The sequence below is a fragment of the Eurosta solidaginis genome, chromosome 1 (genome assembly GCF_040869045.1).
Source record: "Eurosta solidaginis isolate ZX-2024a chromosome 1, ASM4086904v1, whole genome shotgun sequence".
NCBI classification, from domain to species: Eukaryota; Metazoa; Arthropoda; class Insecta; order Diptera; family Tephritidae; genus Eurosta; species Eurosta solidaginis.
The window spans coordinates 10,074,603-10,218,781 of NC_090319.1; the positions used below are offsets into that span (position 1 = coordinate 10,074,603).

General features: G+C 37.0%; 1 protein-coding gene across 3 annotated transcripts; it reads right to left on the bottom strand.

Annotated features, from left to right (window-relative positions):
• Positions 1-299: 299 nt before the first annotated feature.
• jigr1 (jing interacting gene regulatory 1) lies at positions 300-86,925 on the bottom strand. 3 transcript variants are annotated; one of them, XM_067779488.1, is made up of 6 exons: positions 86,378-86,925; positions 37,920-38,097; positions 17,945-18,066; positions 7,128-7,373; positions 1,300-1,747; positions 300-1,239 (listed from the first exon to the last, which is right to left on the bottom strand). In XM_067779488.1, the coding sequence occupies exons 4-6, from the start codon at positions 7,327-7,329 to the stop codon at positions 558-560; spliced, it is 1,332 nt and encodes a 443-aa protein (XP_067635589.1). In that variant the 5' UTR covers positions 7,330-7,373; positions 17,945-18,066; positions 37,920-38,097; positions 86,378-86,925; the 3' UTR covers positions 300-557. The 3 variants fall into 3 exon arrangements, with proteins under 3 accessions (XP_067635589.1, XP_067635595.1, XP_067635588.1); XM_067779494.1 differs by lacking the exon at positions 17,945-18,066; XM_067779487.1 differs by lacking the exons at positions 17,945-18,066; positions 37,920-38,097; positions 86,378-86,925 and adding an exon at positions 17,350-17,726.
• Between the last annotated feature and the right edge of the window lie 57,254 nt (positions 86,926-144,179).

Sequence of the window (144,179 nt, forward strand, 5' to 3'; positions counted from 1 at the left end):
TAAAATGCAGTTTTAATTGTGAAAAATATTAGAAAAGTACCAATGAGCGGGAAAAGTTGTTATACTTGCAAATACTGAAAGCTCTCTTAGCCATAACACATATCAAATTCTTCTTCTTATGCTTTGCTTGCAACAAACGTTGGAAGTTGGCTACTTTTTCATGTCAGATGGCGCTGTTGATGCGCTCAAATCATCCGTTAGCGCAGGATGCTCAAACAAAAATCTTCTTGACGGAGCTTTTAAGGAGTGTATGGTTATGAGGAATTTTACGGTACATGAACAAATAAATATTTAACAGATTTTTTAAAAGTACGAGCGGAAAAGTTTATTCAGCAAACTACAAGCGTACAGGCGTTAAAATTTACATATTACAGAGATGTATGCTCAAATGCATTTTATATATATATATTTATCTTGCATGAAAAAACTAAAATAAACTACGAGTAACATTAAACTGACAGTCCATTCATTAAAGAATAATTGAAATTGTTAAAAAATAGTTATTAAAATAAATAGTTAAGGATAGACATACATATTGTTTGTAAAATCAAAAAAATTTAAACGCCATTAATGGTTTCACCAATACCGCCATTCATATGCGAAAACGGCTGTGCTTGCAGTTGTGACTGCACACTCTCCGTTGTTTTGCTATCTAACAGGACACGCACTACCTCCGTTGTAAATTTTTCTACTAATTGTAGAGCACGTGATGCGGGCAACTCCAACAACGATGCTGTAACGAAATCACCAAATGCGGCATATTTTTGCTCAGAATTAGTCAAACACCGACGATTGACTTGCACATTATAAGCTGGCATACGTGAGGGCGGATTGGTGCAATCCTGATTTTGACGATCAATGCTTCTAGTGTTGTTGCTATTGTTGTCATTATTAGTATTATTAAAATGACTATTTGTATCTGGAATGTTAGTACGCTGTCGTTGTGATGATTGTACGCCACCACCAGCAGCAGCTGACGCTGCTACCACTGAGCGTTCTTGCATTGTATCCAAGCGACGTATTTTGATTGCAGCCGGTGGTGCAGGAACAGCTGATGATGCGGAATATTTCAATGAACGTGTCTTCATGGCTATAGTTGGTAAAGGAGCAGATTTGTTGTTAAATAATGGTATGGAATGTGGTTGATGTTTTTGGTTAGTAAGCAATGTGGAAGCGGCACTCAATTTGAGTGGATGTGCGCGTTGGTTATTTGCGTTTTCATTACCACTTTGGCTGCCACTAAAAAGTAAAGAACAAAATAAATTAATGAAACATTAAAAGTATATGTATGTTTATTACGATTCAATGTCTGAAGCATTAGCAGCATTTTCGCCGTCGACCTCCTCCATTTTAACGGTTAAGATGCCATTGGCAAAAGGTGTCATTTCGGCGCTATTTATAATGGTACAACCGTTATCAGGGCTATCGTCATCATTATCATCACTAAGCGAGTCACGCACCCTACGAATTGCAGCATAACGTTGCGGTTGGGTTCGCCTTGGCGGTTGTGGCGTTTGTTCATCATCATCATCACCGCTGTCATTGGCGTGAGATGAGTGGCGTGGTATCAAGCTTCTATAAGAGCGACGTGGTCGTATATGCTCAGAGAGGAAATGTAAATGATTAAATAGTGGCCATGGTGAATCAACATGTTGGCCAGGATTTTCTTCGCGCAATTGCTCAACGCGTCGCTTCTCTAGATTATATCGATTACGAAGCTGCAACATACGGTCTTTCAGTAGTGAAACTGTAAAAAAGAGAGAGAACAAAAAATTAGTATTCAAGTACCTAGTCATTAGTTAAATTTTGTAGTAGTTAGTGCCCTAGAGAAAATATTTAACGTGAAATACTCATTTCATATGGATTATTTTGAGATAAGCTGGAATATGCATAACAAATAAAATCACTCGTGTATCACTGTACACGTGATAGAAATGAGACGATTTGAGGCCGCGTTAATACCCTGGCAAAGTTGAATAGTCATAACGCCTTAGTAATAGCGATCATATATGTATATTATTTCTAATCGCTGTTTTTATGTACGAATCCAAATCTATAAATAAAGTTTTGGTTGTAAAGATGGAGATTTAAGCATTGGGCAATTTTGGTCGTAGTGCTTTTGTTTAGCTATATTTTAATTAAATAATTTGTTAAAAATAAAAGTTGTGAGCACACAAAGAAATCTATTTGTACTATGGCACTATTTTTGAATATTTATACACTGCATTACCGGCAGTTGCTATCATACGCTAGATGGCAGCGTAAGTTTCAACTGATTGATAAAACAGCTGATTTCTGTTGATATTTGATAAGAGATTTTTATATTGGGTGCGCAAGATGCGCACGGGTCCGGCTCGTACTTATTTATTGGCATCACTTATTGGTGCCTTATCCTAAAAAACGTGATAATTTCATAAAAAGAAGAAAAACGCCATAATTTAATAACAAACTGCATAACTAAGAAGTCACGAACTACATTAATTTCCATAAGGTTGGTTGCTTTAGCTGTTTTATATGGATATGGTAAGTTTTCCAGGGCCTTTAAACAGCTTTTACTTAACAGTCCTTCAGATGTAACGAGTAGAAACTTGGCATCTCCTTTTGGGGAATTTTTGGTTCTAGTAACGCTCTCGACATATCGGCGTAATAGCGTTTGTGTAGGTTAGGTCAAATACCTACATAGATTGAATGTGTCCATAGCGTTACCAAAATTTGTTTGGCGATCAGGTAACAGCACTTAAGGGCTTATATTATAAAATGACTGTGTCAGCTTAATTGCAGCTTCTAGGCCTAACTACTCTGCCGTCCGTAGTAGCTGCAGCTTTGAACGCACAAACGTAGACACCCCAGCGGGTTAGGGGGTCAGAATATACCAGGTATGCCTGTCGTAAGAGACGACTAAAATACCAGATTCAAGGGGCTGTGTAGCGCAACCCTTTCAGGTTGCCACCGCAATATATAGCTTCTCCAAACCCAATTGTCAACCTCACCTATCCGTGGCGAATCCTGTTTCACTAACAGGCGAGACTCTGGCATCCCCAAGCTCCTCGTGGAACTTGGGGGAGGGGAGGGAGGGATGGCCTCAAGGTTTAATGTGGCAATATACATCGTTCCCGAGATGGTCGGGCTAGCACCTTAATGGTGCTGTGTTACCGGAGCGTACCGGATCTGTATCCGGCAAAGGACCATCACACTCCACAAAGCCTTCGGGGAGTAACCTTATCGCTACAACAACAACACCAACGAACACAGAACGGGCTCAACTGTGTCCGCTTTTCCTTCATTTGCTGTTACAGAATACGTGACCCGTTAGTACACCTCAAGTAATGAGAGCTTTGAGCAGTGATTTCTCACCTCAATAGGTTGTATGAAACTCAACAGAGTTTATTTAATATTTTTTTGTTCGACTTGGCCCCAGTAGCACATGTGCTATGTTTTGAAACACAAATTTGGATCACACTGTATTATTGACTCGACTGCACCTTAATGATGCTTTTTCTAGAACTTCTGCTACAATTTCTGTATGCAAGACTACAGTGATCTGACAGGCTGCAGAATATATTTATCACAGCGTACAAACTTGAACAGGTATTAGCGTAGTAGCGGGTTGGCGTAAAAGTGTTGTAGCGGTAAAGCGTAAGAGCGTAACATCGCATAAGCGCGTAAGCGTATTGCTGTAAATTAGCATTATGACCGCGTCACAATCAACTTTTTCATATAGATGCGTTCAACGCAATCTTGTGCATGGAGAACGGCCGATCGTGCGACACTAGCGCTATATGACATCCAAAAGTTGGAAATCTTCAACTTTTGCTCCATGTAAAGTATAAGAAGAATTCGACATTTGCTTTGCCTATGAGACCTTTCACGTTTTGCAAGTGAATTTTTTTTTCCACTCTTTGATAAATTTCCAATGCTTCAACTTGAAAACTGCATAAGTAGTTTTTCATATAGATGAGTTTAACACAAGCTTATGCATTATGAGTAGACGTATTTTTATGGAGAACGGGAGAATGAGCGAAAGCAAGGCGTAATAAACTACAATTGCCAAGTCTGAAGTGCCTTCATATTTACAAACGCAACATCTTGGTTGATTGTGGCGATGTTATTGGAATGCATAAGCTTGTGTTAAACGCATCTATATGAAAAATGTCATTGTGCCGCCGCCTTTAGTATGAAAGTGCATTAGTGCACTACCTTGGGACCGTACTAACGAATTAGCGTACAGGCGTTTTGTTTTTGTTTTACAGTAAAATAACAGATATATTTGTAGCATTTTTACACGCATGTAGCTTATTGCCTGGTTTAATATTAAGAAGACTTATTCCTGGATGTGCAGCAGAAACCGACCTGTTCCAAAATTTTTATTTATGCTGCAATAGTACCCCGTCCTACGGCGTGCCGCTCTATGCTGATTTCGTTGCAAATCAACTGGACTCGCACATTTTGCTGTGGAGACATGTGCAACTGGTGGTTCAAAACAAACAAAAAATTACTGAATGAAAATACTACGGAAAATACAGCTGTTTAAAAACAAACCAACATAACGGTAAACTACTATGTATATGCTAACAACTGCCTAAATCCACCACTCCACCTATTATTTTATACATACAACAATACTATGTGAATACATAATGCTTATCATTAAAATGTAACTCATAAACTCTACAAAAGGCCTAACTATAAATATATAAATGTAAGCAGCTTTGGTATAAACAATTTTGCGAGCAGAAGCGATTCACGTGGCTCTTCGTTCTACTATGCGGCAATTGGCCAATGTTTGTTTACAAATCATATTTGAGATATGTACATTTTTTTATTGTTTCTCATTTTATTATTTTAGAGTAAAGCTTTATTATTATTATGAAACTTTTTTTTGCTGATTTTCGCATATAAAAATCAAAATCATATGGCAAATACATTGAAATGTGTTACGCGTAAACCTTTCCGTTGGCTACGTTTTGATTTTTTTGTGCAGGTGTGGTTTTTGTGACTCTTTCTCTGCTATTCGGTTTTAAGTATTATTTAATTGTTATTAATATGCATAATTAAGCTTTTATTCTTCAATTAATTTAAGGCATAAGGCAAACAATAAATAAAAGTATTAAAAAGGAAAATTTATAAATGAATAAAGTATTCTGAAGGAATCATTTTTGTTAGCCATTAATGAAATTCGTAAAAAATTAACAAACAAAAATAGTCGAATAATTAAAATCGATAGATTATTTATAAAAACTTGTCAAATTAATAACTACTAATAATAACTGGCTATTAAAAGCAGTAACTTTAGTAATTTGATAATTTTTAGTCCTTTGATTATTCGTAATTATTTGATTATTGTTAGCTAGAATGATTTTTGCTTTTGACTATTTGTTAATAACTTATGTTTTAGTTGCGTGTCTATCCTAAAAAAAACAAGTAAGAAAGTCTAAGTTCGGGTGAAACCGAACATTACATACCCAGCTTTACACTTGAAATGCTGTTATTGTTTGTTTTGTGTGCTTAATAGTGTTACAAGGCTGCGCAATAATACATATACATACATATGGTTCTATTCTGAACTAATTCTTCTCGAGTTATGGCTCCCGGAACATAGAAAATTGCTTAGTCATAAAAGGGGCGGTGCCACACCCATTTTCAAAAATTTTAGTGTTTTCCAATTTAATGTTATAATTCAATTTAGAAAGTAAAATTCTATTGATATAAAGCTCTTTTGTGCAAAGATATAGCTTATTTTATTCGCCCACGACGCCTTTAAAAATCTTTTATATAAAAGTGGGCGTGGTCCTTAACCAATTTCGTTAATTTTTCTACAAAGCATTCCCTATAGTAAAGGCAACCTCTCTGCCGAATTTTGTTACAATAGGTTTAACGGTTTTTGATTTATGATAAATAATATTTGTCAAATTGATTTTATCACAAGTGGGCGGTGCCACGCCCATTTTAAACACATTTTTCAAATTTTTATCAAGAGTCTCAATATCAGTCCACACGTCAAATTTCAACATTCTAGGTGTATTATTTGCGAAGTAATCAGATTTTTTGTGTTTTCCGGCGTGGTTATCATCCGATTTCGCTCATTTTAATTACCAATCTATTCTGGGTCCAGATAAGCTCGTGTGCCAAATTTGGTGAAGATATCTCAATATTTTCTGAAGTTATCGTGTTAACGGACAGACGGACGGATAATAAATTTTATGCAAATACGTAATCCAAATCAATGATTATTTTAGTCATTTTAGTCATTTTTAGTACTAACAATTTGATAATGACTTATTCATAAGTTGTGGGGATACCTAACAAAAAAAATAATAAAATAGAAATAAATAAGCAAATAACTAAAATTAATTTGCTTATTTATTTCTATTTTATTTTTTTTTTGTTATAACTAAAATTAATTTGTTTATTTATTTTTTTTTTTATTTTTTTTGTTAGGCATCCGCGCAACTTATAACTACGTCAATACAAAATAGTCATTAATAAAAATTCAAAATTATGCTAAAGTAGGAAGAAAAAAAAAACAATAAAATAATTTAAATAGTCAAATAATAAAAAAAATTTAATTATTAAAAACAATATTTATATAAAGCAACGATTATTTTAATAAATTAATTATTGACAATTTTTTTATTTTTTTTATTAATAAAACTATTTTTACTTTTTTGATAAGTTTTTTATTAATATAGCCCCGCAACGAAAACAAAAATAATTAAAAAACTGCCCAATTTCACACAGAAAATTAACGGCATCAAAGTTTTGTTTAATGAAATAATACATTTTTCCTTTTTACACATGGCCACTTGCTTCATTAACGAACACCGATCAAAACCGACTAGATGTTTGACTCCATTAGGCATTCAATAGAGCGATAAGTGATATACAAAAGTAAGAATTTGTATTTTGTATGGTATATTGAGTTCCATTATTATATCATTAAACCTATGTATAAAATAACCATTACTTTTCTTTTCTTTTGTTAATTTTTTTTGTATGAAATGAGAGATTACGCATTTCATTTCCAGAGAAACCGCACATTTGCGTAGCTCTTAATGGATTCACCTAACTACTACAAATTGGTAAAACTATTAAAAAAAAAAAAAAAAGAAATAATTTATACAACTTACCATCATAACCCAATTTATTTGAAATCTCCTTCCATTGATGTGACGTATAAAGTTTATCTCTGAAACTTTCCGAACTACGATCATAAAGTGCTGAACAAGCACGAAATTCACGTATCAAACTCAAATCAAATTCACCCATTGGTGCATAGGCACGACCGCGTTTCGGTGGTGGTGGCTGTTCATAGCTTACATAGTCGTTCATAGTGGATGTAGAATTTGAAATATCGATTGGATTATTTGTTGATGCTACAAAGAGTATTTATTATTATTTTTAGTATTGTATAAATATAAATAAATATTACTTAATTAGTAATTATTACTTTAATTATACTAATACATACGTTTAACAACATAACATAGCATAAGATCGCATAGAATAACATTATATAACATGAGCAGACATAAATGGCCTAAAATATAACATAAAAAGGGACTCATAGCCTGACAAAATACAACATAAAATAACTTAGCTTATAGTAATAGTAGAACATAACATAACATGAACTATCACAACACATGATATATCATAACGTGAGTAAGGTTAAGTTATGCTAAGTTATGTACGCATACATTAATTTATGACGGATAGGCCTAAATATTTTACTTTCTAAACATTTTGAGATGTCGAATGCATTGTGCTGTTATAAGATATTTGAATCAGTACACCAGCGTGTAAGAAAATTGCAGCAAACGTTAATGCCAAATATTATAAATTATTTTTTTATTGTTCCTTTATTAAAAAAAAACAAATTATAATTATTGCAACGGAAACTGTGTAAAACAATTTTAAAGCGTATTTTAAATAAAATTTAAAACTTCGAAGTTTGTAGCAATTAGTAAAATTTTTATTTTTGTAGCTAAACAAATTTTTTAGGCTGGGGAATATGCCTCTCCAAATTCGCAATGATTTTTGACAATTTTCTCTTAGAAGGGGGTTTCAGATGTTCTTTCAATATTAAAACAAAATTGTTATGACTATGGTTGAAAACTTTAAAAATTTTCGAAAACGTTTTGAATTGAAGAATTCATTGAAGTTTTTATTCCCTAACAAAATTAAAAAAAATAGCTAATAAAATATATGGCATAAAATATAAGACGCATTTCCAAAAAAAAAAACAAATTGTTAAAAACCAATGCTAATTTTTATAGTCTTCAAATTTCGCACCTGCCAACTATAATTTATTAAACTGCAAAGCAAACTAAATAGTTTGGCAACATAAATTGAGGTTATGTTGCGAATAGAGTGAAAGGCAGTCGAATGGGGTGGAATGAAGAACAGAAGAGTTGCTTTGCATCATTATACCTTCAATCTTTGTATCAATATCAAAGATAAATGTTAAATAACTAAAAAACAAACAAAAAATGTAAGGCGCGATAACCTCCGAAGAGATTTTAGGCCCTGATCTCTCCGGTTTTTTCGCCTCGCGAAACCTGGCATTATCACCGACTAAATCCTCCGCGACCTTATTTACAACATGGACGTGCCAAATGTCGACCATTTTGAACATCCACGTCGATGGCACTACGCTACCGACTGTCCTACACCCCAAAATCTTGGGTGTGACGTTTGATCAGGATCTACATTTTGGTGAGCAAGCAGCCGCAATTGTACCAAAAATCCAGAGCCGTAATAAAATCCCCAAATCCCTTGCTGGCAGTACTTGGGGACAAGACAAAGAAACGCTCATTACCACATACAAAGCAATTGACCAGCCGATTGCATGCTACGCGTCCTCTATATGGTCGCCAAGTCTAAAAACTACTCACTGGAAGAAGCTACAGGCCTGCCAAAATACCGCTGCCACGGGCTGTCTCACTCTAGTCACTCTTGCTCAACTTCGTTCTGGATACTGTAACAGGCTAAACTCTTACCTATCCAGAATTAACCCCGACATACAAAATGTATGCCCCGCTTGCAATGTGTGCCCACATGACACCAACTATCTCTTTAATTGTAATGTGGAACCAACGGCTCTAACGCCCCTTTCATTATGGTCCACCCCTGTTGAAACAGCAAGTTTCCTTGGACTCCCGTTAGAGGATATCGATGACAATTTGTGATCGGTCGCACCTATTGGGTGGGGCGAAGCAGTGCTACAACAACAACAACAACAACAGATTTTAGGCCGAGCTTCTCTTCCAATTTGCGTGGTGCTCCTTTTTAATTTTTCCTACAAATTGGCGGGACGGCACCTACTTGTTTTATGGCGACTCCGAACGGCATCTGCGAGGCAGATGAGTTTTCACTGAGAGCTTTTCATGGCAGAAATACACTATACACTTATTTCTAAAATTACGATGTTGCTTTGCCCGGGGTGTCAACCCAGGGCATTCGTTGTCGTAGGCGGAGCACGCTACCATCACACCACGGTGGCCTCCAACTAAACTAAATACCTGAATATAAGCAAATATTTTCTCTTAATTACTGCAAATAAGGTGTCCTAAATGCTATATTTTCCAAAACTATCACAGTTTATGTCTGTTTAAAAATTTAACTTGAATTTCTTTAAAGATTTTCGTAATATGGCCATTAGTGATGTTTGTGTGTGTGCTAATTTTGGGCGATTAGCTGTTAGTTGCGCTACTTGGTCAGGTTTACAATGATCGTAAGTCAAAATTCTACTTCTCGAATTTTTGAAATATTTTTGAGATTGCAAACATTTCTTTTGCAATTGATTTAAATTTTTTTTTTAAACAGTTCATTAAAGTTTTTTTTAAGCAAAAAAAAACATTTGCTACTTTTTCGTTTTACTCGCCAGCGTACACCATTTCGTTTCAAAGTTTTATGTTATTGTAGCTTACAAAACATATTCCACCCTCAAGTAATGATGAAAATACAATATTGATGTCGCGATTTTAGTTTCGCGCCACCCTGTTGGTGAATAAAGTATTTGCATGCGTATGTATTGCAGATATTTTTGTATAATTAATTTCAAGTATGAAGTACTGCTAGTACTCAAGGGACTATTAATATATATCATCAAAATCATCAAATTGATATGATGTGCATACATCATTCATGTTCCTGTAATACGAATATCGGACAGTGTCTAAACCCACCCTAAATGTTATATACCCAAATTCATACAAAAATAACCCACTCAAATAATACAAGTTTCAACCAATGACATAAATTCTTTCAATTACAAATTTTTCCCCCGAGAAATTATACTTTGAAACTGGGTTTTAAATGTTTTTGAAGAGTCAAAAACAATTTTCGATTTTTTTTTCTGACTTAAAAAAATTATATATATTAGATATTAAAACATGACTATATAAATGTTAAAAACATGCTAATTCTGAATGGGTTATATAAGTATAGTGTTCCTCCGATACCACCTACCTGGTACTCGAGGATCGAGGAACGTAATCGATACGAATATAAAGCATCGAGGGGAAAGCACACGATAGTAGAAAACATGAAATTGAATGCTATACTTACATATTTTACTGAATTGGGTACTCAAAATTGACAAATGTTGCAAAGCTTAAAATCTAAGGCGAATCGTCAAAAACAAAATTTTTCCCTCATGTTGCATTGTCTTCGTTTTATGTTTTATTTACGGCGGCCACCGTGGTGTGATGGTAGCGTGCTCCGCCTATCACACCGTATGCCCTGGGTTCAACTCCAGGCCAAAGCAACATCGAAATTTTAGAAATAAGATTTTTCAATTAGAAGAAAATTTTTCTAAGCGGGGTCGTCCCTCGGCAGTGTCTGGCAAGCGCTCCGGGTGTATTTCTGCCATGAAAAGCTCTCAGTGAAAACTCATCTGCCTTGCAGATGCCGTTCGGAGTCGGCATAAAACATGTAGGTCCCGTCCGGCCAATTTGTAGGGACAAATCAAGAGGAGCACGACGCAAATTGGAAGAGAAGCTCGGCCTTAGATCTCTTCGGAGGTTATCGCGCCTTACATTTATTTATTTTATGTTTTTAGTTTCAAGAATCTAGCTCTATGGGAATTTACGCAAATAGCGATCGCAAGATTCGGACTTTCTAAATATCTCGATCCCTGTCCCATTTAGAAACTCTTGTATCCTAAATATTACAACCTAATAGAGGCCAAATCTTCGTTCAAAGTTTCAGATCAATGAGTTATCGGATGTTCCTTAAAACTCGAAAGCAAAATTTCGAAATTCGAACGTTTTCTAGAACAACGTGGTTTTCCTTCACGTTTAATTATCACCGGGAGTAACGATGTGTGTTCACAGTTTCAAAACTCTATCTCTCCGCGATGTTGCTTAAAAATGAATTGCAAGAGTCTCCAATTTTGTATGGAAATTGGCGGAAAAACATCAAACGAAACTAATATAAAGGAAGTAAAAATACAGGGGCGTTACTTGACGACATGAGTCGTCGATACATCGATACTGTGCGCATGTACTCGAGTACTGCAGGTACAATGAAGCACGCTAACCGAAAAAAAGTAATAAATAATAGTTGCAGTTTAGAAAAAATTTAGTTTTTGCGAGTTTAATGCGATTTCAATTTGATTATGTTAATTTAAAAAGATCGATCGAGCACGTTCCACTACGCATACCCAAAAAAACAATTTTCAAGCCTGCGAAATTTGATTTTTTTCGACTTTAATTCTTAAGTTTTTTTTCATGACCTATTAAAAAAAAAATGTCATATGTATACCCCGTCCGACCCAAAAATGTCCGCTAAAAATATAATTTTTTTTTCTGTGCTCGTGCCCTGCACTTGCCAGGCTAAGACTCCAGCTATTAGGAGCTATACAGCTGTCAGATCTAGAAGCAGCAAGTGGCTTAACTCCTAGGAATCTTCTAGTATTTGCCAAGAGGACGGAGTTATTTTATAACATAGGTCCTGGTTTTTGATAGGGTTTTTCAGTTTGGTCGTTAAAACAAACTTCTGGTAACACTACGGACTCAATCAGTCTATGTGAGGTCCTCATGGACCGGCCAGTTCAACCTACCTACCATGCGTAGTGGAACTTTTTTTTCCTGACCCCAAATCCTATCGAAAAATCGATGGCGCGATATCGGTTAACTTTCGTCCATACAAATCGACCCACCCTATTATTTATGTTTGCATTCACCGTGCTGCCACATTGTATGCTACTACTATTTTTCAAGGAACATATGCGAAACTTTTCCTTAGTGTTTTCTTATGATGTGGACATCGCCCTTTAATAGTTGCTTTTTTTTTGCAAGCTAGCTTGAAAAAAACGCTTCAACTAGCTAAACAGTTTCATTATGGCAAAACCATACAGATGGTGGAAGTTTATCAGCTAATTGTTACTTTTTTCAGCTGCTATGACATTTCTAATTCTAGCGCAGTATGTTTTTGACACTCAACCAGAGAATTACAAAAACAAAATACATTAAATGCGTGTGTTTGTTTGTATGTATGTCACTCTGCCGCCACGCTGTTATTTTGTTATTTTTGTTTATCTGCACATTCGTATGCTCATTTCATTCGCTCGTTCACAATAGTTCTCTATTTTTGAATATGCAACACTAGGTGTTTTTTTTTTTGCAAGCGAGCTTGAAAAAAACGCTTCAACTAGCTAAAAGTTTCATTATGGCAAAACCATACAGATGGTTTTTTTAGCTGCTTTGACATTTCTACTTCTAGCGCAGTATGTTTTTGACACTCAACCAGAGAATTACAAAAACAAAATACATGAAATGCGCGTGTTTGTTTGTATGTATGTCACCCTGCCCCCACGCTGTTATTTTTGTTTATCTGTACATTCGTATGTTCATTTCATTCGCTCGTTCACAATAGTGCCCTATTTTTGAATATGCAACACTATACAACACTATCAATCAGGTCGACAATTACCTAAGCGGTTTCAGTTGAAACCGGTTAGCCAACTCAACTCGATTACTTTTTATTGTTGCTTTCCATGCAATTCGGTAAGCTAGCTAGTGTTTTAATTGTAATAGTTAGCAACGAAATGCAGCTAATGATAAAATAAATATTTTTTTATATTTTTTTTGAGGACACCCTAACGTTTATACAAACATACATACATATGCTAGTAAGTGTATAGTGCGCATTCACGTAAAACTAGCGCAAATTTGTGAAATTCACTGAAACATTGACAAAGAATATTTCAAGTTAAAATATTTTCTTTTTATAACTAAAATGTGTCGTGCAGCCCATTTTAAGCTGTAAGTTGGTGCTTGGGTTTTGTTTATGTATTTTAGTTTTTATTTATCGCAATGCGTTTTGTTTATTTTTCTTCAATTTGTTATTACTTTTTCTCTTGTTCCGCGATTTTATTTAAATATTTATTCATTTTATTTCAAGATAATAGGTATCGAAATGACATATGTATATACATAAGTAGATAATGTTTTAGGTACATGCAGATATACACACATACATCTAAAAATTTTCAAAAATATTTAATGTGAAATGGTTTACATATATTGTTTTTGTATGTGGCTATGTGTGTATGTATATAAATATCTACATATACATATGTAGCTTAAAAACTATGCAAATTTGGAAAAATCGAAACAGTGTTAAACTTTACAATCAACAAGAGAATATTTAATTATTTTATTTCCGAATAAAATTAAATTTTATAAGTCAATAGCGAACAAGAGACAGCAGCAGCAGCAGCAGCAGCAGCAGCAGCAGCAGCAACAGCAACATCGCCAGGGGCGAAGCCACCAACACCATGCTACGCTTCGTGACAAATTAAAACCGATGCTCTCTTTTTACATACACACGCTCGATGAGTATACTCTCTTCTTTTATTTTTTTTTTTGTTATGCGGTTTTTACCGCACAAAGCCGTAGTCGAGTGTGGTGTTGCCATTTAGTTAAATTTAAATAGTTTTATCTTTAGCTTTCTTTTGCAGAACGCATTCGGATGAACAACGGCCGCCATGGCCATTCCCAGAGTAAAAAAATTATACAGAGCTAATTTATGGTCCAGTCCAGACAAAGATTCTAGGCACTATTCCAAAATAGAAATTCTACCTACTAAATTTAGATGTTTTCCTCTAGAATGAAAAGCATGTCAGAAAGTGATACCTGCTCCTGCAATCCGTACATTTCAATTTCTGGACTAACACTTTTGGTTTTCAAAAAGGGCATTCGACTGTAGTTGTTGGTACTATAGAATTATCGTTGAAAAAAAAGCAAGCATATAAGTTTGAAATACTTCTCAAATTATCCCGGCCTTTTATAAGTGCCTAGTTAAGATATTTGAAAAAAACTGAGCTTTAATATATGTTCTACTACAAACAAACATGTGAATGAAATTTAGTATTTTTTTTAAATTTATTGAAATAATAAAAACAATTATATCATTAAACAAGACAAAGATAAAAAAGTGTAGTTTAAGTCATACAAACGAATGCAAAGAATTGCGAAATACATTCCTGCAAGTAATAAAAAAAGGAATAATGAGTCCGGAATGCAAAAAGGAAGAATGAAAAATTTTTTTTTTTTTATTCCTTATTGCGGACTAACAAAAAAGCATTGCAATCTTCTGGGGCTGTACTCAAAGGAATAACTATTCCAAATGGAATGCATCCCTTAACAACTCAGATCGTGTTTTATGAACCGTCATCGAAAAATATATTTAAAAACCTCAGGACCACTTGTGCAAAGAAAAAATTATATTTTTATCGTGACTTGGGGAGCTAGACTCATAAATTCTTGACCCATTTTTTTACTCAGCGTGCTTTGTACACAGAGTATATTAACTTTGATTGGATAACGGTTGGTTGTACAGGTATAAAGGAATTGAGATAGATATAGACTTCCATATATCAAAACCATCAGTATCGAAAAAAATGTGATTGAGCCATGTCCGTCCCGTTAACATGATAAATTTGGTACGCCAGCTTATCTGGACACAGAATAGATTGATATTGAAAATGAGCGTAATCGGATGATAACCACGCCCAATTTATATATATATAACATTTTGGAAAACACAAAAACCTGATTATTTAGTAAAATGTTTAAAATGGGCGTGGCACCGCCCACTTGTGATAAAATCAATTTTACAAATATTATTAATCATAAATCAAAAACCGTTAAACTTATCGTAACAAAATTCGGCAGAGTTGCCTGTACTATAAGGAATGCTTTGGAGAAAAATTTACGAAATCGGTTAAGGACCACGCCCACTTTTATATAAAAGATTTTTAAAAGTGTCGTGGACGAATAAAATAAGCTATATCTTTGCAAAAAAGAGCTTTATATCAAATGTATTTCATTTCCCAAGTGGATTTATAAAAATAAATAGGAAAAACTTTAAATTTAAAAAAATGGGCGTGGCACCACCCCTTTTATGACTAAGCAAGTTTCTATGTTTCAGGAGCCATAACTCGAATTAACGGATCGTAATAAAATTGGGTACATAGATTTTCCCTATAGCAGGAAATATTTCTAAAAAAAATTTATGAGATCGGTTAAAGACCACGCCCACTTTTATATAAAAGATTTTTAAAAGGGTCGTAGACGAAAATAATAAGCTGTATCTTAGCGAAAAAGAGATTTGAGTACATAGAATTTTACTTTCTAAATTTAATTATAACATTATAATAAAATGGGCGTGGCATCACCCTTTATGACTAAGAAATTTTCTATGTTTCGGGAGCCATAACTCGAAGAAAGTTGTGAAATTATGTACACATATTTTTCTTATGGCAGAAAATATTTCTAGTAAAAATGGACGGGATCGGTTGAAGACCACGGCAACTTAGATATAAAACAAGTTTAAAAGGGTCGTAGACTAGAATAATAAGCTGTAACTTAGCAAAAAAATAGTTTTGAATCAATGATATTTTACTTATCCAGTTTTATTGTAAGAGGAAATGGGGAGACATTTTTTTTTAAAGGGCGGTGCCACGTGGTATGTAGAAAAGTAATTTATCTGAAATGAAATGTACAATTGAAGCTAACGCAAAGTATATAATGTTCGGGTTTACCCTGCATTGAAAAGATAACTTGTTGTTCTGCAAGTGGGCCACAGAAAAATTAATTTAATTTTCGTTTTCTCTAAAAATTTAAATTTTAGATTACTTTTGTTTATAATAAAACGAGCGATATGTATTTTTATTACTATTCGTTTTCTGGTGTGTTGAATACCGCGCTTTGGAGGCGTGACAAAATTTATAAACTTAAATTCTTGTTGAACCAATTCTAAAATCTAAATTAATGTTTAAAAGGGAAATTGGAGCGAAAAAAATTGCTTTTAAATAATGAAACATTTTGTTTTTGTTCAAGTAGACATTCGTTGGGAAAGAAAGCTTTTCCAAAATGAAGAATATCAGCAAAATCTAATAGATACATTGCAGTTCAAAATACAAAACGGTGTATTGTATTTTTTGTTTATAAGATGAAAGCCACAGAGAATCTGGCAGCACTTGCCAATTAATATTGAATTAACGATGCCAAAACGTATGCTCTCACATACTACCTTAACTTGAAGAAGCTAACATTTCTTCTTTGAATGTGTAGGCGCTTTTGTATGACGAAGTCTCTCATTTCTTTTACAATTCGGGCTGTACTGCGCAAAGAACAATTTTTTTCACCATGCCATAAGTTATAGAATAAAAAAATTTAACACATTTTTTATGATTAATTTTAAGTTAAACCGAAAATATGAAAACTGTATAAAACTTTGAACTGAAAATAAAATAAATTGATTAGAATTTGAAATGGTGATGACGCTGTTGCATTTACTACAAAGATTAAAACGATGCCGGAGGACAAAGCAAAAGCAAAAAGCATGCCGGGCCGAGGGGCGGGCGAAAGCGTATTTTGATATAATAAAAGAGCAAGAAGCAATAAAAAGTTTTATAATAAAAACGCTTAAATTATAGTAAATTTACTTTGCAAATATTATGCAAACATATGAATGTACATTCATATACATATATTTAAATCCACATGCGTTAGTATATTGTATGTATGTACATACATCCAAACATATTTATAATATACAGACGACTCCGTTGCTTGCCGCACTAAACACTCTTCTGCCTATTACCGCACATAACTGAAAAATCCATGTTATCTTTCTTTTTACTGCGCGCCACACGGCATATCCCCCTCTATTTATCTACACACTTTCATACATACATGTATGTATCTATTGTGAATTATTTAATTTCATGATATTCCACGCGTTATAATACATGTTAAACCTACATACATACAGGCATACATACTTTAATATATATATATATATATATGCGTATAATTTTAATAAAAATATACTCACCATTTCGATTCTCCATTTTATATGATCACGTTTTTTTTGCAAAACTTATTAATATGCGCGAAGAAATAAATTTTTTTTTATTAAATTTTTTTTAATTTAAAAACGCACGTCAAACATTGATTTTTAGCCAACTATTTTTTATTTTTAAATTCTATTGTTTTTGTTTTTTGCTTTCATAAGTATAATAAAAATTAAGTTTAAAATATTTTTACGTACACACACACAAACATATATATAATAATCATGCGCTTAGCCATGAACGTTCGTCCGTACACAACGACAATAATTTTAAAACTAAAATATGAAATTTTTATTATTTTGCTTTAACACTAACGCCGTACCGACGTACAGCTCACACATCACATCGTTGTTACGCTTAAATATAATGTGAAAATGTAAAAAAATACGAAGCAAAGACAGAACAGAAGAAAATATATAAAAATATTATAAAGCAAGCAGTGTTCACATGTATTATGCTTTTGTCGAATTTCTGTGTAATAATATGGTATAAAAACACGAATGTGCTCTCTCACGCTGTACGAATGGGATAAAAACAAAAAGCAGAATATTCAGTTATACATTGAAAATAATTTACCTGCGCTCTATGCTCTGTAAAGTCGCTATCTCTCTCATGCTCTCTCTGATTCTTGTTGCGGCAAGCAAGACCGAAGAGTATCAAACTTTCAAACTTTACCGGTTTTGCGTCTTCTTTGTTTCCTATACAACATGCAACATTTTTAATTTATAGTTAAGCCATACAAACCAAAAAAAGGGTTGTTTTTAAATTATTTGCATTGCATGTAGAAATTTGTGTTTTATTAGATACTTAAAAAGTATGTGCTTAGTTAAAATGAAATTAAAGCATCTGCGTATTGTAAATATGTATGTATCGCTATACCCAAAATTAGTCGTATGCATACACATCCACATAAGGGTGGGCCAAAAAAAAAAAAAAATATAGCGACATCATAAAAGAACACCCAAGGAAAACTTCGTATATGTATATTACTTGTGTGAAAAATTGTAGCAGCCAGTAATTTTGACACTTACTTTATCTAATCTCTATCAAAAGGCGTTACTCTTTTCAAGACACATAAACCAGACAGGGCTTTGTTTGACCATACCAGATATAGGACATTTTTGAAAAATAAAATTCTAATATAGTTTTGACATTTGCTTTATCTAATCTCTATGAAGAGGTGTTACTCTTTTCAAGACACATAAACCAGGCAGGGTTTTCTTTAACCATAACCAGATATAGGACATTTTTCAAAAAAAATTCTAATATAATTTTGACATTTGCTTTATCTAATCTCTATGAAGAGGCGTTACTCTTTTCAAGACACATAAACCAGACAGGACTTTCTTTGACCATACCCAGAGATAGAAAATTTTTGAAAAAAATTCTAATATACATAGGTCGTTATTTTTAAATATTTGCAGATATGGCGATTTCGAACTGGCTGCAGAAATCGAGATATATTCCACCTTACAGTCGATATTTTGCCTAAAGGTGATTCCTCTTGACCTTCGTGAAGAAGTCCAATAATTCAAAGAATTAGAACCACAAAATTTATGCTATGAAGAGATTTACAAGGTAGAATCGAAACAGCTGTCGCCTTGTCCGTCCTGATGTCACGTTGTTTAAATTTTTCTCAAATTATTAAATATGATGCTTTTTGTTTTTGAGTGAATAAATAGTTTGTGATAAAGTATAATTAATAAAGGCAATCGTGAAAGATGTTTCAAGCGCCAATTTTTGAAAAACTTGTTTATTATGCAGATTATCACAAAAAATGAACTGTTACACAGCACGAACGCCGAAATTGCAAATCTATAGCTATAAAAAAATACCAGTTAAAGATATTCAGTGAAAGGAAAAACGTTTTCAGCAAGGTGGAGAGTATGGCTAAGTGAAAAATAGGGTTAAAAGGCGCAAACAATGGTAGTTTTTGACAAAATAGCAACAGCAAAGAGTTAAAAAGTAAAGAAAACGAGTAAATAACCACAAAAAAAAAACTAGCGAAAACCCCCAAAATGATGCTTCAGAACATGAAGTAATATGAAACACGTTTTAAGCTCCATCGTTTTCGCTTCTTTGCGAAAAACGTTGCTAGTAACAACTAGACATTGTACATACATACAAATTTTGAACTTAAAAAATTTTAAACTTTTTATAGCCGATTCAAGGTTCGATTCGAGCTCAAGGCCAGAACAATAATTTTTTTCTAATTATTGTTATTTTTAAACTTTTCTAAATTTGAAAAATTGTATTTTGTTTTTGGAATAGTAAGTAGAAAATTTTTCAGACAACCTGCCATAGCTGCGCAGATAGATCCATTTCGAAGGGTGCTAAGCCTTCATCATCAGTACGCTTTAGAAGTACAACTTTTTACAGCCGTTCAATTCGGTTTTCCAATTTAATTAATAATAAAGTAATTTAAAAAAAATTTTTAAGTTAAACGGTTTTATTGAAAGCAATACTCACATGAAATAATAATACTAAAAGCTAGAAAATAATTAGGTAGGTCCTAGGTACTAGTCGTCACACTCCTCATAATCTAGGGCGTTGATCAGACAATTAAATAAAAGCGTTGGGCGCGTGAAATTTCTAAAAATGTGAGGCGTAGCATAACCTGATTAAGGTTCAGTTGGTCTTATATATGACTATCAATAGCGGCGATATTTTTCATAGGTCGCTTTCTATTGTTGCATGTATTATGTGTTCCAAATATGAGGTAAATCAGATCACAAATACGATTTTTGTGAATATCTCGATCCTTGCGCCACCCAGCGACGATTTTTTATTATTGCATTGTCATCGGGTTCTGAACTATATTCACAGTGTCCGGCTTATAGCTTATTGGGAAGTTACTTAAATTTGAATTACAAAATTCGTTCACAACGGCCGTGTAGCCTGTCAAGTCAACCTAAATAAAACCGTTTAAAAATAGGCTTTATTTTACCAATATATGCTTTAGTGCAAGTCAAAAGACTCCACCAGTACAATCCGACGTTTCGCTAATCATCTTAGCATCCTCAGGGGTGAACTGCATTCATTTCAATTATGATTATTATTTTTTTTATGAATAACTCTTATTTGCTTCCCTGAAAAACTATGATTCTGTCGCTTAAAACGTTCTTCATGATTACCCTTCAATAGTGAAAATTTCCCCATTTGAGGTTAAATTTTAGGTTAACTTTTAACCGAGGCAGCTTAGCACTAAATCATTTGAAGTAAAGAGTAAAAAAAAATGCCACATAAAACGCGAAAATCGCGATGAAGCACCTTTTAACAATTGAATTAAAAACTTACAGGAAAACATGTTTGATGACTTAAAAGATATTTAAACTTTATGAAACGTCAAAATATATAATATTTTTAGAACCACCCTAACAAATATGTGTCTTAATACCCACACTGGTTGCGTGGATGTAGACATACATACATACATATTCATTCAGTTATTTTAATCAATTTTTAAACAAGGGTGCATTTATATCCGACAACAGAATCTTGTTTAACCAAGATTTTTGTATGCATGTTAATCATTCGGTAGTTATATTTTTCTCCAATAATTTCTTCGAAAGAAAACAGCAATAGCGGTAATGTAATAAAATCTAAATTTAGAGACCCATTCTGGTATTATACTTTTTTTCTTCGTTGTTTATCTGGAATATAGCAGAAATTATTGGTTATTAAAAAATTCCAATCTAACGCCAGATAAAAAAAACTTCATTTATGCTTTTAATACTGAAAAGTAATTTGTAAAAGCTACTATAATATTTATCTGATATTATTGTGTTTTTATAAATTTTTATAAACATCAAAGCATATCAACGCTTTTTGGATTAAACCGTTTCAGCAATTTTATTTTATGGTTCTGACTTTAAATAATTTTAATCAGAATAGCTAAACCTCTTCTTAGGTAGTAAATTTGTACCTTTTTAACCCTTGACTACCATTTATTAAACAATTAAGCGCAGTATACAGATCACAAGAAAATGCTCAAGTATTTTTTTTATTTTCTTCTTGGTCGCCATTTACACACAAAAACTTTTATTGATGTTAATTGGCAACTTCTCTTTTGGAGTTGCGTATTAATGCATACACGGCGACTCTCATTGTGAATGATAACTAAATGTGATATCTTATCTGTCAACTGCCTGACAGGATGTTCAATATGGTCACTTTTTAGCGTTTTGACAGGGTGTTCAATATGGCGGCGCATATCTTCAGCGGGTGATAGAAAGAGATGCAGAATGAGATAGCGATAGTCAATTACAAATCAGGTGATACAATCATTTTGGAATTTTAACGCCTATGCAGAAGATATCATACTTAGTTATCATTCACAATGGCGACTCTATCTAAGCAATAATTTGACATTCTATTTCAATTATTTCTAGAAATTTGTTTTATTTATGGAAATTTTCAAAAATTTTGAAACAATATTGTGAAATATTGGAAATATCAATAAAAATTATAAAAATTTGTACTCAAAATCAACAAAAAATTCTTAAAAAAAATTAAAAATTTATATTGACAACAGAAGAAAGACAGTACAAAGCAAGTCGCCGAGCGCAAGAAACTCAGTGCTCGTCTGCTTTCCTCGTGATCCCCTCTTCCGCAAATTACGAATCTCAGCAACAAAAATAGTTGTGTGTAAATGGCGACATGTAAACCAAAGTTGAAAACTTTTATTTGAAAATGTGTATTTTCCTATTTTATAATTCGTATTCACCCTTATCGCGAGTTTTATTTTCACCCGAAAATATTCACAGTTTTTGTTCACCCTATCGCAGAGGGTGGCTAAAAAATTTTTCGTGTTCGAAAAAGATTTCACCTTATCGGCAACTCTTTGTTCGGGCGAAATGAACACCCAAATTTGTTCACTTATATTTTACAGGCGAACGAGAGGAAAACGAAATTTAAGTAATTTTTTGTTTTGAAATTTGATACTCTTATAATTTTGTTTATTATTAGAAATAAATCAATAAATAATGCACAATCGGAAGCTGAGTGGAAGAAGTGAAATTCCTGTATTGCTGTAAATTCTATTTTTTATGACAACGTATCAGTTGGCCAAGTTATCCATTGTGGGCAAAGCAACGGTTCCAAAATGTTGAGCACCTCTCTGAAACAAGATTGGCTAAGACCCACTTCATGGTCCTTTCCGACGCCTTTTCCCTATGCGAAAAAAAGAAGACATGTACACAATTTTACAATTAGTGGAAATCCAAATTTTTGCTTCAATGGTGGCAAGGAGTGCTAAAAATAACTAGCAAATATTAGAATGCCGACTTGTTTAGCCTGTAATATTGGCGAATACTAATTGAAAAAAATTAACTTGTTATTCAAAAGTGCTGAAAATAGTAATTTTTAGCTTACAGTGAACCAAAGGGTTAGAACTTTCTCTTAATTGCCTCCGAACCGCTTTCACATTTATGTATATTCTCCTCACGCTCAATCAATACCAACCTAAGTGCAATACTAAACATTATTTTCTACATTTTTATTTCTATTTTTGTTGTATTTTAAGGAAATATATGCTTGGTTACAAAATTTACACAATTGTAAGTAAATTATTTGTTCACTGCCAATTCGCAATGGAGCATCAGCTGTTTCGAAGTGAACTTTTGTTCGCCCGAAATTGCCGATAGGCGGAAAAAGTTCACCCGAACAAAAGGAGTGAAGGCGAACACTTTTCCGCGTGAACTTCGCGATAAGGGTGATTATTTAAAAAATTGATGCTAGTAGACCGCATCTTGAATGAACTTTTTAAATTAAACTATTTGAAGGATAATAGCTACATATGTATATCTACAGAATAATAATAAACATGTAGCTTCCCAACACATAAACGGCCTTTTATAGTTTTTATTCCTAAGCAACTATAATTTTGCAATTAGCTACGCATTGCTTGATTTGAAATTTTTTCGAGATAGGTATTTCGCCGAATGTATAATTTTTTTATTTTATTTTTATAGTTCCAATGTTTGCACTTATGGATTTTTTGCAGTTATCTTAAGATTTTGAGGGTAAATTGGCATATTTTTATAAAAATTTGGAGTCATCGCCAAGAAATTACATATATATATATATATGTACATATGTAGATACATAGGTCTAGCCCAAATTTCAGACAACTTTTTTGTGACAGTGCTTTTATTACATAAAACCTAATTAAAACTGCTCACTGGGTTGCATATTTTCTTGGTGTTGCTTTTGAGTCGTAAAGTTTACGACGTAAACTGCTATTGCATTTGTATTTTCCGATATCAAAGTTAAAAAATAGTGCAAAATAAAAATTTCATCTGCAATCCACACTTATTTGATGGCGTTTAGAAAAAGTTGAGCGAAGCGATGTACATACATACACACTTATTGAGCAGCTAGAAACAGAGGCCATTTTAAGGAGTATCCTATACATATGTACATACATATGTATAATTTGTGTGTGTACAAAAGATGTTGACTAGCAGCTAGCAGGTAGCAGACAGGATATCATATGTATATATATGCACCTAACAGAGCTGGGCAAACGTGCCTCGGTGAGCCAAACAGCAAAAAGTCAACTGTTTTTAAACGCTTATTAGCTTCACTTGTATGTTTGTAACTTGCTGGGCTAGGCGCACAAAGAGACCCATCTAGCGGTAATTATTGAAGAAGGCAGTGGTTAATAGAGTTGTGCTTTTTCGTTCAGCTTCGGTTCTTTCGTCATTTTTCTGATGAAAGAACAAGTTGTTCTTTTTGTTCATCTGTTCTTTTTTTTCAAGCAAATTTGTTCAGTGTTGCTCGCACCCGCGAAAAAAGCTAACAAGTATAGATGGGGTTTGTATGCAGCAATGCTTTGTGTAGGTATGTTATGAATAAATAAGTTAATATATACAATGTATATGGGGTATTCCATTCCATTTCGACCAATTTTGAACCCGACCCCTTTAGAATTGGCTGAAAGTTTTTCTTCTTTTTCTAGCTTACGAAAGACGTTTTTCAGAATTTTTTTCAAATTCTTTCATCCAACTCAAAAAAAGTTATGAATTTAAAAAAAACACCGTTTTTGTTTTCAAAATGCTATAACTTTTTCAAAAATTGACCGTTTAGGATCTTTTTTTTTAAAAAATTTGTTTTTAAATGTACTTTTCGGAAAAAAATTTTTAAAGTTTTTTTTTTAATTTTTCAGTTTTTCGAGATTTTTCGAATTTCGCCATTTTTTTTTTTTTTTGCTCATAAAAAACTTCAATCAATTCTGCAATTATCCCCACTTATCACGGAGTGGGCCGATTTTTTTTTATATTTTTTTTTATTTAATTGAAAAAAAAATTTTCAAAAATAAAAAGCGAGTCATTTTAATCGTAGATTACCATTATACATAAAGAAAAGAATGCTTAAAAATCATTTTCTCACATTATCTTTGTTATATAAATAAAATTGATAAAAAAATTTTATTTTTGAAAATTTTTTTTCAATTAAATAAAAAAATATAAAAAAAATCGGCCCACTCCGGGATTAGTGGGGATGATTGCAGAATTGATTGAAGTTTTTTATGAGAAAAAAAAAAAAATGGCGAAATTTGAAAAATCTCGAAAAACTGAAAAATTACAAAAAAAAAAACTTTAAACATTTTTTTGTATTTTTTCCGAAAAGTACATTTAAAAACAAATTTAAAAAAAAAGATCCCAAACGGTCAATTTTTGAAAAAGTTATAGCATTTTGAAAACAAAAACGGTGTTTTTTTTTTAAATTCATAACTTTTTTTGAGTTGGATGAAAACATTTTAAAAAATTCTGAAAAACGTCTTTCGTAAGCAAAAAGAAGAAAAACTTTCAGCCAATTCTAAAGGGGTCGGGTTCAAAATTGGTCGAAATGGGATGGAATACCCTATATGTATAATTAACTTCAAAAAACGTTACAAATTTCGGAAGATCCAGGAAATTGAAAGAGTACAGACACAAATTGTAAATATGAACTTTTCAAGTTTAATAAATGTAATAATTAGTTTCCTACAAAACATGTTTTTCATAAATAGTCCATACATATATTGTTGTAGCAGTGTCACACACAAAGATGACCACATATATCTTTAGCGTAAGTGGCATCATCGACATTCGTGCTCACTATGTATGTATGAATTTACAATGTTCGCGAACGAGAAGAGAGAAAGAATAACATTAGATAAAACGAACTAAAAGAACAAATGAACTAAAAGAACACATAGAACCGAAATCGAAGATCTAGTTCACTTGTTCAGTTGAGAGACCCGGTCAATTGAACAAGTTCAGAACGAAACGACCCAACTCTAGTGGTTAAATAACTTGCTACAAAACGAGTTGTGCTTAATAGCGGAGACATGAACCTAGCCACTTGGGGATAGGGAACGAAACATTTATTAGCATATTTTTGAATTGCTAAATTTTTATGTACGCAGTTTTAAAGCCCATACAATTTTAGTGCAAGTTTCAAGTACCTGCGAGTTCTCTCGTTGATTTTCAATAATTTTTTCCCAGCAGTTAAATTTTCCATTGCTATTAAAAACTGCAGAAAAGAATTCACTAAAAATTAAGGAGAACTCTGAGATACTTGAAACTTTCATTTTTTTACACTAAAACTGTATAGGCCTAAAAAATGTGAAATATACATATATTAGCTGTAGCAGGAGAATCGATATTATAAAAATTGTCTCATTTCTTCGATTTTGCATACACACAAATTGATAAAAAACAAGCAAAAGTCCAAAATCGGGTTCGAAAGTTCTCTTCTAAATCTCAAAATCTTTCTATAAAAACGAATAATCGTTTTATTATCATTGAAAATCAACGAGAGAACTCTAAGGTACTTGAAACTTGCACTAAAATTGTATGGGCTTTAAAACTGCGTACATAAAAATTGTCTAAGCCTCTAAGAAAACGAAATCTTTTATTTATATTTCCTAAATCTAACACTTTGTGATTAAAAATTATTTTCTAATTTTTAGTTCGGTTAGCTTAGTTTCTTCAAACAATTGCCTATTTTATGACCACTTTGAAGTGACCTTTTGCCTGATACCGCACCACATGGCATCGGTACTTCATACGTTTGAAAAATTTCAATTAAACTTATGGTTATTTGAAGTGGACGTAAAGTAAATTAATTTTATGTCCCTTGACCTTATGCCTCCCCATTATCAAATTATTGCATTGTTATCGGTCCTTGCTACGTGGCAAAATTTCAAATTAATCAAACTTCTGGAAATTGGTGAAAATCACATACATACACACAACCCAAGCCAATAAAAGTAAAAATACTGAACTAAAAGAAAAAAATTTAAAACATACCTACAATGGCATTATTTAACGTAGAAAAACCATTTAAAAGATATTACATATAAATATTTATTTTGTCTAACTTGCTTGAGAGCACAACATTATCTTTTCTTTATACATTTTATTTTATTTCATTTGTGTGTTGTAAAAAGAGGGAATAATGTTAATATTTCGATAGTGTGCGTGTCGCCGTTAATTGGCTCTCATTATTACACTCATACAATGCCAAAGTTAAATACTCTTGCTTTTTCACGCTCTCGGACTCTCTTCTTTTGCCACCAGATTATTTTATTTACTTTAAAATATTTATTATTAAGTTTTAATTTTAAGATATGTATGTTTGTAGGTCTACGAAATGTAGGTAGAGAAAATTACTTTGCTGAAAAAAGATGAAGTAATGATAAAACTGAGCGCGGTATGTGTGTAGGTAGGATGTAGCTAATTATTAAAAGAAATCACAAGCAAAATCGAAAAAGGAGGTACATATCTTAATATCTTTTGAGTGTAAGTTAAGATTTACATACTTAAATCAAATGATAAAAACTTTGCTGAGGCGTTTAATATGTACATATGTATCTACCCATGTATTAAAACGAAATGATATTGGTATTTTATCAACTCAATAAAATAAAAATAAAAAATTAAAGGAGAAAGAGGTTACATTTTAAAGAAGTGTTGTTACTAGATTCCGGCCGAAGTCGGATTTTTTATACGATGCCGAGCGTAATCGAACACTCGCTTTTTATTCAAAAGTAGCTATTAAAGATTCTGCGGTCACAAGTGATAATAACCTAATGCCAATTTCACACAGAGGCGTACTGAAATAATTAATCAAGTTTACCACATTAAAGCCCTAATTGAACTCAATCTTTCATACAAAATACAAATTCTTAATTATCTCATTATTGCTTTATTGAATGCCTAATCGAGTGAAAAATCCAGTCGATTTTGCTTGGTGCTTCGAATTTCATTGTCAATGTAACAAATGACAATCAAAAATAAATTATTTTCAATAATTTTCGAAAAATAGAAAAAACACGAAAAAATTCAAAATTCATTTTTCGCTGCATTTGCTGCAAAATATTGGTTAGGTGCAACATCTATGGGTAGTTGAGCTAGCATTTTTTTATTGTATTTATAGTTAAGAAGGAAGCGACTGCTTTCCATTTTAACTATTTTTTGTAAAAACGAAATATTTTTTTGGGGCTGCTGACAGATGTTCGCTTAATGAAGCAAAATACCCTGTATGAAAAGGGAAACTTAATTATTTCATTAAACACAATTGTGATTCGATTAAGTTTCTGTGTGAAAACGGTATAAGCCAACTAAAGAAACATTCAACATGCAAAACTTTTACTGACAAACTTCCTAAAAGTCCCGTCACATAAGCAGTTTTTCATATACATTGATGCGTTTAATTCAATCTTATGCATTACCAGTAGATTGCACGTATTTTTTATGGAGAACGGTAGATGGAGCGACATTGGCGCCATCTGATATGAAAAAGTAGCAAACTTGCAACTTTTGTTGCAAGCAAAGCATAAGAAGAAGAATTTGACATTTGCTTTGGCTAACGGTGCTGGCACACTTTGCAAGTGAAATTATTTTTCCCACTCGTTGGTAACTTTTCTAACATTTTTCGCAATTAAAAACTGCAATATAAAAATCCAATACGACATAAAATATGTTAGCAAGTATTTTTGTTGTGTAGGGAGAATGTTTATAACAGTACTTCGCGAAATTTTGTATGTGCATGGGCAAGGCGAAATAAATGTCAATTGCCAAGTCTGAAGTTCCCTCATATTTATAAACGCAACATCTTGGTTGATTGTGGCGATGTTACTGCAATGCATAAGTTTGTGTTAAACGCATCTATAAGAAAAATACTTTTGTGCCTCGGCGTTAACACGGGTTTATGATAATTTAAGTTAAAAACACACATTTTTAATAACTTGTGATCATCAGAATTCACTATATTGAAGTCACACCTTGTCATCCAACGCCCAGTTGTGCAGAGTTAGTTTAGGCTACAGTTAAGTTGAGCTTAGTTTGCTCTTATTACCAGCTGTTCTAATTCAGTAAATAAAATGGCACTGGCAAACAAAGTTTGTATTTTATACTCGCTGTTTATATGAGGACTGTCACAGAATCTTCAATTTTATAGCAAAATAAACGCTCAAAAATCGAAAACATGGTACTGCAGATGAAATTTTCCTTTCTTATTTTCTGAGTCGTCGTATACAGTTTATGTTGAACTTTAACTTCGAATAACATAGAAACGAGTAACGAAATTGTACTTTTCTTCATTTTGGTTATGCTTTAAAGCACGATACATTTCCTATAAAAAAATCCCTCTTGTAATCTGTACTGAAAAACGAAAGAAGGTCGATATATATAGCAACCACAGTTCACATTTGATAGCACAACAGTTTTTGGGTGTAAAATCATTGTTTAAAACCTCATAAGCCAAAAAATAGTTCCATTTGACTTGAAAAAGGTATCATTCGATTTGAAAAAAGTTTCATTTGATTTGAAAAAGTTTCACATGATTTGCAAAAATTTTCATTGGACTTGAAAAAGTTTCCTTTGATCTGAAAATGTTATAACAAATCGCGATTATTATGAAACTATCTCGACCCATTCAGGAACATTTCAGGACCTTTTCACAATCTTCCGGTATTATTATTTGCGTCCGGTACACACATGTTTACACATCAATCTCTACGAATACTTGGTACACACACCTTTTTTATACCCAGCTGTACTTGTACATAGGGTATTATAACTTTGATTGGATAACGGTTGGTTGTACAGGTATAAAGGAATCGAGATAGATATAGACTTCCATCTATCAAAATCATCAGTATCGAAAAAAAATTTGGCTGAGCCATGTCCGTCGCCCGTTAACACGATAACTTAAGTAAATATTGAGATATGTATCTTCACCAAATTAGTAGCACGAGCTTATCTGGACATTGATTGGTATTGAAAAAGAGCGAAATCAGATGATAATATATATATATATATAATATTTTGGAAAACACAAAAAACCTGATTATTTAGTAAATAATACATCTATAATGTTGAAATTTGACGTGTGGACTGATATTGAGACTTGATAAAAATTTGAAAAAAAAAAATTTTTTTAAATGGGCGTGGCGCCGCCCACTTGTGAAAAAATCAATTTTACAAATATCATTAATCATAAAACAAAAACCGTTAAACCTATCGTAACAAAATTTGGCATAGAGGTTGCCTTTACTATGAGGAATGCCTTGAAGAAAAATTACCGAAATCGGTTAGGGACCACGTCCACTTTTATATAAGAGATTTTTAAAAGGGTCGTGGACGAATGAAATAAGCTATATCTTTGCAAAAAAGAGCTTTATATCAATGGTGTTTCATTTCCCAAGTGGAATTATAACAATAAATAGGGAAAGCTTAAAATTTGAAAAAATGGGCGTGGGACCGCCCCTTTTTTGACTAAGCAATTTTCTATGCTATAAGAAAAATTAGTTCAGAATAGAACCATATGTATACTCGTAAGTATTATTGCGCAGCCTTGTAACACTATTAAGCACACAAAACAAACAACAACAGCATTTCAAGTATACAACTGGGTATGTAATGTTCGGTTTCACCCGAACTTAGACTTCCTTACTTGTTTTGGATTTGAAATTATAACATCAGTTTGGATAAACAAAAAAAATTTCTGAAGATTCCGTTTTTGGATACTCAATTACTATAAAATATTTTTAAGTTAAAGGTTTTAAAACCGCATCTTATGATTCTTTTTAAAAAGCTATTTTATTAATATGTAACTATACATTAGGGTGGTACATAAAAAAGAATGTTGCGATTTAAAATCGATACCACAATATGACATTTTTAGGATCACCTTAATATATGCATACTTAGAATATGTTCAAAGTAGAATATTATGTAATTCGACCTGTTCACATAAAATTTCGTAGATTTCTTGTATATATATACATATCTACACAAATATAAATACTGATAATTTTTTTAATAAAAACGTTCATATAAACAACTTTTCAACACTACAATAACAAACATTTATTTACAATTTATTATTAGTATTATTATTATATGTATATGTATTTAGGCTTAAAATAAATTTTTAAATGCTATGGCTATCAGCTCTACAATTTAATTTAAATTTTGCCTTACCTACATAACTAAACTTAAATTTAAATGACTGCAATAATTTATAATATAAATATTTGCGTGTGAGACAAGTTGAAACTTTTTTGTATTGTTAATAGAACTTCTTTTATTTCGATAGGAGGTACAACGAGAGTACATTGTTGTTGGTAAGTACACACAAATATACCTACATATAATAATTATATATAACACACATATAAACAATTTTACTTGGTATTATTGATTTTTCTAACTTAAAGAGTCAAAGTACAAATAATCTCTATTATTATAAGCGTCAATTCGATTGAGTAATACAAATTTCAAAAAAAATTTAAACTTAAAAGGTACATTAAGCAAAAACGATAAGAAAATACTTAAAAATAGGATTGTTATACATTTTTTTTTGTATTTCTTTAAATGAGCTTATCAAATTAGCGCAAGTGAAATAAAAAATACTTACATACAATTTATCTATATATATAAAAAGAAGTGTACATTTTGATTGTCACTCCATAACTCGAGAACGGCTCGACAGATTGCCATGAAATTTTTAGGAAAGATACAGGAAGGAGAGATGATGGTTAGTTGATTTTGAAATCCCAAATCGGTTCAGCCATATATATGTATATAAAAATCAAATTCTTTGTGTGTGTGTGTTCGCTATGGAAACGTATTTCCCACACATCAATCATCACCAAATTTTGGTTATGGGTTCCTTCGATCAACGGGAAGGTTTTAGGCTAAAAATAATTTCGATATATAAAAGGGGCGTGGCACCTCCAATACAAATGGAATCTTTGGTACTGCATACCTTTGAAGGTATACATGCCAGAACATTGAAATTCAATGAGGAGTTATATGAGGTCAATCCCTAACACCACCAAGAAAATGCGGAATTGGGAAAAAGGGGGCGTGGAACCTCCCATTCAAATGGAATCCTTGGTACTGCATAATTTTGAAGGTATATATGCCAGAACATTGAAATTCAGTAAGGAGTTATTTGAGGTCAATCCTTAACACCACCAAGAAAATATGGAATTGGGAAAAAGGGGGCGTGGCATCTCCCATACAAATGGAATATATTATACTGCATATATCTGTATGTCGTAATGGTAGGATAATTAAAATTGATAAGTGACGTTAAGTCCTAAAACCTCCAGTAAAATGTGGAATGGGGAAAAACTATGGCTGCCGTACAAACTTAAGTTATTTTAACACCTAAAGTTTGACTGGATTGTTGAGTTTAGCTGTTATGCCTTTTGGACGTTTAGTAATCTGCCGCTGTTAAAAAAATTGTGTAGCTTCAGTCTATCTACATCTTATATAAAAATCAAATACTGTGTGTGTGTTCCCTATGAAAACGTGTTTGCTATACTTCGATCATCACCAAATTTTGGCTCGAGGTTCCTTCGATCAAGACGAAAGTTTTTCATATTTCAGAATTAAAAATTTTAATTTTAAATGTTTTTGTTTTTTGGCTATGCGAAAGAACTATCTTAGCTCCCAAAAATGATCATGTTAACAAAATCAATGATCGCTTTCAAGATCAATTTCCTGGTGAAGTGACGAAATATAAATCGATCGACACAGTTACAGATGAAGATAAAATTGTGAATTATCAAAATGAATTTCTATACTCCTTAGAACCAAAAGGAATGCCTGCGCATATATCAACTTTGAAAATTGGCTCACCAGTCATGCTTCTTCGGAATGTCATCAAAGTAACAATCATCAGCGGTAAAAGCAATAAAATAATATAAAATAAGATACAATAAGATACAAGAATAAACTGTTTTAACAGAAAATTTCACCAAATATGCGTACAAAATTCAATTCAATTTACAGAACAATAAATTAAATTATCAACAAACAACACAGAAAAAATAACGCCACATCCATTCGATCTCGGGCGTTACAACGTGCGCCTGGTAAAGCTAGTATAATATAAAACAAGTAAAGAGCGAAAAAAAAAAATTCTAAAAGCATAGTTAACAAATGAAACTCATGTACATTAGACTGTAAAATTTTATTTCATCTTTTTCAAACAATCTTAAAACTTTCGTTTCGTTGTATTAAATAGGGAACTACATAAATTTTAGTTAATAAAAATTTGATTATCTAATACCCAAATCGATAAGGCTTTCTTGGTACAAATTACATTAACAAATAATTTTAAAAGCCAAAAAAAACTTTAGATAATTTAGATTGGATCGTTATAATTTCTCACAATTTATAAAAAAAAATCGGAATTGTCGGAAAAAAAATGTTAGAAAAATTTGATGTTAATGCTACCTAGATAGATGTACATCTTATACGTATATGTACGTATAACATTTTGTAAATCCATTTTTCCCTCTCAGACGACACTTTGGGCTATTTTCAATTGCATGATAAAAAAATATTTGTTTGTAACGGTCTAATGTACACAAATAAAGTGAGTATTAATTAACAAGTGTATGAATAGTAGTATTACACATATTCTGTATTTTAGTATTATCTAATTTTTTAATATGTACATTAGGCTACCTAACCAAAATTTGCCTGCTTGACAAAATTTTGTAGGAAACATCGCACGTTTTATTGTTTTTTTTTAAATTTTATTTTTTCATATAATTACCATAATAAAAATGAGATTTAAAGTTACCTATGTTGGTTATTTTTGTCCCTTTAAATTCGAAGTATTAAAACATTTGATTTGCATCTGTTTACAATGGAACGTGGGACATATATAAAGAGAGCTCAGAGCTTTAAAGAATATTGTTCCAGAGCGGATAAGTTCTGCAGCTTGTTCCAGCATCAAACTAAAGAAATGGCACGATAGAGGCTCGTGGAGGTTCTTTCCTGAGCTGATGGTGTTGCTCAACGTCCTTTTGCACAGCTGTTTTTTGGGGAAACCAAATTCATACATATCGGCAACTCCTTTTTGAGCAGTCAAAGCCGTCTTTAAAATCCACAAAGAGGTTATGTGTGTCAATTCTTTTTGCGGGCTTTTTCCAAGATTTGGCGAATAGTGGAAATCGGAACAATGGTAGATTTATTAGGTCTGATTCGCTCAATATGCTTGGCAGGACCTTATATGCGATCCTAAGAAGGGCGATAGTTGGAGAATTTGCAGATATTTATTTCACAGCAAATATAATCTACGGATCGTGAACAATCTTTCGATTTAAAATTGTTTCTTTTCACATAACGGCAATTACAAATTTGATGTTCAGTGTTTTAAAAATATACGGTGGATATGAATTTCGCATATTTGTAATGACTTAGCAAATGCGAACGGTAATAGCACTGAAAAATCCCTAAATTATTGCAGAATTAGCCCGAAAATGATACCGGCCGGATTTGATCTCAAAATGATCCTGAAGAAAAAAATCAAAACAGTTCCAAAATAACGTAAAATCAAAAAATTATTGTGAAATGGTGTCGAAATGACCGTGGATTTTTCGAAAAAGCTCCGAAACTACTCCGTAATAATCGCGAAAACAATTCACAAATGATCTTGAAAACTGTCACAAATTTACCCGATATTATTCTGCAATAGTCCCAAATTCATATCTGGAAGTCGAAAGTCAACTTCCAAATGGTTATTCTGAAATGATACCGAAAGAGTCTCGAAAACAATGCCGAGATAGTGCCGAATAATTCCTAAATTGATCTCGTAAAAAATCCCAAAGTTGTCTAGCAAGTAACCCGAAAACAATGCCGAAATGATCTCAAATAAATTTAGAAATGATTACGAAAACAACTCTGCAATTGTTCCGAAATAGTTTAAAATTGATCCTGTGATGATCCCGAAAACGTCACGAAGGCAATTCACTCGAAATGGCGAAAGCTTTGGCGATTGCAGCAGGAGAAATCGTCATTCTTGGATTCTATATCCACAGACTGTGGGTCTATTCTAAATTCTGAGTATGCAGTTTTTGTTTATCGACTAGGCCTTCTACAACTTTAGTGAAGGCCAATATTGCCAGCAAAATTCACCCACGTTTTCAACTACATATTGCTCAGCAAAGTTTAAATTTATAAAGTAAAGTAAAATATACATATATTGTTTTTAACAAATGAAATAAAAAAGAGATGCAGTAATATTTATCTCTTTAATAAGCATAACAAAACACTAATTAAAAACAAACAAAAAATCAAAAATATTATACCTACACTAGGGACGCCAGTCACGCCTTCTTTAAGTCCCGAAAATCTCTTATTTGGGAAATTATACCGGGATATGTAACATCTTACAAAATATAAAAAATGGGCACACAAAAGACAAATTTTGTAGTATAGAAGCAACATTGAAAAACTCTTAGCGTTGACAGCATTTCTTCCGGGTAAAAAGATGGTACATTTAATGCAAATTTTTTTAACGTTTAACAAGTAATGAAGGCTAAGTTCGGGTGTAACCGAACATTACATACTCAGCTGAGAGCTTTGGAGACAAAATAAGGGGAAATCACCATTTATGAAAATGAACCTAGGGTAACCCTGGAATGTGTTTGTATGACATGGGTATCAAATGGAAGGTATTAAAGAGAAGTTTAAAAGGGAGTGGGCCATAGTTCTTTGGTGGACGCCTTTCGAGATATCGCCATAAAGGTGGACCAGGAGTGACCCAGAACATCATCTATCGGGTACCGCTAATTTATTATACTCAGTTGAGCAGAGCTCAAGAGTATATTAAATTTGATTGGATAACGGTTGGTTGTACAGGTATAAAGGAATCGAGATAGATATAGACTTCCATATATCAAAATCATCAGTTTCGAAAAAAAATTTGATTGAGCCATGTCCGTCCGTCCGTTAACACGATAACGTGAGTAACTTTTGAGGTATCTTGATGAAATTTGGTATGTAGGTTCCTGAGCACTCATCTCAGATCGCTATTTAAAATGAACGATATCGGACTATAACCACGCCCACTTTTTCGATATCGGAAATTTCGAAAAACCGAAAAAGTGCAATAATTCATTATCAAAGACAGGTAAAGCGATGAAACTTGGTAGGTGAGTTGAACTTATGACGCAGAATAGAAAATTAGTAAAATTTTGGACAATGGGCGTGGCACCGCCCACTTTTAAAAGAAGGTAATTTAAAAGTTTTGCAAGCTGTAATTTGGCAGTCGTTGATGATATCATGATGAAATTTGGCAGGAACGTTACCACTATTACTATATTTACGCTTAATAAAAATTAGCAAAATCGGAGAAGAACCACGCACACTTTTAAAAAAAAAATTTTTTTAAGTAAAATTTTAACAAAAAATTTAATATCTTTACAGTATATAAGTAAATTATGTCAACATTCAACTCCAGTAATGATATGGTGCAACAAAACAAAAAAATAAAAGAAAATTTCAAAATGGGCGTGGCTCCGTCCTTTTTCATTTAATTTTTCTAGGATACTTTTAATGCCATAAGTCGAACGAAAATTTACCAATTTTGAAATTTGGTAGGGGCATAGATTTTATGACGTTAACTATTTTCTGTGAAAATGGGCGAAATCGGTTGAAGCCACGCCCAGTTTTTATACACAGTCGTCCGTCTGTCCTTCCGCATGGCCGTTAACACGATAACTTGGGCAAAAATCGACATATCTTTACTGAACTTAGTTAACGTACTTACCTGAACTCACTTTATCTTGGTATAAAAAATTAACGAAATCCGACTATGACCACGCCCACTTTTTCGATATCGAAAATAACGAAAAATGAAAAAAATGACATAATTCTATACCAAATACGACAAAAGGGATGAAACGTGGTAATTGAATTGGTTTATTGACGCGAAATATAACTTTCGAAAAAACTTTGTAAAACGGTTGTGATACCTACCATATTAAGTAGAAGAAAATGAAAAAGTTCTGCAGGGCGAAATAAAAAACCCTTGAAATCTTGGCAGGAATACTGTTCGTGGTATTACATATATAAATAAATTAGCGGTATCCAACAGATGATGTTCTGGGTCACCCTGGTCCACATTTTGGTCGATATCTGGAAAACGCCTTCACATATACAACTTCCACGACTCCCTTTTAAAACTCAAATAAATACGTTTAATTTGATACCAATATCGTAAAAACACATTCTAGAGTCACCCCTGGTCCACCTTTATGGCGATATCTCGAAAAGGCGTCCACCTATAGAACGAGGGCCCACTCCCTTTTAAAAATACTCATTAACACCTCTCATTTGATACCCATATCGTACAAACAAAGTCTAGAGTCACCCCTGGTCCACCTTTATTGCGATACCTCGAAAAGGCGTCCACCTATAGAACTAAGGCCCACTCCCTTTTAAAATACTCATTAGCACCTTTCGTTTGATACCCATATTGTACAAACGTATTTAGAGTCACCCCTGGTCCACCTTTATGGCGATATCTCGAAAAGGCGACCACCTATACAACTACCACCACTTCCTTTTAGAACCCTCATTAATACCTTTAATTTGATACCCATATCGTACAAACAAATTCTAGGGTCACCCCTGGTCCACCTTTATGGCGATATCTCGAAACGGCGTCCACCTATGGAACTAAGGATCACTCCCTTTTAAAATACTCATTAACACCTTTCTTTTGATACCCATATTGTACAAACAAATTCTAGGGTCACCCCTGGTCCACCTTTATGGATATATCTCGAAACGGCGTCCACCTATGGAACTAAGGATTACTCCCTTTTAAAATACTCATCAACACATTTCATTTGATACCCATATCGTACAAACAAATCCTAGAGTCAACCCTGATTCACCTTTATGGCGATATCCCCAAATGGCGTCCCCTATAGAACTATGGCCCACTCCCTCATAAAATACTCTTTAATGCCTTTCATTTGATACACATGCCATACAAACACAACAAACAAAACATTCCAGGGTTTCCCTCGGTTCATTTTCCTACATGGTTATTTTCCCTTATGTTGTCACCATAGATAGCTCTCAACTGAGTATGTAAAGTTCGGTTACACCCGAACTTAACCTTCCTTACTTTTTTTCTTTTGTTAAGCTCTAAATCGAGTTTACACTGTCTTTTTTACTTCAATCGATGCCAATTTGCATGTTACTGGTGTATCCCACCCATCAGCTCTAAAGCTACTTACCTGTTACTGTTACTGCAACAAATTTTATAAATTAACTCAAGTATTTGTCTTATAAGGCAGTTCCAAAGTGCTTAGCACAATTGCAGCATTATTGTACACTGACAAGTTCACGATGTTAATCATAATTTGTTTAGGGACTGGTGTGCTTCCATATAAAATTGATAATTGTATTAAAAAGCTGTAAAGAAAAAATAAAACATAATGAATATTAAAGTTAAAATATTTTAATTTAAGAATGTTATAAATAAAAACATACAGCAGCGAGCAGAAAAATAGCAGTGTACATTTTTTTTTTAAATCTCGTCAATTCTTTCTCGATATTTTGAAAAAAAAAAAGTTCTACGAATTTGGTAGTTGAAACACTGCAATCCAATCTTAAAAGCGTTTTCGAAAAAATACCAAAATTATTGAAAAATCTTACGAAAATTTTGAACTTTTCATTTGGAGTTCTCAGAATTTTCAATTTGAGTCTAACAAAGTACAAGTTATAGGTTTCTCATAAGTCGCATTGATTTTTGAAAAATTTTTTTTGAAGGATATTTTAGATTTTTTTCCATACAAGAAATGTGAGATTTTGTTTGACATAGAGAAAATCTGAAACACCCTTAGAAAAAATAAAACTTCTACGAATTTGGTAGTTGAAACACTGCAATCCAGTCTCAAAAACGTGTGGTCGAGTGTTAAGTAATTTTAAGATAACTTGGAGAACTATGCAATACTAGTATAAACATTTTTAAGAGATATTTAGAGACACGAGAGTAATAAAACGCCAATACTTTAAGTCTTTACTTACGAGATGGCAGTTCCAAAGATATTATGTTATATACTTTTTATCTTTACTTTGGGGTCTTACTTTATGATTATTATCATTTTCATTTTGTCTAAGCTTTGGTGATTCGACGGGCGAATATGTTTTTTGTTTTTTTTATATAATTATATTATTTCTTATGTACTATATGTTATGTTATTATTTTTTAGCGGGAGGTCGCTATGTACCTGTTACACCTTTTATGTATTTATTGGGGGCGAGCACTGAGAGCTCTAAGGTATTGGCTGCGGGTTGAGCCATCTTATTTTGCTTTGAAAAACCCCGCTTTGGGATAAAAAGTTGAAAATATGTCTTTATAATATTTCACTAACCAGTTGAGAATTACAAGCACACTCAATGGCTAATGAAACAAACGAACGAAAAATGTTCATAGTTTAAGTCACTTAAGCACATTTAATTTCCTTATCTCCATGTCGTTGTTGCTCACGTTAACCGCACATAGGCCGGGACAAGTGCAATATTAATTGTTATTAAATTCAAAACATTGTCACCTTCCCGCCCTGCGTGCAATTCCATGATATTAAATTGAACACTTTTTACATACATAACTTTTTTTTAGAATTATTCGAACAAAAGTATTTGCTAAACAATCGATTAAACTTATTTGTCAAGCAAATTAAAAACAAAATCTTAAATACTAGCGTGCAGTTTAGAGTTGTAAGACAACGCGACTTTTTTGGAGCAACGTGATTTGTGAATGTTACTTTTTAGTAATTTGTATGCGTGAACAGTGATAGAAGAGAAATATGATTTTAATCTCAGTTAGCAATCACGCTTACCAATAAATTTTCTCACAATCTCGGACCCAATCACTGCGACAATATGAACTTGTTGCTTAGTCGCAGCATAAGTCACAGGCTAATTGGTTCACAAAAGCTGTGATTGAATCTGCGATTTCCATTAGTGAGCATTATTGAGAGCAAGACATAACCGTCACGGTCATACGGCCACGGCCACTTCTTTGAAGCTGTCGCTACGATTTAAGGCGTCCCTGCGACGAAATTACAGATACATAAATATTTGCTAATCCTAGTTCCTTTTGAAGCAAAAATATATTTTTATTAAACCTTTAAAAGAACTGTTCGATGTGTAAATATGCAGATGTACGCCTAGAAAACTAATGTTTTTAAATTGACAGGAGCTCACGCCGTTGTTGTAGTTAAACAGAGGCAACTTTACCAGAAACAAATAATATCGGAAAAATCGATACATACAATTAATTCTTTTATTAACAGCAGCCAAATATCTACAACATATTATTATCGCTAAGTTATCGGCTTATTATCAGGTTTTTATCGACGAGTCATCGACTTCTTTTTACATACATTGAAATCGAAACCAATGTCGTTGAAAAAAAATCTATCTTTTTTATTAAAAATCGATAGCTTTTCGATAACATATTGTTAACACACATCGATTTATTTTTGATAGCAAATTGACAAGTAACAAAATTATAACACGCCGATAACAAATCGATAACTTTTAGATAAAAGATCAATAACTCACCGATAACAATTTGGTAATACATCAATACCAAATCGATAAATTTAAGATATTGCGAGTGTCGATTGCAGTAGATATTCGACCGCTGAGCGATAATCGATTATCTTTATAATGTATACAAATTATGTTATACACACCGAAAAGTTGAAAAAATAGCAAAATATGTCTTGTACAATTTAACTGTTTATAATGGTCCAAAGATTTGGCGATGAATTTGCATAGTAATAATATTAAATGCAAAAAATGGAATCGACAAATAGTCGATTATATTCCGATCGACACTCGCAATACGGAGTAATATATCGCTAACTTCGGTACAAAATCGATAGCATGTTTACGCCTCGATGATAACAAACCTATAACAACCTTTCCTTTCCTTGCCTGGCCTTGCATTGTTTTCACGTTATGCTATATTGGAATGACTACACATGCGCTTACATTCTCTACTTCCCCTTACAGTATACCAATCCCACACACTACTCCTACACCACACACTGCGCCTACGCTACACACAACACTAACAGTCTATGTTCCCCTATACTAGAGGTTTACGCCAATCTCTATATCGGCGGTGTCGGCGTAGGTGGCGCGCCGTCGCACGCCGGTATTCTTACTTTAATAAGCTTGACTTCCTATTTAAAAAAATAATATTTAGGAAAGGTTTTTATACTCAGTGTGCTTTGCACGCAGAGTATATTAACTTTGATTGGATGCCGGATGGTTGTACAGGTATAAAGGAATAGAGATAGATATAGACTTCCATATATCAAAATCATCAGTATCGAAAAAAAATTTGATTGAGCCATGTCCGTCCGCCCGTCCGTCTCTCAGATAGCTATTTAAAATGAACGATACCGGACTATAACCACGCCTACTTTTTCGATATCGAAAATTTCGAAAAAACGAAAAAAGGCGATAATTAATTACCAAAGTCGGATAAAGCGATGAAGCTTGGTAGTTGGGTTCACCTTTTAACGCAGAATTGAAAATTAGTAAAATTTTTGAAAATGCGCGTGGCACCGCCCACTTTTAAAAGGTAATTTAAAAGTTTTTCAAGTTGTAATTTGGCAGTCGTTGAAGATATCATGATGAAATTTGGCAGGAACGTTACCACTATTACTATATATGGGGTATTCCATCCCATTTCGACCAATTTTGAACCCGACCCCTTTAGAATTGGCTGAAAGTTTTTCTTCTTTTTCTAGCTTACGAAAGACGTTTTTCAGAAGTTTTTCAAATTTTTTCATCCAACTCAATAAAAGTTATGAATTTTTAAAAAAACACCGTTTTTGTTTTCAAAATGCTATAACTTTTTCAAAAATTGACCGTTTGGGATATGTTTTTTTTTAAATTTGTTTTTAAATGTACTTTTCGGAAAGAATTCAAAAAAATTTTTAAAGTTTTTTTTTTTGTAATTTTTCAGTTTTTCGAGATTTTTCGAATTTCGCCCTTTTTTTCTCATAAAAAACTTCAATAAATTCTGCAATCATCCCCACTAATCCCGGAGTGGGCCGAGAATTTTTTTTTTTTTATTTAATTGAAAAAAAAACTTTAAAATTTTTTGTATTTTTTCCCAAAAGTACATTTAAAAACATATTAAAAAAAAAATTATCCCAAATGGTCAATTTTTGAAAAAGTTATAGCATTTTGAAAACAAAAACGGTGTTTTTTTTAAATTCATAACTTTTTTTGAGTTGGATGAAAAAATTTGAAAAACTTCTGAAAAACGCCTTTCGTAAGCTAGAAAAAAAGAAAAACTTTCAGCCAATTCTAAAGGGGTCGGGTTCAAAATTGGTCGAAATGGGATATATATGTGCTAAATAAAAATTAGCACAATCGGATGAAGAACACGCCCACTTTTTAAAAAAAAATTTTTTAAAGTCAAATTTTAACAAAAAATGTAATATCTTTACAGTATATAAGTAAATTATGTCAACACTCAACTCCAGTAATGATATGGTGCAACAAAATACAAAAATAATAGTTTAAAAAAACTAAAAAAACACGCTTTTATAGCTAAGAGTTTATATAACAGTAGTAGAAGGTCGTTTAGACGGTTAAGCGCCAATTAAGTAAGTAAGTAAGAAGGTCAAACAATCATTTATAGTTAATCACCGCAAAATAAAATTATAATAAAATTTAAGTTATTAACAGAATAATTTAATTCAAAGTAAAAAGCGTGGGGTGCATTTGACTACATTTCATATATTTCCTCTCAGATAGTTGCCAATAGAATGATTGTAACATTCAATATCGTTAAGGTTAAGAAAGACAACCCTGGTCCACCACCATCTTACACCGATGCATGATGCTTCCAGGGCAATGTCAAGCTAATTGCCTGTGACGACGCCAGGTCGGTAAACCTCTATAGGACCGCCGTCACGCTGATAGGGGTGGTATATCCGGGCGCGTGCCTCAAGGTAGTGGAGGCGCGTGATATCCCCTCATGACCAAAGGCTAGAGCCTGAGTTTCAGTGACGCCAACGGACCCAGCTGACATCCTGGAGCTGCTCCAGGATTACGTCCAAAAGCCGGATGGGCACTGGACGGACTCCAGCGCTGAAACCATAAACTTGCTTATGGATACACACTTCCCAGCAAGCGCGGGCGTGTCTTCAAATATTGTTAGCGGAGGGTCACCTAATGATCAGCTAATAAGCGAAATCACAGATGATAAAATGATTGATTGGGCTTTACAGACCTTCAAGCCCTATAAATCGCCGGGGCCGGATGGAATTTTTCCGGCTCAGCTGCAGTATACTGCCGAATTTATAAGGCCCTGGATAAAAGGGATGTTTATAGGTTGTCTTAGGCTCAATTACGTACCAGCATCGTGGAGAGAAGTCAACGTGGTGTTTATCCCCAAGGCAGGGAAAACCTCCCACTCTAAACCAAATGATTATAGGCCTATAAGCTTATCTTCTTTTCTGCTAAAAGCACTCGAAAGACTCCTAGAGGACTACATCAGGAGGAGGATTGAGCCATCGCTTCTTTCGGAATCTCAACATGCCTACACTAAGGGTAGGTCAACTGACACGGCCTTGCACTCAGTGGTATCCGTTATCGAAAGGTCACTTGACCTCAAGGAATACACACTGGGGGCATTTCTAGATATAGCGGGTGCCTTCAACAACGTTATCCTTGAGACCATCACCTCGGCGCTGGCCGATCTGGGGGTTGACGCGTGCCTGGTGGAGTTTATATACAATCTGCTTACGCGTAGGCATATTAAAACTGAGCTAGGTGGATGCGTGATCCGCAGACCGGTCGGCAGAGGCACTCCGCAGGGCGGTTACCGTCAACCAACTACTACGCCTCATGGAGGCAGATGGCCACCAAGTGATCGCGTATGCAGATGACATCTGCGTCACCATGCGGGGGAAATTTCCGCAAACTCTTTGCAACCTAATGGAAGGGGCACTGGGCCACAGCCACAGGTTTGGAAGTCAACCCGGATAAAACCGAGCTTGTCCTCTTCACGAGGAGGTACAAAGTACCAAATCGTATACCGCCAAGAATTGGGGGTAAGTTCTTAGCGTTTAGCGATCAAGTCAAATATTTGGGAGTCATTCTGGATAGGAAGCTATTATGGAATGACCATATAGTGGAGCGATCCAATAAGGCAGCAGCAGAGCTGTTCACCTGCAAGAGGGCAATTGGCACCTCCTGGGGATTCTCCCCTAAGGTGACCTACTGGATTTACACAGCCATTGTGCCCCCGATTCTTCTTTATGGTGCCTTGGTCTGGTGGCCCTCACTAGCTAAAAGTGCCTATCTTAAAATGCTTCAGAAGGTGCAACGGAGTTCGGAGGTCTGCATTACCGGGGCTCTCGGCTCCACTCCAGATTCCGTTACATACATACATGGATACATAGATACATAGATAGATACAGGCCAAGCTAATAAAAGCGTATTAAAAAGGGCTCCAGTATGCTCTTTCGTAGATGTGCCATGCATCCACTTCTATCATTAATAAAGGAATGCGTTTTCCGCATTATGTGCAAGGTTTCAAATCTATGACCATTTGGGGTGGTGATAAGTTCAACTGACCTTATGTCCGTTAACCTTGTCACCTCACCATCACATTATTGCATTGTTGTCGAGCCTTGATACGTGTGCAAAGTTGCAATCAAACTTATGGCCATTCAAAGTAGTAATAAGGCCAATTGACCTTATGGCCGTTGACCTTATGTCACCACACCATCACATTAATGCATTGTCATCGAGCCTTGATACGCGTGCAAAGTTTCAATCAAACTTATGGCCATTCAAAGTGGTAATAAGGCCAATTGACCTTATGGTCGTTGACATTATGTCACCACACCATCACATTAATGCATTGTCATCGAGCCTTGATACGTGTGCAAAGTTTGAATCAAACGTATGGCGATTCAAAGTGATAATAAGGCCAATTGACCTTATGGCCGTTGACCTTATGTCACCACACCATCACATTAATGCATTGTCATCGAGCCTTGATACGTGTGCAAAGTTTCAATCAAACGTATGGCCATTCAAAGTGATAATAAGGCCAATTGACCTTATGGCCGTTGACCTTATGTCACCACACCATCACATTAATGCATTGTCATCGGTCCTTGATACGTATGCAAAGTTTCAAATTAATCAGACTTCTAGAAACCGGCGAAAATTAAGCTCAAAAATTCCGTTACATACATACAGGCCAAGCTAATAAAAGCGTGTTAAAAATAAAAGAATATTGCAAAATGGGCGTGGCTCCGCCCTTTTTCATTTAATTTGTCTAAAATACTTTTAATGCCATAAGTCGAACACAAATTTACCAATCCTTGTGAAATTTGGTAGGGTCATAGATTCTATAACGATAACTGTTTTCTGTGAAAATGGGGAAAATCGGTTGAAACCACGCCCAGTTTTTATACACAGTCGACCGTCTGTCCTTCCGCTCGGCCGTTAACACGATAATTTGACCAAATTTCGATATATCTTTACTAAACTTAGTCCACGTACTTATCTGAACTCATTTCATCTTGGTATAAAAAATGGCCGAAATCCGACTATGACCACGCCCACTTTTTCGATATCTAAAATTAGGAAAAATTTAAAAAATGCCATTATTCTATATCAAATTCGAAAAAAGGAATGAAACATGGTAATTGGATTGGTCTATTGACGGAAAATATAACTTTAGAAAAAACTTTGTTAAATAGGTGTGACACCTACCGTATTAAGTAGAAGAAAATGCAAACGTTCTGCAGGGCGAAATCAAAAGCCCTTGGAATCTTGGCAGGAATACTGTTCGTGGTATTACATATATCAATAAACTAGCGGTGCCCGACAGATGATTTTCTGTGTCACCTTGGCCCACATTTTGGTCGATATCTCGAAAACGCCTTCACATATACAACTAAGGCCCACTCCCTTTTAAATCCTTATTAACACCTTTCATTTGATACCTATATCGTACAAACACATTCTAGAGTCACCCCTGGTCCACCTTTATGTCGATATCTCGAAAAGGCGTCCACCTTTAGAACTAAGACCCACTCCCTTTTAAAATACTCATTAACACCATTCATTTCATACCCATATCGTACAAACATATTCTAGAGTCACCCCTGGTCAACCTTTATGGCGATATTTCGAACAAAGCTCTCAGCTGAGTATGTAATGTTCGGTTACACCCGAACTTAGCCTTCCTTACTTCTTTTGTATGTATTCAAGGAAATCAACGTTTTGGTCATTTCGGAAAGATCCAGGATTTTTGGCTCAAAATCTCGCGGTTCGTTCAAAAAATTGCAAGAGCAGCTGCTTGCGGAGGGACTGTCCTTCATTCACTTACTCCAGGCAGGCTTTGAACCTAACCCCGGTCTAAGGGTCTAAGGGATCGGTACCTCTGCGTCTGCCGAAAAAAATTTAAGTATTTAAAAAGGTCACACTTGTCTGTATGTCTCGTACAAAGCGCAGTTTCACCGAAGGAGATGTTCTGGTCTAACTCCTAATACTCGTTGTAGACACGATTTCTTTAAATCATTTGTGCCTCCTTGCTGATGAAGAACAAAGCCGACTTACGGTTGCTATTAATGGTCATTTAATACTCACGACTCTCTTAGCACAGTTTTAACGATTAGCACCAACGCTGGCCTATTGTTGATCGCTCCAAAGGGCGCCTCTAGTGTTTTCGTCTGTTTTAAGATGTGCGAACAGTAGCAATCCCGTCTACCACCAGTCGCTACCACGTCTCCTGGCCCTCACTCCACATGCCAGCACAGAAGCTATAGGATTGCGACTTCGAACTCATACCTTCGACTACATCACTTGCCTAGAAGCTCTAGGTGTAGCTCCGCAGACTTTTTAAGGGTTTTTTCAGCGCTATGCTGCCGAACACTACCAGAGAAACACCTTGAAACTTTAAGGAGTAACTATTCGGCCAAGGATGCCACCCTCGAAATCATAAGCAGTTCATGTGGATATTATTGCGTAATTCATGGGTGAAAATATTATAATCCTACATAATTTAAATTTTACAAGGACCTTTTTAAATGTAGACCAAAATTTGCAGACATCTTCGTTAAACCAAAACGATATTTAAGAATGAAAGTTCACCGATTTTAAGTTGAAAGATGTTAATTTTTGAAAAAATCGGCACTTTTTCGAGTAACTTGCTTTTTTAACAACTTAAGGACAATTTGAAAACATGTTCGACTTGGGCCATTGAATTTATTCATTTAAACTCATTGTTCCTTATTAATTTTTTGAAAAAAAATTGCAAAGTGAGCATTTAAATTTTTTATATAACTTTTCTTTTAGTGTTTTGTTTTAATAACTTGGTGAATTGGGTCATGCTAAATCCGTGTTAAGCTGGCATTGAAAGCGACTGTTTTATACCCACCTGCACTTGTACACAGGGTATTATAACTTTGATTGGATAATGGTTGGTTGTACAGGTATAAAGGAATCGAGATAGATATAAACTTCCATATATCAAAATCATCAGTATCGAAAAAAAATTTGATTGAGCCATGTCCGTCCGCCCGTCAGTCTGTCCGTTAACACGATAACTTGAGTAAATATTGAGATATCTTCACCAAATTTGGTAGACGAGCTTATCTGGACACAGAATAGATTGGTATTGAGCGTAATCGGATGATAACCACGTCCACTTTTTATATATATATAACATTTTGGAAAACACAAAAAACCTGATTATTTAGTAAATAATAAACCTAGAATGTTGAAATTTTACATGTGGACTGATATTGAGACTCTTGAAAAAAATTTGACATTTTTTTTTAAATGGGTATGGCACCGCCCACTTGTGATAAAATCAATTTTACAAATATTATTAATCATAAATCAAAAATCGTTAAACCTATCATAACAAAATTCGGCAGAGAGGTTGCTTTTACTATAAGGAATGCTTTGAAGAAAAATTAACGAAATCGGTTAATGACCACACCCACTTTTATATTAAAGATTTTTAAAAGAGTCGTGGACGAATAAAATAAGCTATAAAAAAATAAATCTAAGGCGCGTTAACCTCCGAAGAGATCTAAGGCCGAGCTTCTCTTCCAATTTGCGTCGTGCTCCTCTTGATTTTCCCTACAAATTGGCCGGACGGGACCTACATGTTTTATGCCGACTCCGAACGGCATCTGCAAGGCAGATGAGTTTTCACTGAGAGCTTTTCATGGCAGAAATACACCCGGAGCGCTTGCCAAGCACTGCCGAGGGGCGACCCCGCTTCGAAAAATTTCTTCTAATTGAAAAACCTTATTTCTAAAATTTTGATGTTGCTTTGTCCGGGGTGTGAACCCAGGGCATACGGTGTGGTAGGCGGAGCACGCTACCATCACACCACGGCGGCCGCTAAGCTATATCTTTGCAAAAAAGGGCTTTATAACAATAGTATTTTATTTCCCAAGTGGATTTATAACAATAAATAGGAAAAAATTCAATTTTTAAAAAGTGGGCGTGGCACCGCCCCTTTTATGACTAAGCAATTTTCTATGCTTTGGGAGCCATAACTCGAAGAAAAATTGGTTCAGAATAGAACCATATGTATATGTATTATTGCGCAGCCTTGTAACACTATTAAGCACACAAAACAAACAACAACAGCATTTCAAGTGTACAGCTGGGTATGTAATGTTCGGTTCCACCCGAACTTAGACTTCCTTACTTGTTTTGAAATAACTTTTGAGTGGGTGGAAAGAGTTAAATTTTTCAATTGAATTCTTAAAACTGGCAGTGATGCGCATCCGTTGATACCGTTTCGACTATATCAGACCAATTTTCGCCATTAACAATAAATGTCTTAAATGAGTAGAAAATATAGTAACGCGCCGAACGCCGCCGCCGCGCCGATATTTTTGACATTCGTATATCTCTACCCCATACCGCCAGCAAAGATGTTTACACATCGAAGAAAAAAATCTTAAACCCTCTCAACATACTAAGTTTCAAATCTAAAGGCGGTATTCGGTTACTTTTTTATTTTATGTATATGTGAACCGAACCAGTCTAATGTACATACATACATATTTAAATAATCAAAACACTTTTTTCATTCGACATCTTCGATCTTAGCGAATTCCTTTTTTTTCTCATAAATTTTGCTCATATTACCTAAAAGCGCTCTATTACGAAAGGACTGCGGCGCATCTTAATACATACCTTTTTCGAGTTACATACCCTTAAAATTTGTGTTGTGTTGTGTTGTGTTGTGGGGATGTCGAGGCTATGGCATTTGCATTATTACTCTGCTGCTCCCGTTGTTGATCGCCTCCAGCAATCTTTCTCGTTTTATTCTCGCTTCACAAACAAATCATGCGGAAAATGCTTTTATTTTGAGTTGAAATGCTTTTATTCATTATATTCAGGTAAGTATAATATGTCAATATATGATTTTTTTGGAGCATTAAATAATGGAACAAGCTGTTGGGTCTGAACTTAAGGTTACTTACACTTAAGGTTACCTGAGATCGGTCTGGTGGTCATGATGGTTTCCAATTTAAGCGCACACACAAAGATTCTTGCTTAAAATGTCCCACAAGAAGTAAAGACGCATCGATCGTATATGGCATAAGCATACACACATATATATGTACATATGTACATGTCTACATACTCGAGGGGATGTGTATTTTCTGTTGATTTTGTACATACATACATATGTTTGTTGGTATTATTTTAGCTCATTTCAGATTATTTGTTGTTATCCGCAGGTAAATCTCGTGCACAATATGCCTTTGGTATACGAACTTAACAACTAAAGGTACAAGGACAAAACATTTAAACAACTACAATTCTATGTAGTATGTACATAAGCCCATTTCAGAAAATAAAATAATTTCAAAACAAATTCTTAAGTTAAATTTCCATTTATAGCCATAAGTAAGACCAACTGAACCTTAATCAGGTTATGTTACGCCTCACATTTTTAGAAACTTCACGCGCCCAACGCTTTTATTTAATTGTCTGATCAACGCCCTAGATTTATGAGGAGTGTGATGACTAGTATCTAGGACCTACCTAATTATTTTCTAGCTTTTAGTATTATTATTACATAATGTAAGTATTGTTTTCAACAAAACCATTTAACTCAAATACAATTTTTTTTAATTATTTTATTTTCAAGTGTTGAGTCTTTATTAATTGCCTATTATTTCTCATTCTATTTAGTTCATTTAGTGACTCATTATTATAAGGACTATTTCCTAACAATTTGTTACAATCTAAGTCCTCAATACATAATCCTTCCAAAGACTTTACTCGACAGAAAACAGATACGAGTATTTTTAATATATCGATCCATGCCGCACCTGCGATTTCTGTTTCTGTATGTAATACGTGTTCCAAACATGACACAAATCGGCCCACAAATACGATTTTTTTTTTTGAATTTCTTGATCCATGCGCCACCTAGCGGCGACTTTTTTCTTATTATTGCATTGTCATCGGGTTCTGAACTATATTCCACGTTTCAAGCTTGTAGCTTATCGGGAACTTACTTAAATTTTAATTACAAAATTCGTTCATAACGACCGTTCGGCCAGCCTGTCAAGTCAAGCTAAATAAAACCGTTTGAAAAGGACTGCGTTCGAAAAAATTTTTATCTATATTTTAACTAAAGGCTTGGTTTCCGCGATTACGGTTGCGCTATATAGCGGCCGTTACATAGCGGTAGAGTACGTTTTCAAAAATGTTGCAATCTGAAAGTAATTGTGTGCAAACTAAGAAGACGGCGAAGTTCACCGTAACGTAATATAGCCTCGGGGGCAATAAATATTACGGCCGTGATGACGGTTCGTCAAAATTTTCTCCCACCGCTTTTCCTTCTTCTTCTTATTCTTATACATTGAAAAAAACATGCTTGAGAAGGGTATGAAGCTTTATCTAAAATAGTCCAAGGTTTCTAATTTTTTTCTGGCTGGGCCTTTTGTATTGACTTTTACAAAATATTGCATTAAAATGTAACTCAAAAGAATATGTGCTTTTATTATTTAATGTTCGAATTCAGTTTATGAAAAAAATTCTGAGATGGGAAGTTTTTCCATCGAATTCTGAGAAGGAGCGTATTTGAAAAGAAATTCTAAAATATGGCGTTATTGAAACCATTGTTTACAAGGTTTACAGTGATTCAAACGCTATCTGAAATAGGTCGTTACCAAAGGTGCAACCAAGACATTAGAGCGGTTGAATTAGAGTCAGAACAAAGTTTTTTTAGGAGGCGTTTCAGAACTATTTAGAAAGATCTTCAGGGAATCTTAGAAAAATTATAATAAAATAAATAAGGCCGTTTTAATTAAGCATTTAGTGTAATTCTTATATACATAAAAATATCACATTGAAGCTAAAATAATACCTCAGATTTTTCTTAGATAACTACATATATCGCAGAAAAGTTATTTCTTTATGAGATACCATTAATGTATGGAAAATATAGTAGTAAATGTTTGTTATGTGTATCTTAACCAAAAATGCCTTTACTTTTTTAAGTATTTTATTCTTTAGGCTATACTGTGAACATTTATAGTGAACGGTCTATTAATACTTGCTTTGTTTAAACTTTCGTTTGGAAGTTGTAAAAAGTAGTATAAATGAATCTGATTACATTTCAAATTATACCTATTAGTCATATTATAACACTCCACTTTTTAAAACCAAACAAAACTTCTTATAATCTTTCAGAGAATTAATTTTTTTCCTGAGACCGTCTAGTGCAATTACACGCATAATAGAAGATTAAATTGTGGTACAACAGTTGGAAGCCGTATTTAGGGGTCGATAATTTGATCCTGACAATGCAAAATACGATACACAAAGATACATAAAGAAATTTCTTTACACTCTTCATTCACGTGTTAGCTTTTTCTTACAGAAATTTGAGTCACTCTAATTGTGGTTACTGAGAGTAATAGGTTATATGAACACTCATAAGGGGGTAATATGCAGCTTGTAATAAAAGTTTTATAATACAAATTTATTCACTACCCTAAAATACTGTGCTTGAATGTGGGAATGTTTATCTTAAGGTACGTTCATATATGTTGTGATGCCAAAAATTATCTCGCTATGCTAGAGCTTGTTATACACAGCTGAGCAGAGCTCACAGAGTATATTAACTTTGTTCGCATAACGGTACCCCGTAACGGCATAAACTAATCGAGATAGATATATCAAAACGATCTGGGCGAAAAAAGAAATTCATTTAGCCATGTCCGTCTGTCCGTAAACACGATAACTTGAGTAAATTTTGAGGTATCTTAATGAAATTTGGTATGTAGGTTCCTGGGCACTCATCTCAGATCGCAATTTAAAATGGACGAAATCGGACTATAACCACGCCCACTTTTTTGATATCGAAAATTTCGAAAAACCCAAAAAGTGCGATAATTCATCACCGAAGACGGATAAAGCGATGAAACTTGTTAGGTCGGTTGACCTTATAACGCAGAATAGAAAATTAGTAAAATTTTGGACAATGGACGTAGCACCACCCACTTTTAAAAGAAGGTAATTTAAAAGTTTTGTAAGCTGTAATTTGGCAGTGTCATGATGAAATTTGGCAGGAACGTTACTCCTATCACTATATGTGTGTTAAATAAAAACTTGCAAAACCGGATGACGAACACGCCCACTTAAAAAAAAAATTTTAAAGTCAAGTTTTAACAAAAAATTTAATATCCTTACAGTATATAAGTAAATTATGTCCACATACATCTCCAGTAATGATATGGTGCACAAGATACAAAAATAAAAGAAAATTTCAAAATGGGCGTGGCTCCGCCCTTTTTCATTTAATTTGTCTAGAATACTTTTAATGCCATAAGTCGAACAAAAATTTACCAATCCTTGTGAAATTTGGTAAGGGCATAGCATCTGTTACGGTAACTGTTCTCTGTGAAAATGGGCGAAATCAGTTGAAGCCACGCCCAGTTTTTATACACAGTCGACCGTCTGTCCTTCCGCTTGGCCGTGAACACGATAACATGGTCAAAAATCGATATATCTTTACTAAACTTAGTTCATGTACTTATCTGAGCTCACTTTATCTTGATAATAAAAATGGGCGAAACCCGACTATTAGCACGCCCACTTTTTCGATATCGAAAATTTCGAAAAATGAAAAAAATTCCATAATTCTATACCAAATATGTTTAGAAAAAACTTTGTAAAATGGGCGTGACACCTACCATATTAAGTAGAAGAAAATGAAAAATTTCTACAGGGTGAAATCTAAAGCCCTTGGAATCATGGCAGAAATACTGTTCGTGGTATTACAGATATAAATAAATTAGCGGTACCCGACAGATGATGGTTTGGGTCACCCTGGTCCACATTTTGGTCGATATCTCGAAAACGCCCTAACATATACAACTAAGGGCCACTCCCTTTTAAAATACTCATTAACACCTTTAATTTGATTCCCATATCATACAAACACATTATAGATTCACCCCTGGTCCACCTTTATGGCGACATCTCGCAAAGGCATCCTCCACCTATAGAATTATGGCCTACTCCCATTTAAAATACTCTTTAATACCTGCCATTTCATATCCATGTCATACAAACACATTCCATGGTTACCCTAGGTTCATTTTTCTACATGTTGATTTTCCCTTATTATGTCTCCAAAGCTCTCAGCTGAGTATGTTACACCCGAACTTAGCCTTCCTTACTTGTTTTTAAGTACTTTTGAGCCCGCCTGCACATCCTGTTCGGTATTTCTTTTACTAAATCTGAACCTAATACATTTTTGCTGTAAATAAAGAAAGCATTCACACGTTTCAGTTTCAAATTTAATAAAATTTTTTTAAAATTTGAAAAAAGGACCGTTTTATTTGAATTGAAAGTGACTATATAATAGACAAGGTCAATCCCCATATGTAACATGTGCGAAAATAGCAATAAACCACATCTAAATTTGAAACGTGGATATGTTGAGAGGGCCCCGGTACCAACATTTTTAATTTTATCTCGCCTTTTTGACATCCGAATATGTCGTGATTTTGGTTTCAACAGCTTTAGAATTCCTTCTCATGTCAATTTTAGCTTTGTCATCATTTTAACGCAGGTGGTGTATTTCATACCCTAAAAGAAATGAAGCTAGTAAAATCAACAAATCTGGTTTGTTGTTCCTAAACAGACATTCAGTAACTTGATCGCATTAGGTTAATTGAACCGAGTTTTTTGACAACTAAACAAGTTTGTTATGTTATTGCAATAGAAAACTGTTTCTGTAAAAATAACAGATTTCATTGGTAATTTCACCAGCGAACAACTATCAATTTTATGCAAATGCATCAGCAAATTTTAAAGAGAAAATTACGCGCAAAGCGCTCACTTCTTTGTTCTTATGACAATAATGCCACAGAAATCTCTGTCAAATCAACAGCTATTGTTATTTTAATGTTGATGAAAATCGGTTTTTATCTGTGGCTTAGATTTGATGAACTTTTTTTTATTTGACTATTGAAACCGTCAATTCATAATCAACAATTTGTGCGCTGTTGGTTCAACAGCAACAGAGACGAGTTCAGACATTTGAAGGAAATAGAGAGCCTCTCAAGATATATCGATTTTAAAAAAACATATGCCTAAAAACCAGGATATATTGAAAAAAAAAAAAAAAAATTGGCTCTATTTGGAAAGATTAAGGAAATTATGTTCCGAATCCATTTCAACATAAGCATCAAATTTAGGGAATGTCTATTGAAACTTTTACTTTCTGTATAAATAATATTTCACTAACCATTTGCGAATTACAAGGAACTCAATTGATAAAGAGTTAAACGAAAGAAAAAAGTCCACAGCTTAAGTCATGTAAACAGGAATCTAGCCAAATTTAATATGAAAGCCATCCGTTTTTAAAACTCGCCATTACGTTCAGTTACAATAGTTTTGTCCACTACTATAGGTCCATTAGGGCGTTTTTAAATGAAATAAAAAATTCATTAAAAATAGGACTCTAAGCCTCTATAATGCAGTTTCCTAAGTCTCATACTAATTGTATGGGGCACTTTCCTTTCACATCTTCTGATTGGCTATCTAACGAGATATTAGCCATATTTTTTTACATGCGTATACGTTTACGTTGTGCGGTCCAAACATAAGTATGCGGCTTTCATTTGGCGGCCTTACCACGCAGTTCACATCAACCGCCTGGAACGGGTTCAAAAAATCATTATGCGCTTCGCGCTTACTTCATTACGATTCTCTGAACCGATCCCGTCCTATGAGTCTCGATGCCAACTAATATCCTTACTATCCCTAAACAATGGCAGAATTCTTTTGGCCTCGTTGTTCATTTTCGATCTTTTCACGGGCAAAATTGACTGCGCGTTGCTTCTTGAAAGACTATGCTTAAATACTCCCTGTAGAAACCTCCGCCACTTTGAAATCTTTTTCATAGGGCTGAGTAGAACTGCTTATAACTCAAAAGCGCCTCTTAACACAGCCCGATCAGAAATTAATTGCTTCTCAAGTGTTTTGATTTCTCCGACTCAAAATACGCTTTTCAACTTAAACTAAAAAATTACCATGTCTGTACTAAACATTTGTTACTAGACTAAATAAATAAATAAATAAATAAATAAAACACTTATCCTCGCTTAGATAATGATTAGGAGACCCATCTAGCGGCAGTGGTTAAATAACTAGCTACAGAACAGGGTGTACCTAAAATCGGAGACACAAACCTCTGGTGGCATAATGTATAACATATAGCTGAATCAGTTGCGATGAATGTGGACACGCACCATTTTAGGAGGTGATACATAGAATTAGTGTAGAGATGAAACATAGACACATATTTCAGTTACATCTGAGTATAATGTGTATTGAAATTTAGTAGTACTAATTTTTTTTTTTATTATTTTTTTTTTTTATTTTTTAATTTTATGCGCAGCAATTTCAGAGGTGTATTGAAAGTTTGATGTTTAGCAGTCCATATAAAGTTTAAGCGTAAAGGTCGATAGATGTCAAAAAAAACACAGCTAATATACACTAAGTCTATAGTTCACAACTGATTCAGCTATATGTTATACATTATGCCACCAGAGGTTTGTGTCTCCGATTTTAGGTACACCCTGTTCTGTAGCTAGTTATTTAAACACTGCCGCTAGATGGGTCTCCTAAGGAGACTGTAGATAGGTCTAGCCTATGCAGTAAATGCGGCCAGGAAGGTCATAAGGCTACAAGTTGCTAAAACGCACGGAAATGCGCGCTATGTGGGGGACAACATTCAGCAGGCAGTTTTAAATGCCCACAACGAGAGGGCAGCAAAATGACTATCTCATGAGGATATTGCAGCCCAAGAGCTATTATTCCAAACAGTCTATGAAGGAGGATATGACATAGTGTTACTTTCTGAACAATACAAAAATCGCCAGGAGCAGGGTTGGCACTCAGATTCGGCAGGGAAAGCCTCAATTTGGGCACCAGGGAAATTTCTCTCACAGGAAAATATGACGCCAACGGTGACGCAGGATTCACGTGGGTAAAAATCAACGGTATATACGTCTTCAGTTGTTTTGCCCCTCCGAGCATGACCATCGCTGATTTCGAAGACATGATATACGGGATCACCATTGAAGTACGAGGTAAACACCCGCTTTTAGTTTGTGGAGATCTGTGTGGGGAAGTAGACGAACCAACGAAAGAGGGAGAGTTCTTCTCGAAAGCCTTACTTCTTTGAGGCTAGAACTCCTAAATGAACCAGGGATATATACCTTCGATACAGGTACCAGACGATCCATTATAGATCTCACCTTCGCTAGCAGCCAAATTGCAAGACGAGCAAAATGGTCTATAAGCAACGTCTACACACACAGCGACCATAAAGCTATTAGCGTAGAGCTGCTCGAAACTACACGAACGGTAGCAGCAAGTCATCGACAAAGTAGGAAATGGAAACAGCACCTTTTCGACCCACAAATATTTGATATTATCTGGAAGGACGCCATAGTACGAGGATCGCATGCGGAAGACCAGTCGGTTCAAATCACTAAGTCGCAATGTATGGCATGTGATGCTGCCATACCCAGAAGTCGCGGAAAAGCACAGCGCACTCCGGTATATTGGTGGAATGACGAAACTGCGGAAGAGCGTATAAAATGTCACAAAGCACGAAGAATAGCGCAGAGGGCACGCTCATCACCACGATATGCGGAGTTACACAGCACCTATGTCGCACAAAGAAAGGCACTTAAAAATGCCATAAAAAAGAGCAAGAAGTTATGCTTTAGGGAGCTGCTGGATAATGTCGACCTAGATCCTTGGGGATCAGCCTACAGAACTGTGATGGCCAAAGTTAAAGGACCGATATCACAGCAACCTACGTGCCCGATACTGATGAATACTATTGTTGAAACACTTTTCCCGGCGCAAGATCGCTGGACTTATCCAAGCGAGGATCTAGAAAGTACGGAAATTCCGCAAATTACAGAGCAAGAGGTGCTGGACGCTGCAAAAAGAGTTGCTGATAACAAATCCCCAGGACCCGACGGAGTACCAAACATAGCCCTTAAAGCCGCGATCACAACTAGCGCTACATTATTTACTGATCTTTTTAATGCCTGTATGCAAGAAGGCGTGTTCCCTCGCCCGTGGAAACGACAAAGACTTGTCCTATTGCTAAAACGTGGTAAACAGCCGGACCAACCATACTCATATAGGCCACTTTGTATGCTGGATTCCCTAGGGAAGATTTTCGAGCGTATAATTAATGAGCGCCTACAGCTGACTCCAGAAAGACCAGGTGGCGTATCGAAAAATCAATATGGATTTCGCAAATCAAGATCCACCGTAGATGCAATACAAACAGTCGTCAATATAGCTAGAGAAGCTATCTCTGGAGGCGAAAATAAAAGGAAGTTCTGTGCACTGATTATGTTGGACATCAAGAATACTTGTAACACTGCGAACTGGATGCAGATAATGGCAGCGCTGCAAAGCTTCGACACACCACCTTACTTACGCAGAATAATAGGTAGCTATCTTAAAGACAGAGTACTTCTTTTTGACACGGATCAAGGAGCAAAAGAGTACAAAATCACTGGAGGCGTTCCACAGGGATCTGTTCTCGGTCCAACGCTTTGGAATGTAATGTATGTCGGGGTGCTAAAGATTGATCTACCAGAAAACACGCAAATTGTGGGATATGCTGATGATATTGCAGTGGTAGTAGTGGCCAAGAAACTGGACCTGCTTCAAACATTATGTAATGACGCCGTAGCAAGAATAAAGGAATGGCTGACCAATACGGGACTGGAGTTGGCTAGCCAAAAGACGGAAGTGGTATTAGTAAGCTCCAAACGGTCGGCGAACGAGTTAGTCTTAACTGTCGGGGATCACCAAATCACTTCAAAGGATTCTTTAAAATACTTAGGAGTGCACATTGACTCTAAGTTAACTTTCAAAGATCACTTCAGAGCGGTGGGAGAGAAAATTACCAAAGTTAATGAAGCACTTATGCGAATAATGCCTAACATTGGTGATCCAAGCGAAGCTACACGTCAGCTCTTGTCCACAGTAACCAGGTCAATAATACTATACGCAGCACCAGCGTGGTATGGATCTAAACGGACCCATCAAAAATATATATTAGCAGCGTACCGACTTGCTGCTTTAAGAATAGCATGTGCTTATCGGACGGTGTCCGACGACGCGATCCTGGTTCTAACCCGGAAAATCCCAGTGGACTTACTGGCAAGCGAAATGTCCGATCTGTATAACACTAATATCGAGCGACTATCTGAAGAAGACAAGAAAAGAGCAAGGACACAAACAATAGCTAAGTGGCAAGAAGGGTGGGAGGCCTCGAGTAAAGGGCGTTGGACCTTCACGCTAGTTTGGAACGTACCTCAATGGAATAAGCGGAAGCACGGCGAACTGAACTATCATCTCACGCAGATAATGAGTGGACATGGCGGTTTCAAAGAGTATTTATTGGAAGCGTAGGATAGAGGAAGATCCTCATTGCCCAATGTGTACCACGGAGTTAGAAAACGCAGAACACGTCATGTTCCACTGCCCCCGTTTCCACGAGGAAAGACTCGCCTTGCATTAAGTCTTTGGGGAGGAACCTACCACGAGAAATTTAGTATCACATATGTGCAACAGGAAATAGTGCTGGACTGCAGTGAGCAAAATGGCATTTATAGTCCTTTTCCGGATACAGATCCGGTACGCTCCGGTACCATAGCACCATTAAGGTGCTAGCCCGACCATCTCGGGAACGATTTATGTGGCCACATTAAACCTTCATGCCATTCCCTCCCTCCCCACCCCCAAGTTCCATGAGGAGCTTGGGGTCGCCAGAGCCTCGTCTGTTAGTGAAACAGGATTCGCCGCGGATAGGTGAGGTTGACAATTGGGTTTGGAGAAGCTATATATTGCGCTGGCAACCTGAAGGGTTGCGCTACACAGCCCCTTCAATCTGGTATTTTAGTCGCCTCTTACGACAGGCATACCTACCGCGGGTATATTCTGATCCCCTAACCCGCTGGGGGAACTATTCTTTAATCAATTACGTCAGTCGTGACATGGCGGTCAAATCTTGAAAATGTGAACGTTTTTAAAGGACTCATTTGGAAATACCCATTTAAGACCAGTGTAAATGTAGTATTAGGCAGTTATTCAAATAAGATGATATGAAACAAAGTTTCACGTGCAATTTATGTGTAGTATTGAAAATTGTGATGCGAACTACTTAATATTAATATTAGCGGTTCATATTTAGCGGTTTATTTTGACATCCTAACATGGAGTCTCTATTCCATTTCACAATTTTGGTCTCATTGCGTAGGAGAAAACGCAATCATTATCAAATTTTGGAGGAGACCCATGGTCACTTGTAAATGAGAAAGCATCAAATGAAAACACGAAAACGTAAGTTGTAATTGAAAATGTAAAAATAGTAATAAAGATAAACTATGTATGTGGCACCGTGGTGTGATGGTAGCGTGCTCCGCCTACCACACCGTATGCCTTGGGTTCGCACCCCGGGCAAAGCAACATCAAAATTTTAGAAAAAAGGTTTTTAAATTAGAAGAAGATTTTTCTAAGCGGGGTCGCCCCTCGGCAGTGTTTGGCAAGCGCTCCGGGTGTATTTCTGCCATGAAAAGCTCACAGTGAAAACTCATCTGCCTTGCAGATTGCGTTCGGAGTCGGCATAAAACATGTAGGTCCCGTCCGGCCAATTTGTAGGAAAAATCAAGAGGAGCACGACGCAAATTGGAAGAGAAGCTCGGCCTTAGATCTCTTCGGAGGTTATCGCGCCTTACATTTATTTATTTATTTATGTATGTGGCAACGGGCATATCTCATCATAGGATAATAACACTTGATGGGAAATTGCCTATGTTCCGACTGGCATATCTTTTCATAAATATTGCAGGCATTGCTCTGCATAAAGCATACTTTTAGTTTTCCGTAGAGTGTCTCGCTGAGGATCAGCAAAGGCGAGCACGGTGTTAAATGCAGCACTTCCTTTTGGTAATTTTTGGCATCAGCTATCGCTGGCTCCGTTCTCGCGCACCAAAACTGAGTCATTTCGAAATCGTTTGCCTGCTCTTCCCATCCTTGACAAAGTAACCTTACTGAAGGTTAACAGACCACGTTGTCGGTCGATCGACGACACTTCGGACACTGATATCGCGCCGAATAACTGAATTTACGAGCCGTATAAATGAGTATGCGAGTAATAGGTGTAAATTTGAAAACATTACACCTATTACACCATTTTCTTCTCCAACGCAAAAGCGTTACAATTAACTATTCTCATTTCCATATGACGCTTTCGCATTAACATCTGACGTTTTCTCATTTCCAACTAACTATTCTTAAATACAAACGACGCTCTTGAATTTTCTTTTGACGCCCTCTCATTTCCAAACGACTCTTCTTATATCGAAATGACGCTTTCGCATTTATAATTGACTGTTCACATTTTCATATGACGGTTTCGCATTTACATTTGACGCTTTCTAATTTACAATTGACTAATCTAATTTACATTTAACAAATCTTATTTCAAACTGACGCTCTCTCATTTGCAATTGACTGTTCTCATTTTCATATGCCGCTTTCTCATTTACAATTGCCTGTTCTTATTTTCAAGTGAAGCTTTCTCATTTACAATTGGAAATGGTGTAGTATACATACACATAGCTATTTATTCAGAATATTTTCCCCACCTTACTGTTTAAAAAACTCGCGCCACCAACGCACATTTTCTTAATTTACAAAGAACTACTGACACATCAATAGGGTGGGTGGTAAGAAACTAACAACAAAATCATAATAAAAGTAAATAATTATGTATACATAAGTAGATATATATACAATATAATATATAGTATATACTATGCACATAAAGCTAAAAATAAAAACAAAAATAAACAAAAGACAGTGGTAATCAAAACTTCAAATAATCATTGCTCGCTTTATGTAAACAAAACGATGGAATGAACCACAGCAATTAATGCGACAAAACAAAAACATTTTTAAGTTTATAATTTACACGTTGTTGGATTTGCTGAAACCAAAAAGGAAGTTGGCTTCGCGCAAATGGAATAAAAATAACACCGCCAACGTCACCGCTTACCACCACCCCTTTTTGTCTTCAACAGCTTCATTACTTCCACAGCAACATGCAACTACTGCGACGAGTAGTAAAAAAACAACAAAAAACTTTAGCCGTTAAACAATTCGTGGAAAGAATTCTATCCAATCGCAAATTGATCTGCGATCTGGCAGTGAAGCTGAGCTCAAGAAATAATCTGATCATAAAAAGGAGGTACATACATATCTACAATGAAAACTAAAAACCAAACAAAAAAACGAAATAAATACAAAAGATATGTAGCATAAAAGGGCTGATGCCGCACAAAATAGTCTCAAATTTTTAATGCTTTTTCATTTTCAAAAGCTTCCAAAATGAACCTCAAACGAGGTTTTTATGGTACCAAATTATGGAGGAAGTAAATATTTTGTATGAATAAGAAAAATTCAAGACTTAATCTCTTATAAATAAGTATGTCATGAAGCTTCCTCCCGCCTACACAGTGTTAGGGGGTTGCAATCTACACTTACGGCTCGTTGATAAAAAAGGGAGCTGGAGCTGGAATGTACTCAAAGCAAAGGTAAAGCAGTCGTACCGATTTCCTGACTCATGCAGTGTCTTCCTGCAAAGGTCTATTCCAGAGAGAGCAGCCAGACTGCTCCGGGGCAGCACAGTCTGAGACACCAAAGTAGCGATCTTTGTCTACAGCCAGGTCGCCTAACAGGCAATATAATTCAAGGTCGGATATCGTGCGGAGGTATCAAGCCATAAGGCATCTCAATGTCCCTCTTTGCTGCGTTCTTGGACACAGCGATATTTAAGGGTCCTGAGGAACATAAGATTAGGACAACGGAAATGCTGCGGCCCAAACGGTATGATTTGGGAGGTCTCAACGTTCGAATGACCATTTTGGATAGGAAAGGAACTAGTTCCTTCTCAAGCTGAAGAAATCTGTTGTCAGATTAATTATAATAATCGCAGGTCATTGCGCTATTGCAACGATGCTCCGACGGCGGCGTGCACCAACAAGCTCCATCTGCAGAAGCTGTTAGGATGAGGGGAAAAAGGAGTCAATCATCACTTTCTCGCCCCAGCGGGTTAGAGGGCTTAGAATATACCTGCGGTAGGTATGCATGTCGTAAGAGGCGACTAAAATACCAAATTGATTCAAGAGGTTGTGTAGCGCAACCCTCTCAAGGGGTTGCCAGCACAATATACATATATGTAGCTCCTCCCACCCAATTGTCAACCTCACCTACCTGTGGCAAATACTGTTTCATTAACAGTCGAGGCTCTGGCGACCCCGAACTCCTGGTGGATCTAGGGAGTCGTAGGGTGGTATGGCCTAAAAGGTTTCATGTGGTCATACCAAATCGTTCCCGAGGTGGAGGGGCTAGTACCTTTATGGTGCTTGTTACCGGAACGTAACGGATCTGCATCCGGAAAAGGACCATCAACATCGATAACACTCCCAAGGCCTTCGGGAAGTGTCCTTATTGCTACAACAAAAACAATATCATCACATTCTCAGCTGACACCTCAGAATTCTGGTAGCATGGTTTTCTATAGTCGAACGGAGGGTAACTGAATCTTTCGCTCATACTTAATAACCCTATTATTAATATACAATATCCTAACCTTGCAGAAGAAGAAAGCACACTACAAAGAGAGACACGAGTCCCCCTGGTCCAACTTCGTTCTAGATACTGCAACAGGTTAAACTCTTACTTGTCCAGAATCAACCTCGAAATACGTAATGTATGAACTGCATGGGATATGTCCCCATATGACAACAACCATCCTTTCAATTGTAATGTGGAACCTACACCTCTATCACCACTCTCCCTAGGGCCCGTCCCTGTTGAAACAGCCAGTTTCCTTGGACTGCCGTTAGAGGACTTTGATGACAATTTGTGAGTGGTCGTGCCCATTGAATGGGACGAAGCACTGTTAACACAACAACAACAACAACATAAGGAGAGAAAGCAAGTGGTGAGGAATTCTAGAGTGCACTGAAGGCATTCACAATGGACAAAAACTGTAACCGAGTGCAAGTGTGGGAAGTTTCCACGCACGCCCTCTTCACCTAATTTAACCTTATATCTAAATCTGGACTGTGAAAATGAAGATCATGTCGTTATATTTAAACTAGGTCTTAGATATTATATATAGCACTGCTGCTTCAAAGCACGTGCAAACTGATAAAGAGATTCATAAATAAAAATTATTGTCATTTCATATCCGTTACTTAATAATATTAATTAACACTTCCAGCGCCAACGTTATTAATTAGCTTATCTTAACTCACAATTTTGAAGCATCTTAGCTACACATTGTTTTTGCTACACGCGTTCATTTATACCCAATTTTTTTATCTCTTTCGTCAATAGCGTTTTTTTTTTGTGGACTTTGTGGTCTTTTCTTATGCCTACTCATCAGGTTCTTACTTGGTTGGGTTTACTGATGGTGCTGTTTAACATTTTACGGTCACATTAAAATGTGCCTAATTGCGAGTGGAGACAACAAAAAAAATAAAAAATAAAACGATCTCAGTGATCGCGTTAAGGGCTTTTAGTTTATTTTTGTTAATAGTGGTTGAGGGTGTATTTTTATTCAATATGCTGGTATTGTTTAATCAAGATTATTTTGATGCCATCTTTCATATGCCGAAGTTTTCATTTTCCATTTGTTTGTTAGAATATCAACACTTCTCATCTTTATGTAGCTTTCAACGCTCGAGCCATGCGTCTGCGCAGGCGCAGCATTTACTCGATTCATCATTGATTCCGTGTTTAGAATTCCTTTATTTGGTTTTCAACGCATTTTGTTAACTTCAAACAATTCTGCTCTGTTTTTCAAATACTTAAATATATTGGTTTGCTGCTATTTCGGCAGGTAGTCCTTTCAATTTATTGCTAAGCATCTCTTTTTGTTTTTTGGTTTTTGTTTTTTTTCTGCAAACTTAATTCTAGGTATTTCGTTTTTTCATGTTTGTCGATTTACAAAATAAGTGGAGCATAGCAGCACTAAAGCCTGAGAAATTATGGTATTTATTTAATTGGTAGTCTCAAAGAAAGCAATTTTTTTGTTAAAGCGAATTGAAGTTCTTTACAAATCGGCCGCATGGGTTAGCTCACAGTACATATGTAGTTGCAAGTTTGGGTGTATGTACATTAGAGTGAGGCTTTACTAGTATGGTTAAAAATGAGCATCCAAAGATTCTCGAACTAGTCGAAACACAAGCTTAAATTCATTATATATATTCTTTCTGACCGGACGGAACCTACATGTTTTATGCCGATTTCGAACGGCATCTGCAACGCAGATGAGTTTTCACTGAGAGCTTTCCATGGCAGAAATACACTCGGAGCGCTTGCCAAACATTGCCGAGGGGCGACCCCGCTTAGAAAAATTTTCTTCTAATTGAAAACCTTATTTCTAAAATTTTGATGTTGCTTTGCCCGGGGTGTGAACCCAGGGCATACGGTGTGGTAGGCGGAGCACGCTACCATCACACCACGATGGCCGCGCGGTGCTTTTGTTTAGCTATATTTTATTTAAAAATTTTTTTAATAATAAACGATTGTGAGCACACAAAGAAATCTATTTGTACTATGGCACTATTGTGAATATTTGCACTGCGTTACCGGCAGTTGCTATTGTACGCTAGATGACAGCGCAACCTGTAAGTTTTAATTGATTGACGGCAGTCGCTATTATACGCTAGATGCCAGCGCAAGCTGTAAGTTACTAGAACAGCTGATTTCTGTTGATATTTGATAGGAGACTTTTATATTGGTTGCGCAAGATGCGCAGGGGTCAGGCTCCCACTCCTATATTGCTAATAGAAAATGCTCGCAATATGTTTTGAATTCGAAATCAAAACAAGAGAGCCTATACAACTTTTGTGATGGTAGCAGCATAAGTGTGACAAAAAAAATTTTAATTCAAGTACATTCGATTATTGAATAGAAAAACAAAAACGTTTACACAACAATATAACGGCACTCTGATGTTTCGGAATCTACCTAGCCTTTTGTAGCAATATAGGAGTATTACATATGTATATGTATTGTTTATGGTAAAGCTGCCTGCTGCTTTCTGACCTATTTAAATTTTTTGAAAAAATATCCTTTCGGAAACTCTTAGAACTATTGAAAAGCTGTTCGTTCCCAATACATTTTTTTTTTTTTAATTTCTATAAAACGTTAAATTTCTTATTTTTTTGCTTTTGAAAATTTAAAATTTTGGTGTAGGTTCTTTTTTAAACCTTTTGATATTTTGAAAAAATATAAATGTTAAGTGAAACTTTGCAGAACTACTGACTGAGTTTTAATTTTTCTAAAAAAGAAAATAAATTCAGGGTTACAACCATGGTTCAACTATATACAGGTTGGCTCATCTGTAAAGCAACAAAATATGTCTGTTCAAATTGTCAAAATCTGTGTATTGGTGTTGGTGCGAATGGTATGGAATGGAAACATAAAACTTAGCAGTTTTTGTATGTGTAAGTAAAATGTTGCCATGTGTTGGTTTCATTTTGAGTTTGCCATCTCCTTTTGACAATCCCTTCGACCATGCAATGACATAAATAAAATCAGCTGATGAGATGAGCCAACCTGTACATAATTGAACCATGGTTACAACAAAATTGTAAATTTTTCAAAATAAAGTTGAAATCTTTGAAAAATTTTCAAATTTTACAAAACTTTTTATTTGTTGTTTTTCGGCCTTCAACATTTAAATTATTCATAGAAAAATGAAAACTTTGGTATAAAAATGCAAAACCTTTTTTAATCTTTTCCAATTTCCTCTTGAAAAAATTTCGCAAATTTTGCAGAACCTTTTTTGTGTTGCGGAAACTCTAGAACTATTGAATAGCTACAGTACTGCCGCAATTTTTGAAAGTTTTGAAAATTGGTTTTTTTTTTGTTAATTAAAAGTTTTGGTATAAATTTGCAAAAATGCAAAACTTTTTTTAATCTTTTCCAATTTCCTCTTGAAAAAATTTCGCAAATTTTGCAGAACCTTTTTTCTGTTGCGGAAACTCTAGAACTATTGAATAGCTACAGTACTGCCGCAATTTTTGAAAGTTTTGAAAATTGGTTTTTTTTTGTTAATTAAAAGTTTTGGTATAAATTTGCAAATTTTTTTGGAAACTAGGCAGAACTTGTTTGTGTTTCAAGAACTCCAAAACAAGTGTTATAAAAAGTCTAATAGAGCAATATCTTTTTTATTTTTTTTGGAAAATTTTAAAATTTTTGATGATTTGACTTTTTTTTGGAAAAATTTATAATTTTGGTGCAACTTTGTAAAACTTTTTTAATTTTTCCAATTTCTATATTATTGACTTTTTGGAAAGGTTTCTCAGAACTTTTTTGTGTTTCAGAAACTTTGGAACCACTTCCTTTTTTTAAACTTTTTGTAAAAAATATAAAAATTTGACGTAATCAGAAATTTTTTTTTAACATTTTAAGATTTTTCAACTTTTTGGAAAAAATTTCCGAACTAAACAAAATTTCGCAAAACTACAAAACTATTGAAAAGCTACTCATAACACAACATCTTTGTATTAATTCTTTTGCAAAAATGAAATATTTTTCGTCATTTTGTAGAACTTTTTCTCTTTTTAGGAACTCTATTAGCAACGTTTTGAATTTTTTTGAAATCGTAAATATTTTGAGCATTGTAGGACAAAAAAAAACAATTTTGCAGAACTTTTTTTATTCTTCAAAGGCAATTCTTTTCAGGAACTCTCTGTCTCTTTTAATTTCTCTTAAATATTTCAATTTTCACATTTTTTTTAAATAAGGATTTTTTCATAATTTTGCAATACTTTTTTTCTGCTTTCGGGAACTCTAGAAATTTTGCAAACACGTCCAGACATTCGTTATAAAAACATTACAAAGTTTAACCGTTTCTGACGTTATTGGATGTGAAAAAAATTTCAAAGTTCTCAATTGTACACAAAAAAGTGCCATGCTTTAATTTTAGTTTTTTGTCATAAAGTTCACATATCAAGTTTCATCATTTTATCCATCTTGTGAATCGTATTTTTTTCCATTTTTCGATTTTGAAAAAGTGGGCGCGGTTGTCGTTCTCGCTCCAGAAAAGCCATTATATCAAATTTTATGATGATATTACAATTTTTGTTCAAGATATCGTGTGACTGCGCGGACGGATGGACATTGCTCAATTAAAGTCTTGTTCGATGCTGATTATTTTGATTCCTTTATGGCAATACGTACAACGAATCAAAGTTATATTACCCTCGTGTACAAGTACACGCTGGGTATAAAAACATCGAAACGAAATCGATTTACAATTTTACTATCGATATTTTTTGAGCGATTTTCCATCCCGTATTATACCTGCAAACGGCCTTCGGGGATAAAACTGTTTCAGTAGAGTAACCTATAAAGCTGGAGACATTGGTGCTTTATCGGTAACCGTATCGGTAACCTTATAACAGCTGATTTGACCAACTTTATGAGAATCAATGCAATCGATTATTGGTGCCGCTAAGGTCGTAACCGTATCGTAGCCAACCAATTGGGCTTTGGTTTACCGTCGTAACGATAAACAGCTGATTACGTTAGGGATACGGATACAGCGATACGACATACGGCACCAATGACTCCGGCTTAAAACAGAAGAAGTGATTAACGGAGCAGATTCACCGGGGCATACTGATAGCGTTCATAGGTGCGGTGCAGCTTCATGCAAGCGCATAGATACTGAAGATAGCTTGAAGTGCATATCTACATACCTATGTAACTCGCTCCGCAATTCAGAATGACTACATTTCATATTTACCTATGTAAGTACATACCTAATTTTGTGAAAAACTATCTCTACGCCAAACCCGGAAAAAACGCCTCCTCACGACACTCACAACAGTTTGGTCAAGCTTACAACGATGAGATAAAAAAAATCAAAAAAAAAAGAAAATACATATAAGCTGAAACGAAGAACAAAAACGCCTCACATTCGAGGATGTTGTTGTTGATGGCGAAAAGGTGCAAAACCGGTTACCTCCGCTGAGATGTGCAAGGCGTGGTGTGTGTACGAATACAGAACAAAAATGCTATTTGCGCAGTGCAGTTAGAAAGTACAGGGCGTAGTAGGCACACACAGCTTGGCCTACACAGGATGCCACGTTGTACAAAAAACCCCGTTACACTTTTAGTTGTATTTGTAGCAATTGCAATTGCTTGGAAATTTCGCCACGACATGTTTGCTTCAACACTGCAGTTTTCCACCCGAGAGTCAGTACGGTCAATAGTTCCGCCTGCTCTGCCCTCTTCTCCAAACGAACGCTAGCAGTAGCGGTGACTGTGGTGGCTTGCTGTTATTGCCATTAGCATTTCATTACCGCCTCCTTGTCACGATGAATGTATATATTTATGTACACTAGGGTGCACCTGTTTTTGCAATTTAGTGCCAGGAGCCAAGACTCATACTAGAAATGTTCACTAGGTCAATAACCATGTTTTAATCAAAATCTCAAAAATTGGAGAAGGGAAATGTGTTTAATTGGAGGTGGGATCTCTCTGATTGCGATCCTAGCCTTCGACGAAGCCCACATTACATAGTTCATCAGTTTCCCTCGTTGTATCGACCAAGTTGCCTCATTTCGTTTCTCCTAAAGTGTATGGAGACAAATTTGGATCAGCATTTTGGGATGGTCAACCTTAACAAATTTCTTCTGTGTATGACCGAATTTGCGTATCAGTCAGGAAAATCCACGAGTCTAAACATATAGCCCTCTCAAAATTAAGCAAACTACATAGACTAGTTTGTATTGGAAGAACGGTTGCAATGATAACGTCCTCTGCTGATGCACTTTTACAATGCCTTAGTGGGAATACCTCCCTTCCCTATCCTAATAGAGAAAGAGGCAACACTTGCTGTACTAAGACTTCGAACTATCTCTGGACCAAAGAGCGGAAACATAAAATTGCATACGAAAGTAACATGCAAATTCGTAGGAAATTCTATATTGCAACTACGTGATGCTACGTAGCCCTACGCTCAGAATCTCATGAAATTTTGAGGTTATGGACACAACTTTTTGTGAAACCGGAAATGCATATACTAACCCTGACTCAAAGGTCTGGTTAACGGATGCATTAAAATTTTATGACGGAAAAACGGAAGCTGGCATCTATAAGCCGAACTTCAAGAATTCGATGCCAATGTGATTTTCTCACTATTTTTCACGCAGAAATCCATGAAATAGAAGTTTGCGGTCAGGGATGTCTACGAAATGGCCTATCCTCTAGGAGTACTCTCATTATGTCAGACCACCAGGCAGTCTTACGTGTCTTGTAGTCTTACACTATTACTTCTAAGCTAGTGGATAAATGCCAGGTAGCCAAAAATAACGGACAATAAGGTGATGAACAGGCAGACTACCTAGCCAAACAGGGTCCTTTAGCAGCATTCTATGGTACAGAGACCTTCTGTGGACTCACCAAGGCGCACACTAAGAAAACTATAAATAACTAGGAAACTAAGCAGTTCAGCCGACACTGGATTGAATGCCCAGAGCAAAGGCAGGCCAAACTGTTTATACTCCCAGCAACGAGAGTATCAGTCAAACTCATTAATCTATGCAAAGAGGACCTATGAACCACTTGGTATTATACAGGAGACTGTAGTCTACGATCTCACCTAAGGAAGCTAAATATATCCGATACACAAATTCTGTGGCAATTTGAAAAAACAATCTAATTCGAGTTAGGTTAATGTCGATACATAGACCTTTATCTGAAAATCTAGCCACAATTCACCATTGTAACTTCCTATATTTTGTAGCAGCCATTTGGCGCTAGGGCTATGAGTAAGTAACACAGGGAGATCTCTAAGGGATTTCTGTTATGAAGCCAGAATATTATTTTATCTTAGCTCGAATTAGGTTGTTTTTTCAAATTGCCACAGAATTTGTCGCTTTTGTGAGCATTCACATTCTCTGCGAATGCGTCGCTCTGGACAGCCAGAGACTCTTTCATATCGGTGGCGTGACTCTTAATACCTTCATGATATGGAGTAAAAAGCCTGAAGAGGTACTTAAATACATTAAAAGCCTTCACATATAGTAATAAGCTGAAATATCAAGTTCTTCAAAGATCTAAATAAAGGTCGCAGTGCATCGAGTCGTAATAATAACATAACTTGCATAGTTCAGCAAACATTTCTTTCGATACAAATAACAAGCACCCTTATATACATATGTACATGCGTTCATATCAAAAGGTGTAAGTTTTCGGGAGCGAGTGGTCCGTGGTCTGCTGTTGTCCAACGTCTGCTGATTACTTCAAACCACAGCTGCTGCAGCTGTTACGATTCCTCAAAATCCATTTGTAATGCCACTGCTGTCGTTGGTAAATAAAACATTACTCCTTTTACTATTGCAAATTAATGTTTTTGCTTCCTTTCATATGTATGTATGTAGATATGCACAAGTGTTTTAGGTGTAGCTTTTCAGTTGTTTTGTTGTTTTGTACTTACATATGTTACACCTTGTTGCTTTTAGTGGGGCACATTTTATTCCTATTTACAATTTCAATTGTGGTAATATGCTGTTATCGCAAGTATGCAAGCGTTGATGCTGCTACAAGTCGAATGGTAGCCGGGTGGCTGTGTGACGTGGTTGTGCCAACCAACGAGTTAGTTAACTCTATCTATAGACGCAACATTTTTGTTGGCAGCTATTGCATCATCTATTTTGTTTTTATTATTTATACATTTTTTGTTATTCTTACGATTGTTGTTGTTATTTTGTGCTGTCATTGCCAACGCTAAGTGTAGTGGTATAGTGGAGCACCGGTGCGCGTGCGCGTTATAATCGAGTTTTTCCTGTGTCAAATTATTTTTATTTTTATTTGCTGCCTTTTTCTTTTTAATTTGAGTGCCTCACAACGGTTTCGTACATTATTGACAATCCTTTTTTATGCATTTGACTGGCTTCTCTGATAAGCGAATGCGAACAATATTCGCTCGCGATAATGTAAGCACATTAGGGTGCACCTTATACTGCAGCTTTGTTTTTAAAACCAAACATCACTAGAACACTAAGCACGGCGACATACATATAAACATAAATAAACATTGAATGTATTTTGTTTTTGTAAATCGATGGACTAGTGTCAAAATCGCACTGCGCCGGAAGTTGAATTGTCAAATCATGATAAAAAGTACCAATCAGCTGATTTCCGGACGTCACCTGTTCCTGGCTCCGCCATGGGTTGAACTCGACGCTTATTTACTTTGAAACAAAAAAGCAAACCAAATTCCTGAATTTAAAGTACCTGTTAAGTCTAGTTCGGGCGTGGTAGGTAACTTAATTTCTCTCTAAATCTGGGATGTCTTCAAGAGTTTCGTAGAGCGTCGGAAATTGGGCGACGTTCACCTACATGTCGTGTAAGCGCTGCGACTAAGATTCAACAGAGCAAGGAGTGAATCAGTTTTCGCTTGTACTTCACGCAGTTAACATCACGCAGTTAAAATCTGTGCTAAATTTTTTTTAAGAATACTCCTTAAACACATATATGTAGGTACTTCTGCAATGTTGTTGAATTTGTGCACCACTGCTCTAAATGAAGGTGACCGAGCTTCTAAAGCTCCATGTTATGCAATCATACATACATATTAAACAAGGTGGCCCTTTCAAAGATATGTGCAACAAATTTCGTTTGATATTCATATCGGCATATTTCATAAAAATCTTTTATTTCAAACAGGACGCAACCTTTCTAAGTGAAAACATCGAACTTGAAGAAGAAAGTCGCGTATAAGAAAAGTAATCAAAAGAGATCGATAATACTCTCCAAAACCTTTGGTCGCTATTTCAATGCCTACACACAGAGAAAAACTATAGTAAAATTAACTTAAAATCGCGTATAAATAAATAAATGTAAGACGTGATAACCTCCGAAGAGATCTAAGGCCGAGCTTCTCTTCCAATTTGCGTCGTGCTCCTCTTGATTTCGCCTACAAATTGGCCGGACGGGACCTACATGTTTTATGCCGACTCCGAACAGCATCTGCAAAGCAGATGAGTTTTCACTGAGAGCTCTTCATGGGAGAAATACACCCGGAGCCCTTACCAAACACTGCCGAGGGGCGACCCCGCTTAGAAAAATTTTCTTCTAATTGAAAAGCCTTATTTCTAAAATTTTGATGTTGCTTTTCCCGTGGTGCAAACCCAGGGCATACGGTGTGGTAGGCGGAGCACGCTACCATCACACCACGGCGGCCGCCAACTTAAACTTAGGTATAATTAACCTACTAAGTTTGTTCATCATCTTAATACATAATAAATAAATTTGGCAATAAATTGCCTTGGCTTTGTTTCCATTGTCGAGCATAAATTGTGTAAGTACTGTGGTAGGATGTACAAGTTTCTTGGGTCACATACCAAATTCTTTAACTAAGTCAACTTTGTTCGATTTACAATTGTTTTTTCTCTGGATGTATCGAACTGTATTTTCGATTTATTAATACCTCCATTAATCAGGTAGAAAGGCTTTGACAAAAAATTGGCATATATGCGCGAGGCGTAAATATTTCCATACAATAGCAGAGTATTACGTTGGAGCTCTTTTTCTCGTATGCCCACACCACCATTCCGAAAATTATTTCGGAGTTAGTCCTGTTATCCCAACGACATCAATCCCCATATCAATCATAAAAAAATAAAAAAATTGCTTTGAATCAGTTCTAAAACTATACCGAAAGCAAAAGAGAAATAACTTCACAATGATCGCGAAACGTTCGTGATATAATCCTGAAACAGTGTGCAAATTACCTCAAAAATAATACCGAAATAGTCCCGAAAACAGTCTCAACATCATCCTAAAACTCACTTAAAATGATCTCGCAAGCAATCCATAAACTATTCGCAAATTTTTCCAAAATAATCCCGAAATTATCCCGTAAACTATTCAAAAATTATTCTGAAATGAAGCCGCAATTATCCCGAAAATGCCCAGAAATGATCCGGAGTTAGTTCCGGAAGTATCCCCAAAGTCGCACGGAAATGATCCGAATATAATTCCGAAAAGGTCTGGAAATAGGCCTGATTTGATCGCGAAACAGTCTCGAAGTTATGCCGAAGAGGTTCGAAATATAACCCCGATATGTAGGCTCTATTATATCCCCAAAAACATTCCCTACTGGTCCCGAAAGCTTTCCCTAAATAGTTACGAAATGATTGCAATATCTCAAAAGGAACCTAAATTGATTCCAAAATATCCATGAATGCTTGTTTCCGGTGGAATGTGGTATAGCGCACTTTTAGCAATATTGCTTAGCCCTCGCTCTTTATTACTCATATCTCGATTGGTGTAGGTCGAAAGGACCAGAGCTATAAAACCGGTTCTAGGCCAGAGTGGGATGAAGAGGGTGTTCAATGGACCACAGTTGCTTAGGCGGTTATGGATATTAACTTTTAACGCTTTTTTTTCAAACAAAATAAGGCGTATGGCTCGGAATGCAATTATGGTCAATTAGACAATAAAAATAAACAAAAACGAAACTACAAAAAAAGATGAGAAATCCAAAAAAATTCCGAGAAATCCGCAAAATAAATACTTATATGTACATACATATGTATATAAATACAAATCAGTTGTATATAAAATATATATGTACATAATATTATTATTTTTTGGGTGCCTTGCCATTGTAGCCATAATTCGCGTTTCACATGCCATCAATAGCTAAAAGCGCAAATATAGCCAGACAAGGTGAGTACACGGCTTAAGGATTCATCAGACTGACTGATGATAATAGTTCATCAACACTTTAATCATTAACGCGTCATCTTTGAAGTTTTTTGGTAAAAGGACAATTTGCCAAAGAAACGTACGTACCTATATTTATAGTAACATGCCTATACCCCATAAAGAAAAGTATATACAGTGTTTAAAATTTATGTTTAATAGATGCAAAAAATTCAATGTAAAAATAAAGAAATTTTGTAATGAGACTGCACTTTATACAATATAAAAATAGAACTTGCATTTTTGAATATTGGGAAATTAAATATTTTTAATTATTCTTTGTACCATTATTTTTTTTAAATAAAATTTTAAACAAATCTTACCCACTGTATTGCAACGTTGATGCACTCAAATTAAGCAACAAATTACATATACATTTAGCATTTTTTCCGCTTTCCTTGGCGATAATGATGCTGCATTTTTTCAACAGACGCTTTTGCTTCGGCAAATTTTGCAAAATTTTTTATGACAAATAATTGTAGGTAAGCCAAAAAAAACACGAACGTTGCAAGCATAAAAATATAATAAAACGGAAACGATCAGGCAGTGGAAAATAAATTTCAAGCAATCTTCTTTTTTAACAGTAAAATTTAAATGTTTGCCGCAGAAGAGATGTAGGGTAGGTTGGGGTAGAATCGAATGTGTCGTTGTATTTTTGTTAGAAGAGATATTAATATCCGTGCAGTTCAACTGTCACTGTCAAGATCTATGTATTTACAAGAAGTTTTCTGAAGCAAGATTAGGAGGAACTGACCGGTCCATGAGGACCTCACATATACTGATTGAGTCCGTAGTGTTAGCAGAAGTTTGTTTTAACGACCAGACTCAAAAACCATATAAAAAACCAGGACCTATGTTATAAAATAACTCCGTCCTCTTGGCAAATACTAGAAGCTTCCTGGGACTTAAGCCACTTGTTGCACTAGATCTGACAGCTGTATCACTGCTAATAGCTGGAGTCTTAGCGTGGCAAGTGCAGGGCACGATCGTTTCCTCCTCCAACCCGCACTTCCTACATCGGCTATAACTGACCAAGCCTAATTTAAAGGCATGTGACGCCAGAAGGCAGTGTTCAGTCAGAATACCCGTCATGAGTCTACTGTCCTCTCCTTTTAATGATAGAAGCAACTTAGTTAGTCTAAGGTTGTAAGACCTACACATAATCTTCGACACTTTGCAGCCCCGCGCTTTAACCCACGACTTTCCCGTCGATCATGTGCACCTCTCGCCTTCGCTTAATCTAGCTCAGTCGAATTGCGACGTCGACGGAGCAAGCTTCAAGGGATGCGCCCTTTTTAGCTAGTCATCCGATTTTTCATTCCCATCTATTCCCATATGCCCTGGGACCCAATATAGATGTATGCTTCTCCCTGTCCCGATTCTCTCCAGAGACGGCTTACACTCTAACACGCATTTAGATGTTGTGCTATGCGAGATTATTGCCTTAATTGCAGCTTGACTGTCAATATAAAAGTTAACACGGTTGCAGCTTAAGCCATTCTCTTCCAGGGTTTCTACTGCTTTGGTTACTGCTAATATTTCCTCTTGGAAAACGCTACAGTAATCCGGCAGCCTTTAGGAACTGTTTATTTCCAGATCAGCACAGTATACCGCAGACCCTACTCCTTTCACTACTTTGCTACCATCTGTGTACACATGTATCGCCTCGTCCGCCATTTGAGTACCCTTGCGCCAACCGTCCACCTCTATTGTGGCCTTAAGATCTCCCTCGAAGCGCAGATAGGGAATCAGGTAGGCTGTTCGTCTTGTGATTGATGACGCTATACTACTATGGCCGTATGGTCGGCGCTCAAGCTGCCCCGAGGCACCGAGCCTGGTTGCAGTTGTTAATGCTATGTTCTTTGCTACCAGGTCTACAGGTGGAATGTGCAGAATGGCATACAGTGCAGCCGTCGGGGTTCTTTTCAGGGCTCCCGTAATGCTAAGCATCGATAGTCTGCATACCCCTCTAATTTTTTGAGGTATGTTGTCTTTTGTGTGGATTTCCACCAAACAAGAACTCCATAGTATAGAATAGGGCTTACAATCGCTGTAAAAACCCAATGAGAAAGAGAGGGCAATAAGCCCCACATACACCCAGCGATCTTTTACATACATAAAGTGCCGTTGAAGCCTTCTTCACTCTCTCCTCCACGTTGAGCTTCCATGACAGCTTACTGTTTAGGATGATTCCTAGATATTTTGTGCAAGGTTTCTCCTGTAAGGTGACCCCTCCTAACTTAGGCCTGGTCCAGTGTGGGACCTTGTACCTCTTTGTAAACAATACCATATCCGTATTCTCCGCGTTGACTTTCAACCCGACATTAGATGCCCAGGCATGAATATCCCGAAGCGCCCGATCCATCATAGAACTAATCGTTGGAAGGCACTTTCCACTTATGACAATTGCAACGTCATCTGCGTAAGCCGTAAGTTTTACGGGTCCCTCATCGAATCGCCTGAGCAGTTGGTTGATGACCAGCGTCCTCAGCAGAAGTGATAGCACCCCTCCCTGCGGCGTGACCCTGTCCACTGATTTCGTGATTTCCGAAGCAATAATAATGTCTGGCAAAATATACATAAAAAAATGTTGTCTAAGCTTTGGTGATTCAACGGGCGAACAGTTTTTTTTTGTTATAATTATATTATTTATTTAAGTGGAATGTGCGTTATTTTAGAGAGAGAGGTCGCTATGTACCTGTTACACCTTGTATGTATTCATTGGGGGCGAGCACTGGGTGCTCTAAGGTATTGGCTGCGTGTTGAGTCACCTTATTTTGCTTTGAAAAACCCCACTTTGGGATAAAAATTTTAAACTATGTCTTTAGAATATTTCACTAACCAGTTACAAGCATACTCATTATCCATTATAACACTTTGATCTTGCGGCGCAAGCTCTAAAATAAAGAATTTATAAAATTTAATTGTACAAAAACTAAAAGCCATTGGAAGATGGGAAACATAGTTTTCTGGGAGGCTTCTTTCACGCCTGGTGCAAAGCTCGATATTCCTATCCCAAGAAATGAAAAATTCTATGCAAAAAAAAAATCTCAAGAAATGTTCAAGAAAAAATTCGTTTCGTCAAGTAGATCACAAGAAAACACAAGCTATCTGCTACAATTTTCTAAGGATTTTTTAGCAGACGAAAACGTGAATTCTTTTAGTTTAAAATATCTCTTTTGGAGATTTTTGACACCGAGTTGATTTTCTGGTCAATTTTTTGATGTTCAGACAAAATTATGTGACAATTGCTGGTTGAACGTCGGACGCCAGGGTGCCGAAATGGCAGATAATGCTATATACGTTCACACCGATGGTTCCAAGGTGTCGGGTCTCCTCTTTACTGTGTCGATCAAGAAATAAGTAGATCCTACAGGCTGCCAGATTGCTGCAGCGTCTTTCACGAAGAAGCAGCAGAAATTCTGGAGGAAGCGTGTTTGAGCTGCAGTCGCGTCAATACATATATTGATAGTCAGGTGGCGATTAAGGCCATAATCTCACACAGTTCTTCATCAAGAAGTGTTGTGGAATGCAAAGAAGCATTGGCAAAACTTCGCTCAGGCCAAGCCATACATTTGTACTCGGTTCCGTGTCATAAAGGGATAGAAAATAACGAAAAGGCCGATGAGTTGGCAAAGGAGCGTGCAGCACTAGCTAAATCGACGGTATAGGTCCCAATCCGTTTGCGAGAAATCAAAAGGAGACAGGAGTTGCATATGATCCATCAAGCAGGATAGGCGTAGACAGAAGCACGGGGCTGGAAAATTTCTAAGATCATGTGCAAATCCTACGATATTAGACTCACAAAGTTGCTCATATTTCTGGAGAGAGAAGACTTAAGGCTCACGATGGGCATATTAACTGGACACCGCCTTCTGACGTCACATGCTTGTAAGTTGGGCCTCGTCAGTAACAGCATATGTAGGAAGTGCGAGCTACAGAAAGAAACGTTTGAAACGCCAGGTGAAGGCTTCAGCTATTAGCGGCGACAGAGTTGCCAGATCTCGAGGCAGCGATTAAGGTAGGTCTTAGAAAACTTCTAGTATTTACCAAGAGGACGGAGTTATTCTATAACGTAAGTCCTGACACATTCAGTCTATGTGAGGTCTTTATTGACCAGCCAGTTTAACATAACCTAACTTTGTTTTTGATACACTATTTTTAGGTTGCCTTTCATCGCAGTCTTCACATACTTGGAGAGTTTATATGTGGGTGCTTCTCGGTAGTTCAATATTGCATTCGTGTGGTGGCCTGGTTTATGAATTTTGGGTAATGCAATTATTGAAGCCGCTGATGGGTTCATTCACCCATTTTTACCAATGCTGTGTCTTGTTTACTGCACTTTTTACGGCCGCTTGATGTTCTGCTATTTAGTAGTTTCCTAATTTTTTACATTGCAAAACCTTTACAATTTTCTCTGTCTGCTCTAAATATTCAATTTTTTTTTATATGAGTACCGCAGTGTTCCCATGGACCACATTCGTCATTACTTCGTCGTCGGTTTTTTCGGGTTTACTAACCTAATTTACTTAACCCGTGTCCAGGGCAGCAGAGAGAAAATCCGGGCCCGGGGGCAAAAAATACAGGCCCCTAAACTAAAATGAACAAATTCTCAAAATCAAAATTACCGTGTTTTACATATTTATATGCTGTCTCGCTGTTGGTGCTTCAATATAGAGCATGCCAAGTCCTGTAAATGGTTCTTGAGTTGAACACGATCAATGGAAGTTCTTCATCCTTCCAAGAACACTGAAGGAGCGTTCAGCACCGTAACAGGTATCGTGCAAAAAATACATAGAGCAACACAAATGTTAGGAAAAATTGTAGCTAGATTTAGAGCACAGATAGCATTCAACAATTCAAATGGTGACAGATTTTCGTTAAAATTTGCTGAGTAAATGTGCTTCAAGTGGGTCATTTCATCTCCTAAACTCTCGGAAACGTCTGAATTGTATTTGCTGACAAATTGAACGGCATTTTCTCGTATTGAAACCTCATCCATGTGTCTAAATTGCCACAAAAAAGAAAAAGTGTTCTTCAAATTTTTCATGACAGCAAATCTTTCGGTAATACCTGCAATAACCGAATCAACTATCACCAAAAAGGTGTTGTTTTTGGAATCAGTATCGTGATCGTCGTTGATTGTATCGTTCTCTTCACATTCATAAAAATGTATTTCACTATTCCTTTTTCGAACGTCAGGAAACTTTGGTGAGATACCCAATCCAGTGGCGTCTGTTTTGCATTCGCATAAAATGTTTTCCCATTGATTTCTGGTCAGATTTAAATCAGAGATCAAACTTTCTAAGTTTATAACTTCAATATCGATCGTAGTATCCCTGGCTTGCAGAATAATTTTTCTTTCATTAATAACTGTCAAAATCTTTAGCCAAATGGAGGAAAACAAAATACATTCAAACTTGCTGATGTATTGAATAACGCCATTAACATCACCATATGTTTCCGCTGTCAAATTTAGCCCAAGTAACTCGTTTAGTGCCTGTTTCAATCCTTGGCTACGATTTGCAAAAGGCTTAACTGCCTCAACTTATAATTTATTTTTTTTTTCTGTAAGCAAAAAGCTTGGATAGCATTTTGAGATTCCCAGGCCCCTCCAAAGCCCAGGCCCGGGGTAAATGACCCCCTCATGCCCCCTCTCGTCGGGCTTGCCCGTGTATGTGTCTCACTTGCGCTTTTCTCATTCAATAATATGTCTCCGTATATGTTTTATGTGTTCCCTTTCTTCTTTATGAAGGAGAGTTTTAGCCATTCTTTATATTCGTCGGTAGGCTCCAAGTATTTGAAGTTGTGCTTTAAACCCTTACATTTTTTATTCGTTTACTTGTAAAACCGAGACAATAAATTTTCAAAATCCTTGAGGAATGTTTTAATTTACTTACAAAGCTTTTGAAAGAGGTATATAACAAATATGCCCCTGTTTACCCTATACCGCCAAAAACCTTATAGTGAAATAAACACGTGGTCCAATCGACTCAATATATGCATGTCTTTGTTATACATTTACATACAAATTCAATGACTCATTTGTAAAACCGCCAAAGTAGCAAATAAATAAATGCGCACAAAAAGCGCATAACCGAAAAAACACCATAAAAAATGTTTTTTTTTTTATTTCCAGTCCAACTCCCCCAAATTTGTTACGTTTAACGAGCAAGAAAAGGCCAGACAGCTCAATAAACTATTTGGTGACGAAGTCTTTGAACCCCAACATTCAAACAAATGTTTTTGGGATTTGCTGAGCGTTTGCACGTGCTTCAAATCGGATGTACGAGTTTTAAGGGCGGGCGCTATAGAAGCTCGCTGTTACTCTACTACGTATCAAAGTTATATTCCCTTATTTATTTTGTTGTTGTTGTTATGGGTATGACTGTATGTAGCTGTTTTTAAATCAAGTGGGCCATAGTAATGTACTCGTCGTATTAACATACAATTTGGTTTGGGTAGCTTCTCAAACATTTGTTCGAATTTTCCCTTTTACTACGCAGTTAGCGCATTATGACTCAGTGTATGTATTGGTAGATTCGTGGGTTGTCTGATGTATTTTCCACCCATAACAAATCTAATTACCAAAAGCGTAATTATTTGTAAAATATAATCATAACTCTTGTAGGCGGCTTTTACATTTTAAGGATGCGTATTACTCATTCGATTATTGCCAATGGCGAATGTTGCTTTTATTAAATTTTCCAAGTTTTTGAAGTTCCCATTGCGTTGTTGACAATTTTTTTTTATTTGTTTATTATTACTTTTTAATATTGTGTAGTGTTAAATTTCGTATTATATTATTTTGGTTAAGTACTTAGTTTTGCTTTTGTTTTGGTTTGGTACTACATACGTAAATTTCAAACACTTCGCACTTTCAGATTTAAGCTAAGCACTTGAGCGAGTTATTCTCAAGTTGGGAACTGACTGTGATTTCAAGTAATCGAATATATATTTTTTTTGTGGTTGTATGCATTTCGCAGCTGTCAAATTTTCAAAAAACCACATGCATAAAATGACGGTGTGGAAGTGTAACCCTGTTAAACCAGCTGATCGTGACAATTTATTCCGTTACTTCACAAATTTTTAGCGAAGAAAATTGAAATAAAAGCAATAATTCCCTTCAAAAATCGTGTGACCAAAAACGCACACAGCCACACGGCAGGATCACATTAATAGGAACGAAACAGAAAATTTGGTCAAGAATCTACTCTCGCCCATGCAAATGTGACTATGAATATGACTACTACAATGACCGGGCACAATGACCGTAAATTACTAGTCAGATGATGTGGAGCGTTTTTGCAGGGTTGCTAATGAATTTTTATTATCATTGACAGTGCGTTTGTGAAAATCAGCTGATACACAGGGTAGTCATTTATGTGCTTTCCATGCATTGTGAATGATGACAAAGTGTGATCTCTTATCTGTCAACTGCCTGACAGGCTGTTGAATATGGCTACTTTTCAGCGTTTTGACAGGCTGTTCAATATGGCGGCGCCTATCTTCAACGGGTGATAGAAAGAGATACAGAATGAGACAGCGATAGTCAAATACCAATCAGGTGATCCAATCACTTTGGAATTTTGACGTTTATGCAGAAGAGATCACACTTTGTCATCATTCACAATGTTTCCATGCACTAGAAATGTTGAAAATTTCTGGGGTGGGAGTAACTCTATTAAGGATTTACCATTTACTTAGGCAGCAATTTATTTTAGAAAAGAAAACGCTATTAGTCATTATCTATCGCTGCGATTTACTGCGAGCTTTCAGTCGGTGCGTGAATATTTACCGATTTTTTCAACATCGATCCTAACCGATTCGGATCGTGCATAGATTTCTAAGAAAAAAAGTCCTCTAGAGCATACTTGTAAAGTCAATTCCAAGTCTGCGCAATTTTAGAAGAAGTTTGACTTCTTGAAAGAAGTTTTGGAAGAAGTCTGAAATGAAAACAGCATCAAATTAAAGGCTTCTCTTCCAAATTGCGTCGTGACCCTTTTGACAAGGCAGATGAAGAATTTTCACTGAGAAGCTTGTCATGTCAGAAAAACACTCGGAGTGTTTGCCAAATTACTGCCTATGGGCGAACCCGCTTAGAAAAACTGTTTTCTAAATTTTCGATGATGCTTTTCCCGGGACTTGAAATCAGGACCTTCAGTGTGTTAGGTGATTTCCTGACTTCGGCAATGCCAAACTGCGGTGTTGACTAAAATACTTTCATGGCCGTCCATTCGCATAACATGACCTAGCCAGCGAAGCCTTTGGGCATTCATTCACTACACTATCTTCAAATCTGCGTAAAGCTCATACAGCTCATCATTAGACCTCCTTCGATACTCGCCATCAGCTTCACGGACAATACCATAAATCTTCCGTAGAACCTTTTTTCACCAACACTCCAAAAGCCTTCTCATATTCTCTAGATACCGTCCGTAATTCCGAGCCATACATCAGGACAGGCATGATGAGCAACTTGTAAAGTGAGGTTTTTTACCAAAAACAAAAAGGTCAAACCATTTTTAAGTGGCAGAAACTATTTGTAAACTGCGTCAAAACCGTCCCAATATCCATCAAACCAACAACAAATTGAAGAGATAGACATCATTTATACTTACATACACCCTACAAATTCTTTAAACAGAAAAGTGCAATCATAAAAGCTAACGGCACTTTATTACCTCAAACTGAAATTACCTTGGCCAAATCAGCAACAACGGTAACAGCCACATCAACAGCAACAACAACAACATCAACAAAAACATCACCAACAGGCAGGAACAACATTTGTGGGGGTTATCCAACAACAGGAATAGCAACAACAAGTTTGCAAGAATTTAAAAGTTGAGAATATTGCAAGCTCTTAAACGCAACACAAGAAACCTGAATTTACAACCAAAGTCAACTCGAAGTTTACACCAAATGGTCTAGTAGAACAGTTCAGACCAGTTTCATGAATGAGGAACTGATGTCGTATTTTGTTCATAAATACCATCCGTATGTATGTATGTCAGTTTGATCCATAGAAGACCAGTTAGCTAACCTAGCAACATTTGACCGTGGCCATGGTTATAAAGAGATACGCCACGCGTTGTTATTCCGCTACAAATCCGTCGTCGATGACAAACCAAGAAGAATCTTTGCGCGATTACATGGCAAATAAGATGAGTTGCTGCCAAAGATTACTCTTGAGGAGTAGTAAGTCAACGATTAGTAGACAACAATTGTGGCTGTGTTAATATGTTAGGTTAAGCAAAAAGTGGTCACACGGTGTGTTTGTATGTAAGCAGGTATGATGTGCTGTAGAATGATGAGAACGATGTAATTAAGAGGTAAACAATATAAAACTTGGCACTTATTGAGAATGGATTTTGGTCTCAAATTTTTGAGACTCTGAGATCTCCTCGAACTTGGATTTGCCTGTGACATCTATACTAGGTTCTAGGTCATAAAGGGATATAAGGTAACAAAAAGGCCAATGAGTTGCCAAAACTTCTAGTCGGCCATAGAAGCTACCAACTTACCTAAATTTATGCAGCAAATACAAAATTGTTACTTAAATAAATTTCATATGAGAACACTCTTAAAAAGATTGAATTTTTAGAAGTGGACGGAGAGATTAGTGGGTAAGTTTTAATGTGAATTTCAATATTTCTATCCTGCCTGCTTATTTGAGGAGATAACCGTGGACAAATGCTTTCAAGCTGCTAAAATACCTGAAAATTGGCCTCATGAGACGCCTGCGTTTGCGCAAATTGTTCTATGCCTGTTTAACCTAGGGAGCACATTCCTAACAATCTGGAAGCGTCAGTGTTATTACCATACGCCTGCTTGGCTCGGTCGGTAAAGTTCTGGAGCGAGTCAGTTAAAGTCGCTTTGAAAGGAAAATCGAATAGGTGGGTGATACATCTAAAAACCAGTTCGGGTTCAGAGAAGGGATATCCACCATTAACCAATGCTTAAATGGCAGCTCTGCAGGCCATAAGCGACACTCAATGGCTAGGGGCACTCATCGTGACCTTGCACGCTAAGAGTGCTTTTTATCACAGCACATTGGGCAATAATTCTGAACACGTCGGATGCATCGGCATATTATAGTACCTGAGAAGAGTTATACGGAGTTATTTTGAAACTCGGCTGCTCGAATGCCAAGCGTCAGCTGGCACAAAAACGGTCCATCTTAGAGGCGGTGTTACACAGGTCTTTCCCTACTCTATGCACTGCCATGGAACGTTATGTACGGAGGCGTATTGCGACTTATGGTGCCCGGTGGATTAAAAGTTATTGGCTTCGCGGATGACATAGCCAAGCGAAATATGCAACAAATCTAACACAAGCATAGCTAGCGTCCAATTATGGCTCATCCAAAACGGATTACAGCTTGCGGTTCAAAAAACTGAGGCAAGAGGTAAAAGTAGAATAGAGTTAGAGGTGAATAAAAAATCACAGGTGTAAGGAAAAGGGGAGAAAACGTGGTGTTAAGCAACACCTGATGAAAATGCATTTACTTCTCTTCACGAGGAAGCGGGAATAAAATACATACCTCAGAACTGCCAAGGCTTAATGTTCAGGAATCAACCTTTTCAAATAGCACGAACTATCTGGAATTAGAAAACATCTAGAACAATCTAGAAATATCCATTATCTGGGTGACGGGTCAAAGGCGAATCGAGGGTAGGAGATAGCTGATGCGCTGGCATGTAGATGCTGAGAAGAAGGAAGTGAAGGAATGACCAGCGTACAAGTACCTTAAGACGTAATCAAAGGTAGAATTCGAAACTTTTTCGTGAATATTAAGGGTTCCAAAAAGAGAAGAGCTATATGGTCAGGTTCCGAGAGAAAGAGTTCTAGAGACATATGTAAGTCAATTGACCTTATCACCACTTCAAATGGCCACAAAGTCAATTGAAGTTATGACCATATGAAAAGGCCACAGCGTAAATTATCAAATGGTTACAATAACAACAGTATTAACATTATGACAATTGGTAGCCTGCTCCGCCTACCACACCGAATGCCATGGGTTCACGCCCCGGGCAAAGCAACATCAAAATTTTATAAATAAGGTTTTTCAATTAGAAGAAAATTTTTCTAAGCGGGGTCGCCCCTCGGCAGTCTTTGGCATGCACTCCGAGTGTATTTCTGCCATGAAAAGCTCTCACTGAAAACTGATCCGCCCCGCAGATGCCGTTGGGTGTCGGCACAAAACAAGTAAGTCCCAACCCGCCAATTTGTAGGAAACAATTAAAAAATAAAAAAAGGAGACCGACGCAAATTGGAAGAGAAGCTCGGCCTAAAATCTCTTCGGAGGTTATCGCGCCTTACATTTATTTATTTTTACTTAAATTGCGACAAGTATATATTTACTTTTTTTCATATTTTTACTCAGTCAGATGAAGTCATTTTTTATTTCAAATCTTCGGATACGGCGCTCTTTTTCCTATATTTTGCCCCATTCTCATAAAAAATCCAACTGACCCAATCAAGTCCTCTCTGACATAAGAACTTATTGAATTAAAAGCTTGGAGAAAGAAATTGCGCGATCTTTTTTGACTTGGACGTATGTATCTTTTTCTATATTCCGGTGTTGTTTTAATGGATACCTAACATATTTGGAAATAAAAATAAGATAAAATTTGGAATAAGAAATCGCACGAGAGTACAATCTTTTCCTAATTCTGGTTTCACTAAAGTACAAAGTCAGATTAAAAGTTAGGCCGGTGGGATTCCTTTGTAATACGAACATATTCAACTTAAGGTTTTGGTAATAATTTACAATAGATATTGACTGCAAATATGCGTCCAAATTCGGGCGAGGTGACAAACGCCCTTACTATTTATAATCCGTAGTCGGAAAAGAAAAATTTTAGCTGTCTGGAGATATTTGCATTTCAGGTTGACAATTTTCATGTGGTTGTTGTAATTTTGTTGTAAACATGAGAAAAACTGTGTGCAAAGTGATTTTACACCGATGTAATATTGATCCCACACCATTGGCCAGGTTAACTGTTTATAAAGGCAGCCGAAGGCCGCCAATGTAGAAAATTGTTCTGCGTATAAATACTATGGATCTCAGCCTCGGTTTCGGAGAGGCTTGGGGTCACTTCGGATTATTAATACTGAGGTCAACGCCTCGTTTGACACCTCTCCCGGTAGTTTTGGACATGTATGTATGTATTTGCAGTAGAACCCCGTTGTAAATTATTACTGTTTAAAATTTTGCCGCGCTCCTTTTTTACCTTGAGGATCTGCGAATTCTTTTCTTTTATATTATCCAACTTACCTTCCAATCGAGCATTGTTCAGGTTAGCTGGTAACGGGACTGATATCAGGCACATAAAATGCTTCACGCGTTATTTAATTTTTTTATTGTATTTCTTGAATTTGAACTTTGCACGGTCTCTACAAAATATTTACTTAAAATAATTTGTTTACTGTTTTACCGTTAGTTCTTCAAAATTTAACTAAAACTGTCTCATCACAATCACGCGTTTAGGTTAATAACACATAACGGTTAACTAAAGTTCATTATTGCACTTGCACTGCAGAACAAAAGTCTTTCAAACATACGCACAATCAAGTTCGTTCTCTATTTTGTGGAAGCACCCACGCTAGTGGGAAATTCATACTTTTTCCACTCGAAGTTAAATCACCAAAAAAAATATGTCCCATTATTAACAAACAAAAAACACACAAATAATTGCCGCCTAGTCAGGCGCTTCAATCTTGCCATCAAGATCCTCGTCCTCCATGGCCTTTCTGCTGTTAAAACTTTGTTCCTCCAAGCGTTTAAAATAAACGACACAACCGTTCATTTCGATGGCGCGCGCACAAGTGATTCCTTCTGCGCCATGGATTTGCACAACGGCTGCTTGCTGCCTCCTGCTGATTCTAAAAAAATACACAAATGTGCTAAATGCTTCATCTTCCAGGCAACTAACAGCGCGCCTGCAACAATAAATACAAAAACAACTGCGCACATGCACACACACATATGTACATGGCAATTTCTACTCCTCAAAATTTTCAAACCAGAATGTTAACGAAAGACGAAACGTACCAACAAAAATGTGAGTTTCGTACAATCACATATCATGGTAGCAAAAGCAACAACGATATATGTAAGTCATACGACGGCGCACGGTGTGTTCAAACCAACAAAAAGATACTCAAAATATATAATGTAGATTTGCATTTTGGGATTTTACGAGTTATGGCCGAGCCACAATAGACTTTTTAATATATCGCTCATTTACTTCAATAATGTCATAATTCAAAAAACACAATTTTCCAGTAGAGCCATTCAAAGATTTCAACTGTCATATGTTGCGCATATAAAGGCATATTTTCATTTTTATAGCACGTGGTAAATTTTTAACTGATCACAAAGATTTTTTTATACAACATAGATCATGATATTGGGTACGTTTATATGTTATTAACTCAAAAGTCATGTTATGTTATGACACTATTGAAGTAATTGAGCGATATGTAGATGCGTTCAAGGAAATATTATGCAGGATTAGTAGATTTTAGTATTTTTATGGAGAAGCGTAAATCGAGCGACACTAATCATCTGACATACAAAAGTTGGCAATCATTAAATGTGCATTTATTTTTCCTCTTCTTTGGTACTTTTGCAACGTTTTTCACAATTAACAAAAGAATAGGACACAAAATATGTTAGGAAGTATTTTTTTGTATAATGAGAATGTTTACAACAGTGCTCCGCGAAATTTTGTATGTGAATCGGCAAGGCGAAGAAACTTCAATTGCTAAGTCTGAAGTTCCTTTTTATTTACAAACGGAACATCTTGCGTGATTGTGGCGATGTTACTGTAATGCATAAGATTACGTCAAACGCACCTATATGAAAAAGTTCCTTGTGGCTCGGTCATTAAGCGCAGTATCCAAATTCTAAAAAAAGCGCTCATTATTTTTCCTTTGTAAGCCAAAGTTAACAATTTTTTTTTTTTTTTTGATATATGTATTTTCCCGTTTTATTACATACATATTTATTTCCTTTATAAAATTTCGTTCAAACTGTGATCTGCATTCTAGGACATTTCTTGGGCTTTTCTTCAAGGGTCCTTAAATTTATTGTTGCAGCACTCATCTCGCATACAATTTTATAAATAAAATCAGTAATCAAATAGGAAAATACATATTTAAAAAAAATATTTTAACTTCGGCTTGCAAGAGGAAAATAAAAGCAAAATGTCTTGAGCGTTTTCTTATGATGCATATGTAGTGCATAGGCTGAGTAGAAAAAATATTGAAAAATCACCCCAAAATTTGAATAAATAACTAGCTATCGCGAATAGCATTTCAAACGCCAATTTTTGAAAACCCTGTTTTTTGCTAATCTTGCACTCGTACAGAGCTCAAACACTAAACTCGCCATATTGATGAATGTTAAAGCTCTAAAAATACAGCTATAAATATTCATTGAGTGGAAAATGTCTTAAGTGACGTGCGAAAACAGTAAAACAATGGCAAGATCAGAATAGAAAACATTTAGGAGATAATGTACACCAGTAAATAGCAAAAAAAAAAAAACACAAAGTAAACCGCCCAAATTCGCGTCAGAAGAAGTAACATTGAAAACGTTCTAAAACCCATCACGAATCATGCTTCGCAAGCGACGTCAAAGTATTAGATATGTATGTACATAACGTTTTTCTACTGAAAAATTTTTAAACAGTAAATTAAGATATAATTTTTAATTGAAACTGAGTAATGTTTTGTATACAACTTTTTTGTTAGCGTGTTTTGGGATAAGCTAAAAAAAAATTGTACAGAAACCTCAACCCTTTCCGTGATAAACATTTTTATTAGCGATTACTCTCCCGTTTTTGGCAAAAACATAAATAAATAATTACTAAATGTAAGGCGGGATAGCGGCCGAAGAGATTTTAGGCCGAGCTTCTCTTCCAATTTGCGTCATGATACTTTTAATTTTTCCTACAAATTAGCATGATGGCACCTACATGTTTTATGCCAACTCCGAACGGCATCTGCGAGGAGGGCGAGTTTTCACTTCGAAGCTTTTCATGGCAGAAATGCACTAGAACCATAAGTAAGAAATATCTTAGCTTTTTGCCTCGCCTCACTTTCCAAAAACTTTGTATAGCATCATTTGTCACGCGAAACAACGCAAAAAAGCATTATATGTAAATCCGGAGTAACATAAACCGGTTCGACGAATAAGTCAAATTTATGGTTTAGGTGCGGCCATGCTATATTATGTTTGTAGAGAATAAAATCAAGCGAAAATTTAAGAGCACTTCTGACAAAGTTGCAGCTGTCTGCTGCAGAACATTCTTTGAAAATCCGGCCTCATTGCAACATGTATTTGATACACACACACTTGCCTTTTCAGTTCAGTACTACGTTTTGGGATCCGTGATCGAAACAGATGTTTTAAATTACAACAGCTCCAAAATGGTGGATCGGATTATTGACATTCGTAAAATAGCGGTAAGTAGTAATCTAACGAGTAATACATATTAACTATAATTTTTAAAAAAAAGTTTGACTGTTGTTAAAGGGCTAATTAAACTTCCTTAACCCTAACGCCAAAGTCGTAACCATACCCATATCAATAACCATCTCCAATGTGAACGATTAATGGTGCCTTAACCTAAAAATCGAGAAAATTTCATAAAAATTAAGAAAACGCAAAAAATTACAAACATATTCCACAAAAAATAAGTCTCCTAGTCATAACGTATCCAAAGCAATGAATAAAATCTACAAAAGTTATTAAATTCACCAACTCAAATATTTTTAGGTTATGGATATGGCGAGAAACCAAAAACCAATTGGTTGTCTATGGTATGGTTATGGCGTTAGCATTATTGTATGGCACCATTAATCGATTATATTGATTTCCATAAGGTAGGTCCGATCAGCTGTTTTATCTGGTTATGGCTTTATAGTTATAAGTCACCATGAATGGACCCTTAAAGTTAGAGTAAAAATGGTTTTCAGTCACTGATCGTAATACGTAAAAGGGGCAATGATCGATACTTTCAGTCTCGCGTCTTTTTAATTTGATACTATTGGGTACCCGATACTTATAGAGCGTTACTTGCTATGATCGATACTTTGCATTCGATACGGTACTCGTATTTTATCAACTAACTTGAAGACGTTACTACAAGGGACGAAGTGAATCAGTTTTTGGGTAGTATTTCCACAAGTCGAACAAAATTCGAATAGGCCAAACGAAATTTGGTAAACATATTACTTGCATGACTATATATCTTGGTTGTGAAAATGTGCGAAAGCGGTTTGAAGCCACAGCCATGACCAGCAAAATCTTAATAAGTTATACGAGTAAGATTTTACACATATATTAAACTCAACTCAAGTATAAGTTATTTAACTTCTTTAAATAAGCCGTGGCACTGTTTAGTTTTCCCCTGTCAAATTTTGCTATTCTCATAACTTTATAGCGTTGCATTAATACAAATAGGACCAAAATTATCACAAAACATTTAAAAAAAATTTTATGTAAAAAATTAATTTACAAGAAAAAAATTGTTTCGGCCGTTTTTATAGGAATAAAAAAATGTACCGGACTCCAAAAAAAGCGGCATTTCAATCTGAAATAAACAAGGTTCTTCGATAGAAGGGGCAATTGGCTAATCAGCGGCACATAATAGAGTCGAGAAATTTAGCTCCCTTTATTTTGATCGCTCATTTAGTGTTCACTTCAGCGAAGTAGTTCACATTACTATACTTTGAAGTTTAGTTTAAATCAGCGTTATTCTTACTTGAACTGCCTTCATAAAATCCATCAACTACAAGGAATATTCTATTTTTACTAACTTTGCAATTGGTCACTTCTTTCAAATACGATAGATTTTTGAGTAGGCACCTCTTGAGCCAGAGATTCGGGATTTGGCTCAGAAACTGGTGACAATGCAACCTAAGGGAAACAAAAGTACAATGGGTGGTGCATGGATCGAGGTATCGCACATTTTATTATTAACAGAAATAACACAAAATTTTAATATATTGGGAAAACGCTAAGAAAGTTTTATTTTTCCATACAGTTTTACTATAAAAGGCATTCAAAGTTAGCTATGGCGGTCACTATTATCTCACTAGCCACCTTTTTTCAAAAAATCTCGAAGTATGAAAATTTGGATTTACATCTGTTTACAATAAAATGTGCGATATATTTAGAATTTGTACTGACATCAATTTCTTTATTGCTGTATTTCTTCTATTTTCTTTGACCATCAATTATTAAAGCTAGTGCAGTAAATAAATTAATGACAATGGATTTCTGGAAAGAAAGTAGCGTTAAATCAGAAAAATATTGTTCTGTCGGATTTAAAAAAATCAAATGCATGTCTACATAAATTTTTTCGCAGTCCCTAAAATTTTTTTGGTAGATCCGGGATCGTGAAAATATAATCTAGCGAAAATAAAATCTGACTTTAATATACCAAGAAGATAAGATGTTAGTGAAATGAAAATAGAGGTCAAATTGGTTTGTCTTCAAATCAAATTAGAAAAGGGATAACTGAAAATCGTTCCTATAGGTTTTTTTTTAATGAAATGACTGCTTCTCATAAGGATGTAACACATTTATATATTTATTTTTATAACTGAAATTTTAAGTTTTGGTGCCATTGTACGACGTAAATAACTGCACTCAATGAAGGCATGTCGTTAAGACCGGCGTCGAGCATGTTTGATGGCGCAAAGAGGAGACAGTAATAAACATAACACTATCAGTGGCTGAACTAGACTGGGATCAGTGGGGGTTATCGGCTACTTTGCAAAGTGGTACAAAATTTGAATTAAAATGAATAATTTTGTTTGAGATGGAAGCCGAATAAGTTTTGGAAGATGGGCTTTTCTAGCAGCGAGAATATGGATGAACTTAGGTAAAAGTAGATTAGTGCCTTACTGCTGCTAGGCAAGAACACACATAGGATAATCTAGCTAGGCTCCCTAGAGAAAATATGCTGGCCACTAACAGGCAAACACATTGTAACGAATTTAGTAAAATTCCTTTATTCCAAACCTTCTGCCATGGTTTGCATCGCTAAACTGTTAAATAATTAACTGCAATATTCAATAATGCAAAATGGTCTTTATTAGAATGCATTGAGTGTACTTCACAATAACTCTTACTTCACAACTAATTGCGTGTTTAAATCAAACTACTTACTGACTACTCAGCTTGTGCTGCTTTTATACTCTCCGCTGCTTCATTCGCATACCCCTACTAAGCTCTAGTAATTTCTCGAACTTCATGCTTGGTTACGAGCCATATACATGTATATGTGAGTGCTACTTCGGCTGATGATTGATTTGTTCACGTACATACTAGTGGCAACTTACTTTATTGTTGTTGTGGCTTTATTTACTCAGTTCAGATTAGTGACGTGAATATCACTTAGTGATGCTAATATTCGTCACAATATACATATTTTCAATATGTAGTAGAATGTGTCTATGCCCTATACAAAGTTGTCTATTAAAAGCATTTTCTTAGGCAGGGCCCACTTATGTAGGTGCAGATTTTCCTAGTTTATTTTCTAGATGGGGAAATACATACCTCAGTAGCTCAACTTTTTTAAATCACTCAGTCAATTGTTCCGATCCGTGCATTCCCTTTGGGGGCCCCCGGTCCAGAGCCTGCGTGCGCCACTGACTAACACAAATATTTAATTGTGTGTGTGTGTATGAATATCTGTATTATTGGCGCTGCACAGGAAGTTCAGCTAACATTTTTTTCTTTCTTTATTTACACGTAAAATCTGCCCTATTTGCTTTGCTGTATTTGCAGCTGCCTGCCGACTTTGTTTCTTCTGATACCCCACCACAGCCAGCTGGAATATTCCAATATTTTTGTATTTGTATTTGTTCCAGCGCGACTGCGCAACTCGCAAAGGCAAAGCGCAGCTACCCTTTGAATTTTTCTCGTCTCTTGAGTTTATTAATTTTAGTTTATTTGAATTTAATTTTCTGTGCTCCCTGATGAAGAGTGAGTCTTTATTTTGCTCTTTGTTTATGCTCTTTGCACGCTCGAATCGTAGTCTGGTTGGAGTTTGAATCAACAGTTTGATACGAGTTTGGGATACGAGGCATGGATGCAATTGTGTGCAGGTAAAATGGTACCTTGTTCTACAGTTCTCTTTTGAAGACCAGCAATGAAAAATAACTTCGTCCAAATGCAACTCCTGTATCCTTTTCTCCCAAGCCGAAGTACCACCTTGACGGCAATCTGCCATGTAGAAGACAGGGCTAGGAAGCTTCGGTTGCGTTCAACTGTTGTAAAAGAAAATTTGCAAACGCTGTGCACTCTAATGGTGGAATATTGGCTATATGATATAGTGGTATCTTGTATAGAGTTCTGATCTGGTTGATAGCACTAAACACTTCTTCCACGGTAAGGCTTCAAAACGCTGTATGCAAGCTTATTAACGATTATCACTAATCTAATCTTAGGTGAAAAAATTAATATTTGAGGGGAGTCCAATGAACTTCTTGATGGATTCTGCCAGGACTCAGTGTCAGTTGGATATTTTGCTCAACGATGGGCCTCGCCTACCGCGAGAATATTCTAAGCCCCTTAAGCAATTGAGGTTTGCCTCTAACACTGGACGTACATTCTGGACTTCCGTTGACAGTCTATTAACTTTTCCATGGTCTTCAATACAAAGGAGGTTAAGCTAATCGACCTGAATAACCTCGCTGAGGAGTAGTCTCTTTCTCTTATTTTAAGTATAAATTGGTCTTCCCTTGAGGAAGTTTTCTGAATATTTCAAAAATTAATTTCTTTTGGGAGCATCAAGTGTCGATATCATATCGTATGGTTTAGATCATATCATATGATAAAGATCATATCCTGTCACACAATTTTTCACAGCATTTCAACTTGTTATTTATTCTTTATACCTAACACTTAGCTTCTCAAAGTAATTATAATTAGCTGCCTTTATAGATAGCACTCGCTTCAGAATCATCTATTGATTGAATTTGAACCAGTATAAGTAAATCACGCTTCAACAGTGCAAAGTTTCTTCCCATGTAAAACTATCAGAGTTTCAAGGTAAACAAATTCAAATCAACCAATACCATCTGGCAGGACAGGATATATGGTAGTAGGCATATGTATATATCCACGCGTTAAGAAAGGTCTGCAACAAATAGCCACATAAAGTAATGAAGGAATTCATGAATTCGTTTCACTTCATTAAATCATCAGTCACAGTTTTGCATCCTTAAATTTAATGCATAATAGCCTGCCGTACATGACTACATAGACTTTCTTGCAATCATAATAATGAAAGTAAAGAAATGAAATCAACTTTCCATCAAACACTCAAACATATTCATTATGGTGGGTCGATTTGTATGGACAAAAGTTAACCGATATCGCGCCATCGATTTTTCGATAGGATTTGGGCTCAAAAAAAAGTTCCACTACGTATACCCAAAAAAATAACTTTCGAGCCTGCGCAATTTAATTTTTTTGACTTTTTTCTACTTTTATTTTTGTAACGTTTTCTCATGACCTACTAAAACAAGGTTCCGCTAAAATTCCAAAAATTTCCGCTAAAAACGTTGGCTATAACAGTTTTCTGGAAAAAAAAAATTTTTTTTTTTCATTTGAAATTTTTTTTAGTAGGTCATGAAAAAAACCTTAAAAAAATCAAAGTCGAAAAAAGTCAAAAAATGAAATTTCGCAGGGTCGAAAGTTTTGGGTATGCGTAGTGGAACTTTTTTTTCCTCAGCCCAAATCCTATCGAAAAATCGATGGCGCGATATCGGTTAATAAATCGACCCAGTCTAACATTCATATTAGTACATCAGACCGAACCGGAAAACACAAAAATGAGAAGGTAGAATATTTGGGTATAATCTGTATCTGCCTAAGTCCCATGTAAAAGGATAGGTAATAATCGCTTTTCTTGTGTATTGGGTAGAGAAATGCGCTCGTTCGACCATGTTTCACATAGGAACTCATAAATTCTCTTTACCAACTCGTGTAGGCTAGTAGAAATTTCGAGCATTACTAGCCAGCATTGGAAGCTCCTAGCACTCACACTCCTACGCCTCACGATTCATTTTGCTAAGTAGGCATTCCTCTTTTTTAACACACTTATATATTATCTTCACTTGTATGTATGCTTGTTTGTAACTCTCTAGGCTAGGCAAAGGACAGTTGGACTCATCTAGCGGCAATTATTGAAGACTCGCTACAAAACGAGTTGTGCTCAATAGCGGAGACACGTACTATCAACATGAAATATCTAAGTGAATTGTAGAAACTAAAAAGTCATCGTATTTGCTCGGTTTTTAGTTTTATAGCTCCTTTTTTCAACGCGTTGTTGTGCGGTACACAGCGTTGCCATAAAGGCAGTAAGTATCCTCTACAGAGGCGGTACGTAGTAAGGGTGAAATGTGCTTCCACTGTAGGCAGGCTGAGTGCCGAGGGAAATAATCATCAGTTGTATGTTTCATAAGCACCTTTTTGACGGCGAAAATCCCTTGGGTGGACTTTTAACGCTGCACAGAGGCGCATCCTCATCGACCGCATAAACTACTTCTGCTTAGGCCCAAGAAAAGGTTATATTAAAAACCCCTCGCATTGATGATGATTGCAGCATTATGGTGTGTTGGTACCATGCCCGCCTAACGCACCGAAGGTCCTCTAATCAAATTTCGTGGAAAGGAGCATCAAATATTGAAGAAAAATTGTTTCTTAACCGAGTCACCTTTCGGAAGTGGTTTGCAAGTACACCAAGTGTATCTCTGCTATGAAGAGTTTCAGTGAAAACTCTTGTGCCATATAGATTCATTCAGAGTCGGTATAAACATGTAGGTCCCATCCCTCCAAAAATTGTAGGTAAAATTAAAAAGTATTGCGACGGAAATTTGAAGAGAAACTCGGCTTCAATGGAAGTACCTATGTATACTGCGTTTTGTATTTATTTACTTTTTTATGCGAATCGCGGCGAGACGCTCGTTCGCTGCCGTGTAGGACCTTACTTAGCGGAAAAGTCTCTTTCCCACCACAAAACCAGCACTGTGTCTCCGACTTAAGCTTCCCTTGTTATGGCCACTGTGGTAGTTGTGGCAATAAACTTTGATAAGTTTGCTGTGGCAGTCATCTCGAAAAGACCTTATACTAGGCTTATTAGTTCGTTTTTTCATTTGTAAGGATTTTTATGTGTGAAGTCCCAAAAACAGCGCCTTATTATGGATATAAACAATTTTTTTTTTGTTGAAGAATTTTTAGCAATTCAAAATTGTTAGTGCTGGTGCTACTTACATAAGTAGTTCGTGATGTTGATATGAAATAAGTTAGGCTGAACTGGCCGGCCAATAAAGAGCTCACATAGCCTGAATGTGTCCATAGTCCTACTAGAATTCGTTTGACGACCAAACGGAAACCCCCCAATTAGGTACAAGGACTTATGTTGTAGAATAATTCCGTTCTATGACCCAGTTGAATTTCTGACTTGAGATCTGGAAGCTCTGCCGCCCCTAGAACCTGGAGCCTTGGCCTCACGGGCGCAGGCCACTTACACATAACGTGCTCAATCGTTTCTTCATCCATGAGATCTAACTTATAATTTCTGCTGCTTTCGCCTGAAAAAAATCAATGAAGTGATCTGGCAGCCTGTTGGATTTACCTATTTCTGGATCGACATATCAAACAGCAGACCTGACCTTTTCCGTTAATTTGGTACCATTGTTTATACATGTATAAGTTCTTCTAGGCACGAGACCATATAGTCCATACGCCCTCAAGCTAACCACGGCCTTTAGCCTTGTTGCAATTGCTAGCGCTATATTTTGGAAATTAGGTTTGCAGGTGGGATGTGCAGAATGGCATGAAATGCTGCTGCCGGGGTAGTTTTCACAGTTCCCGCACTTTTTTGCGTGGCTGTCCACAAATGCCTTAAACAGACATAATACGTCACTTACTTGGCGAACAAGAAAGAATCTGACAGCAGAGTTGTCACGTACGTCCTGTCAGTGGAAAATGGCGTTCGTCTTGATGGTGACGGATTGTATCTGCTGAGCGCCAAACTAGGACCCCATGATAAAGTATGGGCTTGACAATTACCTAATTGTGCAAAATGACAGTGTGGGCGATAGGCTTCACGTGCATGCTGGCATCTTCTTGCATGCATACGCCGCCACGAATCCTTTCTTCGCTCTCTCTTCTACATGGAACTTCCACGACAACTTATTATCTATTACATTTCCTATATATCGCTCATTTGCTGCAACGTCGTCATAATTCAAAAAACACAATTTTCCAGGAGATCCATTCAAAGATTTCAACTGCCGTATGTTGCGCATATAAAGGCATATTTTCATTTTTATAACACGTGCTAAATTTTTATCTGATCACGAAGATTTTTTTATACAACATAGATCATGACGTACCCAAGTTTATATGTTGTTAGTCACGTTTTTTGAGTTATGACGACATTGCAGCAAATGAACGATATGTATATTGTGCTGAACTTTTCATGTAAGGTTACCCCTAAAAGCTTTGGCTTAGTGCAATTATGGACCTTACATAGATCGTGTTTTTCCGCGTTGGTGGCTAACCCGACGCCAGATGCCCAAGCATGTACATCTCGAAGTGCCTGATCCATCAGATAGCTAATTGTTGGTAGACATCTGCCGCCTAAGATGACTGAAACATCATCTGCACACGCCGTGAGTTTGACAAGTCATCCGTCGAACCGCCTATGCAATCGGTTGAAGATATGATAAAAAATAAATAATATTGTTACGAATATTAGCAAAACTAAGGAGTGCTGCCATCTCTAAGCCGATGCTAAGCAGTGACGTGAATTCACATCAATAATTCAATCATTATGTATCTACATAAACGAAACAATAATTGCGTCTACACATATGTACCATGTACGTATACGAGCAGCGGAGAGTCAAAGCACAAACACATGCATATATCTGAGATACTCCTGAAATTATGCAATGAGAAAAGCTATAAAATTGTGCAATTGTAGTTACAGCTGAGAAGTTTGAGAGCTGATGGACTAGTAGATTCTGGAAGCGCCTAGAAGATGCGAACGTTGAAATCAAAGGGTATAAAAGGCAACAAGTGTAGAGGCGCTGGAATTCAGTTTGATTTGAGATTTCGATTAAGACGCTATCTAGTGAGCAAGAGCAGTATTATTTTGAATAGTAGAGTTTCATTTGAGCTATCAATCAGTTTGGTTATTAAGCAAGCTATTCGTTGCACAGTTTGAGCGTTATTGTGAAGTACTTTAACAAAGGCCATTTTGCATTATTACATATTGGAGTTATTTATTCAACAGTTTAGTGATTCGAACTTAGCAGAGAATTTGAAATAAGAGGATTTGCAGCAAAATTCGTTACAATTGATGTCAGAAGAGGAATTGTTGAGTAAATTCCAGAGGACAACAAGGACATGGCAAAGTTCAGTGAATTGAAGATCCAGCAACTGAAGAAGAAGTTGGAGAGCCGTGGATTGAATACAACCGGCATTAAACTCGAACTTCAGGCACGACTACGAGAGGCAATGGAATTAGAAGGAATTGACGTGGAAGAGTATGACTTTAATCTTGAAGGCGAGTAAACAACAAAAATGGAAGAGACAGTTACGCAGACAGTTACGAGCACAGACTTGAACATGATTTTGGCTGCAATATCTGCTCAAACATCGACAGTGGCTTCTCAACTGGAATCGCGAAAGACAGATATAACATCTCAACTGGCATCTCAACTAGAAGAACAGAAAACGTATATGTCATCACAGATGGAATCGCAGGAGCACCGTATAACATCGAAGATTGAAGCACAAGAGGCACGAATATCCGAAATGTCGGCACAAATATCAGCGCAGATCTCTGCACAACTGGAAGAGCAAGAAGGACGTATTTCTTCGAAGATGGAGGCGCAAGACACAAAAATTTTGCAACTTGAGAACAAAATCGATGCCGAGAACATTGCGAGGTCATATGCAGGAGTTGCAACTAATTCGCCCAGTTGTTTCAGCAAGCAATACGAAGATAAAAACTCCATCTTTTGACGGCTCTGTTCCTTTCCAGGTGTTTAAGATTCAGTTTGAGAAGACCGCAGCAGTGAACAACTGGAATGCTGAAGATAAAGTTGCTGCACTATTCATGGCGTTGAAAGGGCCTGCAGCTGAGATTTTACAAACCATTCCAGAGGGCGAACGGAACTGTTATGAAGCATTGATGGGCGCTCTAGAAAAACGATACGGAACTGAGCATAGGAGACAGATATACCAAATAGAGTTGCTGAACCGCTTCCAGAGGCCTGGTGAAACATTACAAGAGTTTGCGTCGGATATTGAAAGGCTAGCACATTTAGCGAATGCGGACGCACCCGTGGAATACACTGAACGGGTAAAGATTCAGAGCTTTGTAAATGGCATACGGGACGTAGAAACAAAGCGAGCTACATACGCAAACCCAAAGCCAACATTCGCAGAAACGGTGTCACAGGCTCTGATTCAGGAAACAGCGTCGCTTCTGTGTAAGCCAATTTTCAAAGCACGCCGTGTGGAAGTAGAAAGGCCAGAGTGGGTAGACGCAATATTGGAGGCGCTGAAAGGATCGCAAAAGCGGAGTGAAAAAGTTATCAAATGCTTCAAATGCAGGAAGTCCGGTCACATTGCACGTCATTGCGATCTTGGTCCTAATAGTTCCAACAATGTGGGTGGCCGTAAACGCAAAGCTGGAGGAGATGAGCAAGAGCGAGTAAGAGGTAGAGATCGAGAGCTAGATCCAGCTATTGAATGCCCTGTGATATCTGTGTTGCAAATTGGTAGAAAATTGAGCAGTCTCACCGTCAGAGGGAATGTGGATGGTAAAGAACGTGTACTGACTGTAGATACGGGCGCATCTCATTCCTTGATCCGATCTGACTTGGTCAACAGGAGAATAAAACCGTTACCTGGAGCAAGGTTGCGTACGGTCACTGGCGGGTATAACCAAGTTCAGGGAGAAGTGATATGTGAAGTCTTGATTGGAAAGGTCATAGTTCTACACAAATTTGTTGTGGCGAAGATCGTTGAAGAAGTCATATTGGGAGTAGACTTCTTGGTTGACCATGACATCAAGATCGATATGCAGAGAAGGGTGATGCGTTATGAGAACCAGGATATACCACTTAACTTCAAGTTGGAGAAAGGGTTCAGTAGTAATCGAGTAATGGTGGAGAAGACTCGACAAAGGCCACGAAAGTCAAAAGAAAAGGTTGATGGATCGAATGGGCCAAATAAAGCGAAATTAAAAGTACCTGCGAGAGAAACACTGGCATTGACAAAACCTAAAAGACGCAGGAAAACGAAGCAACAAATTTCCGAGAAAGAATGCGAGGGTAGTTTCAAGCCGGCACGCAGTACTGTTGTGAAACGTCCAGACGATAATGATGATGCAAAGTCAATCCGTCAAGTGCAAGCTCTGCGAAGAAGTTCATTGGCCAAACAACAGAGTGCGAGGGACCGATCAAGAATAATGAGTAGTAAGATGAAACGCAGGTACAATGAGAACAAAAATTCGGAAGGTTTCTTGGAGGGAGATTTGGTACTGTAAAACAACCCTCACCGGCGGAAAGGTGTTCCATCCAAATTTCGGTGCAGTTGGGAAGGCCGGTACAAGGTTGTGAAGAAGATCAGTGATAACATATACCGCATACAAAGCATTGGGAAACCACCGATTAGAAGAGTGGTACATTTGGAGATGCTAGCGGCGTTTAGATTGGGAGATTTGTCTGATCGGGACGATCAGACTTAGGTGGAGGGCATTGTTACGAATATTAGCAAAACTAAGGAGTGCTGCTATCTCTAAGCCGATGCTAAGCAGTGACGTGAATTCACATCAGTAATTCAATCATTATGTATCTACATAAACGAAACAATAATTGCGTCTACACATATGTACCATGTACGTATACGAGCAGCGGAGAGTCAAAGCACAAACACATGCATATATCTGAGATACTCCTGAAAGTGTGCAATGAGAAAAGCTATAAAATTGTGCAATTGTAGTTACAGCTGAGAAGTTTGAGAGCTGATGGACTACTAGATTCTGGAAGCGCATAGAAGATGCGAACGTTGAAATCAAAGGGAATAAAAGGAAACAAGTGTAGAGGCGCTGGAATTCAGTTTGATTTGAGATTTCGATTAAGACGCTATCTAGCGAGCAAGAGCAGTATTATTTTAAATAGTAGAGTTTCATTTGAGCTATCAATCAGTTTGGTTATTAAGCAAGTTATTCGTTGCACATCAACACATCAACACATCAACACTAGCAACAACATCAGCACTGAAATTCAGCGAAGAATCAATTTTGCCAATAAATGCTACTTTGGACTAGGTAGGCAATTGAAAAGTAAAGTCCTCTCTCGGCGAACGAAAATCATACTCTACAAGTCACTTATCGTACCCGTCCTGCTATATGGGGCAGAAGCATGGACCATGACAACAGCAGATGAAGCGGCTTTGGGAGTGTTCGAGAGAAAAGTTCTTCGAAAGATTTATTCGAACTTAGCAGAGAATTTGAAATAAGAGGATTTGCAGCAAGATTCGTTACAATATTTTCTGAGCGCATCCACATAGAACTAAGCTCCGCCTAATATGCATTTAATGTTTGTTCGTAGCATCAAATTGGTGTACAAATTTCCTTGATGCTGCTGTTCCATATCGACTTGCTGCTGCTTCATCGATATTTCCGTTTCTTGCCCATTTAAAAATCCATAAAAATTGTGCGTTCTTATTTACTTTGGTGATACGGACGTAGCCCCTTCGGCGCTATTCGATTGTAATCGTTTTTCCTTTTTTTATTCCTTTATAAAACTTACTTTGCGCATCTGTTGAATGAAGAAAATCTAGTTGTAGTGAAAGAGTGAGCCTCAAAAGTATGTGATTTCAATTGAATGCAAGATGAAATGCCAAAATAATTGCGTTTTATAGTTATTTGAAATTGGGGTTGTTGGTAGTTTTATACCTGAGCCAATGGGGGTTGTTCCATATGAGCTGTGAGAAAATTGTTTACTATGGAAATTAGAAAGAACGGAATTAGTAGAAGTAGGAAGTAGTACAATAACACGAAGAGACTTCTATTTTCTCAAACTAATTGAATTGATAACGAGTCTAGCTCACTCAAATTGTTGTGACATACTTTTTTTTTTTTATGTATCAAAAATTTGGTGAACGTAATTGATATTGGTAGGTACTTGCCTATATGAGAGTTGGGAAAAATTTGTTTGAATAACGATTAAGGGACAAAAAATTTGTTTGTCGGTTATTTACGAATACAGATAATTTTGTTTATTTAAAAATAATTTTTTTGAGTGTCGAATAAATTATAATTTTTTTTTTTTTTTGTTTTTCGAATAATAAATAAAAACGAAAAGATACACTTGTTTTCTAATTAGCTAACATAAAAAATATTATTTTTTTTGTTCCATATTTGACTATGACTTTTTGAAGAAAATATTTAATCGTAGAATTATTCAAAATCAAATTATCTATCGAAAATTAATTTTGAGATAATTTATTCATGTATAATTTAATTTTGAATAAAAAACGGGAACAATAACATAAAAACACCAACAACTAAAAGGAAAAGCGAAACAGAAAGATGATTTTGTGATCGTTAATATAATTTTTATTACGCTCTGGTTACGGCTGTGGTTATGGTTACGGCTACAGTCACGCTTGTGACTACAACCGTGACCTCTATCTCATACGCACAAAGAAAATAAAACTTAAAATACCAATGAACTGTAAAATTAAATTTGATTTTTATGCTTTGCTTCGATCCTCGATCTGATCTACATAGATACATAATAACTCTGGTCTGGGTGGAATACATATATAAAATTAAAGCAATTTGAAATATTCCCGAGATGATGCTGAAAAAAATTCCGTTACAGTCCTGAAATAATACCGCAATGGTTGCCGAATAATCAAAAATTTATCACGAAAACTTTCTCGGAAATCATGCCAGCCTGACACCTGAATGTAATGATAAAATTATCTAAAAATAATACCAAATTGTGGTCTCCAAAACAATCTCGAAAGTAATCCCGTCAATAGTACGAAATTATCGAGAATGAGTTCCACAATTATTAGAAATGAATGTGATCTCGATAAAAAATTAAATAATAAAAAATATGAAATAATCTTAAAACGAAATGATACCCAAAATAATCCCGAAATAGTCCTAATGGTCCCGTAACCCATTCCGTAACTGTCCCAAAACTATCTTGTCTATATATTGTCCCTGAATGATCCTGAAAAACGCTGAAACCATCTCAAATCGCTGAAAATATAGTTCCAAAATATTTCTGTACCCATCCCAAAAACAATTCTCAAATTGGCCGAAGATATTCAAGAAATTTCCAAAAGGCAGCATAACGAAGAATATCCCGAAATTATCTCGAAATCTCCTCAAACCCCGACGCAAAATAGCTTCAAAATTGTCCAAAATAGCCTCAAAACGATCCAGAAAACATACCCAAAATGATACAGAAATGCCTCTGTAATTGTTTCAAAATGATGCTCAAAAATATCGGATCGGGTGGGTTCTTTGACACCTTGCAGCCCGCGCTTCTTTCACACCTTTCCTGCTTGGTCGATAACTTGCAACTCTTATCTTCTGCTATCGATAACAAATCCATAATTTTTCGATAAAAAATCGATAACTTCAAAAAGTTCACATATTTTCGGCAACAAATATTTTAGATAACAAAATAATACGATTGGATATTTTTTCTATTATAAATCGAAAATTTTCAATAACACATGGATAGCATTTTTAAAACAAACCCATATTTTTTCGATAAGAAATTGATCAATAACGAGCCGATAACTCGTCGCTTAAAGACTAATAACATTTCGATAACAATCCGAAAATAATAAAAATAAAATAATAAAAACCCGATAAGTAAAATTTTTCGCACCCTACTAAATCCCCCAACAATCCAGAAATGATCTAAAATTTGCCCTGGAAAAGTCCATGCATGACCAAAAAAATATACATACGATCGGGAGGTAGTATGGTTTTGCTGGTTACATTTTGAGGAGTAAAAATTATGTATGTATGTATTTGCAGACCTTTATAATAAATTAATTTTAAGTTTACATTTTGGTAATTCTGACAGAGTAGACGAGAGATTTACTATTCCTGAAACATATTTCGGTCGCGAAATAATAGTTTTAAAAACCCTTAGGCATTAAATCACACTAAACGATCTCAACGATAGTGAGAAAACATTTGAGAATAAAAATTAATTTCTGTGAAAGACTGAACAAATACAAAAATAAACATATCTCACTGAAAAAGCCCTTTTTTGTTATTACATATCCGTTGTTATCCGTGATAGACCGGATTGCTTTTTTGGTTAACCGTTAAATCCAATCTCAGATTTATATGCATCATTATACCACACATAATAATCAAGAAATAACTTGTTGAGAAAGTGCGTAATACTTTGTTATTATTATCATCCCAGGCAAAAAAAAAAACACCCTTCGCAATGTGTCTTTGAAAATTCCCACCCTTGAGAAAATCCAAGGTTAAACCCAACTCAACCCCAATTAAGTTTTTTATAAGGAAAGATGCATGTACATACATACATATTAGGGAGGGTCGATTTGTATGGATGGAAGTTAACCGATATTGCGCTATCGATTTTTCGATAGCATTTGGGCTCAGGAAAAAAAGTTCTACTACACATACCCAAAATAATAATTTTCGAGCCTGCGAAATTTCATTTTTTTTTTACTTTTCTTCGAATTTGATTTTTAAAGTTTTTTCTCGGCCTACTAAAAAATGTTCATGTATACCCTGTCCGACCCAAAAATGTCCGCTAAAAACGTTGGCGATAACAGTTTTTTGAAAAAAAAAAAATAATAATGTAACGAATTTAGGGAAATACCGCTTATTTGCTACCTTCTGCTTACGTTCTTATCGCTAAACTGTTGAATAAAACACTCCAATATTCTGTATTACAAAATGGTCTTTATTAGACTACTTTGAAAGTACTTCGCAATTAAACTTCACCTCGCAACTGATAGCGTGCTTAAATCAAACTGATTAATGATTGCTCAGCTTGCGCTCTTTTATACTCTCTGCTGCTTCATTCGCATATTTCTACTACAGTCTAGAGTCTAGACGTTTCGCCTGCTAGAACTGCTGTACATATCTCCTACTTGTAATTTGCTATATACATGTATATTTGTAGTTTGTATCCATATGCGTATGTATATGTGAGTAATTCTGATGCGTTTGTGAGTATCTCTCTGTTTCCTTGTATGTATGTGTGTAGATGATGGTTGATTTGTTTATGTATATACTGCTTAGTATCGGCTTAGTGACGGTAGTATCGCTTAGTGATATTAACATTCGTCACAATATATTATTTTTTATGAAAATTTTACAATCAAATGAAAATTTCTTTAGTGGGTCATGAAAAAAACCTTAAAAATCAAAGTCGAAAAAAGTAAAAAAAAAAAATGAAATTTCGCAGGCTCGAAAATTATTTTTTTGGGTATGCGTATTGGAACTTTTTTTCCTGAGCCCAAATCCTATCGAAAAATCGATGGCGCGATATCGGTTGATATATCGACCCAGTTTAATACATATGTTTATGTGTGTGGCTACAAGTACTCTGATATGTCCTTTCACAAGGAGGTACACGTGCGCTATTGAAATCTGAGGACAGTACAAACTTTACAGTAAAAACTGTGAAGAAGATGAATAAGAATAGAAAAAGTGAAAGAAATAAGCTGCGAAAATTCAAGATTACTGTACCTAGCTTTGAGAAAATGCACACACAACAATGCTAAGTACACAAAACCAAGCAAAATAAAGGGAAAGTCTTTTCATACATTTAAGAGATGCATAGGTACGTTCATACATATACATATACAAAGATATATGTATAAAGGTGCAATTCACTGAAAGTTATATGGGTCGATCTATTATTGTGACTTTAATGGTAAAGATTGCTCCTATTATGAGAGAGTTATGTATAGCGAAAATAGTTGTAGATAATTTAGAACTTTTACCTTAAGGCAAAGGTTAAATAAGCATATAACATTACGCTGCGGCTTAGCATGAATCCTGAACGTAAGGGTAAGGTGTAAGTATAAGTGTAAGAGTAGTCTTTCTAAGAAGTGTGCTATGTGGGGGATATACATATGTATGTGAAATGTAAATGCAGGAGTAATTTGTAATATTGGTATTCTCTCTACTGTATGGAGTACTAGGCATTGTAAACTTTACCAAGTAGCGTAACTAACAGCTGATCGCTCAAACATCACTAATGGCCATATTACGGAAATCTTAGAGAAATTGAAGTTAAATTTTTAAACAGATATAAAATGTTATAATTTTGGAATATATAGCATCTAGCACACCTTAATTGCAGTAATTGAAAGAAAATGTTTGCTTATAGTCAAGTATTTAATTATTTTTTCTAAATTTAGCTTAAATATTGATACAATGATTGATCCAATGCAACTCTGCTCTTCCTACTGTTCTTCCTTCCACTCCATTCGAGTGTCTCTTTCACTGAATTCGAGTGCTTTCCACTCTATTCGCAACATAACCTCAATTTAAGCTGCCAAACTATATAGTAAACAATGGTACTAGGGTATGTAAAGCACAGGCGTATTGTGTTGTTAGTGTAGGCGTGTGTGTGTGGTATTAGTATGCTGTATGGAGTGATAAAGAATGAGAGCGAAAGTTCAGTCATTCACTGTAGCGTAATATGGGAACATGGTACGTGATGGAGTTGATATGAGCGAAATCACACAGCAACAAAGGTAAACACGTCACTTATATACATATGTATATATTAAAGTCTCTGAGCGTATACACAATTTTTGTGCATGCAAGTGCAAGAGATGTATACACCTCGGTTATTTTGGGAACAAAAGAGCCAGAGATATTATGGCAAATATGAGCAAATCGTGACTTTTATTACTGATACACAAATGGGGAATTCAGGATTTTGTGCAAATGGTCTAACATCATGGTATTTGCAAACTGGTGTAGTATTTTTACACAAAATGCCAAAAAATTATACGGCTATGTATTTGCTACGTCATGTCAAATACGCAACATCAAAAACCGTAGTTTATTTTTTCAATTTTGAATAGCAAATTAACAACTGTGAAAACAAAACAAAATATGCATAGAAAAATTTAAAACGAAAAAAGTTGTTCACGATCGGTTGCTTCCATTTGCTGTAGCAACGTTACCAACACCAAATACACAAAATTCTGAACTCCCTTAAAGTGTTTACAAGAACAAAGTAGGTGATTGGTAATTAGGTTTAGGTCGATTTTTTTTTCTTTTTAGGGGTTTATTGTTCATCGTTTGGTTGGATTTATATGAAATGATGTTTGCACAAAGAAAGAAATAATAATTTAAATAAAATTAAATTAAAAGAAAAAAAAAGAAAATATCATAAAAAAATAAAAGAATTAAATATCATATTAATTTGTCGTTTTCAAGGCCGGGTTTGTTATTTTCGCAAAATGTATATTTTAAAAAGTTATCTTTTATTAAATTGTTATACATAGAAAATGAGTAAATTAGAAAAAAAAAACAAAGTTCATAGATCTTGACGGTTATTATTAGAATAAAATTTAAGAAGAATATAAAATCAAATAATATAAAATTAATTTTAAAAAGTAACACAAAATATAGTAAAATAACAAAAATAAAAAATTTAGTAAAATAAATTCAAGTGAAATAAATTAATTTAATTTATTTTATGTTAATTAAATTTTATTATTATACTCAGTTGAGCAGAGCTCACAGAGTATATTAACTTTGATTGGATAACGGTTGGTTGTACAGGTATAAAGGAATCGAGATAGATATAGACTTCTATATATCAAAATCATCAGTATAGAAAAAAAATTTGATTGAACCATGTCCGTCCGTCCGTCCGTCTGTCCGTTAACACGATAACTTGAGTAAATTTTGAGGTATCTTGATGAAATTTGGTATGTAGATTCCTGGGCACTCATCTCAGATCGCTATTTAAAATGAACGATATCGGACTATAACCACGCCCACTTTTTCGATATCGAAAATTTCGAAAAACCGAAAAGTGCGATAATTCATTACGAAAGACGGCTAAAGCGATGAAACTTGGTAAGTGGGTGGACCTTATAACGCAGAATAGAAAATTAGTAAGATTTTGGACAATGGGCGTAGCACCGCCCACTTATACAAGAAGGTAATTTAAAAGTTTTGCAAGCTGGAATTTGGCAGTCGTTGAAGATAGCATGATGAAATTTGGCAGGAACATTACTACTATTACTGTATATGTGCTAAATAAAAATTAGCAAAATTGGATGAAGAACACGCCCACTTTTTAAAAAAAATTTTTTTTTAATTCAAATTTTAACAAAAAATTTAATATCTTTACTGTATATAAGTAAATTAAGTCAAAATTCCACTCCAGTAATGATATGATGCAACAAAATACAAAAATAAAAGAAAATTTCAAAATGGGCGTCGCTCCGCCCATTTTCATTTAGTTTGTCTAGAATACTTTTAATGCCATAAGTCGAACAAAAATTTACCAATGCTTCTCAAATTTGGTAGGGGCATAGATTCTATGACGGTAACTGTTCTCTGTGAAAATGGGCGGAATCGGTGGAAGCCACGCCCAGTTTTTATACACAGTCCACCGTCTGTCCTTCCGCTCGGCCGTTAACACAATCACTTGAGCAAAAATCGATGTATCTTTACTAAACTTAGCCCACGTACTTATCTGAACTCACTTTATCTTGGTATAAAAAATGGCTGAAATTCGACCATAACCACGCCCACTTTATCGATATCGAAAATTACGAAAAATGAAAAAATACCATAATTCTATACCAAATACGAAAAAAGTGATGAAACATGGTAACTGGATTGGTTTATTGACGCAAAATATAACTTTGGAAAAAACTTTGTAAAATGGGTGTGACACCTACCATATTAAGTAGAAGAAAATGAAAAAGTTCTACAAGGCGAAATCAACAGCCCTTGGAATCTTGGCAGGAATACTGTTAGTGGTATTGCATATATAAATAAATTAGCAGTACCCGACCGATGATTTTCTGGATCACCTGGTCCACATTTTGGTCGATATCGCGAGAACGCCTTCACATATACATCTAAGGGCCACTCGCTTTTAAAACCCTAAAATCCATATCGTACAAACGCATTCTAAGTCACCCCTGGCCCACCCTAATGACGATATCTCGAAAAGGCGTCCACCTATAGACCTAATGCCCACTCCCTCTTAAAATGCTCAATAACACCTTTCGTTTGATACCCATATCGTACAAACATTCTAGCGTCACCCCTGGCCCACCCTAATGGCGATATCTCGAAAAGGCGTCCACCTATAGACCTAATGTCCACTCCCTCTTAAAATGCTCAGTAACACTTTTCGTTTGATACCCATATCGTACAAACATTCTAGAGTCACCCCTGGCCCACCCTAATGGCGATATCTCGAAAAGGCGTCCACCTATAGACCTAATGCCCACTCCCTCTTAAAATGCTCAGTAACACCTTTCGTTTGATACCCATATCGTACAAACATTCTAGAGTCACCCCTGGCCCACCCTAATGGCGATATCTCGAAAAGGCGTCCACCTATAGACCTAATGCCCACTCCCTCTTAAAATGCTCAGTAACACCTTTCGTTTGATACCCATATCGTACAAACATTCTAGAGTTACCCTTGGTCCACCTTTATGGCGATATCTCGAAAAGGCGTCCACCTATAGAACTAAGGATTACTCCCTTTTAAAATACTCATTACCACCTTTCATTTGATACCCATATCGTACAAACACATTCTAGAGTCACCCCTGGCCCACCCTAATGGCGATATCTAGAAAAGGCGTCCACCTATAGACCTAATGCCGACTCCCTCTTAAAATGCTCATTAACACCTTTCGTTTGATACCCATATCGTACAAACATTCTAGAGTCACCCCTGGCCCACCCTAATGGCAATATCTCGAAAAGGCGTCCACCTATAGACCTAATGCCCACTCCCTCTTAAAATGCTCAGTAACACCTTTCGTTTGATACCCATATCGTACAAACACATTCTAGAGTCACCCCTGGCCCACCCTAATGATGATATCTCGAAAAGGCGTCCACCTATAGACCTCATGCCCACTCCCTCCTAAAATGCTCAGTAACACCTTTCGTTTGATACCCATATCGTACAAATATTCTGGAGTCACCCTTGGTCCACCTATAGAACTAAGGATTACTCCCTTTTAAAATACTCATTACCATCTTTCATTTGATACCCATATCATACAAACACATTCTAGAGTCACCCCTGGCCCACCCTAATGGCGACATTTCTTAAAGGCGTCCACCTATAGACCTAATGCCCACTCCCTCTTAAAATGCTCAGTAACACTTTTCTTTTGATACCCATATCGTACAAACATTCTAGAGTCACCCCTGGCCCACCCTAATGGCGATATCTCGAAAATGCGTCCACCAATAGACCTAATGCCCACTCCCTCTTAAAATTCTCAGTAACACCTTTCATTTGATTCCCATATCGTACAAACATATTCTAGAGTCACCCCTGGTCCACCTTTAGGGCGATTTCTCGAAAAGGCGTTCACCTATAGAACTAAAGCCCATTCCCTTTTAAAATACTCATTACCACCTTTCATTTGATACCCGTATCGTACAAACAAATTCTAGAGTCAGCCCTGGTCCACCTTTATGGCGATATCCCTAAATGGCGTCCATCCATAGAACTATGGCCTACTCTCTCTTAAAATACTCTTTAATACCTTCCATTTGATACACATGTCATACAACCACATTCCAAGGTTACCCTAGGTTCATTTTCCTACATGGTGATTTTCCTTATTTTGTCTCCATAGCTCTCAACTGAGTATGTAATGTTCGGTTACACCCGAACTTAGCCTTCCTTACTTGTTTTTTCTTGTTTTTTATTTATGTATTAATTAAACTAAATTAAATTAACCGTCGCCGTTTGTAAACTTTGCAAATTTTCTCTAATATCAATAACAAAAACCATAATGCAATATGAGCAAGTCTCGCTAATTAAATACATATGACAAATTAAATTAAGTTATGACAATTTAAATTTAATTAAATCCATTTACTTTTGTTTTCGGAAGGATAGCAATATATTTTCGAAAGTTTATAGATTTCTTGTTGGAGGGTTTCTGGTGAAATTACCTCAATGTGCTATTACTTTTACTCCTGGGTGAGCTGTAGTTAACTTAAAAGCATGACTTTTCTAGACGTACACCTGAATATTTACACATCGAACTTCACGTGTGTATGGTACCTACGCCATTTTTGTATTTCCCCTTACGATTTCTTATGTTCTGACGCACGTTTGGGACACCGCTAGATACAGGATACAATTTCACAATTTTGATGCAAGTATCAAGGAATGTGATGAAACTTTTCTTTGAATTTCCGCAGAAGAATCATTGAAAAATTAAGCTTCTGTTCGAATAGGTATAGAGGCCGCTTTACCCTTGAGGGCGCATCAAGGGAATGCCTTATTGCCACCTTTCCAAATCGAATTGCTTCGAAGAGAATGCTTTATTGTCAACTTCGAAAGCCGAAGAGACCGCATTACTCCGAAGAGAATGCTTTATTGTCAACTTCAGCGGAAAAGAGACTACGTAGCTTCACTAAGTATGCTTCATTGTCAACCAAAAGTGAAACTATACTCCCCGCGATTCATCTGAACCCTGAAAGCAGGTACAAGACCTGTATACAAGTATTAAAGATAAAATATATAAAGGTCGCAACTGGCTTGTGCTGCTCCCCGCGGCACAGTTTTTAACAACAGTGATAGGGTCGCGCAAGTGATACAAGTACCCTCATTGCTCCCATTCGAGTAATACACTGCTCTTTATTAGATATGGTATTGTAACGAATTTTTTGGAAATTCCGCTTATTCCAAACCTTCTGCTAACGTTCGAATCGCTAAACTGTTGAATAAATAACTCCAATATTCAATAATGCAAAATGGTCTTTATTAGACTAATTTAAAACTTCACAATAACACTTATACTTCACAAGCAATAACGTGCTTAAATCAAAAATGATAACTGCGCTGCGCTGCTTTTATACTCTCCGTTGCCTTGTCCGCATATTTCTCCAAATGTCTAGACGTTTCTCCTTCTAGAATCTCCTACTTGGTTACCACCTTTATGCGTGTGTGTTTGTAGTTTATAGACTCTCACATAGCCATATGCGTGTGTATATGTGAGTACTACTTCGACTGATGATTACATGTGTTTATGAGTATCTCTCCGTTGCCTTGTGTGTATGTGTGTAGATGATGATTGATTTGTTTGCTTACATACGAGTGGCTGCTTAGTATCGGCTTAGTGATATTAGTATCGCTTAGTGATGCTAATATTCGTCACAGTATTTTTTCCGGCTTTTACGACGGGTATACCTACTCTACTACATCTAACCCGCACGTGGACCAATAGTGTATATACGAATAACGATTACCGTACTCATATATAGTACACAGCACGCTATACAGATATTTGAAGCAAACCCACGATAGAGCAACTTATTTTTATACTTAACGCCTTAGCAATGGGGAACCAAACTCTTTTAAAGGCCACAAAAGGATTGTATTTTGCAGAGCTGAGCTGTTTTGTGCTACGATACATGAAGCCAACTTCACTGTCATTGGTGGACTTTTTGCAAGGATAAAAATTAAAAGAAAAAGCTTTTGACAAAAAAAAAAACACAATAAATAAGGGATAGATAGTCAAAGCAATAAAGCAAGACACTCAGGCTATAGTTAACTACCAACTACTTACTACATAGTGCTACATGACACAGGAATTGTGAATATTTTTCGAGCAGATGTTACCATCATTGTCTTGAAATCATCTGCTACTCCATTTGCCATCTTAAAATCATTAAATGCTTTTATACAAACAAATTTTGTTGTTGTAAACAGACGGCAGAGACCGCGATGAGAAAGCATAATAATCAAGCAAGTGAGGCTCATCATAAGACTTCATACATACAAGTGTGGATAGGTAAGTACATGAATGTGGCATTCGACATATGGACGGCAAGGAATTATCCTGTCGCTTTATGTATGTTGCTCTGCTTTAGCCACAGGAGGTTTGTACGCGCATACTTGTTGGAAAGGCAACTGTGCATAAAATGTAAGTAAATGTTTTCTTAAGTCACTGAAACAACAGCACCTGGACTTGTTCATCGTTGGATCCTGATGTACCTCCCGACACTTTATAGCAGACATCAATGGATTGTAACAATCGCAATCGGAATAGTACGAAAGGTACGATCGCCTTTTCATTCGATCGTTCTTTTTATGTAGCGTTGTATCTTTTTTATTGAAGTTTACTTATGTATGCCTTATTCAGGACAATTGAACATTAGGCAGATTTTTCTGACTGCCTCATACATCATCAACATCATCGTCACATCATCTAGGGCTGTTGTCCTCGTTTTTGGCACGTGTTAAACGTAGAGATAGAGTGATATGTATGCATGTGTAGAGTGGATGGGTCCTGTTTGAAAACACACCGTTGTGCGCATGCGTATTAATTGCTTTATGTATCTTTTTAACGCTAATAGTCACATAAAGCTGGTGCAGGCCATTTCGAAATTTGCAAAAATATTTTAACAGCTGCCGTTGCCAACACGCGATTTTCTTGTTGTGTAATCATGTAGGGCTGTTCTAATTGATGAAGTGAAATTTAGTGCCAATCCTGCGGCGTTTATTTTTTTGTGGTTTTTGCCATATATGAACTTGATGCTAGGTAGGTACATACATAGTCAGGTGTCGACAAAGAGCCTTCTGGGACCGCACCAACTCTCCATTCGCATAACATGGCCTAGCCAACGTAGCCGCTGTGTTTTATTTCGTTAAATTATGTTGATGTCTGCATAAAGCTCATACACCTCCATATATGTCCACGGACATCAAGAAAATAAAGAAATTTTCTCTCGGATAATTCTAGGGCAATCCCATCTTCCCTGTTGTTGTTGTTGTTGTTGTAGCGATAAGGTTTTTCCCCGAACGCTTTTTGGGAGTGTTATCGATGTGATGGTCCTTTGCCGGATACAAATCCGGTACGCTCTGGTAACACAGCACCATTAAGGTGCTGGCCCGACCAACTCGGGAACGATTTATATGGCCACATTAAACCTTCAGGCCATCCCTCCCTCCCCACCCCACAAGTTCCATGAGGAGCTTGGGGTTGCCAGAGCCTCGTCTGTTAGTGAAACGGGATTCGCTGCTCGAAGGTGAGGTTGACAATTGGGTTGGAGAAACTACATATATATTGCGCTACACAACACCTTGAATCCCGTTTTTTATGTTTCCTTTATGATGTTGATTTCAGTTTTTGAATTCACGAGAAACAAGCAACGGCGGTACCTTCTGTTAAAAGGATTCAGACATCTAAACTAAATGCCTCCAAATTTTTATCCTTAAAACGTTTGCCCTGCCCGTCTTCAAAAATCAGAAATCGCACCCGAGGAATTGGTATTCGCCTTTTCAGTGGAGGTGGTTTTTACGTGGCTGTTTTCAAGCCTGTCCCTTAACCCGGATACGGGATTGATAAATAATTCCACATTTTCAAAGCGAGCCGATTGCTCCAAGACAGATACCCGTGTGCCGCCGCGCCAAACGCTACTCCGGTTGTGAACATGAGCGGAGTCATAGCATAGAAAAGTCATAGCATTTTTTTGGCTCGCTATGAGTCTGCATGTTTTAGAGCGAAGCAAATAGCAGATTAAATGCGATGTGCTATTTGTAGCGAAGCGAGAGCAAAAAAATTGTATTGACATGTGCGCCGCTGGGCATTCGTGGTCATTCCGAATCATTTTTGGGAAACATCCTTAAAGAAGCTATATCGCTGGCATTAATATTGCTTTGGTGTTAGGGGATTTTTTAGGGATAGTCTTCGGGACTATTTCGACATCAATTTGGATAAGTTTTGGAGACCATATCGATGTTCTTCCGTGGTAATTTCGGAATTATTTGTGGGTTTATACTAAATCACTTCGGGCTTATTGTAGGACCAAATTGGGGCAACTTCTCAATGATTTTTGGGACTATTTCGGGGTTCTTACGGGGTCTTTTCTGATCAATTCAGGATAATATGTGGGTCACATCGGAAAGAATTTTCGAGGTTGTTCCGTTGTCATATCGTGATGATTTTTGAGACTATTTCAGTGTACTGCCAAGGACATTTTTTATAATTTCAGGGAGATTTGAGGATCATTAGGGGACATTTGTGGGTTATTTTGGAGACTCTTTCGACACACTTCAGGTGTCAGTTCGAGATCAGTTTGGGGTCATTTCGGAATGATTTTGGACACTATTTCCAAATTTCTCCTCGGGGTAGCTTCGTGATGATTTTGCGACTATTTCGTGGTCTTCACATGGCCATTTCTTTAAGATTTTAATATAACTTGAAGCTTATTTGGGGTAATATCGGGATGATTTTGGAAACTCTTTCGAACAGACACTGCAAATCTGCATGAGCCCTTAAGCCGAGTGTGCAAATTGTAAAATTAGCGCTTCGGGCAGCTAAAATGAGGAAGATATGACAAAAACCACTCTTATCGGAAAAATTGGTTGCATGGAAGATATATGCTATACTGATCTGATCCGGTCTGACCGGACATTAAAATATAACCACTCACCAAATTTAATCAAGATATCTCAAAAATGTAGGTACTAATTTTGCACTTAAACAGACACACGGACATGACTCAAACAACTCATCTCGTCATCCTGTTCATTTCGATATCACCTACAATTTAAAATTTCGGGCTATACTTCATTTTCATGGCAGGTATAAAACAAAAATAAAATAAAATAAATACTTCGCGCAATTTACCTCTGAGGAGGATTAGGCCGAGCTCTCCCCCTATTTACGTCGTGCTCCTTTTTAATTTTTCCTGCAAACTGGCGGAACCGACCCCGAATGGCAGCTGCAAGGCAGATGAATTCTCTCTGATAAGCTTTTTGTTGCAGAGATACACTCGAAGTGTTAGCCTGCGCTTCCCGAGGCAGTCGGTTCTATGTACCGGAGCGACTCGGGATTTTTCCCGACCAAGGACTGTCATTTCAGTGTAACCCCATTTAATTTGTTTCGTCCCTCCCACAAATTGTCATCCTCCCAGCAGCTCCTTGCAGCAGGACTGCTCCATATTCTCTTGCTCCGGGAAGGTATCGAATCCAATCCGGGTCCGTCTCCTGACCTCGGTCCTGAGAAATGGTTTTGCTGCATCTGCCGGAAAAGAATCTTTTTAGGACGGTCATACTCTGTTCAGTGTGTCTCGTGTAAGGGATGGTTGCATCGGACAGGTTGTTCTGGGCTTGATCCCAAAACCCGACGTCCACGTAACTTTTATAAATCTTTTGTGGCTCCTTGCTGTTCACGCCCAAGGGCGTCCCGTAGTCTACGTCTAAGCGCCCCCCCATTACCTTCCAGTAGCCCCGCTGCTCAGCAAGCCACAACAAGTACCCGCTGCTGCTCGCGCCTTACGGCGCCAACAACTCAAACAGCTGCTACCACTCATAACTACAATCTTCGTAGTAGAGTCGGAAGCAATGCTGAGCAACAGCCCCTGCCCCCGTCTTCTCCCCCCCTCTTTTCCGGCAGCAATCGTGTAGGTCAGGGAAACAGACTCTTAGTCCCTACCTCCGTTTGCACCGTTTGCCAGCACAGAATATATATGTTTGCGACATCCGCCCAATGCAGCTCCTGCCTCGGGTGGTGCCACTTTCCTAGATGTTCTGGTCTCCGCGACGGCAACCCCTCGACGGGTTTCATCGCGCCATGTTGCCAGGTCGCAAACCCAAATCATCCGGGTACCCCAATGCTGGCCCAAGGACGCCCAGTCCCAGGGCCACAACAGCAATTGCGTCCTGGCCTTCCTCAACCCAGGCGTAGTCACCCGTCACTTACCCCCAGAGTGGCGACGTCTCCCCTCATGCACTTCAGAATTCTGCAGTTAAATTGTAATGGACTAACTGGGAAGATTACGGAGATAGTCAATTTCATGAAGCGGCACAACATCCGCATTGCTGCGATTCAAGAGACTAAACTCACAGCACGATCTGCATTGCAGACCTGCTCTGGGTATAATGTCCACAGAAAAGATCGCGAGAGCGGAAATGGAGGCGGCCTCGCGTTTATAATACACCACTCTGTGCAATATCACATATTTGATCCTGGCATCGACCGCAGGGACAACGTCTTAGAACGTCAAGGCCTATCTGTCCGGTCAGGCGATGCAAACCTAGAAATCATCAACATCTACATCCCCCCTGCCACCTGTTGCCCCGGTGGATACCACCCTAATATTAGAGCCTTACTCACTGGAAACAATCGCATTATTTTAGGCGACTTCAATGCCCATCATGATCTATGGCATTCAAATTTGCGGGCGGACAGTAGGGGCGAGATGTTGGCGGATCAAATAGAAGAAACGACGTTCTGCACTATAAACGGAGACGCCCCCACACGTATGGTAGGAAGCTGTCACAGTTCGCCAGATATCTCAATCGTGAGCGCAGAACTCGTAAACTGCGTCAACTGGCAGCCGATGGTATCACTGGCATCCGACCACCTGCCTATACTTGTTTCGCTCGAGCGTACCGCCGACTTCATCGTCACCGAAAAACGCACTTTCATAAACTTTAAAAAAGGAAAGTGGGGAGAATATAAATCCTTTACAGACAACCTCTTTGCTGCCCTCCCTATCCCGACTGATGCCCGCCAAGGGGAGCGCGCCTTCCGCAAGGTCATTGAATCCGCCTCGGCACGTTTCATTCCCGCCGGGAGAATTCCCGAAATCCGGCCCCACTTCCCGGCGGAGGCCGCAAACTTAGCGAGAGAACGTGACCTTATAAGGCAGCTTGATCCAGGCGACCCCCAAATAAGGGATATAAACCAACGCATCAGATTGCTTGTGGATGAACACAAGCGGGCGAAATGGGAGGAGCACCTAAGAGGTTGTAACCTCTCTACCGGTGTGGGTAAACTTTGGTCCACCGTAAAGTCCCTATCGAATCCGACTAAGCACAAAGACAAAGTTTCCATCGCCTTTGGCGACAAAGTGCTGTCGGATGCGAAAAAATGCGCGAGCGCTTTCTGCCGACAATATATAATGCATTCTACGGTCGACAAAGTTAGACGGAGGGCCAACAGACACGCACATAAACACAAATTCAGCGCGTCACCAATCACCATCACCGCTAAAGAGGTTGAGGACGCCATTGGTCGCGCTAAGCCATCCAAAGCAGTGGGCCCAGACGGCATAGCCATGCCGATGCTTAAAAGCCTAGGGAAAGAGGGTTTCAAATATTTAGCGCAGGTCTTCAACCTGTCTCTTTCCACCTTTGTCATACCCGAGAAATGGAGAATGGCCAAGGTGGTCCCGCTACTAAAGCCTGGTAAACCAGCTAACATAGGAGAGTCGTATCGTCCGATATCTCTCCTATCGCCAGTAGCAAAGACGCTCGAAGCCATTTTGCTCCCTTATTTCCAAGCAAATTTGCAACTAGCCTCCCATCAGCATGGCTTCAGAAAACTCCATAGCACTACCTCCGCGCTAAATGCCATTACCACCCAGATAAATTGCGGTTTAAATCAAAACCCCCACCATAGAACAGTACTCGTAGCGCTAGACCTATCAAAAGCTTTTGATACGGTCAACCACGGCTCGTTACTGCAAGACCTGGAAGGGTCTACCCTTCCCCCATGTCTTAAAAGGTGGACCGCAAATTATCTGGGTGGTCGGCAGGCATCGGTGCTATTTAGAAACGAAACATCAAAGCCAAGGAGAATTAAACAAGGGGTGCCACAGGGTGGTGTCCTATCCCCACTTTTGTTTAATTTCTACATATCTAAGCTACCTTCACCACCGGAAGGAGTCACAATCGTTTCCTACGCCGATGACTGCACAGTAATGGCCACAGGCCCAGGCCCACAGATCGATGAGCTATGCAATAAAATAAACGGCTACCTCCCTGATCTCTCCACTTTTTCGCCTCGCGAAACCTGGCATTATCACCGACTAAATCTTCCGCGACCTTATTTACAACATGGACGTCCCAAATGTCGACCATTTTGAACATCCACGTCGATGGCTCTACGCTACCGACTGTCCTACACCCCAAAATCTTGGGTGTGACGTTTGATCAGGATCTACATTTTGGTGAGCACGCAGCCGCAATTGTTCCGAGAATTCAGAGCCGTAACAAAATCCTCAAATCCCTTGCTGGCAGTACCTGGGGAAAAGATAAAGAAACGCTCATGACTACATACAAAGCAATTAGCCAGCCGATTACGTGCTATGCGTCACCCATATGGTCGCCAAGCCTAAAAATTACCCACTGGAAGAAGCTACAGGCCTGCCAAAATACTGCTCTCAGAATTGCCACGGGCTGTCTTCTTATGTCCCCAGAACACCATCTACATAATGAGGCGAGAATACTCCCCATCAGGGAAAGAAACGAGATGCTGACCAAGCAGTTTCTGTTGAATACCCAGAAACCTGGGCATCCCAACAGACATCTGATTGACGAGCCAGCACCGCCTAGGGGCTTAAGGAGTCATCTCCGTAAGCATTTTGAGGAAATACGGCATCTGAGAACACAGCCGTATGAAGCGAAAAAACACAAGCAGGTCCTTGGTGAACTCCACAAACAGGCGTCGGACCTTTATGCCGGGAATTGCCCGGTGAACCCAGTACTCAAAGTAAAGTATCCAAAACTTGCGGAAGAGGAACGCATACTCCCCAGGGAAACGCGTGTCACTCTGGCTCAACTTCGTTCTGGATACTGTAACAGGTTAAACTCTTACCTATCCAGAATCAACCCCGACATACAAAATGTATGCCCCGCTTGCAATGTGTCCCCACATGACACCAACCATCTCTTTAATTGTAATGTGGAACCAACGCCTCTAACACCCCTTTCCCTATGGTCCACCCCTGTTGAAACAGCAAGTTTCCTTGGACTCCCGTTAGAGGATATTGATGACAGTTTGTGACCGGTCGCGTCTGTTAGGTGGGGCGAAGCACTGCTACAACAACAACAACAACAAGTGTTAGCCTGACCACTGCCGAGGGGCGATCTGGCTTAGGGAGATTTTATATTTTGCCCTGCACTTGAACCTAGGACCTTCGGTGTCGAAGGCTGAGCACGCTATCGCCTTACCACAGCGAACGCAAAATAAATTAAAATAAAAAGATGATCAAAAAATTTTAAGGACTACCTTTATATAAATGGACCAAAAAATAGAAGGCAATTTTTCCTTTAATACAGACTTAGTCTTGTTGAATTTTGACTAAAAAACTTTAAAAATAGCTCTTGTAAAAGAATTTTGGGATTTAAAGCTATAAAGCGCATCATAACAAGAGAATTCCACCTCATTTGTCAGCTACTTAATTTGCACAGCTGAAAATAGTGGTGAAATTCGCATACGCCTGAAAGTCTAAAAGAATCGTGGTTAAAGTCGCGTACGCCTAAAAGTATGCAAGGACGTGCATTGAGTTGGGCCTTCAACGAGGTGGAATTCTACAACGCCTGCAACACTCAGGAGGCTAGCCATGAAGGTATGGCCTAATCTTCTAAATAGTTCGACTTGTGCGTTACGTAGCTCAAACTTTTTGATAAAACATTGCACAGTCAACGAGTTTTAAACTATATTTCAGTTTTCAAGTCTATAGATATCCAGGAAGTTAGTTAAAAATCGATTGCAAGATTCCCAATTTAAAACTAGTTTTCTCAATATCTCGATCCATGCGCCACCTAGCGGAATTTTTTTGATAAAGTATTGCATTGTCACCGGGTTCTGACTTACGGCCCAAGTTTCATGTCTCTAGCACATCGGGAAGTTACTCGAAAATCGATCGCCAGATTCCCCCCGTTTTTCAGGGATTTGTAGTTATATCAATTAGCACGCCACCTAGCGGAACTTTGTTTTCTATAAATTGTATTGTCACCGGTTCTCGAACTATGTGCTAAGTTACAAATCTCTAGGTAACCGGGAAGTTAGTTAAAAATGGATTGAAAAATTCCCAAATTAAAATTAATTTTCCTAATACATCGATCCATGCCTCACCTAATGGAATTTTTTTGATAAAATATTGCATTGTCACCAGGTTCTGACTCACGGTCCAAGCTTCAAGTCTCTAGCTCACCGGGAAGTTACTTAAAAATCGATCGCAAGATTCCCTGCGTTTTTTCAGGGCTTTTCAGGGATTTTCGTTTATCTCGATTCGTCTGCCACCTAGCGACATTTTGTTTTCAACGAATTGTAGTGCCATCGACTCGCAAACTATGTGCTAAGTTTCAAGTCTCTGGGAGGGACTTAATATAAAGGTAATAAAAAGAGGTTTTACAGCATATTAAAAAAATACCTTTTTAGTGATCTAATTTATTTTTGTGAACAGCTGTACTTTTGTTTGTGATACAGTCTCTTCAAAAGAACTAGTTTCGTCAAATATAAAAGAATAAAGAATACTTCGCGCAACTTAAGAAATTCCAGGTGATGCTTGTGCGCTACTGTGGAAGTGCGCACACCATGGATGGATTTACAATGCTTTTTCTTAATAAAAAATAAAATAAAATTTTGTTTTATTATCTTTATAACTTGTTTTCAATTTTGATTTATTGCTTATGTACCTACATACATGCATATGTATGTATATATGTATGTAAGTAAAAACCATATTCCCAGCGATGCATATGTCCACGAACCATTGTTTATTTTATTGTAAAAGAATTCTTTATGCTTTATTACTTAAGCAGCGTGTTGGGCTTTGTGTCGATTGTGGCGGATCTTCTTTTCTCTTTCATGTTGGGTGCTAACTGTTATTACAGCACTAAATGATCCTATTCCGCTTCCAAGACTATTCGAGAGTCGAGGGCTTTTTAAGCGCACAGGACAACCTCACTTACGCGATCACCTCGTTACTAATTTCAATGAATGAGTATTCTCAACTATGAGGCGAGGGTCGGGCGACACCAAGCTTTTTACGGTAGGTGAGGGTGATATGAAACAGACTTTTCCAGGTATTATTATCAAATCCTGCTAGAGTGGTTACAGTCAGGAAATTTTTAATGTATTCTAACGAAGTCTTCCACGTCCGGGAGTAACGATGGATGCTACGGCATGGAGCTCTGTTCCTTTCCCTTTTTCGATAATTCAAGAACACTGAAAGGCCTCATCTAAATGGGTGGCCGAAGAACCAGTTAGGTTATGTTGGGTGCAGCTGTCCAGTTAAGGAATAGCTTACTTGGAGACTCTTATGTTGGTCCGTTGGGTTACCACATACTCTAACGGTGACACTGGCTTCCAGTTATTTAGCGAATCGCTGCATGGCAGCGATAAAACTATGAATATGGCACACATTGATCTTGGAAATTTTGTCGAAAACGTCCTGGCCGAGTTATTTGAGCCACGTTCTCGCAATGGTTCGAAAGCTGAGCATTAACAGACTGGATGATTCCACCTCGTCGTCGTCCGCACAGCTAACACAGCTGGGGTTGTTCAGTACATTTAGGCATACCGCATGGACTCTCATTGGGCAGTGCCCTGTTAGCACTCCAATAACCATGGATATATGAGCTTTTATAAACTTTTATATTTCCTCCGAGCCCTTGGTGTCAACAACGATTCAAAGAGACCTGGCAAGAGGTTGTGTCAGCCCAACGTTTGCTAATCTGACTCGAGGCCCACCAGTCCAGAAGCATAGAGCAAATAGCCATCACAAAATCCCCACTGACAGACCCGTTCAATTCGCAAGTGCCTTTCTGGGGTAAGAGATCAGCCTGCCAGTTGCCCGGTATATCCTTCTGCCCTGGAACCCAGATATGTTGTTTAAAAAAGGTAGATACCGTCGCATGTAAGGTAAGCAGTCCCTCACAGCCCTTGTCTCAAGGTGGCAGGGCTTGGCGCTTTGATACACGTATGACTATCTGAGTATATGTGAAACTCCCTAACATTTATAGCGGTGGCTAGCGTCTTTCATAGCGGCGGCCTTCACCTGGAAGACTCTGCAATGATCGATCAGTAACACCGGTAACATGGATCTCTTGGAAGAATACTTCACCGCCATAACTCTCGTCCAGCCAGGATCTATATGCGAACAGGTTCACCAGACTCCTTTCCCATATTAATTTGCCATTCCATTCATCCTTTGAGAGAATATTAGTGGCGAAGGTAGCAACAGCGAATGTAGCGTACAGCCAATCTACCACCCTTGGAGGGAGCCCCAGGTATAGCCGATAGCAGTACAAGGCAAACGAATCCCTCCTATCCTTGTTCTCCACACTAAATCTCCATAACAGCTTCCTGTCAAGAATAATACCAAGGTACTTAACCTGTCAGGCAGATTTCAGAAATCTTGTACCTTCACGTGAACAAAACGAGCTCCGCTTCGCTAGGGTTGCCTACTAATCCACATGATTCGGCCCCTCAATGTATTCAGAAATTTACCACTTACCAGAATTGCCATGTTATCTCCATTGACTTATTCAAACGTCTCGAAGAAGGGAGCGTATTCAGAAGCTATCAAAAGTGCTACACAATCGGCTCTTTCGCACCAGTTCACGATGGTAAGTGTGGCTCAATTACACCTCAAGGAGCTTTTTGCTAATATGTAACCACTCCCCAGTCTCCTTCTTTCGCTGTTCCTATGCGCTGCTAGATAGTACTCTTCTTAGCCCGACTTTTCTCGGAGTATAGGTTTTATTGAAGTATTGTATAAGGTGGAGAGCAAATAGTTTGTCTTAACGGTCTTTCCCGCCAATGACAGAGTCTTCAATAATGTTCAACTGGGAGCGGTAGCAGATTTCCCCACCGATAGCCAGTTTGCTCTTCGTGCTTTCAACCACGATAAGCTCGACCAGAAGGAGTCACTATCGTTTCCGCGCCAATGACTGCACAATAATGACCACAGGCCCAGGTCCACAGATCGATGAGCTTTGTAACAAAATAAACGGCTATTTCCTTATCTCTTCAGTTTCATCGCCTCGCGAAACCATTATCATCGACCAAAACATCGGCGACCTTATTAACAACATGGACGCGTCAAATGTCGACCATACTGAACATCCACGTCGATGGCATCAGGCTACCGACTGTCTTACACCCTAAAATTTAGAGTGTAACGTTAGATCAGGATCTACATTTTGGAGAGCATGCAACCGCAATTGTACCGAAAATCCAGAGTCGTAATAAAATCGTCAAATCTCTTGCCGGCAGCACTTGGGGTAAAGAAATACTTATTACCACTAACAAAACAATTGGCCGGCCGATTCCATGCTACGCCTCCCCGATATGGTCTCCAAGCCTAAAGGTTACTGGCCTCACAACCGCTACGGGCTGTCTTCTTATGTCCCCAGAACACCACCAGCACAATGGGGCGCGAGTACTCCACATTAAGGAGAGAAATCAAATGCTAAACAAACAGTTTCTTTCGAATACATCTGATTGATGAGGCTACATCGCCCAGGGGCTTAAGGGGTCATCTCCGTAAGCATGATGAGAAAATACGGCACCTGAGAACACAGCCGTATGAAGCAGAAAAGCACAAGTAGGTCTTCAGTGATATTCACAAACAGCCCTCGGACTTCTATGCCTAGAATTGCCCGGCGAATCCGGTACTTAAAGAGAAATATCCAGAACTAGCAGAAGAGGGACGCACTCTCCCTAGGGAAACGCGCGCCACTCTAGCTCAACTTCGATCTGGGCACTGTATCAGGTTAAACTCTTACCAACCCAGAATCAACCCCGACATACAAAATGTATGTCCTGCTTGCAATGTGTCCCCACATGACACCAACCATCTCTTCGACTGTAATGTGGAACCAACGCCTCTAACACCGCTTTCATTATGGTCCCCCCTGTTGCAACAGCAATTTCTGATTGGTCGCACCTATTGGATGAGGCGAAGCACTGCTCCAACAACAACAACATAAGCTAGACTGCAAAGATTGTGCCATGAATTCAGACCAATTAAAAACGAATTTCTCTGATATCTTGCGCTGTCCACTGCTCTATTCCGGTGTTGGATCAACAAAACTAGAAATACCAGCATTGGATTAAAATATATGGAGATATCTTTTTGAGTTTATCAGCTTCGCAGGTGAAGCTGTCTACATTAGATGGAGGCTATTTTCTGCGCCCGTAAAGTTAAAAATTATTTACGGTTGTATATAACCCAAAAATACTATTATAGAAACCGTTTAAAAATTTCAATCCATACAATTTGGTACTACCTAATGGACAAAGCATTTCATCCCGAATGATGTACACTTTGGATCTCCCGTTCAATCCCTATTTGACTGCTAAGTAAATTCCACACATTTCTTCTTTTTTCGCTTTCAAATATTTATTTGTATCTTAGCTCATTGCAAACGCCCAAACAAGTTCTACTAGTTTCTACTCCACTTACTTACTTAGTACAGGCCTAATACTAGGTTCAAACACACACCAAATTGGCAATTTATACTATTTGGGCAATTTATTACGCAATTTGTCATATAATAAATTGTAATAATAAATTGCCAATTTAAAAAAAATTGCGTAATAAATTGTTTCAAACTGCAAATGCAACAATGCAAAGTGTGTTTATTGAGTATATTTAAACGTCAATTACGCATGGCTGAACTATATGGTTGGCTCATCTCATCAGCTGATTTTATGTCCTTCATTTCACTGGAGTAGAGATTGTCAAAGGAAGATGGCAAACTCAAAATGAAACCAAAACATTGAACACGTTTTCTTACAACACACAAAAATTTCAAAGTTTTATGTTTTCATTCCATTTCATTCGCCCTATACCAACACGCACATTTTGACAGTATGAACAAAGGTATGTTCTTGCTGTAGAGATGAGCCAACCAGCTATCAAATTACTATTGTGTAAGCTAAATCGAGTTGTATGAACAGCACTCAATTCAAATCGAAATTTCCTCAATTTATTTTTCTGTTTGAACATAGTATAATACCAATGAATCATAAAATATAACTTGACATATGGGTTACATACTGCCATTACACAACACATAGGAATCCTGCAAGGAAGGTGCATCTGTCACAACATAACAAATTACAGCAATTAAAATCGATGCAAGTTAGCCTATCAGTCCGCCCAATGCTATGATTAGTGATTTCGTAATTGATTTTCTACAAATTTAGTTAAATCAAAGAGGATAGATATAATAGGGCGACTCATGTAACCGTATAAATGCCTTATAAAGTGTGTAAACGTATAAATTTATCTAGTGCGTAAACGAACTGTCAAATTTTGTATGAAAAATCATTTACACAATTTGTATAAATTTACGCGCACATTTCATTAGGGGGCCTCATGTAACCATATAAATGCCTTATAAAGTGTGTAAACGTATAAATTTATCTAGTGCGTAAACGAGCTGTCAAATTTTGTAAGAAAAATCATTTACACAATTTGTATAAATGTACGCGCACATTTCATTGTGTAAATGCGGTAAACTCAAAGGAATGCAACCTTGCAGACATTACAGCAGGCATTTTCATCAGAAACCTCCAACAACAGCAAGTAAAGGCGTTTTAGTTTTGATTTTTCACTTAATCTTGGCATTTTTTAATTTGTATAACAATCAAAAAAATTTTGTTTTGCAATAATACATCTGATAAACAATCAAGGTTATCAAGAGTATTACTAGGTGCGTTCATATAACCGCGTGTGTAAATGGATAAAATTTTACACCTTATAAGTTTATATGCTTTCATGAGTCCCCCTATTGTGTAAACGCGGTAAACTCAAAGGAATGCAACCTTGCAGACATTACAGACGGCATTTTCATCAGAAATCCCCAACATCAGCAAGTAAAGGCGTTTTAGCTTTGATTTTTCACTTAATCTTGGCATTTTTTAATAAGTATAACAATAAAAAAAAATTTGTTTGGCAATAGTACAGCTGATAAACAATCAAGTTTATCAAGAGTATTACTAGGTGCGTTCATATAACAGCGTGTGTAAATGGATATAATTTTACACCTTATAAGTTTATATGCTTTCATGAGTCCCCCTATTGTGTAAACGCGGTAAACTCAAAGGAATGCAACCTTGCAGACATTACAGCAGGCATTTTCATCAGAAATCTCCAACATCAGCAAGTCATTTACTAGAATATCTTAGTAAAGACGTTTTAGTTTTGATTTTTCACTTAATCTTAGCATTTTTTAATTTGTATAACAATCAAAAAATTTTTGTTTGGCAATAGTACAGCTGATAAACAATCAAGTTTATCGAGAGTATTACTAAGTGCGTTCATATAACAGCGTGTGTAAATGGATATAATTTTACACCTTATAAGTTTATATGCTTTCATGAGTCCCCCTAATAAGAGCCGTCACTCGTTATTTTTTAGGCATTTACTCGATGCAAACTGTGAGGTAGTCGCTACTTTTATTTTATGAGGGACATTTTTGAATTGCCTCCCATTTATCCATGCGGTGTTGACACTTTATGCAAACGTGATTTTTGGAAAGAGAATTAAATAATTAATTAAATACAGTCGGAAAAATAAACACAAATACACCATGAAAATGTATAGAAGACATTTATAAACATCTCGCCCACAAAAAAAGTAGCGACTACCTCACAGTTTACATCGAGTAAATGCCTTAAAATTAACGAGTGGCGGCAAAGAGTATAGATATAATAAGAGCCGTCACTCGTTATTTTTTAGGCATTTACTCGATGTAAACTGTGAGGTAGTCGCTACTTTTATTTTATGAGGGACATTTTTGAATTGCCTCCCATTTATCCATGCGGTATTGACACTTTATGCAAACGTGATTTTTGGAAAGAGATTTAAATAATTAATTAAATACAGTCGGAAAAATAAACACAAATACACCATGAAAAAGTATAGAAGACATTTATAAACATCTCGCCCAAAAAAAAGTAGCGACTACCTCACAGTTTACATCGAGTAAATGCCTAAAAAATAACGAGTGACGGCAAAGAGGATAGATATAATAAGAGCCGTCGCTCGTTATTTTTTAGGCATTTACTCAATGTAAGCTGTGAGGTAGTCGCTACTTTTATTTTATGAGGGACATTTTTGAATTGCCTCCCATTTATCCATGCGGTATTGACACTTTATGCAAACGCGATTTTTGGAAAGAGAATTAAATAATTAATTAAATACAGTCGGAAAAATAAACACAAATACACCATGAAAATGTATAGAAGACATTTATAAACATCTCGCCCAAAAAAAAGTAGCTACTACCTCACAGTTTACATCGAGTAAATGCCTACAAAATAACGAGTGATGGCTCTTATTATATCTATCCTCTTTGCTCTTATTATATCTATCCTCTTTGTTAATAGAGTATATGTGGAACTCAAGAGCGAATTGAGAGTGTCACAGAGTTGCACTGCCACACCGCCATTTTATACAGGGTAAGAGTGTAACGCTTTTGCGTTGCGAGCAGGCAACAATTTTCACAAAAGAACGAAAAACCCCGTAAAGGCGTTGCCTGTTTTTTAGAATAGAACAACAACCCTTGCGCGGCGTACAAAAAGCGTAACACTATAGCCAGAAAAGAAAACGCCCGATTAGCCCTTTATAACAGTTAAAGTTATGTCATGTTATGTTGTGTTGACTGATATTTTTTTATGTTGTTTATGTTTTAAGTCATCCTCGTTTTGCCTTTTTAAAACGGTGTAGGCTTTACTTTTTCACTGCTACTCGGAACGGAAGCGCTCTTATCCCTGCAAGCCAGCGAAACTGCTTCAAAAATTACGATAGTGGAGCTCCTAGATTTCCTTGCAAAGAAAACAGCAGGAGTCTTTGGTCACGTCAAGAAAATTGGCAGTGTCACCGACTATATTGGACATTAGTTAGTTAGTTATATTCCTAGATAGAATTGAAAATCTAGTTGACAATAGCAAAAGTTAAAACTAATACCATAGCCATCCAGAAGCACAACTTATCGCTTCTAGTCGGAGCATAGGGCGGAGACGAACGCTCTCTAGCGACTTCTATCAGTCGGTAAACGTCTTATTTCATTCCAGGTGGCGGTGGAAAAGCTCTCGTTGAAAATCGTACGCATCCAAGTTTGTCGAGGACGTCCCCTGCGCCGGCTTCTTTGTGGGTTCCATTGGAAGGCCATTTTGGCAACGTTGTCATCTTCTCTGCGGAGAGTATGACCGATCCAACCCCACTTACGTTTTTTAATTTCAGTGTAGATTGGGGGTTGTTCGTGAGTGACAGTAGATCGGCTTTGCTTATTGTTCTTGGCCAGAAGATACGGCAGACTATTCTCAGACACTTGTTTATAAACGTTTGCAGTCGTCAGTTAATGCGGTCAGAGACAAGCCAGGTTTCCGATCCGTGTAACAGAACTGATTTCACGCTGGTGTTAAAAATCCTTTCTCTCTTTGTTTTCATCGACAATATGCGAGAGCGCCATAGTCGGCCTAAGTTGTGGAATGCAGTTCGTGCCTTACAGATCCTTGCAGACTTGGAAATTCACGTCTATGGTATTACGCTACCGACTGTCCTACACACTAAAATACTAGGTATGACGTTCTATCAGCAGCACTTGGGGCAAAGACAAAGAAACGCTCATAGCTACTTATAAATAAATTCGCCAGCCGCATGTATCCATTGCGTTGTTGTTGTTGTTGTTGTAGCGATAAGGTTGCTCCCCTAGGGCTTTGGGGAGTGTTATCGATGTGATGGTCCTTTGCCGGATACAGATCCGGTACGTTCCGGTAACACAGCACCATTAAGGTGCTAGCCCGGCCATCTCGGGAACGATTTATATGGCCACATTAAACCTTCAGGCCATTTCTTCCTCCCCACCCCAAGTTCCATGAGGAGCTTGGGGTCGTCAGAGCCTCGTCTGTTGGTGAAACAGGATTCGCCGCGGATAGTTGAGGTTGACAATTGGGTTTGGAGAAGCTATATATTGCGCTGGCAACCTGAAGGGTTGCGCTACACAGGCTCTTGAATCTGGTATTTTAGTCGCCTCTTACGACAGGCATACCTACCGCGGGTATATTCTGACCCCCTAACCCGCTGGGGGAGTATCCATTGCGTCTCTGATATTGGCACCGAGCTTAAAAGATATACACTGGAAGCAATCATCTCCATAAGCACTACGAAGAAATCCGACACAAAAGAATTTTGCCGGTTGAACATAAAAAGCATAAGAAGGACCCAGAGACATCCACAAGGAGTCGGCAAATTATTATGTCAATAAATTCCCAAATAAATTCTCAATGTCAAATACCCGAAACTTGCAGTTGAGGAAAGTAATCTTCCCAGGGAGATGCGCCTTTTACTTATGCCGTATGATCCGCTTTTAAAGTGTTCCCACATGACATCAATCATCTCTTTGGCCCAACCGTGTTGAAACTGCAAGTTTCATCAAACTCGCACTGATTGGATGGAAGCACTGCTAGAACAACAACCATAGCAGGAGACTTTTCAATCAAGCAAAACTGGCCGAATTTTGGCAAGTTAACCAAGATAACGTAAACATTTTCAAACATACAATCAAGAAAGCCCAAACGGACACTTGGAAAAGCATTTGCAACATTCTCCGCAAAGGCATTCCAAAAAGCCCAACCGTGCCGAGGTACATATGTAGTTTTAATTGACACGCACATTGAAGGCTGGCGAAATAACCACCAACAGTAATTAATTACAACTCCATGACGCAATCTCTCCGTACAAGATCGAATAGGCCATGAAATCCAGTGGTCGAAGGCTAACTTTTTGGGGGCTGAAACTACAAAATAAAATTCTTAATTCACATTGTAAAAGGATGTAAGGCAAGGCTCATCTTAGCCAAACAATTTCAGGCAGAATAGCCTTGCGCTCTTTCCCCTCAAACCCCTAGGGCCCGCACATTAGATATAATTTGCACATTAAAATATGTATTTATCCCTTCTTGTCCTCAAAACGCATATTCAAGAGGAAAGGCAGCGGAGACAGCTCTCCACGCTAAAACAGACCCAGTCAACTCTTGGAGGAATAGAAAGTGTTAAAAACTTTCTTTGGGGATAGTCACGGGATCATTTCGGGACTAGTTCGTGACCACTTCTAGATCATTTCAGTACTCTGATGCGAATTAGGATAACTTCGATTCTATTTCGATATTATTTTAAGGGTATTTCGAACCGTTTCGAGATTGTGTTCAGAACCTTTTTAAGATCGGATAGTTTTCACGATACTTTTGGAATCTGTTTGAGACCATGTGAATATAATTTTGGACTTATCTTCAGGTTATTTCGGAATTTTGTAGTGACTGTTTCGGAATAACTTTGGGACCATTTCGAACTATCTTAAGATGATTTCGGTACTCATTTCGGGATTCGTTTCTGAGCTATTTTTAGACTATTTCGTGACTATCATCAGGATCATTTTGCCACTTTTTCTTGATATTTTCGAGATTATATGAAGATGATTTCGGGACTATTTCAAAACTCGTTTAGGGATAGTTTTGAGGCAATTTCAGAATAATTTGGGACTATTGGGAGAAGTTTCGGCGTTTTTAGTATATATGTCTAGGCTGTTTTGAGATCATTTTAAGGATAATTTCAGGGTTGTTTCAGGATAACTTTGAGATGGGTTTCGCGAAAAATTACGGACAATTTTGAGATTACTCTAAGGATTATAAATGAGACTATTACTAGACCAGTTCGTATTGTCTGTAACTTTATTTCGGGATTGTTTTAGAGATCAGGTCGGTACTTTTCCGGAACTATCTCCGAATCATTTCGGAATTGCAGCCATTTATGGACAATATCGAAATAATATCAGAATTATGTTCGGAACCAATTTTATGAGTATTTATAAGTCAAACGACTAAAACTACTGACTTTTACCTGCCTCGGCTAGCCACACAAGTTGATCAGTAAAAACCACCGTTTCCAATCAAACATACATCACATACATATACACAAACATCCACCTTGACATGGATCTACGAACTATAAATACAAGACAAACGACAGCAACAGATCAGAAAGAAAAATGACACTGAACAACAAGTGATGACGGAAAATCGTTCCAATATGCATAAATTGTCCTACCTATCGGAAAATCATCAAAACAAAATCAATCAACATTTCGTGCCTTTTTCTAGATTTTTGCGGCTACTTAAGAATAATTTCGAGACTGTTTTGGAAATTTGGTGGAAACCGTTTTAAAGAGTTTGTCGGGACTATTTCGTGATTATTTCTGAAGTTTTGTGGCTAACCAGAAGAAACTTGGTCCCAAGAATTCGAAAATCGTTAGCGGCGCTCAGAGAACTTGCAATACTTTTCTCTTTTCTCACAGCAACATGCACACATACATATATATGTGTTGTCCCTTTAAGACTTATATTTTTTTGTATTCTAAGTGCACTGCTTCAGGAGCATCATCCATTTTTTTTCGTCTGTAAAAAAGCCTGTCATTTATTGCTAAACAAATTTGTATAGACTTCCTGCGCTTGTGGCGCGACGTTCAAATCGAAATTCGATATTTTCTTTATTCGCCTCTTTATTTTCTTTTAGCCAAAATATGTAAAAAATTTCGTTAAAGTACCGATGCTAAAAGATGGTCTTTTTCCTTATTATCAAATTTATTTACTCTTTTTTTTGGAAGATCCATACATGTATAGTAGGGCGGGTCAAATTAAAAAAAAAAAAAAAAAAAAAAAAAATTGTATGGGGAAAAATAGGGAAAAAAAACTTCAGGTGCACATCTCGTTTGTGAATCTATGGGTCATACTAAGTAATATTGTCCATGGGACCATATGGGTCTGAAATGAATTTCGAGCCTCCCTAATTTTGTTAGACAATTTTATATCCCAATCCGAATCCGAATTTGACATTTATTTTCATGTATTTTATTTGCGAGAGCCGCTATCGGATTGGGCTATAAAATTGTCTAACAAAATTAGGGAGGCTCGAAATTCATTTCAGACATATGGTCTCATGGACAATATTACTCAGTATGATCCATAGATTCAGAACTTTTTTCAACAATAAATTTGACCCACCCTAATGTATAGTCATGCATGTATGTATGTATGTATGTATGTATGTATGTTTGTGATTTTAAAAATGTTTGTGCGTTTAGCATGTCTTCTTCCACTTTCTTGCACAAAAACTTTAAAAGTATTTATGTCGAGACAGGTTTTAGAATTTTATTTAACGTGTCCTTGGCTTCAAACTGGTTGTCGTAAATTGTTTTTGCGCTTTGTTTTTCATCCTCACCAAAATCAGACTGATTTGTTTGAAAATGGTATTTTGTGTTCGCATATTGTTTGTTAGATGAACCAAAGGTTGATACTAAGTAGTCCTGTACCAAAGAAGGATAATATGTGATTAGCCTTAGATCAATCGTTATACGGTAGATCTATGCAAAAAGCGATGAGTAATTTTAGATTAGAAATTTACTTAAGTGAGATATACAAATTTGAGTCAAACTTGTAAGGGATATGACAAAAGAATCGGGCGTAGTGAGCTTCATCTTTTGTGAACCGTGTTGCCGAAAAAAGCTATGTTCGTGTAACTGCGGCTAGTAAAACAATCGTCAGGTGCTTCTTGGCGACGAATGATGCCTTTCAAATATTTAGGGAAAAGCTATGTAGAACTTATGAAATATGCCTGAGGAGCCTAAGGGAAAATTAGTTTTTAAGATGGAAGCCAGGCTCAACTTAAACGTACTCAAAGGCTTAAACGGTACTGCTCAGACATATTGAGGGCTGGGCTATGGTATAAATCTTACTATCAAACACTTAAGGATGGAGTGTCATACATGTGGGTTCTTACACACCTCTCTGCCAGTGCTGGTAAGCTGTGGGCAACCGTAAAGTCTATTTCAAATCCGACTACACACAATGGCAAAATATTCATCGCTTATCTGCGATAAAGTGCTATCATATGCAAAGAAACTCACAAGCACTTTCTGCCGGCGGTAAGTTACGCATTCCTCGGTTGAAAAATCCAGCCTTTTAGGCAAGCCAAGCCAACAGGCGCGCACATAAACATAAACAAAGTGCAGCTCCTGTTAACATCACCGCCGAAAGGTTCGGCTTAAGAAGCTATCAAACTAAACTATCTAAAGCAGCAGACCTAGTGAGGGTTCACCATGCCAGTGCTTAAACACTTGTCTTCAACCTGGCTCTGTCCACTTTTTCCGTCCCAGAAAAATGGATATACCGCTGCTATGGGCTGGGATACCAGCTTACGAAGAAAACTGAAATCGTCCGATATATCTCCTATCGCCAGTGGCCAAGACACTTGAAGCCGTTCTGCTCCCTTAGTTCACCGCAAACCCGCAACTTGCCAACCACCACCAAAAATTACATAACACCGCCACCACGCTTCAGGTAAATAGCCCACAAATAAATTGCGGATCGAAAATTATTTGCGTGGTCGCCAGACATCGATCCAGTTCAGGAACGTAACATCAAAACTAAGAAGTATTAAATAAGAGATACCGCAGGGTGGTGTCCTATCCCCACTTTTGTTTAACTTTTACATATCGAAGCACCATTTTCCACCAGAAAGAGTTACCATTGCTTCACGATAATAGCAACCCCGATGAGCTATGCTATAAAATTACCAACTTTCTCCCTATCCGCGACCTTATGCACGACATGGACAGGGCAAATGTGGGTATTATGCAACCGACTATCCGACACTCAAATATATTGAATGCAACGTTCGATAATAACCTAAATTTTGGCGAACATGCAGCCACAAAAGTACCCAAAGTTCAGAGTCGTAACAAAATTCTCAAGTTCCTCGCTGGCAGTATTTTTGGAAAAGACAAAGAAACGCTGCTGTTGTTGTTGTATTAACGATAAAGACACTCCCTGAAGTTTTTGGGGAGTGTTAGCGATGTTGATGTTCCATTGCTGGATACAGATCCGGTAGGTTCCGATAACAAAGCACCATAAAGGTACTAGCCCGAACATCTCGGGAACGATTAATATAACCACATTAAACCTTCTAGGCTATACCACCCCCCACCCCCTAGTGCCATGGGAACTTGGGGTCGCCAGAGCCTTGCCTGCTAAATATGTGTATGATACATTCATATTTGTAACAGGATTCCCCTCGCATAAGTGAGGTTGACAATTGGATTGCGGAAGCTTTGAAGCTATAATGCTTTGTATTGCGCTTATCAACCCCTTGAATCCCACAAAGAAACGATCAAAGATACTTATAAAACAGATATGGTCGCCGAGCTTAAAACACACACACTGTCAAAGCACCACGCTCAGAAGTGTCACTGGTTGTCTTCATCCATGATGGGACGGCAAAGTCCTATCCCGATAAATAACCGGGGAAGCACAGAAGTGAGGAAATGAGACTGCCCAAGGAGACGCGCGACACTCTGGTCCTTATTACGGACGTTTCATTTCCCACACAACCACCAAGCACACTACCCAAAAAAGCCGAAACCGTTAAACGAAAAGATCTTAAAGCAGCCGTGCGTAGTATGAAACCTAGAAAAAATCCAGGGCTTGACAGAATACTAGCATTATCTTTTAGGCTTGCTGCAACAACTGTTCACACCTTTTTGCAACCCTTCCTAAATAACGCTTTACGGCGCAATATAGAATGGCAGGGGACTATTTTACCGACAATGTAGAAAGCTGAGACGGCGTGTTATTAAGCCAGACCAATAATTTTAGTAATCACGGTGGACATAAAAATTCCTTTTAACTCAGCAAGGTGCAATGACTTGCTTGAGTTGCTAAAATGTTTTCTGGAGGAACCGTAATTGTACGAGATATTTTAAGGGAGTACCTAACCACACTGAACCCTCTAGCCGAATTAATGAAATAAAGAAAGTTATTTGACGAAAAAGCTTTTGAGGAAAAAAGAAAGCTCAGTAAGCACTTAACAATTTTGGTTATTTTACTAGTCCCTGTATACTTGGTTATACTACCGCTGCCATTGGACAAGAACCTTAGCTGCTCAACAATTGTTGCTCTACTCCAACTGAATGATCACACAAAGAGGAGACATTTAAACAATAGAGACATAATCTTAGTAGTTACTAACAACAATAACAATAATCAGCTTCCAAAGGTAAATTCAGATGTACATACGAACATACAAAGGTGCAACTACAATAAGAATGTCGAAAACACAAAGCATCACGAAATACGAATGCACATCTGCCGTTTGAAATAACACTACAACGATAGGCGGCTGAGCCTAACCAAAGGTTTTTGTTTTTAAAAATTTGCATTTCTTGTTCGTCAGAAATTGAGTTGTACTGTTAAATTGTTTTTTAGGCATTGTAGTTTGTTTTTAAATTCTTGTTTTGGATTCTTCTGGGCTTGCTATAATCCTGCGTACGATCGAATATTTTGTGTTGCAAAATACTTTTTGCGAACACAACAATGAAACGTGTTCTGTATGTCCTTTTGTTTGAATGGATCCTTTTCAAATGCAAAGGAAGAAAAGAAAGTAGGCACAAAACCGATCCATCAATGTATCTTCAGATGTACCTACATACATATGTATGTACATGTATTATGGCATGGTAATGTTTGCGCATGCGCGCAGATGTATTTCACATAATACCGTCATATATGTATGTATATATGTATATACTATGTATGTATAGCTAAAGATTGTAATGTGACGAGTTTCCGGCAGGTAAATTTGCATAAATATAATTTTAACAATCAATGGGCTTACTTTTCCACAGCAACAATAAAAATGCTATACATAATTTGAAATGAAATTAAAAAAATAATTTAAACTCAAGACTCAGATAATATAAACTTTATTCTTTTATCGTAATGTGATGTGGTTTAATCACAAGTTGTGCTGTTGCACATAGGTAGATTTTCAAGTTTAAGGCGGCTAAAAATATTTTATTGCCTATATTTTCTTAAAACTGTTTAATAAATGAAAAATTATAATAATTTGTGTAACTAATCGGTTATATTAAAAAAAAAAAATAGATATTACACTGTGTAACCTAAAAATTACGTACGCAGTGAGGCTATTTTTCTTGTTGTACAGAAACAAGGGTGTATCAAACCCTCTATCTAACCCCATATCTGCAAGTATCTGTAGCAAAATTTAATGCACTTGGCAAGCTAATTGTACCAAGTACCATGTTCAAAACTCATTTTCACTTGGACGGACTTGGAAACATAACAAAACTGGTTTTGAATACCAAAAATCAAAAAAAAAAAGAAATTTTTTAACATCCTAAATAAAATAGGTTCTTTATCCATGTATAACTTTTAAAAATCACAAACACCATTAATAATGTTAATATTTACCTGAATTATCAGAATCCATCACAATTACTCAATTCAATCGCCTTAAAACTTAAAATGTTAACGTTAAAACATGCGATTTCACATAGGTAAAAAAAAAACTATAACACGCGTTTCAGAAATAGCTTAATTCCGATTACTTGACAGCTAACGCAAAGTATGCGATCGATGGGAAGGGTTAGAATTATTGTTCCCTGTCTATTTCCGAGCGGGTGTCTGAATCAAACGGCACGCTAGACGTATGGGATCGTAATATACGAACACGGATCCAAAACTATTTTCACTCAAGTGATAAAAATTAGGCTATACAACTATTAAAAAAAAATAATAATACCATCTTATGGATCTAGTGAGAACAACGTAGTCTTAGTTCACAAATTTCATTAATCCGATATACCATTTCGGAGCTATTGTGATTTGAACAAGGTCATTCGATGATGGAAAAAACTAAAAAAATGATTCTTGAAGTATTTTTTTTCACGCACTTAAAGAAAAACCAGTAAGGAAGGCTAAGTTCGGGTGTAACCGAACATTACATACTCAGCTGAGAGCTTTGGAGACAAAATAAGGGAAAATCACCATATAGGAAAATGAACCCAAGGTAACCCTGGAATGTGTTTGTATGACATGGGCATCAAATGGAAGGTATTAAAGAGTATTTTAGGAGGGAGTGGGCCATACTTCTATAGGTGGACGCCTTTTCGAGATATCGCTATAAAGGTGGACCAGAGGTGACTCTATAATGTGTTTGTACGATATGGGTATCAAATTACAGGTATTTTCGAGATATCGACCAAAATGTGGACCAGGGCGACCCAGAACATCATCTGTCGGGTACCGCTAATTTAAATATTTATGTAATACCACGAACAGTATTCCTGGCAAGATTCCAAGGGCTTTTGATTTCGCCCTGCAGAACTTTTTCATTTTCTTCTAGTTAATATGATAGGTGTCACACACATTTTACCAGGCATGCTTAACCAACGAACCGATATCATTTCGTTACGATAATTAACGTTAATAAACGAAACAAAGTCATTTCGTTTCGTTTATTAACGTTAAGAACGTAAAATTAACGAAATGATTTTGTTTCGTTTTCTGCCATATCAAAACGAAATCAAATCGTTTATGTTGATTATTAATTTCAAACTATGCTGGCAAAGCTGATTGATGGCGGAGTCATTAAAGGTGAAAGCATTAGCCAAGCTGATTGCAACTTTTCAATGAATTTTGACAGTACGAACATTTCTCAGAGTATTTTTGACATTACCACCAACGAATTACACAAACAAATTACATGGAGTTTGTGTGTGCATGTCCGCTCGCTGTTACCACCTTACGGCTTCACCATCGCTATAGCATTGCCAGCACAATTCAAACACAAAGTATCACGTTTTTGTTAACGTTTTTAACGTTAACGAAAGATTTTCGATTCGGTTAAAAACGAGATACAATTTATCTTGATAATTTCTTTATCGATAATATTTCGAAGTGTTTCAACGGAAACGGTGGAAATATTTTGATAAACGATTAGCTTAACGTTAAGGTGCATCCCTGCATTTTACAAAGTTTTTTCTAAAGTTATATTTTGCGTCAAAAAACCAATCCAATCACCATGTTTCATCCCTTTTTTCGTATTTGGTATAGAATTATGGCATTTTTTCATTTTTCGAAATTTTCGATATCGAAAAAGTGGGCGTGGTCATAGTCGGATTTCGCCCATTTTTAATACCAAGATAAAGTAAGTTGAGATAAGTCCGTAAACTAGGTTATCGTATTAACGGCCGAGCGGAAGGAAAGACCGACGACTGTGTATAGAAACTGGGCGTGGCTTCAACCGATTTCGCCCATTTTCACAGAAAACAGTTATCGTCATAGAATCTATGCCCCTACCAAATTTCACAAGGATTGGAAAATTTTTGTTCGACTTATAAGTGAAATTTGCAATTTTCTTTTATTTTTGTATTTTGTTGCACCAGATCATTACTGGAGTTGAGTGTTGACATAATTTACTTATATACTGTAAAGATATTAAATTTTTTGTTAAAATTTGACTTAAAAAAAATGATTTTAAAAAAGAGGGCGTGTTCTTCATCTGATTTTTCTAATTTTTATTTAGCACATATATAGTAATAGTAGTAACGTTTCTGCCAAATTTCATCATGATATCTTCAACGACTGCCAAATTACAGCTTGCAAAACTTTTAAATTACCTTCTATTAAAAGGAGGCGGTGCCACGCCCATTGTCCAAACTTTTACTGATTTTCTATTCTGCGTCATAAGGTCAACCCACCTACCAAGTTTCGCCGCTTTATCCGTCTTTGGTAATGAATTATCGCTCTTTTCGGTTTTTCGAAATTTTCGATATCGAAAAAGTGGGCGTGGTTGTAGTCCGATTTCGTTCATTTTAAATAGCGATCTGAGATGAGTGCCCTGGAACTTACATCCCAAATTTCATTAAGATACCTCAAAATGAACTCAAGTTATCGTGTTTACGGACGGACGGGACGGACGGACATGGCTAAATGAATTTGTTTTTTCGCCCAGATCATTTTGATATATAGAAGTCTATATCTCGTGTGTAAAAAGGGCAGCTCTCCCACCTTTAGTTTTCCGAGTACGGCGAACTACCCGGGGTGGGACGAACTCCTTCATATAACACTAACATCTGACTCCCGGGAGCTTACGGTTAGAAACTGGGAGGCGTCGAAAAAACTTTCCCTGTCAGATCACCGGTTGATCCTTTTCAACATAGACTGCGAAAAAGAAATAAGTCAGCCGCAAACCCTAAACGGACGTCCTGGAGCCTATTTGACAAGATAGTCAGTGATAGGCTCCATAGAAGTAGGACGCCTATTCAATCTACAGACAGTCTCGACGACCGAGTCCGGTCTCTGGAGAAAAGTTTTCAGGTGGCGTTTAAAGGCGCCTGTCCAATTTCGATGAGCAAAAAGACCTTCCCACCGTGGTGGGACAAAAATCTCAGCGACCTGAGGTCAAAGCTGAGGAGGGTCTTCAACGACTGTCACTTTAGGAACGATTTCCAGGAGTTCAGGACGGCTCTGAGGGAGTATAAGAAAGCCATATGGACAGCAAAATCAAGCTCCTGGCGAGAACACTGCGAGTCGATTGAGTCCACGAAGGACTCAGCCAGGCTGTGAAAGATTCTTGCCAAGAGTCATTCAAACAAGACATTTGTCAAGCGCGCCGATGGAACATGGGCAGGATCGGCGGCTGAGACTTTAAACAGCCTTGTAGATGCTCACTTCCCGGAAGGATCGGGGGAGGGAGTACGCGATACAGAGACGGTACATCAGGAAGCACCTGTGGGCTAATAGACAACCTTTTAGCGAAGAAGAAAATTGCATGGGCAATAGATATCTTCTCTCCATATAAATCACCGGGCGCGGATGGTATTCTACCTATTATGCTGCAGAAGACTCAGAAATCTTTGGTTAAGGAACTAAAGGAGATCTTCGAGGCATGCATTCGTCTCAATCACATTCCGGTCTCGTGGACGAAAACGAGGGTGGTTTTCATCCGGCAGAAGGGGGCATGAAGTAGCCAAAGACTTTCGGCCAATAAGTCTCACGTCCTTTGTTCTGAAAACGTTCGAAAGGCTACTAGATATACATATACGGGAGCTTCTAGGCGAGGCTCCACTTTCCACGGCACAGCACGCGTACCTGAGAGGGAAATCCACAGAAACCGCGCTACATGAGGTAGTTCGAACGGTGGAAAAGTCCCTTCATCACATTAGTTCACTCTGGCTGCGTTTGTTGATGTGGAAGGCGCGTTTAACAATGTAAGAGCCAAAGCGATTGAGGCTGCCCTCTGTAGGGCAGGGTTTGAAGAGCCACTACGGCTTTGAATTTCAACCCTGCTTTGCACGCGAATATACAGCAGAGCTAGGCGGAGGTAGTGTTGGCAAGCAGGTATGCAGAGGCACACCACATGGGGGTGCTATCACCTCTGCTTTGGTTGATCGCCATAAATGAAATCCTAGGAAAACTTAACGCAGGGGGGTTAAGATCGTTGCGTATGGCGACGACGTGGCGACCTTGGTATCTGGTCCTTTCCCCTCCGTAATGGGCGAAATCATGGAAGGGCCTTGGCTAAACTCAGCAGGTTGGCACAGGGATGTGGCTTTAGGTTAAATCCCGACAAGACGGTCCACCTGCCTTCAGACAACCATTCTTAAACGGCCAGCAATTAAACCTGTCATCGAGTACCAAGTATCTGGGACTGCATCGCCTTCTATGCCTGCAAATCAATGTTTGGTAAGAAATGGGGACTCAAGCGAAGCATGGTCCTTTGGATGTACGAGGCGGTGGTGCGACCGGTGCTTACCTATGGTTCCATAGTCTGGTGGGAAGCTCTAAGTAAGAGCTATAATCTTACCAGCCTGCAAAAAGTCCAGCGCACTGCGTGCGTTAGTGCCATAGGGGCCGGACGCACTTGCCCCACAGCAGCTTTAGACCTCATTTTGCACCTGCTTCCGAACGACTTGCATATACTTTGTACATCGTAACAATCCGCACTGAGACTCAGGGAGTCTGAGTGTTGGAAGGATCTCAGCGAGGACATAGTAGTATTCTAAAGAAACTTCCGGATGGTGCATGTAGTACCGAGACAAATTACTACCCTCGCAAACTGAAGTTTGAGTACGGATGTAATACCGCCATTCCAAGCAGGAACGAGTGGAAGAGAAACCTGGACGACATCCAAATCTACACTGACGGCTCCAAGATGGAATCGGGAGTGGGGGCCGGAGTCTTCTCTGAGTCCCTAGATTTGTCTGCATCATTCAGACTCCCATCGCCCTGCAGCGTGTTTCAAGCAGAAATCCTCGCGATTTGGCAAGCCTGCAAATCACTGGAGGGCTTGAATGTAGCTGGTAAAGTTTGCATCCTGTCGGATAGCCAAGCAGCGATAAAAGCGATTTCCTCGCCACACATTAACTCAAAATTAGTGTGGGCTAGTAAGCGACTCATATCCCAGGTATCCACCAATCTAGAACTACGCGTTTAGCACACAGGGGCTCATCGGAGATGAACGAGGAAATAACCAGTGTCGAAGTAGGCATACCCTTAGCAGTAGCCAAGGGGAATATCCAAAGCTTCTACTTGAAGAAAACACAAAAAAGTGGAATAACATCACCACCTGTGTAATATCAAAATACATTTGGCCAAACTATGATGGAAAGAGAACGAGAAACAAATCCAGGGCTAACACACGCAAACTGATAGCAGACTGCACCGGTCATTGGGCAGTAGGTACGCATGCGGAAAGGATGGGCATTCCTGGTTAAGGTTCCTTGGAACCCCGTTTCTAGAAGACCTCAGAGGGTTATCTGTGATAGCAATCCCGAATATTCTTAATTTTATCAACAACTCTGGCTGGTTGTAATACATTGACCGTAACATAGGTTTTTAGACGAGTTACATGGCATCAAAACGGCTTTAAATAGCTAATTGGGCGACCAGGGTCGCAGCCATTTCACCTACTTAAAGAAAAAAGCTTGATCAATTTGAGAATAATTTTTGTTTTAAATTTGCTCAACAAATTCATGCGTTAAAAATAATGTATTCTTCTAGTTAGTATATTGTCCGTGGTTTTAAAAAAGAAATAAACATTTGTCAATTTTTGGTTACCCACACTTTCTACACCTGCTATCTAATTTAAAAGCATGTGACGTCAAAAGGCAGTGTCCAGTCAGAATACCCATCATGAGCATACAGTCGCCTCTTTTCAGAGTAACTTAGTTAGCCTAAGGTTGTAAGACCTGCACATGATCGTCTACAATTTGCAGTCCCGGGTTTGGTTCCACGCCATTCCTGCTTGATGGATCTAGTGCAGTTCTCGCCTTCATTTAATCTCGCCCAATCTGATTGTAAAGTTTACGGTACAAGTTTCGAGCGATGCGCCCTGTTTAGCTAGCTCGGATGCTTTTCTTCTTGTCCATCTATTCCCATATGATCATTGCTTAAACACTTAACACACTTTAAATTGTTGTGGTATGGGAGATTAAGTCCTAAATTGTTGCTTGGTTGTCAATCTAAAAATTGACGCGGCTGCAGTCTAAGCTATTTTCCTCCAGTGTTTCTACGTCTTTAGTCACTGCTACTACTTCGTTATCGATTTGTTAGCAAAACGTTATCTGTATCTCGGCCAAAAGATATCGATTTATTATCAAATCGAAAAAAATTATCGATAGTTTATTATCAAATCGAAAAAATTATCGATATTTTATACAAAAGTTATCGATATGTTATCAAAAATGTATCGATTTCTTATAGAAAATTTATCCATTTGTTTACGTAATGTTACCAACTTGTTATAGACGTGACGTCGATTTGTTATGCGAAAGTTATCGACTTGCTATTTAAAGTTGTCGATAAGATATCGAAAAGCTATTGATTTCTTATTTCAACTGTAATTCGCCAACGCAAGGGGTTTCCTTCATTTCTTCCAAAAATATTGTTCATGTTTGATATGTGTTGTGATTTACGTAGATCTGAGACCTTTAGAACTCATAAACGTACTTCATACCAAAGACAAAGAGAAGAGAACTAAAAATTAACAGAAATAATATTTCAGAACCTCGCTTTTAACCCTATGGTTCTTAATTTCTTATCATACAAAAATACACGTTTCAAATAAAGTTTTATAAAGC

Excerpts from the sequence above, each read along its gene's own strand:
- jigr1 (XM_067779487.1), bottom strand. Across the intron at positions 1,748-7,127 it reads AAATAAATTGGGTTATGATG|TTTCACTACTGAAAGACCGT; the intron begins GTAAGTTGTATA and ends TCTTTTTTACAG. Across the intron at positions 1,240-1,299 it reads AATGCTTCAGACATTGAATC|TGGCAGCCAAAGTGGTAATG; the intron begins GTAATAAACATA and ends TTTACTTTTTAG.